The sequence below is a fragment of the Carettochelys insculpta genome, chromosome 3, assembly GCF_033958435.1.
Source record: "Carettochelys insculpta isolate YL-2023 chromosome 3, ASM3395843v1, whole genome shotgun sequence".
Taxonomy (NCBI): domain Eukaryota; kingdom Metazoa; phylum Chordata; order Testudines; family Carettochelyidae; genus Carettochelys; species Carettochelys insculpta.
This window is the reverse complement of record NC_134139.1, coordinates 196,130,088-196,264,585: the sequence shown is the minus strand read 5'-3', so window position 1 is coordinate 196,264,585 and position 134,498 is coordinate 196,130,088. Positions and strand designations below refer to the sequence as shown.

General features: G+C 46.5%; 1 protein-coding gene across 1 annotated transcript; it reads right to left on the bottom strand.

The window, feature by feature from the left end:
• Nucleotides 1-27,576: 27,576 nt before the first annotated feature.
• LOC142010740 (adhesion G protein-coupled receptor F5-like) lies at nucleotides 27,577-95,833 on the bottom strand. Its single transcript, XM_074989153.1, has 17 exons — nucleotides 95,797-95,833; nucleotides 82,813-82,937; nucleotides 76,221-76,284; nucleotides 73,969-74,084; nucleotides 68,713-68,771; nucleotides 68,083-68,231; nucleotides 67,223-67,435; nucleotides 64,049-64,264; nucleotides 60,728-60,892; nucleotides 60,470-60,619; nucleotides 59,857-60,053; nucleotides 48,806-48,985; nucleotides 45,715-47,118; nucleotides 36,277-36,318; nucleotides 36,118-36,177; nucleotides 34,990-35,074; nucleotides 27,577-28,194 (listed from the first exon to the last, which is right to left on the bottom strand). Exons 2-17 carry the CDS (start codon nucleotides 82,915-82,917, stop codon nucleotides 28,118-28,120), a joined length of 3,282 nt encoding a protein of 1,093 aa, XP_074845254.1. The 5' UTR covers nucleotides 82,918-82,937; nucleotides 95,797-95,833; the 3' UTR covers nucleotides 27,577-28,117.
• Nucleotides 95,834-134,498: the final 38,665 nt, after the last annotated feature.

Genomic DNA, 134,498 nt, shown 5'->3' with positions numbered 1-134,498 from the left:
GGCAAATGTAATGTCCATCTTTAAAAGAGGAAAGAAGGCCAATCTAGGGATATATAGACTGGTCGGCCGTACCTCATTCCCCAGAAAAAGCATGGAGGGGATTCTCAAGGAATGCACTTGGAAGAGGGGAAACTGATCAGGAATAGTCAACATGGATTCACCAAGGTGTAGCCAGACAGAGTCTCCCCCTTACAAGCCAGCTTGCTCGTTGACCCCCGCACACTGAGGAGCACACAGGGCACGGAAATGGCTGCTGACAGCACAGTCTTTGATGCCCTCATTGAGGCCCAGATATGCTGGCTTATCGTGACCCTGAGAAGCAGAAAGTACAGCTAGAAGGCTAACAGGCCAGACTGTCAACATGAGAGGGGGGGGGACCCTCAAGAAATCACCCCAGCTGGCATTGATCAATATGATGCACACACACAATCACCCAGAAGGGGACGTGCCCCGCCCGCACAAAAGAATGTCCTGTACTCCTAAATTGTTTATCTCTTGTCTTACAAGTGCAAACTAAGTAGAAATGCCCTTGTAACAAACTGGAGTCACAAAGACAGACCAGTATGATCTGGCACCACAGATAAGAAAGAGAATACGTAACCCAAAAGGGGTATAAAAGATGGGTCCACCAGAACTCTAACTTTGAGTGCATCTCCACCAACTACCTGCTGGTCGGGTCAGGTGATTGCCTCCCGAGGTCCACAGCTGGGGACGCCCAACCTCGTATTCGTCCTTCCGCGGAAATGAGTGACCGATCCGGCTTGGCTACGCTGGTATCGAGAGACACAGAGAGGGTAAGATACACCCATGCTAGGTCTCTCACTTTTTTTTTGTGCACAGCTAAAGAATTAGAGCTCTGTAACTAGTATCAAGATATCATTGTGTTAGATGGTAACAGATATCTTTTCATTGGATTGTAACGTAACTTGTTAACACCTGTACTTTGCTAGCATATAAGAAGTAAACAATAGCCTTTTGTAACAGTACACTTATAACTGTAGCTTAATAAACTTGTAACTAGTTAAGATCCAAGCCTAACTATTTTGTTAACCCTTTTGTCACTGCAACACAGCCGGCACAACAAAAGAACTTTAACCATTTGGTTACAACAGCCTGGCCGTAGGTGAGAGTGCTAGGAGCTGCCTGCTCTAACAGTAAAAAACTGGGTTGCTTAGGACCCAGGGGAATCCGTCAGCCTGTCTTGGCTGCTTGCAGCGACGAGCTCTCTGCTCTTGTAGTTTTAAACTTGGATGATAACAAGGGCATAGTTGGTACCTCACTGCACGTTACCCGGCCACCGGCTAACACAAGGGCATGTCATGCCTGACTAAACTGATTAGCTTGTATGATGAAGTAACTGGCTCTGTGGCTGTGGGGAAGTCTATGGATGTGGTATACTTTGACTTTAGCAAAGTTTTTGATACAGTCTCCCACAATAATCTTGTCTACAAGTTATGGAAGTATGGATTGGATAAATGGACTTTAAGGTGGCTAGAGAGCTGGCTAGATGATTGGGCTCAATGGGTAGTGATCAATGGCTCAATGTCTGGGTGGCAGTTGGTTTCAAGTGGAGTGCCCTCAGGATTGTGTCTAGGGCTGGTATTGTTCAACATCGTTATTAATGACCTAGATGAGGGGATGGATTGCACCTTCAGCAAATTTGTGGATGACATTAAGCTAGGGGAAGAGGTAGATATGTTGTAAGGATAGGGATAGGGTCCAGAGTGATCTAGACAAATTGGAGGATTGGGCCAAAAGAAATCTGATGAGGTTCAACAAGGACAAATGCAGAGTGCTGCACTTGGGATGGAAGAATCCCAAGCAGTGTTACAGGCTGGGGACTGGCTGGCTAAGTAGCAGTGCAGCAGAAAAGGACCTGGGGATTACAGTGGATGAGAGGCTGGATATGAGGCAACAGTGTGCCCTTGTAGCCAAGAAGGCTAATGGCATGTTGGGGTGCATTAGGAGGAGAACTTCCAGGAGATTTAGAGAAGTTATTATTCCCCTTTATTCAACACTGGGTAGACCACATCTGGAGCACTGTGTCCCATTCTGGGGCCTCCAGTATAAAAGGGAGGTGGATGCACTGAAGAAGGTCCAGTGGAAGGCAACCAAAATGATTAGGGGGCTGGAGCACATGACCCTATGAGGAGAACGTGAGGGATTTGGGCTTATTTAGTTTGAAGAGCGAGGGGTGACTTGGTAGAACTGTCAACTTCCTGAAGAGTTGAAATGAGGATGGAGAGAAGCTGTTCTTAGTAGTGATGGATGGTGTAATAGGATGGGGTTTCTGAGCACAGCTAGAGAAATCAATCCAAGGTACCTTTGCGTAAAATCCGGGCCACTTATAGCCCCAGGCTGAGATTTCCTTTTCACTAAGGCAAATCTAATCAGCCACAACAGCCCCTCTGCCAGCACCCCTAGCCAGCCAGAAGCCACACAAGCAAACCCACAGACTTCTCAGCTGCTCCATCATCCCAGATGAACAAATTCAGGTGAGAGGCTCTTAAGCCTGTTTCATTAAACACCACACAGATTCTTCCAGACCCCAAAGGTCCCAGCCCCAGACCTCAGTCAATATATACTTGAATCTTACCCATACAACACACTCACCAATTCTTTAGGTCTAATATCTAAAGAATTATTAATACAAAGAAAGAACAGAGTTAGAGAGGAGAATTGTTAATACAGTACTTTACATGCATCAGTCATAACTACTGATGGAGGCCAGCAATGTTATTTGCTGATTCTTGAAAGTCTCTGAAAATTCATTTCAGGTTACATAGATTTAGTCATTGGACCATTGTAGATCCAGCCCACTGGGTCCACATGCTGGACATGTATTGCCCCATGTTGGCTGTTCCTGGGCCTGACTTCTCCCCTGTCTGGTAGAGGAGATGCAAGATCCTTTGGGGCTGCCTCCAATGTAGAAGCTCCTGTGGGGATAAGGGCAGGCATGGGATAAACCAAACTGAGCGATGGGGATCTGAGGCGTAGACCTTCTGGCTGGCTCACCAATTGAGTTTCAGATCTGTCGGTCTCTCTGTCCCTTGCTGGGGGTTGTACCTGGAGGGCTGTCTAGCAATCTGCTGTCGAGAGTGCCCTTCTCCTGCCTCCTCACCCCTTCTTAGTAAACTGGCCACTCTGCTTCCCAGCCCTGTGATCCTCCAGCTGCTGTTAGCTGGCCAATCAGCAGTGGTTGGCAGTGCCTGGATTAGCCCTTTGATTTCTGGGCTAGCATGTGAGAACATAGAGCCCATGACAGGCTCCTCTTCAAACTCCTCCTTTAACTGGAGCAGGTTCTGCGGGGACGGTGGCGGGGTAGTGAAATCCAGTAGCTCACACCTGCATTCTAACCTCTTTTGGCTGAGAGTTGGGCTCTATACCCCATCAGAGGCACAGTCCATGCAGAACCTCAGACACCTGGTGACAGGGTTTGATGGAGTGGACCTGGTGCATCATCTTGGCTGTGACGTCCTCCTGTCTCAAGAGAGCAAGGACTTGTCTGGGACTTGGATGTCCTCAAGAACCAGGAGGCTCATTAGCACCCTGGGATGGACTCATCTTCCTCTCTAGTGACCTGCAGTGTCAAACACTTCCCAACCCCCATTGCAGGAGATGCTTCTGCCCTCATTCCTTCGCCTCCCTACAACAGCTGTTCTTTAGCACCTGCTCTTTGGCAGATTTCTCCACCTTGTGTGGGTGGCTGTGTTCTTCTATTCCCATAGGATGCATCCCTGACCCACAGAATAGCAGGGCTCTCTGCAGTGGGGGTTGGTCTCAGAGGATATGGCAAGTTTTGACAGGGCTCCCATTACCCAATGATAGACAGTCTCAGATAATAATTTCTGGATAATTTCTTCTGGGGTCCTGTTGCCTGGCTTCTGTCAGAGTCACTGTTCTATCGGGTCCCATTTCCCAGCTGGGTTTCCTTACCTGTGGCATGGCAGCAGTTTGCTGAGCTGGTAAATCCTCTCCCTGGGCAGCCGGCCAATGTGCTTAGCTGGTCACTAATGGATAGTCCCAGCTAAGCCACCAAATTCCCTAGTGCTGAGTTCTAATGGGAGGGAAGGCAAAGGGGCTTCATCAGCGTTCTCCTGTCAGCTCCCAATTGCCCTTGGGCTGGGAATCTTTCTCCCCCAGGTCCCTCTGCTGGAGACATAGGGGAAAAGGAGCTACAGCAATCCCTCAACTGGCCCTGGCCCAACAGAATAGCAATCGAGCCCCCCACCCATCCCCACCATCCCCATCACCATCCCATTGTGCTCATGGGGGTGGGGGGAACCTGACTCATTGATCACGGAGCTTGCCAAGGGGGTTGTCACCAGGTGTCTTTGTCTCTCTAGACGGGGACAGTGTTCAGTGTCTAGACTGGTACCACAGAATCATAGGGCTGGAAGGGACCTCAGGAGGGCATCTAGTCCAGCCCCCTGCTTCAAGCAGGATCAACCCTGACTAAGTCATCCCAGCCAGGACCTTGTCCAGCAGGGACTTAAAAACCTCAAGGGATGGAGAATCCACCACCTCTCTAGGCAACGCATTCCAGTGCTTCACCACGCGCCTGGTGAAGAAGTTTTTCCTAATATCTAACCTACACCTCTCCCTCTTCAACTTCTGACCATTACTCCTTGTTCTGCCATCTGACACCACTGAGAACAATTTCTCACCCTCCTCTTTAGAGCTCCCATTCAGGAAGTTGAAGGCTGCTATTAAATCACCTCTAAGTCTTCTCTTCTGTAAACTAAACAAGCCCAAATCCCTCAGCCTATCCTCATAGGTCTTGTGCTCCAGACCCTTAATCATTTTTGTTGCCCTTCACTGAACCTGCTCTGGCAAATCCACATCCTTTTTATACTGGGGGGCCCAAAACTGGACACAGTATTCCAGATGTGGCCTCACCAGTGCCGAATAAAGAGGAATAACTACTTCCCTAGATCTGCTCAAAATGCTCCTCCTAATGCACCCCAGTATGCCGTTAGCTTTCTTGGCTACAAGGGCACACTGTTTACTCAAATCCAGCCTTTCATCCACCATAACCCCTAGGTCCCTTTCCATCATACTGCTGCTGAGCCAGTCGGTCCCCAGCCTGTAACAATGTTTGGGATTCTTCTGCCCCAGGTGCAGGACTCTACACTTCTCCTTATTTGGTACCATCCTTTCAGAGCTCCTGAGTCATGACCTGCCCATCAGGACAGAGACAGCCCCCTCCACCCTCGCTGCTCAAAAGTGCCTGGTCAGAAGTAGGCAGTGACTGGAAGGACAATGCCCCCCCCCAATCTAGGGCTGATAGTAGAGAAGAAGTTACTCACCTTGGTGTGGTAACGATAGTTCTCCAAGACGCATCCCTACGGCTGCTCCACGTAGGTGTCAGCACTTCCCTGTGCTGCGGATCAGAAAGCTTTCAGAGCAATGTTCTGTCCCCTCCCCCATGTGCGGTGCCTGCGCAGGAGCCAGCTGGTGATGTCACTGCGCTGGGTAGAGAACACGCAGCACAACCCTCCTCAGTTCCTTTTCTACCTGAAGCTCTTAGAGACTCCACGTAGAGGGGAGGAAGGGTGTTTTGTTGCACACCCGCAGGGACACATCTTGGAGAACTATTGTTACTGCACCAAGGAGAGTAACTTCTCCTCCTTCGAGTGCTCCCTGTGGATGCTCCATGTAGGTGACCCAGTAGCACTACCCATTTGCTGGAGGTGGGTATTGGAGTCTTTAAGTGGAATGATGTAAAATGGCATCTGCCAAGTCAGTGGCGGGTATGGGCCCTTTCTGCAGCACATAATGCTATGCAAATGTATGGTGTGAGGAGCAGGTGTTCGCACTACAGATGTTTACCAGAGGGACATTATCAAGGAATGTTGTTGTAGCCATCTTTGGCAGCTGCTTGCCTCCAAGTTCGCATGCAGCGCAAATGGAATCTGCAATCCACTTGGATAGGCACTGTGCCGAAACAGCTGTTCCGGCATGGAGCCCCTACCATGGTAAGAAGAGTTTGTCAGATTTCCTGTTTAGTTTGGTTTTATCGAGGTAAAAAGCAAGTGAACTTGTAACATCAAGGGTATGCAACATAGCCTCTGTGGGAGCGGAGTGAGGTTTAGGAAAATAAGTAGGCGAGTATATAGGTTAGTTTACATTAAAATCAGATATGACACTGGGGAAAAACTCCAGGTGTGTCTTTGGCAGCTGTTTGCCTCTGGGTTGGTATGCAGTGCGTATGTAGCCTGCAATCTACCTGGACAGCCAGTGTTTCATAACAGCTGCTCCTGCATGATTTCCCAACCACACCACAAAGACACTGTCCGATTTTCTGGTTGCTCTAAGTCTTGCAAAGTAGAAAGGAACTGCCTGCCTTGCGTCAAGGGTAAGTAATAAAACTTTTGGGAGAAACTTTGGATGAGGCCTGAGTACCACTTTGTCTCCGGTGAGAATGGTTAAAGGAGGGTCCACCATGAGGGCCACAATTTCTGGTACCATTCTTGCTGATTTTACTGCCACTTTGAGAGCTACTGTCATAGACAGGTACCGTGATAGCATGGTGGCTAGTGGTTCTAAGTGATAAGTATATCTAGGAAAATTTTACTTTTCTTTTCTATTTCTACTTTATTTCTTTACAAACTGCTGTTTGTGTGTTTTGCAGGGAGTCCCCTCTTATCAGGCAGTTGTCCTGATATGAGGAGATACATACTTTCTGCTTGGGCAGATGAGATGCCACTAGTACAAGTACTTTAGAGAATACCCTCAGTGAAGGGAAGTATCATTTACTGGAAGTGTTGTCCACCCGCCATAAATCTGAGGTATTTCCTGTGTATGGGCCAGATGGCCATATGGAAGTACACATCCTAAAGGCTGAGTCATCAGCCAGTTGTGGTACTGCAGCTGTGAACCCTTTATCCTGCCATGTGGGAGGATAGGTGCACATGCTGATTGAGTCAAGTGTGGGCCTTTGTTGGGCCTGCTATTTTGCCAATAGCAGGGCATGATGTTTGTGCCAGTGATGCGATGGTTTTAGGTTTTTGAGCCACATTAGTCTTAGGCTTTCCCATCCATTTGGACACTGAAGCCAGTTCTTGTGACCTCTGGGGTGCGTCAGGTGATGGTGGCTCCAGCAAACTCTTGTCTGGAACCCTCACAAGGAGCAAAACAGGCTTGGAGTTGTGGAATCAGCCTCTATTAGCATCTACACTGACATTTTTAGATTGTTTAGAGGTTGCAGAGCTTTTAGCAGGAACAGCAGCAGCTGTGTTATCTAAATGTCATCATATGTATGGTATAAGCAGGATGTGATTCTTATTTTGTTTCCGTCTCACACAGGGACCTGTATGCCTAGAATGTAAAGGTTGGCAGTGGAGTGTTTTCAGGGAATGCAAGGAAGTGTCTGGACTCTGCAAGAGTTTTGGACCTTCAAAGAGGTGATCTTCTAGTATTGCCTGATCCACCATTGGAAAACCAGAAACGTGGAGCCATGAGGCTCTCTTCATAACCACTGCCACTGCTTGGGAACATGCGGTGGTGCCGGCAGACTCGAGGGAGCCCTCCTTTGTATCAGCTATAAACTGCTCTCTTTTATGATCTGGAGTGGATTCAATAAGAGTAGGCTTTTGTTTAAATTTGTGCGTGTATTTTGCCAGCAATGATGTATTGATATACATAGCTGGAGGAAAGCAGAGGGGAAGGCCTTTCTACCCATGCTATCAAGTCACTTTCACTCCCTGTCAGGAGGGGCAGATTTAGTTAGAATCTGTTTATCCCTCTGGTTGGCAGCAGCAGCAAGGGAATTAGTAGGGATGTATGTAAAGAGGAACTCCACATCCTGCAAGACAACACGTATTCTGTCTGCTTTGTTGGCTACTTGCAAAAGGTGGCTGGTGTTTGCCACTTGACGGCAATGCCAATTTGGTAGGGGAGGGATGCCTAGGCAAGACAACATTTGACAGAGACACTACTTCCTCTTCACTGTATAGGGAGGATGCAGTCTGTCATGGCCAGTGATAGAGAAGCATCAGTACCAAAATTAAGTGGAAGGTATTGTCATTGCCGTTAACAGGTTCTAGAAGGTAGAAGGGTATGAGTGAGGCACAGGTGGCAAGCAGAACTGCGGCTGCAGACATTTACCTTCTTGCGCAACAGGATGGGTGCCCATGCTGATGGAGTCAAGCATGGGCTGTGCTCGAGCTGCCAGTTTTGCCAGTGGCACAGAACAGTATTTCTGCCAGCAAAGCCATGGCTTTATATTTTTGAGCCCACATTTGGCCTAGGCTTGCCCACTTGTTTGGGTCTTACAGCCAACTCTTGCAACTCTCAGTGCGGTATGAGATGGAAGCCCTGGGAAGCTCTTGTCTGGAGCCCCACAGTGGAATAGAGCCAGGTTGGTATAATGAGATTGTCTTCTCTGGGGTGAAGGGAATTCCCTCTTAGCATACACACAACTCTCTTAGATGGTTTAGAGGCCGTGGAAGTCACAGCTGGAGTAGTAGCAGTTGCTTCTCTTACATTGTTTTATGAATAGTGTAAGTGGGCTTCTGAGAAATATAGAAGCAGTAAAGCACTGAGGCGAAATAACTGCTGTGCTGTGTAAACACTGAAACAAAACAAGGCTCACTCAAGAATATCCAGTATGGTCAGTGACCTCCCCTCCCCCAGCCCCTTCAGGAAAATAAAAGACTCTAGCCTGGTAAAGATACGCAAGCAAAAGCAATAGACTATATGCAGCAGAGAATGCAATAAGCCTGAAGGAAACGGAGCTGCGGGGGGAGGGGATAGGGATCTAGGGTACTGGTCTGAGGTGGTCTCCTCACATGAAAGAAAAAAATGGACACTGGAATGAAAAAACATGTGTACAGCACTGCTCGGTGTTGGAGTAGCAGGCAGTGGTGTAACAGCCTGTGGTCAGGCTGAGGTAAAACAGAAAGACTTGAGGGGAGGGGATTGACACTTTTCTCTGAGGTGAAAAAGAGAGAAAAAATGGAGGCAGCTGATCTGGCACAGAGGTGGAGGTGGTAGTTGCTGCCAGTGGAGGCATATGTAGCTTCTCCAAAGCTGATGCCTCAATAATGCCAACTGATGTGGTTTGCTTGGTCTCTGCCTCAGTGCTTCTGGCTGAGGTGGACCTGCGTTTGCCTCCTTGTGGCATCAGATACTGATGGCACTGGGGAACATGGCACTGGTGGAGGAATATGTTGCTTCTTGGGAGCAGATGCCTCAGAGGTGCCCATTGGTGTGGGTCGGCTGGTCTCTCCCTCAGATCTCCTTGCTGAGGAGGACCTGTGTCTCTCTACAGTACCTGACATGGGTGGCTCTGGAGAACACGAGGCTCCCAGCAACTCAGATCTGGTGAAATTGTCACAGCCTGGGATCCTTGGTGGGGCAAGGTAGCTACCCTCTCTGAGGGTGTTTGCTGCACCCCCATGTCATTTGGTGCATCCCCAAATGAGAGGGACTTTTGCCAAAGTAGCACTTTTAATCACGTTCCTTCCATGCCCTGGCTGGCATACCCTGGCATGGGGGCACATAGAAATGCCGTGGTATTCACCCAAGCATTCAAGGCATGAGGTGTGCCCATCAGACAAGGGCATAGTGCCTGCACAGGTATCACAGTAGGAGGAAGTAGGGCGGCTGTCTTTTAGGATAAAGCTGCTTCTGCAAATAAAAAAAGCCACTGACATGGCTCCGCAGCGGCTGCTGGTTGATTTTTTTTTTCTTGTGAGGTAAAAATGAATCAAAAATAAACAAGTATTAATAATCAGAGGAAAAGGAGGGAGGCTAAACAAAAATCTTTGTTTTTCTTCAGTCAGGAAAGGAAGAGCTGCTCTGCGCCTGTCCACAGCTGAGGACGGTAGAAAAGGCCCTGACCAGGGCTGCGCCGTGTGCGTCTCTCTCCAGCACGGTGATGTCACCGTCTGGCTCCTGTGCATGCGCGGCACATGGGGGGGTGGGCACTGCTCTGCACAGCTTTCTGATCCACAGCGCAGGGATGCGCTGACACCTATGTGGACCACGCGCAGGGAGCACTGGGAGGAGAGGATCCGATTCCCTTCAGGCCCTGCTGGTTCACTAGGAAGGTGTCTGGGCATGGGGAGGGGTTAGGCAGTGGGTTGGAGATTGAGGCTTCTACTCCCAAAGCCGGCCAGGGTCCTGACTTGAATTTCCGTCTTCTTCCCTATCCTTGAAGGAGGCGGGGAACTGCCTAGCACTACACTGATGGCCCTGAGCAAAGATGGCCCCTGGGGTGCAGGCTAGGGGCTCTGACTGGAAAATGGACTTTCAGTCTCTCCTTTGTGGTTCCCCCCGGTTCTGAGGTAAAACTGCCCCTCGCCCCTCCTGACTGTGCTCACCTCAGGATGTACTGGAGTCTGGCTGTGTCTGGGGACTCTGCCAGCAGGTTCCCCAGCACGGCCTGCCAGAGTCAGACAAGCCCTTGTGCAGAGCCTGCAAAGGAAGGGCAGCCATGGATCACAACTGGGAAATTGTCTACTCCCTGTCACTAGCTCCCTGCTCAGCCAATCAGCATTGAGACTCTGAGAGGTGGGAGGCTGAGAGGTCTCACTAGAGGTCCCAAAGTATGGCCAGGTCACCCCCTGAGGGGATCTGTCTCAGAGCAGTTCCAGCGCCATCTCTTTGGGCTGGCCTCCCACAAAGGCAGAAGGGGGAGAGCGTCTCTGAGATTGCCACTGCCTCGCACTTCTGTCCTGCCTGGCTGATGTCAGAGTCTCTTGATGAGGTCATCAACTTCCCACCACTTTTCTCCAACAGGGTGAAGTCCTGCACCAGGCCTTTGTGATGTCACTGCTGCACCTACCCCTCCCCTCCAAGGCTGGTGTCCTGACCCTGGCCAGCCTCTTGTGATGTTTGAGTGGCTTCCCCTGGGTCATCCCACTTCATGACAGATAAATCTGGGGAGCAAGCTGGCTGCAAAGTAAACCCCACAGGCTGCTCCTAGGCCACACTCAGTTTGTCATTAACTAGTAGATGATAAGGCTGGACAGGACCAGTAGAGCACTGACACTGACCCCTGCATATTCCAGCCCTCTTGTGTGTCAGTAGCTAAGATTTGACCTAAGCACACACCAGAAAGGCATCTATTTGTCATTGGAAGACATCTAGTAATGGAGAGTTGGTCACTTGCTTTGGTAGTTTGTGCTTTATCTGTAATCTTAGTGGTCTGGTTCCAGCCATTGCCCAGGAACTGGGCCTTGTTCTGCCTTTCTCTGTGCCATTAACCAGCTCTGTCCTACCCAACGTGTTCTCTCCAGGAAGGCTCTGAGATGCTTCAATGACATCACTGCTCAGCCTCTTTTGTAGAAGCTAAACCCATCGGGCTCCTCCCAATAGCTCACAAGGTGTTTTTCTCCAGCCCTCAAAACATTGGGCCCTTTGCTGCCCCATCACCAATCTTCTGACGTCTTTTTACAGTGTGGCCCCTGGAGCAGGCTGCAGTGTCCAAGCTCAGTCTGATGGATTCTGCATCACCTCCCAGCCCTGCTCTCTCTTCTGCTCCCATGTCTAAGGATGGCCTAGCCCCACACTATCCCAGCCTGGAGTTCAACCCCATAACTCTGTGGGTTTCCCTCAGCCCCATCCCCTAGTTCCCACTGTCCCTGCCCTGGGGGAGATGTGCTTGGGCTCTGAACTCACCCTGCTGTGGGAAGGGAGGTTTGAGGCACAGTAGTATGATTGTGATGCCAATGCTAAAGTGGACGCAGGGGCAGTTTCCCATCAATGCAGGATGCATGGTTCTGGCATAGGGGTCAAAGAACCTGGCTGCAGGAAGATCAAGCTAAGGTTAGTGCTGTAATATTGAGACTGGCAAACCTGGAGGCTGCAGGACACAGGGCAGTGGGGTGGGGAGGACAGAAAGGCATGAAAGGAAAAGAAAAAGACTGTTTAAGAATTACACCAGTGCATGTCTGGCTTTCCCCTCCTGCTTTCTCTGCAGCCAGAGCTTGGGAGCAGTTTTCATGATGTCCATTTATTTGAGTGGAGATTGGGGAAATTGGACAGCAACAGGGAGGAGCCGTGATCTTTGTGTCTGTAGCACTGAGGGGAACTTCACTCTTCTGCACCTATTCCGAGAGCTCAGATTTGTGTTCTGAGGCTAGAAGGGTCCAAGGGCTGTGACACAAAATCTACTGAGCTGGGATCCCCAGAAGAGTTAATCCAGCCCTGGGGAGAAAGATCTGAACTTCAGTGCCCCACCATGGGGAGTGAATGTGAGAACCCTAGCACCCCGAGTTATACAAGTGAGGCGAGAGTTTCTTTATTTGCTTATCAGTTGGGGGCCATACCAGTTTGGGTGCTGTTTTTTTTTCTTCTCTCTTGCATGAGACCTGACTGATTTATCTGTGGGTCATTGGCCCCCAATCTCAAAAGTGTTCCCCACCTCCGACGTCACGTGTGGTGCACTGCAGGTGCATATCCCACTGGGACATGCTTCACCAGCTGCTGTAATTCCCCTTTGGGACATTTTCACAATGTTTTATGATATATTAATGACTTATTCAGGGATCTCTGCGAGCTGAGGGTCAAGTTCCCAGTATGTTGCTTTCTCCATCCACAGTACCATTCGTAGCTCATAATTTTCATGCCATTAGTTAAAAACACCCATAAACCTGCCTGGTACTTTTCTGTCATCTCCGACAGAAGCCCGGACTCCATAGAGATCTGCACTGTTCTCCTGATTGTCCCAAAGACAGGACACATGATTCTCCTGTATTTCCAGGCCCTCAGGAAGAACCACAACTAAGGATATGAGGCTGTCTTTGAGGACAGTTTACTGAGGGACATAATGGAAAAACAACTACATCTTGTTGGTGGTATTTGCAGATCTGCAGACATTCGAGCACTGGTGCCGGGCCAGAGACATGAGCACTGACTGATCGGTTTGCATTGGGATGCAGATTTGCAATGATGAGCAGCAGCTGCAGACTCTTCAGATGCAAAACGCCCCATTCCTGGACATGCATGTGAAACCCCTGTACCTAATGGAGTGATACATCTTTAAGAGACCCCAGAGGGGCATAGAAGTGAGTTGCGTCTGGGTCATTGTTAAGTACATTTAGCACTCTGCACTCAGAAGCTTTTGGAATTGGGTGAGGTAGTTGTGGTGTCTGCTCCAATAGGCTCTTTTGTTGCTGGGGTCAGACTCCACGAGGGAAAGCAGATGGGTCAGCTGCAGTTGTAAAGCCATCAAAACAAAAAAGCAGTGCAATAGCACTTTAAAGACTAACAAAATAATTTATTAGGTGATGAGCTTTCATGGGACAGACCCACTTCTTCAGATCACAGCCATACCAGAACAGACTCAATATTTAAGGCACAGAGAGCCAAAAATAGTAATCAAAGCTGACAAATCAGAAGAATTCTTATCAAGGTAAGCAAATCAGAGAGCAGAGGGGCAGTGGAGGGGGGGAGGTCAAGAATTAGATAAAGCAACGTATGTAAAAGAGCCCCTATAATGAGCTAGAAAATTGCCATCCTGGTTCAAAACATGTTACATTAAAACTATTGGTGCACTTAGATCCACACATGTCAATCATTATCTTGTGCTTCAAAAAGAAGTCCGTGACAAGATTGAACACATCAGTTCCTTTCGTAGTTAATTGCAATGGTTCACAGAACAAGAATTCTTCTAAGATTTCTTTCTCCTTTATGTACTGCAGAAACACCAACAACTGACTGCAGCTGTCAATGTCGGTTGACTTGTCAAGCTGGATACCCACTTGGATATCCTGGTGGATATCATACCCACTATGATATCTTCTATAACTTGCTGCAACATCTCCTGGCTCATCTCATGAATTCTAGAATGGATCACGTCATTTGACAAGGGAACCTGCTGGAGCTTCTTTTGTGCATCTGGTCCCAATGCAATTTTTGCCATTTCCAATGCACAAGGTTTCACTAATTCCTCAGCTGTTGTATGAAGCTTCTTTTCCATGGCACACAAATATGCAACTCGATAGGATGCTTGTAACAAGGGCTTCTCAAGTGATACAAACCTAAATGTCCTCTTGGTTCCGCTATGATCAAATTGTGCACTCTTAGACTTCAGGGTGTCAAGGGTCATGTCCAGCAGCTGCATTACCATTCTGTTTGTTGAAATGTTCAGAGAGATTCAATGGTTTGAAACGGGCATTTGAAAATAATGAGCTGCACAGTACACAACTGCGGTCATTGAGTTCCATCCTTCTCTGTTGTACAAGTGAAACGGTAATGAACACAGTCGTTGTTCCATTTGCATTTCTTTAACAGGGCAAGGGTTACTGAAATGTTGTGGAGTTTTGCAGTGGAAGTAAACTGTAACCAATGTGCTAACAGTTAGCAGCAAACTGAATTAAAACAAAGTCACTGTGCTACCACATCGTCATCTGTGCACATGTTAAGAAATACCCTGCAACGTGGCAGTGCACTGCATTTTTTTTGTATGTTACAGTAATCTTTAAAAAATTTATAATGTTAATAAATACATAGGTTTGATGAAACAGTAGTTGTACTTACATGTGTGCTTAATTTGTGTTTTTGATGATTTATCTTCAAAAAAAATCTGACATCTTTTGCACCCCCAGGAAGGGCATCACACACCTCCAGGGCGTGTGTGAACCCCAGGTTAAAAACCACTGCGATAAAACCCAGATTTACACAGTTTACCCAGATTTTTGATTTACATGTTTATTGGATTAAGGTGAGTTGAAATGAACAAGTGAATGTTAAAGGGAAATCCTAGATGTGTGTTATTCACATATCTATGCGAACATGCATTCCTGGGGTTCCAGGAAGCAACAGAGGCTGGGGGCTGGCTGGAGCCTTTGCTGGTTCAACATCTGCCAGCTCCCAGAAGCACAAGGCTGTTTTGTCAGTCCCCACAGGGGCTGAATTTGCAAGTGTTCATCACCCACCACTGGGACATGATGTGGTCCAAAGAGCTAAGCTCCCATTTAAAAACTTAAGGCTACAGCTACATTACTGCAGAGAGTCAATGTAAGCAATGCAGCTCTAGTGACATGGATAACGTAGCTGGCATTGACGTACCTTAAACTGAGTTACTGCAATCTCTGTACCATGGGGTGTCAACGGGAGAAATCTTCCTTCAACTTCCCTTACTCTTCTCATTGGGATGGAATAGCAGGTTCAATGGGAGAGCGCTCTGCAGTCGATTTGACAGGTCTTCACTAGCACTGCTAAATCAGCTACAAGTGGATGGATTTCAGAGCGTCATCCAGGTTGTATTGTACATGTAGCTTAAGCAATATTCAGCACTTTTAATTTCTTCCCTGTATTCTATTTTATTTTCCCAGTAGATGGCAGTAGAAAGCCAGAGCTAAAATATGAAGGTCATATAAGTTAACAGAGTCGTCTGTCTGGCTGTTACTAGCATGTATTTCAGCACTGCAATATACAGTGAGGGGAAATTAACAGATTATGGCCCTAACCTCTGCCTCTTGCCTACTTTTCTGTATGGGGCTGTGGGGAGGTGGGGTGAGTAGACGTGAAACAATCACAATCCTCCATCCAAACTTCCTTTTATGAAGCAGTGGTATTACCTTAGACAGCCTGTGTAATGATCTTGGCCCACAGCAGCGCTCCCTCTAGGCAGTGCAGGCCAACACAGCTTGTCACTCTGTGTCCAGCCAACCCTGGGCCTTGTCCCCTTTAAGGGACGTCTAGAGGTGAGCAAACAGTTTGGGAGCCTGGCCGCCCCCAGTCCAGGTCTGAGCAGCAGTCACACAAACCATTTTGGAAGTTCAGCCCTTGGTTCAGGGCAGGGTTGCAGGTAAGTAGTCAGTTTAGGAGCCCAGCCCTTAGTCCACGGTTAGGCAGCGGCCAAACAACGGTTTGGGGACCCAAGCCCTCAGTTCAGGGAGGGGCAGCAGTCACGCAAAAGGTTTGGAAGCCCAGCCCTTAGTTCAAGGTGGGGCATGTGGCCAGACAGAATCCCCCTGCTTTACTCCATCTTGCCCCTCTTCAGTGCCTCAGAGCACACAGCACAAAGAAACAGCACAGCCTTGGAATGTTTTGAGAGCACAGATGCGCTAATCTCAAACACTGTCTGCTGGTGCCTCACAAACAGAGATGTGCTATGTCAGCATGACCCTGGACTGGAGAATACCGATAAGAGGGCTAACGGTCTAGCCGATGGCCTTGGGGCTTCAAGCTGCCCTTGGCTGGTATTGATAATTGATCCACCCACACTTTTGTCCCGGGAGGGGAATTTTGCTGCCTGTGTGAAAGTTTGCCCCATTTCTATCAATCTAGTTATCTCTGTCTTACAAGTGTAACTGCCTTGTAAGCGCTGGCGTCACAAAGATGAATCAGTATAATTGGTACCTTATAGATAAGGAAGACTATACGTGCCCCAAGGGGGTATAAAGAGGGGCCTGGCAGCCTACTCTAACTGAGATCCAATTACCTACATCTGCCGGTCAGGTAAGGTCTTTGCCTCATGAGGATGGAGGGGACACTCTCCTCGTATTTGTTCTTCCTAAGGGATTCAGTGAACAACGTTGGCTACGCCGGAGTCGAAGGACGCAGGGGTGAGAATTATACCTGTAATGTTTTTTGTGCACATTTAATAGTAAGATCTGTTTAGGCTCAGGTGTCTGGTCCTCAGATGGGTAACTCTTCTGATTGACATGTCATTTGCATCATCCTACTAGTAGTTAAGTAAATAGAGCAATAACAGTGTAACCATTAAGATTTTATCTAACTTTTACTGCAACTGTAACCATTAAGACTTTATATAATTCTGTAACCATTAAGATTTTCATTTCTGCTTTGTAATAAACAGTAACCTTGTTTAAGCTTCAGCCTGACTCCTTCTAGTTGCTGTAACTCAGCCAAACACAAACAAAGAACCTTAGCCGATTTGGCTATATTCAGCTTGGTCAGTGGTGAAGTGCAGTAAGAGCTGAGCATTGAGTCATGTCGCCTCCACAGGACAGACTCCTGGGGGCTCCTGTCAGCCTCCCTGGCTGCCCGCTGCGAAGGGACAGTCTGTTCTAGCTGTTAAAGTCTTGGGTGGCTCTCTGGGGCATCTGTCAGTCAGTTTTGGCTGCCCGCTGTGAAGGAACAAGCAGTCCTAGCAGTTAAAGACTGAGATGTGATAACACACACACCATGCATTACCCAGCCATCAGCTAACAGGGCAGCAGACCCATTGCTATCCCCTAGACCGGGGTGGCTTTGGAGAGGTGAGGGGGTCGCCCCTCCAGGAAGGCAGTGTAGAGGGTCGCAGGCCCTCCCACTCCACGGCGACCCAGCCTGGGGCCCTAGTGGTCACTCACACCCTGAGCTTGGCAGTTAGGATCCAGACCACAACACACCACCACGGGCTCAGGGGGGGGCATTCCTGGGGCCACTTCCTACCTTGATCTCCATCGGCGTGCGGTCCCAGTTGGCTTGAGCGGCCGGTCCAGGCTGGTAGGTTTCGTCTGGGTAGACCGCCTCGTGGCTCTGGCCAGTTGGACATCTCTATGTTGTTTGGATAGTCCACCGGTGGCAGGACTGTGGGCTCCAGACGGTCAGAGGCCTCAGTGCTGTGGGCATCAGGCAGGACTCTGGGACCTTGTTCTTCTGGAGCCCCAGGGTAAATAGCCCCAGGCAGCCTCCCTGGTCCTGGCAGAGCCTTGGGGGAAGGGGCCCTCCACCGATGTGAGGGCCCCAGTAGATCCAGGAAGTCGGGGTAGTAGCCCAATGGCAGGTGTATCTGCAGCTGCCCAGGCTGGTCTGGGTAGCTGGGGGATAACTCTTGCCAGCGGGCTGGTCAGCAGTGGGTCCCCCACTCTTGGCACCCAGGAGCCTTGTCAGGGCCCTCCACCCTGCTTGGAGGCCTGTCCTTTAATGGTCCTTCTGGCGCTAGGTGCTACCCTCAGATGGGTGGGGCCCAGGTGTTCTGGCTCTGGGTCCGCCCACCAGGGTCTCTGAGGGGTCTTCTTCACCTGAGTCCAGGGGAGGCCCCAGCACCTCGCTACACCTCCCCACCCCCAAGTCTGTTTCCCACGCTGTGGGGGTGGACTCCTTCATCTCCCCCAGGTGGGATAGGAAGTCAGCATTGGCATGGTCCTTACCTGCTCGATGACGCACATTGTAGGCATATGACTGCAGTGCCAAATACCAGTTTATAATCCTGGCATTGTTGTCCTTCATCCTGGACAGCCTCTGTGATGGGGCATGGTTGGTGACTAGAGTGAAGGGGGCCCCCCAAAAGATAGTACCTGAGGACATCGCAGGCCCATTTTACAGCGAGTGCCCCTTTCTCTATCATTGCGTAGTGTTTCTCCTGCTGGAAGAGTTTCCGGCTGATGTAGACCACTGGGTGATCCTCTCCGTCAACCTCCTGGGACAGGACGGCCCCTAGGCCCACCCCAGAGGCATCTGTTTGAAGGATGAACTGGCAGGCAAAGTCAGGGCTGTAGAGGACTGGTTTCTGGGTCAGGCAAGATTTTAAGGTCCGGAATGCCTTCTCCATAGCCGGAGTCCATACCACCTTTTGAGGCTTATTCTTGGTCAACAGCTCCGTCAGGTGGACAGCAATTGAGGCAAACTGGAGGATAAAGCACCGATAGTAGCCTGCTAGTCCCAAAAACTGGTGTACCTGTTGCTTGGTGGTGGGTGGAGGACAGGTGGCCAGTGCTTGCACTTTGTCCTTAATGGGCTTAACACCTCCTCCTCCTATGGTGTAGCTGAAATATGTTGTCTCTTGCCACCCAGTGCAGCATTTCTTTAGGTTCATTGTTAGGCCAGCTGCTCGTAGAGACTGGAGGACCACAGCAACCCGGTCCAGGTGTGATTCCCAGTGGCAGCTGTACACCATGATGTCATCAAGGTATGCCACCGCATTGTCCCAGTGGGGCTGGAGGACCTGGTCCACTAGTCACTGAAAGGTTGCAGGAGCATCATGGAGGCCAAAGGGCATCTAGGTAAATTGATACAGACCTGAGGGAGTAGCAAAGGCAGTCTTCTCCTTGGAGAAATGCGCTAGGGGAATCTGCCAATACCCTTTGCTAAGATCGAGGGTGCTCAAACATTGGGCCTTCCCCAGGTGTCCTAATAGTTCATCAACATGGGGCATTGGGTATGCATTAAACTTCAAGATGGCGTTTATTTACCTAAAATCAATGCAGAACCACTGGGAGCCATTGGGTTTGGGCACTAACACCACTGGTCTATGCCACTTACTTTGGGATGGTTCAATGACCCCTCGAACCAACATCACCTGTACCTCTTCCTCCATGATCTCCTGCATTCAGAAGGGCAGTGGGCAGGTGGCCTCGCGAATGACCTTCCCTGGCTCCGTGAGGATGACATGACTGACCAGAGAGATGTGTCCAGGAAGGGTGGTGAAATTGTCCCGAAAGGCCTGAAGGAGGCACTGGGCCTGCTTACGTTGTTCCTCAGTGAGAGTTGATCCAATAGACGGTTCTGCTGGGTCCTCGTCTCTCGGCACCTGTGGTCCAAGTTGAGGTTCAGGGGGGCAGGGGTTTATCAGGAAGTTCTCTCAGTCCCGCCATGGCTTCAAGAGGTTGACATGGTATCGCTGGGTTTTCTTCCACCGGTCGGGTTGATGGATCTCATAGGTAACTGGCCCCACAGCTCGGACGACCTGCTTAATGCCTGTGAGCGCGCAGACGTGTTTCATCAGGCGAGATGTAAAATTGGTTCCCTGGTCCATGAAGAGTTCCTGGGGCAGGCCCACCCTGGCAAAAACTTTCATCAGTTCACCCACAATGGTGCAGGCTGTGCTACTGCACAGCGGGATAGCCTCTGGGAAGCACGTTGCATAGTTCACAAGGACCAGCACAAACTGGTACCCCTCAAGGCTCTTCGGGAGCAGGCCCACCAGATCTATGGCACCTCACTCAAAAGGGAGCCCCACGACTGGCATCGAAATAAAGGGAGCCTTAGGGACCCGTGGTGGGTCAGCGAGCTGGCACGTGGGACAGGAGTTGCAGTAATTTTTAACCTCCTGGTGAACCCCTGGCCAAAAAGAACAGAAGAGTATCTGGGCTAGCGTCTTCTCCTGGCCCATGTGGCTGGCGGTGGGAATATCATGTGCCAGCCTCATTATGGCCCGATGGTAGCACTCAGGTACAAGCAGCTGCGTCTGTTGCTCCCTGGTGCGGGGATCCTGGTCGACCCAGTACAGACGTTCCTGGTGCAGCTGAAAGTGGAGACACTGGGCCACCAGGTGGGTGTCTGTCACTGTTCCGTCCACAGTGGCAACCTGGCCGTATGTCTGGCTTAGTGTGGGGTCCTCCCTTTGGTCTTGGCAGAAGTCGGAGGTCCCACTGGCATCGTGGTTGGTCCTCCCCGGGATCTTGGCTGGTTCCTCAGCAAATGCTTCTGGGCCTAGCACCGGCTCTTCCTCGGGTTGGGCATCTGGGGTATCCCCCTCCAGTACTGGGGTCACTCCCTGCTTGAGTCCAGGGGACTGGGCAAAGGACCCTGGTGAAGCCTGGCCAGTCCCGACCCAGCACCACAGGATAGGCCAGTCAAGGGGCTAGGCTAACCATCTGGTGGGTCACCCTGGCAACAGTCATGGGCACCCGCACACTCGGATAGGGTCACACATCCCCATGGATGGTGCCCAATGTGGGGTCAGACTTCAGCCCAGATCATTGGCAGACCAGGTTCTGGCCACATCCCGAGTCCACTAAGGCCAGCATGGCCTCCATCCCAACAACCACTGGGATGGTGATTGTGGGTGCCTGTGGGGGGCTGGGCTCTCCTTTTAGCCGCCCACACTTGGCCAAAGCTGCAAAGCTGTTCCAGGCAGTCCCTCTGGAGGTGCCCCCACTGCCCACAGGTGAAGCAGGGGCCGGGCCCATGGTGGCCTACCCAGGCCTGGTGTCCCTCTGGAACTGGTGAGAGGTTACGGGCAGTCCCCATAAGTCCCCCCCGTGGGGTCCTCAGCCCTTGTTTCAGGTGTGGACCCCAATGGGAGCTGGTTGGTTCCCGTAGAAGCCCGGGGGGGGTTCAGGACAAGGGTCTTCTCTTTTCTTGGGCCCAAGGCGGGTGGGGCATGGCAACTGGGCCTGGGTTGTACATGTTCCTGGCTCCTCGGCAGTGAGGAAGTCTTCCATGAAGGCCTCATGAGCGTGACGGCTGTCTGGATGGTGGCAGGTTGGTGGCGCAGAACCCAAGCCCACCCTCTTGGCAGGAGGATGTGGAGGAACTGTTTGAGGATGACTTGCTCCGTGAGCTCTGTGGCAGTCCTCAATTCCAGTTGCAACCCCTGCTGGCATGCATCCCTCAGTTCTTGCGCCATGCACCGTGGACAGGCCCCTGGGGGATAGGTTAGGGTCTGGAACTGCTGGTGGAAGGTCTCAGGGCATCTAGGATGGCCATCTTCACATGGTCATAATCCCATGCGTCGTCAGCAGACAAGCCCCGATAGCACCTCTGGGCCACTCCAGTCAAGTAAGGGGCCAGAAGCATGGCCCACTGGTCCTGGGGCCAGCGGGCAACCAGTGCCACCCGTTCAAAAGTTACCAGGAAGGCCTCAGGGTCATCTGCTGGCCCCATCTTTGTGAGTCACACCAGCAGCATCGCCACATGGACCCCTGTTGGGGCTCCCGGCTGCACCTCTGCCAGGAGTGGCACCAGCGCTGCCAGCTGTTGCAGACATTGTCTCTGATATTCCTGGTTCTGGGATGTCAATTCCTTCAGCCGCTGCGTCTGCTGTGCTCCCAGCTGCTGGAGCAGCTGCTGCTGCTGTGGCTGGGCAGTTTGCTGCTTCTGCTGGCTGTCCACTAGGTACTTCAGCAGTTTCTCGATCTCCATCATGTAGGATGAAAAAGAAAATCAGCGTGTAGCTATACACATACATATATATATATATATACATATATATATATATATATATATATATATATATATATATTTGTCGGGGGGGTGGAACTACTGAGGCACACTCTTCACCCCTTGCGTCAGGGGTTAGGATCGAATGCGCACGTTCTCCACCACATGTAATGACCTTGGCTCACGGCAACGCCCCCTCTAAGCAGCGTGGGCCAACACAGCTTGTCCCTCTGTGTCTGGCTGACCCTGGGCCTTGTCCCCTTTAAGGGACGTCTGGAGGGGAGCAAACAGCTTGGGAGCCCGCCCCCCCCGAATCCAGGGCTGGACAGCAGTCACACAAACCCTTTCGGAAGCTCAGCTCTTGGTTCAGGGCAGGGTTGCAGGAAAGCAGGCAGTTTAGGAGCCCAGTCCTCAGTCCGGGGTGGGGCAGTGGCCAAGCAATGTTTTGGGGGCCTCAGCCCTTAGTTCAGGGCAGAGCAGCAGTCACACAAATGGTTTGGAAACCCAGCCCTTAGTTCAGGGTGGGGCAGCAGACCCATCGCTATCCCCTAGATGGGGGTGGCTTCAGAGAGGCAAGGGGGGGTCACCCCTCCAGGGAGGCGGGGTAGGGGGGTTGCAGGCCCTCCCACTCCACTGCGACCCAGCCCGAGGCCTTAGTGGCTGTTCACACCCTGAGCTTGGCAGTGGAAATCCAGACTGCAACACACCACCGTGGGCTCAGGGTAACTAGCCCTGGGCAGCCTCTCTGGTCCTGGCAGGGCCTCCGGGGAGGGGGCCCTCCACCGATGCAAGTGCCCCGGTAGATCCAGGAAGTTGGGGTAGTAGCCCAATGGCAGGCATCTCTGTGGCTGCCCAGGCTGGTCTGGGTAGCTGGGGGCAACTCTTGCCGGTGCCCAGGAGCCTGGTCAGGACCCTCCACCTTGCTTGGAGGCCCGGCCTTTAATGGGCCTCGAGCCCCGCCCCGGTCCTTCTGGCTCTAGGCACCACCCTCTGAGGGGCGGGGCCCAGGTGTTCTGGCTCTGAGCCCGCCCATGAGGGTCTCTGAGCGGCCTCCTCTGCCTCTGAGTCAGGAGGAGGCCACAGCAGCTCGCTACAGCCTGCATCGTATTGTTTGCAGTCCAAATCAGAGCCAAACCTCAGAAGGAGCCACTTGTCCAGCTTATTTTGCAGGGGGCAGAATCTTTTGAGATTTCTGTGCTGTTGAATCTGAACTGAAGCCCTGATCCCATCTTGAGACTCCATCTCATTTTAAACCTCTTCTAGAGCCAAAAGCTTATTTTACAGCCCGTCCCTTGAAGAAACCACCTGGGCAAACGCCACTCCCCCTCCCACAATCCAGCAGGCAAGTATAATGGTATGAGCCCAAACACTTCATACCTGCTATTATGTACACTAGCATTCACCATTAACCCCCCACGCTGGAAAGCATCCAATGTGGTCTCAGTTTAATAAGCCATTGTGAGAGGGTAGTGGGGTGATACCAAGTCTCTAGCAAACAATGGAATAACTCTTGTGGCCCTTCCCTTGCTCAGGATAGCCATGTCTACACGTGCACGCTACTTCGAAGTAGCGGCACTAACTTCGAAATAGCGCCCGTCACGGCTACACGTGTTGGGCGCTATTTTGATGTTAACATCGACGTTAAGCGGCGAGACGTCGAAGCCGCTAACCCCATGAGGGGATAGGAATAGCGCCCTACTTCGACGTTCAACGTCGAAGTAGGGACCATGTAGTCGTTGCGCGTCCCGCAACATCGAAATTGCGGGGTCCTCCATGGCGGCCATCAGCTGAGGGGTTGAGAGACGCTCTCTCTCCAGCCCCTGCGGGGCTCTATGGTCACCGTGTGCAGCAGCCCTTAGCCCAGGGCTTCTGGCTGCTGCTGCTGCAGCTGGGGATCCATGCTGCATGCACAGGGTCTGCAATCAGTTGTCGGCTCTGTGTATCTTGTGTTGTTTAGTGCAACTGTGTCTGGGAGGGGCCCTTTAAGGGAGCGGCTTGCTGTTCAGTCCGCCCTGTGACCCTGTCTGCAGCTGTGCCTGGCACCCTTATTTCGATGTGTGCTACTGTGGCGTGTAGACGTTCCCTCGCAGGGCCTATTTCGATGTGGTGCTGCGCAACGTCGATGTTGAACGTCGACGTTGCCAGCCCTGGAGGACGTGTAGATGTTATTCATCGAACTAGCCTGTTTCGATGTCACTACATCGAAATAAGCTATTTCGATGTAGCGTTCACGTGTAGATGTAGCAGATCAGGGTCAGGCTGTGGGCGGAAGAGGTAAAAACGGGTGTGAGAAGGCAAGGCTGCACACACATGATCCGATTATGGATGAATCTCAGGCTTTGAAGAGGTTTGCTGGTTATATTTGTCTGGCTTATCATAGACCTTGCTGCAAACTGCTGAGTTGTCAGCTTACGTAAAAGCCTACCTTTGCAAGGTGACAGATTCAAAGATCTCTGTGTGTTTCTTGTCCTGACCTATAAGCAGCATGCGGAAGAGCACTGAAGACTTCCATCCAAGAAACCCCTTGAAATGAACCAAAAACCCTGGACCCGCACTCCCCTCACCAGTAAATGCAGTGCTGTGGACCAATAACGTTAGACACAGTTGTGGAGAAGCAGGCTGTTAAGTGCAGTATTTTTAATAATAGCCAATGCCCCTCATGTTATGTTTGAGCCTCACCTGCCTGGATGTCAGGAGTAAACTCCCAGGTGGGGATTGAGGGAGAGGCCCACAGAAACTAAAACCATGACACAGCTGGGACTCCAGGAGGAAACAACAGAAGTGCAGTTGACAGGGGAATAGCCCTTGCCTGGGTCTATGCGCTGCCCCTGCTCCAGCTGCCGGTTCTGCAGCTGTCATTGTCCAGGAACTGAGGAGCTGAAGAGGCAGCACCTGCAAGCGCAAAAGGAGTGTGCAGAGCCCCCCTGATCACTCCTGCACCCAGTGGCCACAGGAACCTATGGTACACTTCCTGGGAGCCTTAGTGTTACTTGGGAACTGTACCCCCAGCACCCACATGTACCCCAGCCCCCACTGAAACCAGGAATCCCCTCTCACACCCTCATCTGGGGTTCTCACCCCCCCCGCCCCGCAACCAGAGCCCATGCCCTGTCCCACAGGCCCCATTTCCCTGCCCCAGCCTGGAACCCTTTCTTTTACCCTAAACCCTCCTGGGCCCACCCCAGGGCCTACACCCCAAGACAGAGCCCCCCCCTCCACACCCCAACTTTCTCTTGCCTGGAGCCCTCTCTTATGCCCCTCATTTCTGCCCCACCCAGATCCCACTCCCCCAGCCAGATTCATACAGCTTCCTCTATACCCCAGCCGCTGCCTCAGTCCAGTGAAAATGAGTGAGGATGGGAGAGAGTGAGTGGCAGAGGCTGGCGGGGGAGTAGAAGGGTCTCAGACAGTGGGCTGTCCTGAGGGCAGAATAATGGGATGGGATGGGATGGAAATAAACTGTACCTCCCAAGCTCGAGATAGAGAGCAGAGGAGAGGAGGTCTGTGTCTAAGACTTTTCTGGTATTGCTAAATGCTTTGTCCTTTTGAGGAATAAACAAATCATGATTTGTTTTGATTACTCTGTTTTGGTAAAACAAAACAGCAGTAATGTAGCACTCGAAAGACGAACAAAATGGTTCATTCAGTAATGAGCTTTTGTGGGACAGACCCACTTCATCAGCTCAATGGCATTTCTCGTACAGACTGGCATCTATGAGTACACAAGACCAAAAAAAAAAGTGCAATAAAATCTAACAAATCAAGTACATAGGACTGAAGGAGAGGGATGAGGGGTGGGAGATGTTAAGTGTCTTGCCTGAGATAATTAGGAACATCAAAGGAAGGGAAGAAGTCCTTTTAATGGTGAGGTATTCGTTATCTTTGTTCATACCAAGTGTTAACGTGTCAAATTTGAGTCTGAACTCCAGTTCACAAATTTCTCTATGCAATCTGCTCTTAAAGCCTCTTTGCTGTAAGATGCAAATTCTCAGTTCTTTAACAGAATGGCCCACTCCATTGAAGTGTTCACTGACTGCTTTATGTGTATAGAGATTCCTGATGTTTGCTGTGTCCATTCACTCTTTTGTGAAGAGTTTGCCCGGTTTCTCCAATGTACATAGTGGCGGGGCACTGCCGGCACATAATGGCATATATAATATGAGCCCTTGATCTTGTAACTGGCCTGGTTAGGTCCAGTGATGGTGTCATTGCAAATGGATGTTGTCCTGGGTCCCTGAAGGGAAACTCTTACAAGGGCCAAAAATGAATGAAGCCTGTTCATTGGCACGATTGGCAAAAATGGACTGCAGCCTGGAGATCCAGTCTGCGTGTGAGTGGACAGTGTGGACATGGTTCCACACCAAGAGAGACCTGGCTGTCACTTGTGGGACACACCTGGCTAGGGCAGGGAGCCAAGTGTGTCCCTTGTGGGACACACTCAAGGGGGACTGAAAGGCATCTAAGGCAGGGGTGGGCAAACATTTTACGTCAGGACCCACTTCTCATCCCCGCAATTAGCAGGGTCCCCCCAACCTGTCTAATGTAATCCAAACCAATGGAAATTTTGGTTTTGTTCATATGAAAAAAAAAAACCTTTCAGCACATGAAAGAAAGAGAGTTTGTAGAATATAAACGCTCTATTAGTGGTTATATAAAAGTGCATACACATACATAAAACAGTAACATTCCAACATTTTTAATAAGATGGATGAGCCTGAAACTGAGCAGCCAATCATGCTGTGCCTCCCCTTAGGAAATTTCACCCCCACCTGCGGGGGCCTGCTGCCCATTTTGTGCACTCTGATCAAAGGCACAATAGTCCTGACAGCTGTCATCTTTAAATACTACCCATCTCTGCTGCAGTTACAGACATATAACCTGAGCTTTCCTGACCATAGTTCATGATACTGAGCATTGCAAGCCCACACACCTCAATCTCCTTTGAGCTCTATGCAAGCAGCTTTCATTAACATTTAGCACTGTAAGATATACATGTGCACAGAAAGCATGGATACTTCCTCCTTCTTTTACACTTTTAAGATACAAACCTTATATTAGGGAGAGCATCATAGTACAATAATAAAGTGCTCTCACTGGAAAGTATTATAGACATTATCCTACAAAGGGAAGGCATGAACAACTACATCTTTAAAAGATGAAGGGCTGTGGAATAACACTGAGAGAAGCTGTGCAGGAATTTGCCCCAAAGAAAAAATTTTTAAAACAATGGAATGGGGAGTGGTTATAGTTCTCCTAGATTTTGAATATATGTGATTGTATATTTTTGAATTTAGACTTCATCTAGGGAAAGAAGGTTGGATTATCCATATTGATGTTGGGTCATTTTCTAACAACATTGTCTGCTAGTTTATGCCAGTCCTTGAGAGACTGTGTGACTTTCAAACACGGGTTATACTTTTTCTTGACAAACTTACCTTTCTAAAATGCAGCTGTTGGATAAGTGTAACTTCCTTGGGGCAATGTAACAAAACTACACAAAGCTTACATGGCTAATATATATTAGTGTAATGAAGAAATTATGGCTCAACAGTCTTGAGGTCACAGAAATGAAAGGTGAATTTTACAGTGTATAAACTCCAGCATTGTTGAGGGATTACTAATTCTGTAGGTGAGTTCCATGTAGGGAAATGTCTTTTACAGACAACTGATGAGAGAAGCCAATCATTAGCCATTAGCTTCAAACACAATCAACTGCAGTCACCATGATAAAGATTACATATGTCTTACAGGACATAGTGCCTTTTGTATTGGAGTATCTCAAAGCATTTTACAGCTGATGGGCTAAATCTGGTCTTTAGGCACATGCCTGAACAAGAGGTGGCACAAAGGAACTCTATGTCAAGGCTAATACTCCTTTACGTCACAGTTCCCACCTTTGCCGCACTTCATTTGCTGACTTGGTTATGATGGCCAAGAAGTTGGACTGGTGGACCCAAGGCTCTGAGCATCTGATGCCACATGCTCCAGAAAAGGAGGGAGGGAGGGAGCTTGTAATCCTGCTTGCACTCATGCATTTGGACCCAGACTCCAAGCCACCCATGTGTGGGCCAAAGGGAGTTCTCAGTAACCATTTGCCTTTTGCATTAATTGTCCCTTTAATATTCCACACCATGAAACTTCCACATATATTAAAGAGAAGGGATGCTTCTTAAAGAACATGACAAAGCACAGCACAGTCTGGGTGAAGTCCACTTCTCTATGGTTCATAGGTTTTTTTTTTGTTTTTGTTTGTTTGGGTTTTTTTGATATATGGATCACTAAAAGATCCAGGTCCCCTCACAGATCTTTGTTTGACATTTGCAATGCATCACTGAATCAGAGAATATGTGCTGGAGCTGTATTCAGTTGATGAAAATATTTCTGTGGAAGAAACCGAGTATTTTTCTGAAAAGAGAAACAAAATATTTCAGACATGAGACACAATACAGGAGTCATTAATCTTGTTAAACCAAGTATGTTACATAGATCCATCTATCCATAGCAATGATTCCATCGGCATTGTGACTGCGCTATATGCCACAAAAATAACATGACTTGTAATTTGTATGAGATGCTAATAGAGGCAGATTATGTTGACTCAGATTAGATTAGATTGGTCGCAAATGACCACTGACCTCTGTTGTGCGCAGTCCAGATACGGATATAAATTCTGCTCTTTGTTACACTTCTTCAAACTGACTAAGGCCAGGACTCTAAAGTGGGTGTCCAATAATAAATTCCTCAATTCATACTGAGATAAATATAGATGATCTAATCATGCTGTCTGGTCTTAAAGGATATGAATACTTAGGTAGCTAAATAGGTGGCTGGATTTTCAAAGTGCCAAGCACCCAGCAGCTCCCATAGAAAGCAAGGAGGCCACTTACTGAGGTGTTGGAATATGAGTGTGGGAGCATAATTTTAAACATTCATTTGCAAAATCATGGCTGGACTTTTTAAAAAAACATAGGACAAATTCTGTTCAGTTGTACTCATGCAACTCTGTGGCTTCAGGAGGCCTCAATATGTGACTAAAAAGACACTTTTAAAACATAAATAAACAAGCAGTCAAGTAGCACTTTAAAGACTAACAAAATAATTTATTAGGTGAGCTTTCGTGGGACAGACCCACTTCTTCAGACCATAGCCATACCAGAACAGACTCAATATTTAAGGCACAGAGAATAAAAACAGTAATCAGTGTGGACAAATCAAAAAAAAATGATCAAGGTGAGCTAATCAGAGAGTAGAGGGGTTGAAGGGGGGGGCTTCCTCTCTGTTACTATTAAAACAAAAATGTCCGCCATTTGTTAAGAACCCTGATTTACTGCTTTCACCCCAAACCTTCTTTGATCTTCTCTGAGCCCTATTGCTGAATTAAAGAGATTGCATCTAGAGGGACCAACTTATTGTGAATTTAATTTAGGCCAATACCTCCATGAGGCCTTGTCTCCACTATTCAGTGGATCGACACTGTAGCGATAGCCCCTCTGGCTGTCAGTTTATTGCATCTCCTCTAGACACAATAAATCAATCTCCAAGCTTGCTCCTATCAACAACAGTACTCTAACAGGATGAGAAGAGTAACTGTTATTTGACAAAAGAGCAGCCCCCATCAACCTTGCTGCACGCAAAACACCGTAGTATGTATGTCAGCTTCGGGTATGGAATTTGTGTAGCTGAAGGTGAGCAAACCAGAAAGTAGAGGGGCTGTAGCCAGAGAAAACCTCCCCACTACAGATCAGCTTTTGCCTCCCTTCTAAGGTGCCTCAGAGCACACAGGGCACTGAACAGCAGTTAAACAGCACAGTCTTTTATGCCTTCCTAAAGGGGCCCAGATGTGCTGGCTCATCATGACCCTGAGGAACTGAAAACACAGATAGAGGGCTATCAGGCTAACCATTAACGAAGGGCCTCAGCTGGCATTAATGGAGTGATGCACCCACACAGTTATCCCAGAAGAGAAATCTCCGCCCTTGTAAAAGAATGTCCTGTGCTCCCAAATTCTTTATCTCCTGTCTTACAAGTGCAAATTAAGTAAGAATTGTGCTTGTAAAAACTGGCGTCACAAAAGACAGACCAGTACGATCTGACACCATAGATAAGAAAGAGCATATGTGACCCAAGGGGTATAAAGATGGGCCCAGCAGCACTCTGAGTGCATCTTTACCAACTACTTTACCAACTACCAACTACTTGCTGGTTGGGTCAGGTGATTGCCTCCCGAGGTCCACAACTGGGGATGCCCAACCTTGTATTCGTCTTTCCACGGAACTGAGTGATCGATCCTGGCTTGGCTACGCTGGTATCGAGAGATGCAAGGAGGGTAAGATGTACCCACGTTAAGGTCTCCTTTTGGTGTACACAGTTAAAGAATTAGAGCTCTATAGATAGCTGTCATTGTATTAAGATGTTGTTGTATTGGATTGTAATGTAACCTAATAACACCTGTACTCTGCTAGCATATAAGAAGTAGACAATAGTCTTTTGTAACCGCATGCTTATAATTGTAGCTTAATAAACTTGTAACTAGTTAAGATCTAAACCTGACTGCTGTTACTCTTTGTCACTGCAACACAGCTGGCACAATCAAAAGAACTTTAACCGTTTGGTTACCACAGCCTGGCCATAGGTGAGAGTGCTAGGAGCCCAGTGCTCCAGCAGTTAAAGACTCGGATGGTAACAAGGGCATAGTTGGTACCTCACTGCACATTACCCGGCCACCGGCTAACAGGGGCAGAAGGGGGGGGCAGGGGAATTCAAGAATTTAAGCCAAGTATACAAAGAACTCCGCCATGACGCTGCTGAGAGCTCCATGCCAGTCCCAAGCCTGGATGAAGAAGGAGGGTTGGTCACATGAATGACAACACACTGACCATGAAACAACACCACAAATGAAATCTGATGCCAGTACAACTAAATATTAAAAGATGCTGGCTCGGACGTTACCCGGATAAACAAGGTCCGCTACCAATCAAGTGATCGGAGTTGGGTCAATAAGTTGGCTACTGAAAGAAAATTACACCTAACACAAATGCTATCCATTGGAACATGGAACGTCCAAACACTGTGGGCAACTGGAAAATTAGAGCTGCTTCAGAAGGAGATGGAGAGATACCGATGTGATATACTTGGACTGGCAGAGATGCGTTGGACGGGATCAGGAGAGATATGCGGTTGTGAAGTCATTTGGTCAGGCAACCAAACGAAGCATGAAGCAGGAGTTGGATTCCTTCTTAGCAAAACAGCTAGAAGAGAATTATTAGGATACAAACCGGTGAGTGCAAGAATGATGATTCGAAGCAAAACCGTTCAACATCTCAGTCATTCAGGTGTATGCACCCACGTCGGACAGTATGGAGGAAGAGATTGAGCTATTCTATAAAGACTTGACAAAGATGGAGGAGAAGACACTAAAGAAAGATGTGTTGATCATCGGAGAAGATTGGAATGCAAAGGCTGGAACAGACAATGAAGGTTGGGAGAGAGTCATGGGAAGGTTTGGATATGGAGAGAGAAATGAACGAGGTGAGAAACTGTTAGAGTTTGCTACAGAGCATGAGATGGTGATTTGCAACACAAGATTCCAACAAAAGGACTGTAGGAAGTGGACATGGTGATCAAATGACAGGAAGTCCAAGAACATGATAGATATGATTTTGATAAGAAGAAGATAGACAACATTAGTACAGCAGTGCCGAACTTTCCAAGGAGCGGATATAGACTCAGACCACACTCTAGTGATCGCAAACATCAAGATAAAACTCAAAAGAAAATGTAAGACACAGTTTAATAAAAGAAAAGATGTGGTGAGGCTATGTGAGGAAGAAACAGGGAATGCATACAGCACAGCACTTGAACAGAAGATAAAGAATATTGACACAGAAAAAGACCTACATAAGAGAGTCACAGGGACAGTCATCACTATAGAAGAGGCAATTGAGCAGACTATTCCAGAAGAAGAAAAGATCAATAAGAAGTGGATTACCCAGAAGATATTGAAGTTGGTTCAAGAGAAAAGAGTGCTGAAGATTAGAAGAGATATTTCTGAGATGACAGAACAGCAATATAGGATGAAATGCAATGAGGTAAGGAAAGCAGACAGAAAAGATAAGGAGAAATGGATAGAGGAGCAATGTGAAGATATCAAGAGGTATTATGGTGAATGTAAGACCAGGGAGGTATATAAGACAATTAGGAATATTAATAGGAAATGGCAACCGAAGCAGATAATGATCAAAGATGAGAATGAAGAAGTGCTCATGAACAGGGAGAAGATTGTGAAGCGATGGATGAGATATTGCACCGATCTATACAAAGTACAGTTGGACCTGAGTGTCTCAGAGAGATTGATTGAAGCATTGAAAGAGATATCTCCCCCGAGCATCGACAGTGAGACCGATATTTCAAAGAAGAAAGTGGAAAAAGCAGTGAAACGGCTAAAGAACAACAAGAGCCCTGGAAATGATAAGATCATGGGAGAGATGATCAAATACAGTGGAGAAAGCATGATTCAGGAAATACACTGACTATGTAATATAGCATGGAAAGAAGGGAAGGCGCCTAAGGAATGGACAAGATCTGTGCTAGTGACAATACCCAAGAAAGGAAGTACATTGGAGTGCAAGAACTACAGAACGATTGCCCTAATGAGTCATCTAGGTAAGGTGCTGATGATGATACTGACTGAGAGATTGAGATCGCAGCTAGAACATATAGCAGATGAGCAAGCAGGGTTCAGAAAAGATAGAAAAACCATACAGCAGATATTTGGCACTAAGACTGATAGTGGAGAAAGCTCGACGAAAGAACAAAAACATATACACTTGCTGCGTCAATTTTCAAAAGGCATTTGACAGTATAGATCAGAAAGTGACTTGGGCAGTGTTGGAGTCGTACGGAGTGGATAGCAGACTGATACGGTTGTTGAAAGATATCTATGATAATGCGGAGGCAGTGGTGAGAACATGTGGGGAGTTGGGAAGCTGGTTTAAAATAAGTAGAGGTGGACACAAGGAGAACCAATATCGCCAAGTATCTTCATCACACATCTGGAGAGAGCGATGGACAAGATCAAGGAAAAGGTAGAAGGGATATCTGTGCACAGCAAATGAATTAACAACTTGAGGGTTGCAGATGATATAGTTATCATTGAAGAAGATGAGGAGAAGCTAGCAAAAATGGTGCGGGTGTTAAATGAAGAAGGAAAGCAGTATGGACTGATTATGAGCTTCGATAAAACAAAAACAATGGTATTTGGAAATAAGGAAATAGGAAAGAAGATCAGTGTCGATGGTATTGAACTAGAAAATGTAGAGAAGTTCACGTATCTTGGGAGCAACATAATGTATGATCTGGACTGTAAGAAGGAAATAGCGACTAGAATAGCGAAAGCAAGAACGAGTTTGAAGGCGATGGATAAAATCTGGAAAAGCAAAGCAATAGCTTAAGAATGAAGTTGGGCATCTTGAAAACGTGTATTCAGCAACTTGTTGTACGGATGTGAGACATGGGTGATAACGAAAGATTCAAAAAGAAGAATATTGGCATTTGAAACGAGTTGTTATAGAAAGATTCTGAGAATAGGATGGATGCAGAAGGTCACCAATGAGAAATTATATAGGAAGATACAGCCGAAAGAGAACCTGCTGCAGAAGGTTATAAAACTTAAGCTACAACTATTTGGACATATTTGCAGAATGAACGATGAACAAAAAATCGAGACCCTAGTATTCGGCATAATGGATGGTTTGAATAGAAAAAGCAGACCCCACAGAGAATGGATAGATGACGTAGTAGATTGGTGCAGAGCTAGTCTACAGAAACTAAGCCACTCTTCACTGGATAGGGAAAGATGGAAGGAAATAGTGAGAGAGGCATCAGACACCAACGGACGTTGAGCCCACATTTATTGATGATGATGATGAAGTATACAAACGAGCCCCTATAGTAACCCAGAAAATTCCCATCCCTGTTCAAACCACATGTTAATGTGTCGAATCTGAATATAAAAGAGAGTTCAGCAGCTTCTCTTTCAAGTGTTGTGAAAATTCCTCTTCAGTAACGTGCAAACTCTTAAGTCATTAACAGAATGGCCCAGTCCATTAAAATGCTGGCTAACAGGTTTGTGGATCAGGAGTGTTTTTATGTCTGTTTTGTGCCCATTACCTTTTTGTCTAAGAGAGTTTGAAATCTGTCTAATATACAAAGCATCTGGGCATTGTTGACACATGATGGCACATATGATGTTAGTTGAGGAACATGAGAATGTGCCCGTGATTCTGTGAATAACCTGGTTAGGTCCAGTGATGGTATCTCCAGAAAAGATATGTGGACAAAGCTGGCAGTGGGCTTTGTTGCAAGGAAAAGTTCCAGGACTGGGAGGCTGTCTCCCAACCTTATGAGGATTCTCACCAACAGCCACAGTCTATACTGCAGGAACACCAGTCCTGGAACTGCCCCTCTACTCTCTGATTTGCTCACCTAGATAATTTTTTTTTCTGATTTGTCCACATTGATTACGGTTTTTGGTTCTCTGTGCCTTAAATTTTGATAGTGTATAGACTAGCACGGCTTTCCCTCTGTTCATATTCTGTATGTCAAGCTGGGACTTAAAAACCTCTTGGGATGGAGATTCCACCACTTCCCTAGGCAACGCATTCCAGTGCTTCACCACTCTCCTGGTGAAGTAGTTTTTCCTAATATCCAACCTACTTCTCTCCTTCTTTAACTTCAGACCATTACCCCTTGTTCTGCTGTCACCACTGAGAACAGTTTCTCACCATCCCTTTTAGAGCACCCCTTCAGGAAGTTGAAAGCTATTGTTAAATCACCCCTCAGTCTTCTCTTCTGCAAACTAAATAAGCCCAAACCCCTCAACTCCTCCTCATAGGTCATGTGCTCCAGAGTTCAGCTGTTCTGGTCTCTAGAGCCTGTATTGAGTCTCTGAGGCACATAAGCTGCTTGAGATGACGGATTTCTTTAGAAAAATGTAATCTAATAAATATTTAAATAAATCTAGTAAGTCAGGTCTAGCTCCCAGTTATACTACTGTAAATCCAGCCATTCTACTGCTTTCAGCCACTGGAAAGTGGAACTACCATATGCAGTTACATAGAGAGACACTATTTGAAAAAGATTTGAAAGAAAACAAAAAATCTCATCTGTTGTTCTTGTTAGAACATAGCCACTGTCACATACCTGATTTCCCACGGAAGTTGTTTAGTGTTTCTGAGAAAAGAGAGCTCATGGAGAACACAGGAGCAGAAACATCCAGCGTCCCTGACTGTAAGAGGGAAACCAGTTTTAGTTAAAATCCAGGATCATTTGCGTTATCTACACTTTAAAAGACATTGTGTGTCTAGATTGCTGTTCAGCTGGGCACACAAGACACATGTAAATGGGATGTGGGGCAGGATAGACAAAAGGCCCTTTTAAACCAGTGGTTCTCATTCAGGGGTATATGTATCCCTGTGGTGAGGCAGAGGTCTTATTGGTGTCCATCAGCTCATCTAGACACATCTCATTTTACAACAGGCTACAGAAAAAGCACTTGCAAAGTCAGACCAAACCAGTGAATGAGTTAGCTCTATAGTCCATCTAGTCCAGTATCTAAATGTTACAGAAAGAGGAGGAGAAAACTTCACAGTAGGTAATTATGGGATAGAACTGCTTCATGGGAAAGTTCCCCCTGACTCTGAATAATCCGGGCATGTCTGCATTGCATCTGGGAGCTAGCTTCCCAGCCCATGCTCACAGATTGGTGCTAGTGGGAGTCTGAGTTAGCTGAGTATATTTTGTGACTCAGGCTGGAGCAAAGGCTGTCAATTTGGAGGGGATGGGATGGGAAGGTGTGGGTATGAGAGTCTGAGCTCCAACCTGAGCTGCAAAGCCAAAGCTATATCTACAGGCTATTTGTAAGGTGCTTAGGCAAGGCTCACTAACATGGACCCTTAGAAATTCTCTGACTCCCTGAAGCTTGTGAAATTCTTTTGCTCCCTGTTTGTAGTCAGTGGACACTTCTCCCAGCCTCAGGCACTGCATTTGTTTCTGTGGCCTTTCTGTGTGAACAATACAGTTGGGTGAAATATTTTGAACTGAAAAAAAACCACCCAAATTTAAAATATATTTTGACAAGGAAAATATTGATCAAATTTCCACAACCATAGTTTTGGATAAACTATAGGTCAAAATCTTTTAATTTTAAAAGGGGATTTTTTACAAATATCATTAATTGATACCCAAAACTTTACATTTTTGAGGATGTCTAGAAAATAAGGCACTGAAGAGTATTATAAAGTAACTTTGAAATCCATTCTTAGGATTTACCTGTGTTTGCTGAACACTCCATTTTCCAGATGAAAGTTTGTTCAGTAAGGTTTCTTGTACCTGTATGTTACAAACAGAATCAATCGGTTAATTCATGTAGTCAATTCAAATAATAAGTTCATATTTGTCTCATGTATAGCACATTAGTTGAATTCTTACCTTCTTGTCCCTGAGTGTTCCAAACAGCAGAATGAATAGTCCCTATAAAATATTATATTAAAATATAAATATATATACTTGTCCATATTTAACCATACTAGAGCATTCCTTTCTCACTATTTCTCTGCCTTGATAATTTAAACTAGAAGGTCTTCATAGCAGGAACCATTTCTTGCTATGTGTTGGTACAGATCCTAGCACAATGGGTTCCTAATCTGGTTTGAGGTCTGTAGGCACTGCTGTAATGTAGATAGTAATAATAATTCAGCTCACAGAAGTGACACAGATCAATATAGACTCGTAGCTTTCAGGTTGTGGAGCTTCTTGAGTCTTCAGATAATCTTGTTTTTCCTGGCATTTGAGAAGAGGGTGCTCAGTTAAATACCCCATTGTGAATTTATAATGCAGTAGCACTTGTTAGCTGTGTCTACACATGCACGCTACTTTGAAGTAGCGGCACTAACTTCGAAATAGCGCCCGTCGCGGCTACACGCGTCGGGCGCTATTTCGAAGTTAACTTCGACGTTAGGCGGCGAGACGTCGAAGTCGCTAACCCCATGAGGGGATGGGAATAGCGCCCTACTTCGACGTTCAACGTCGAAGTAGGGACAGTGTAGACGATCCGCGTCCCGCAACGTCGAAATTGCCGGGTCCTCCATGGCGGCCATCAGCTGGGGGGTTGAGAGACGCTCTCTCCAGCCCCTCAGCTCACTGGTGGCCGCGTGGAGCGGCACCTTAAAGGTCCCCTCCCCCGCCCTGCCTCTGCAGGAAGCTGAGGGAATGTGCAGGCTGCAGCCTGCACACGCGGCCAGCCTGCACCACCCTCAGCCCCTGAGAGCTGCGATGGCCGCCCAGCAGCCCCCCCCAGCGCCCCCAGGGGACCCCCCCCAAGGGGAGCCAGGGCAGCCAGCCCAGCCAGAGGGCCAGCCAGGCTGGGAAGCGGCAGCGGGGCCCCTCCTGGACGGAGGCTGAGCTGCGGGATCTGCTGGGGCTCTGGAGCGAGGAGGAGGTGCTCCAGGTAATGGGGAGCAAGAGGCGGAACGCGGATGCGTTCGCTCGGCTGGCCGACGGCCTGGCTGCCCGGGGTCACCCTGTCCACACTCCTGACCACGTTAGGAGTAAGGTGAAGGAGCTGCGGCAGGGTTACGCCCGGGCCCGGGATGCGGCCAGCCGATCTGGGGCCGCCCCCGTCACTTGCCCCTTTTACAGGGAGCTCAGAGACATCCTGGGCTCCCGGCACACCTCCTCCCCTCTGGCCACCCTTGACACCTCGGCTGACGAGCCCCAGCAGGCCCTGCAGCCGGAGTCTGCCCCGGAGGCAAGCCCCGCACCCCGGGGGCCCCCCCCGGAGGCCATCCCCGGGACATCACGGCAGAAGGAGGAGGAGGAGGAGGAGGGGGGCTCCTCCTCCGCAGAATCCAGCCTGCAGATCCTCCTCCTGCCATCCCGGAGCAGCAGCCGGGCCTCCGACCCCCGGGGATCTCCGGACCGTGGGAACGGACCCACAGGTAGGTACCCCTTTCTGGTGGACACCCCTGGGCTTGAGGGGCGGGGGTAAGAGAGGTGTGTCCAGGGCTCCCCACATGCTCACATGGCCATGGCCCCAAGGACACCGGGGCCATGGCCCTCACAGCACTGCAGCCATCAGCCCCTGCCCCCCCCACCCCTCATGACAGTGCCATGCCCCATCCCCGGGCCAGGGGGGAGCGGAACCTCGAGGGGCCCCCGGGAGGAGGGGGTGGGACACCCCGCAGCAGCAGCATGTGATGGAGTGGGGCGAGTGCCAAAGGGAGACTCAGGCTACATATGAGCCACAAGAGCCAAAGAGCTCCCAGGGCCAAAGGAGGATCCTGGCGCTACAGCTGGCAGGTGACACCTCTGCCCTGAACAAACAGGAGGGAGGAGCCGAGCTGGCTTGGAATTGGGGGGCGAGGGCGGGGGCCACAGGTAGAGGCTAGGGGAAGGGAGAGCTGGTAGGCAGCCAGCCAGAGGAGGGGGAAAGCTGCATCCCAGAGGGGCCCCCCTTGGGGTCTTCTCCCCACGACGGGTTGGAAGGACTGTCTCTTCCGACAGCTGGTGCTGTCACTCCTGCCAGAAACTGGCCATCTGTGGCCTAAGAAACCTCTCCTGCTCTCAGACCCTGCGGGGTGAAGTGAGAGTCGCTCCCACCAGGGGACAGGGTGCAGGGTAGGGGGACCCCTGAACCCCATCCATCACAGCAGCATCTCCCGGGGACGGGGATGGGGAACCTGCAGCACAGGGCTGGGGGGACAAAGGCCATGGCTCGGGGCCCACACTAACGCCTGTCTCCATTCTTCTTCCCCCCCTCCTGTCCTGTGTCCTGCACCTGCACCATCAGAAGGACCGGAAGAGAGCGCCGGCGAGGCGTCAGTTGTTCCGGAGAGCCCTCCGGGACCCTCGCTCCAGGGCAGCCCCTCGGCCGAAGACCAACCGGCCCCGCGGCGGGCTAGACGGCAGACCCCGCGCCTCCAACCGCTGCCGGCGACGGACCCCCAGCTGCTGGCCACCCTCCGTCGGCAGCTGGAGGTCGCGGAGCAGCACCTCCAGCTTCAGGAGCGGGCGCTGGCCTGGCGCCAGGAGGCATGGGGGGCCTATATGCAGACATTTAACCGCCTGGTTGATTACCTGGCACCCCATGCCGCGCCGGCCGAGCCATCGCCCGCCCTGCCCGCTCCTGCAGCCCCACCACCAGCTGCTCCGCCCGTCGCCGGCCCATCCACCGTCGCCCCGCCACCCACCCGCGAGGGCCAGATCACCGAGGGACCCCTGGAGCCACCTGACACTTGCCGGCCCCCATACCTTCTGGTCCAGCCCGCTCCCACCCAGCCACGGACCAGGCTGCGAGCGCGGCGGGGCTCCCGGCCGGCCACGCCCAGTGCCGGGCTATAGGGGCGAGGGGCCCAGGACGTGGCCCCTCCCCTTGTATGTAGTTGGACCCTGTTTTTTTGGTCCCCCCGTTTGCCCCGTCCCCCCCCATGTAAATAGTTCTCCCCTTTCTCCTCCCTGCTTTTCTTTTTATTATTTATGGCACACAGTTGTTTCTTTGGATTGTTTTATTTTTGTATATATTGCTTTTGTTGAACGTTTGTACCTAGTTTTCTGTTTGTGGTTCACATATTTATTTATATCCAAAAAAAAAAAGGTTCGGAAAGAAAAAAAAAATTTACGTTCAGCCACAAGTGCGTGCTGTCATTTGTCCAGGACAAGTGGGTGGGGGGCGGTGGGGTGCTCCATGGTGTGGGCGTTGGGGCAGGAGTGTGGGGGAGGAAGGGGCGGGCAGTAGGGGGCCTGGGCAGAGTTCACCCCGCGGCCTGTTCGTTGAAGTGGGCCTGCAGGGCCTCCCGGACCCGGGTCCCCTCGGGGTCCACCTGCCGACTGGGGGCAGCAGGTGGCTGGACGTGTGCTCTGCCGGCCTCCGCAGCCGAGCCCTGCAGAAAGGTCTCCCCCTTGCTCTCGACCAAATTGTGCAGGGCGCGGCAGGCACCCACAATCTGGGGGATGTTGTTGGGGCCCGCATCCAGGAGGGTCAGGAGACATCTCCAGCGTCCCTTCAGGCGGCCAAATGAGCGCTCCACCATCTGGCGTGCACGGTTCAGGCGCTCGTTGAAGCGCTCCTGGCTAGCGGAGAGATGGCCCGTGTAGGGGTGCATGAGCCACGGCCGGAGGGGGTAGGCCGCATCTGTGATGACGCAGAAGGGCATGGTGGTGTCCCCCAGAGGGATCTCCCGCTGGGGGATGTAGGTCCCCGCCTCCAGCCGGCGGCACAGGCCCGAGTTCCGGAAAACCCGGGTGTCGTGGGTGCTGCCAGGCCAGCCCACATAAATGTCCTGGAAACGTCCCCAGCTGTCCACCAAGGCCTGCAGGATGACAGAATGGTAGCCCTTGTGATTGAGGTATCGTCCTCCACTGTGATGCGGGGCGCGGATGGGGATGTGAGTCCCATCCAGAGCCCCAAAGCAGTTGGGGAAGCCCAGGGTGGCAAAGGCGGTGATGGTGGCATCTGGGTCCCCCAGCCTCACGAGCCTGTGCAGGAGCATGGCGTTGATGGCAAGCACAACCTGCAGAGAAAGCACATGGGACAGCCCCAATGAGGGGTGAGCAGGGTGTGCGTGGCCCTGCCCTGCCCTGCCCTGCTGTGGCCCCCCTGCCCTGGCCCCCCTGCCCTGCTCTGGCCCCCCTGCCCTGCCCTGCCCTCCCCCCGTGGGTTCGCTTACCTCCATGAAGACAGCCCCGACGGTGGCCTTTCCGACACCAAACTGCTGTCCCACGGATCGGTAGCTGTCCGGAGTGGCCAGCTTCCAGACAGCGATGCCGACCCATTTCTGTACTGTGAGGGCACGCCGCATGGCAGTGTCCTTGTGCCTGAGTGCGGGGGTGAGCCACTGGCACAGCTCCAGGAATGTCTGCCGGGTCATCCTGAAGTTTCTGAGCCAGTGGTCGTCGTCCCACTCCCCAAGCACCAGCCGCTCCCACCAGTTGGTGCTGGTGGGGTAGCTCCATAGCCGCCGGCGTGTGAGGCGGGGGGTGGAGTGGGGTGCTGCAGGGGTAGGGGTTGAGCCCTGCTGCCCTGGGGGCATCTCCTCCCCTGGGGCAAGAAGGTAGTCAGCTGCCTCCCAAATGGCATGGGCCAGGGCAAGCCCTGCTCCTGCCGGGAGGGCTGGGTGGACCTCTAGCTGCTGCTGCTGCTGCTGCTGCTGCTGGGGGTCCATGACTGCGGCGCCCGGGGTCTGTGTGCCTATGGCTCCTCAGACCGCGTGCTGTGCAGGCTGAGTGTGTCTGGGAGGGGCCCTTTAAGGGAGCGGCTAGCTGTTGCCCCAGAAGCGCTAGTCCGCCCTGTGACCCTGTCTGCAGCTGTGCCTGGCAGCCCTATTTCGATGTGTGCTACTTTGGCGTGTAGACGTTCCCTCGCTGCGCCTATTTCGAAGTTGGGCTGTGCAACGTCGAAGTTGAACATCGACGTTGCCGGCCCTGGAGGACGTGTAGATGCTATTCATCGAAATAGCCTATTTCGATGTTGCAACATCGAAATAGACTAGTTCGATATAGGCTTCACGTGTAGACGTAGCCATTCAGTGTTTCCACATTATCAACTATCATTCTTTTTCCAGGCTGTAACTGGGTAGATAATATGTTGTCAACATAAAGGAATGAGCAAAGTGGATAGAGATATAAAATTTTGAAAACATGAGAAAATATATATTTTTCTCTTCTGTTTCAAAAATTAAATTTTCTGAAAAATCAGAATAGCTGCAGTAGTTACTTGCTTATTAAAATTAAATTTGATTTAGTTCTGTAAAAATGCAAAATGTAAAGGGGTTCCTTGTTATAAGTCCAGGTTACATTCCTAAATAATGCAACTTATACTGAAATGACTTATAAAGGGGAATTAGTATCCATAACGAATAATGTAATTAGCTTGAGATACATTCCCAACACATACTGTTCACACATGTGTGGTACTATAACGTATCTCTAACCCACAAAAAACTATAAATAGAAATAGATCAGACGAGTATGTTATTATTTTTACCTTGTAAATTGATTTGATGTGCTTGATGATGGAAGCAGGGACACTTAAACAGAGTTAGACAGAGGAGAAAGGAGATGGGATGGGGGAGTACAGTACAGGTTGTAACTCTAATCCAGCGCACTTGGGACTTGACCTGAGCTGGATAAGAGAATTTTTTGGGCTAGAGAAAGTCATCGTTCCTCAGCCCCTGCAGCTGGCTACTGACTGATAAAAGGTCCTGGCAGCAGGTCCCAGCTTCTGGCAGCTCCTGGGTCCTAGCAGCCATCATCCACCATGGCTTCCCCCTACCCCCAGATATGGGCATCCTGTAGCTGTTCACAGCCACGAGCCTGGCTCCCCATAGCCCTGGCTCCCTGCCAGCTCCCCATGGCTCCCTAAAGTTCCCCCCAGCTCCCTTGGCTTTGCATGGCTCCCTGCCAGTCCAGCCCCCCACCTGCTGGTTTCCCACTGCTTCCTACTGGCCACCCCCAGCTACCTGCTAGTTTTCCACCAGCCCCCTCCAATTCCCTGCTGGCTCCCTGCCAGTCCCTGCTGACTCCCCCCTGCCTACCTGCCAGCTCCACCCTGACTTCTCCCAGATCCCTGCAGCTCTTCCCCACCAGTTCCCTGCAGCTCCCCATCAGCTCCCCACAGTCCTCCGCTGGCTCACCACAGTTCTTCCCCACCCTCTACCCGCAGCTTGCCAGCTCCCCACTGGCTCTGTACAGATCCCTGCTAGTTCCCTGCTGGTCCCTGCCATCTCCCCACCAGGTCCCCACTGGCTTCCCACAGCTCATCGACTTCCCACCAGCTCCTTGCAACCCACCTTTGGTTCCTGCTGGCTTTCTTCAGCTCCCCCATCTACCTATTGGTGTGACTTATAATGAAACTGCTTCCATGATTTAGTTAATTACATATATGTGAAATGCTTTACAGCTATGTGACTTATAACAAGGACCCCCTGTATATGTATAACTTAGTTACCACACTAAAAATTACTGTTTGGTACATTTATGAAATAAATAACTATAATTTATATTGTTTTTATTCAGATAATAATGACAAATACATGTAGAAATATTGATGAGTCTCAGCTGCACAACAAGGCTGTGTCTACACTTGCATTCCCCTTTTAAAAGGGGTATGCAAACAAGGGAAATACAAATGCAAATAAGGTGCAGATTTGCATATCTGACACCTCATTTGCATATTCTTATGTCGAAAGAGCTTTTTTTGAAAGAAGAAAACCAGTGTAGACACCGTTCTTTTGAAAATAAACCCCATCTTTGAAAGAATCCTTTTTCCCTTTTTTTATGGGAAGAAAGATTCTTTCAAAGATGGGATTTGCTTTTGAAAGAGAAGTGTCTACACTGTTTTCGTCTTTTGAAAGAAGCTCTTTCAAAATAAGAATATGCAAATGAGGTGTCAGATATGCAAATCTGTGCCCCAGTTGCATTTTTATTTCCCTCATTTGCATACCTCATTCAAAAGAGGAATGCAAGTGTAGACACAGCCCAAGGTATTTAGGTGCATCTTTTGCCTAAAAAAATTTTGCTCATTTTAAATACTTACTATTAGAAAATATTTGGCAAACCACAATGGCAAAAGTAATAATATTTTTATAAACATGACTCTAAAATTATTTCATTGTTCATTCAGAGAAAAATATTCCATACAATAATCTGTTTTCAATTTTTCCCACAATTTACAAATTTTCCATACTAGGCAAATAAAGTTAAAAACAACCCTCACAATTTTTATTACAAAAGTTTCCTTTCTGCTCCTCCCTCAAATGCCTATTTATGTTATTTTGGCTATGTCTACACTAGCACACTACGTTGAAGTAGCCTATTTCGAAGTAAGAACATCAAAATAGGCTACTTCGACGCGTATCATCTACACATCCTCTGGGGCTGGTGCCGTCGACGTTCAACGTTGAAGTAGCAACAGGGAACATCGAAAGGAGCCGCCCCGGAAGGAAATGCAGAGCATCCACGCACACAAGCACTCTCCATCGAAATAAGGGGCCAGCAAAGCCTGCAGGTCGGGTCACAGGCTGGACTGGCCCTTCTGGGGGAAGAGCAAGCTGGTCCCTTAAAGGGCCCCTCCCAGACACACTCGGTCTGCACAGCACGAGGTCCACAGAGCTGACAACTGGTTGCAGACCCTGTGCACACAGCATGGACCCCCAGCTGCAGCAGCAGCAGCCAGAAGCCCTGGGCTAAGGGCTGCTGCATGAGGTGACCATAGAGCCCTGCAGGGGCTGGACAGAGCATCTCTCAACCCCTCAGCTGATGGCTGCCATGGAGGACCCCACTATTTTGATGGAGCGGGACACGGATCGTCTACACACGTCCTACTTTGACATTGAATGTTGAAGTAGGGAGCTATTCCCGTCTTTAGATAGGAAAAGCGATTTTGACGTCTCGTCGCCTAACGTCGATTTCAACGTCATAATAGCGCACGGCGCGTGTAGACGCAATGAGTGCTATTTTGACATTGTGCCAGCTACTTCCAAGTAGCTGGCTAGTGTAGACGTACCATTTCTGTTTTATAAGACATTTCTCTAGGAGAACCTGAGTGCTTCACACATTTGAATTATTTGTTAGCAGAGCTGTGTAGAGAATGAGAATTCCATTTCCTGGCGCATTTCATATTTCAAAATTTTGAGGTATTTTTTCATCTTCAAAGAAACCAAAAACTCCAAAGTGCTCCATGAATGGGAACATGGTCCCAGCTCCAGAGGAATCTGCTTGCTGAGTATGCCATGGAGCAGAAAGCCCTGGGCAGAATCAAAAGCAGAAAGAGGACCTAGACCCAGGTTACCTCATTAAGGCTGTGTCTACACTAGCCCAAATAAATATTCAGCGCCTCTTTAGAATGATGCTGGCCACAGCACTTCGAAATTGTTGCGGCTTGCGCGTGGCTTGTCCAGATGGGGCTCCTTTTCGAAAGGACCCCGCCAACTTCGAAATCCCCTTATTCCTATCTGCTGATAGGAATTTGTCTGCTGGCAGGAATAAGGGGATTTTGAAGTTCCCAGAGTCCTTTCAAAAAGGAGCCCTGTCTGGATGAGCCACGCAGCAGCAAGTTGCAGCAATTTTGAAGTGCTGCATTAGTAATCTTTGCATGGCCATTTTGAAGATTTGGGCTGGTGTAGATGTAGCCTAACTGTTAGAACGTATACTGCAAGTAAAAATCTCATCTCATGATTGGCAGAAAATAGTCAGATGGGTTGGCCCATTTCAGTTGTTTACTTCCCAGCAGTGGCACCAAAAGCTGCCTTAGGCCCCAGGGCAAAGTGTGAGGGGGGCTCCAGCTTTGTGCCCCAGTAGCGCTGGGGCTAAGAGCAGTCAGCAGTCAGCAACACTCAGACTTCAGTGTTGCTCCTCCCGTCACCCCCAGGCTGTACAGCCAGAGCAGTGCTGCTGAGGAAGTTCAAAAAGCCCTAGAGCCCATACTGGGCCCTGGGGCAAGTATACCCTTTGCCTCACCCCCATCAGCAGGCCTGCTTGTCCTTGTTACTATTTCTCATCAACTTATAACATTGGACGAACATTCTACAGTCCCTAACTATTTGGAAGTGATAACCTCCTAAAGTAGCACTGGAGAAAGTGGAGTCTGTTGGTACCTAATAAATTGGAGTAATTCCTTAACCACAACAAATCATGCTCACGTGCACAACGTAGAGCGGTTTGCCTAATTTGAGGAAAGAATTACTGCAGAATGTATTGGCAGAGACTTTAGAATTAGGGGTGTCACCTTCATCGGCAACCTGTCAGTCAGAAAAATAATCAATTCCCTGTGTCTTCAGGAGCATGAGTGTTTCAGTCTTCCCTGTCTTCTTTTTCTATAAGTCTGTGTTAAGTGATCCTGAAAAAGTAAAGCAGTGCGTACATGTTACTCACCTGGAAAGCATTGAGGAGATTAAATAGTACATGGAATACTACTGGGCTCTTTTCGATCATGGTTGCAAGTCCAAATCCCCAGGTGAAGCCTAATAGTGGTGTCAGAATGCCAACACTTTTGATGGCTTGAATCAAGGAGCTCCTCTCCTGCTTGCTTGGCTTGTCCCCAATAACAGGCCTAAGTATTTTGACTATGACAACAACACCAGTGATCAAATTCACAGCCACAATGATCAGTGCAGGTAAAACAAAGGCAAGGAGAGCTTTGCTTTCCTTCCAATTGAGCCAGCAAACGTGTTCCCTCTTGGTAGTGTAATGTGGCTGAGTGACCGCTATGGTGATGACTGATATAATGAGAGGACACCCATAACCCAAAGAGAATACTACAGTTTTCTGGATGGTCTTGCTAGTGTCATGTAAAATGAAGACCAGGTGATAGAAGATCATGAGGCCCATGGCAAGCATCCAGAAAAAGACACAGAGGTAGAACAAGTGGATGAAAAAGGTGGCAGCTATGCAGACACCTTCATTCACTGTCTTCTTTCCATTTAGCGTGGAGGCAGCAACAATGAACCAGATGTCTGCAATCAGAAGAGACACAGCTATGTTCAAGATACAGACATGACGCATGTAGGAGGTTCTGTTTTTGGTCACATATTTCCATACCAGGGATTCAATTAAAATGCAGACCACCAAACTTGTCACAGATATGTACAGACCGATATAGGTAATGTAACTTAGTGCTTGTTCAGTTGCGTTAGAATATCCAGTTGAGTTGGAATCCATGTTGGGTGACATAAGAATTGAGAATGAACTCAAGTGATTGCAGGTGCAAATGACACTGCTTCCGTTATCCATAGACTGACAGCCAGTGTCATCCCATCCTCCTGCATCTTTTGAGAGGGAGAAGTTCCAAAACACACACTTGGGATTTCCCAGGGAAGCATTGCTTTTGGCAAAGATCAGCTTGATTTGGAAGTCCTGCGGGAGGTTTCTGTTCACTGTTGTTGTCATCACCAAGCCATTCACAACATTTGTCTCATTCGATTGGGGCAGAATGTATTTGAGTGTTGAGAAAGCCACACTGATGATGGTTGTGTTTGCTCCCAGCCTCTGACTCTCTTTTCCACTAATTAACACACTACCGTTGAGGTTTGCTGAACTGGGGAAAACAAAGGTTGGATTGTAGTCTGACGTGTTGTTTTCTGTGATAACTGTACCTTGCAGCTGAAGGTTGGTGTTGTTGATAGGAGGAATAGTGTTATTAACTGGCTGGAAGGACTGGGAAAATTTCTCCACTGAATTCAGTAACCTGGCACTCTTCTGTGTTTCCTGGTTATTCAGTTTTTTCCAGGAATCTATTGTGGAACTGCTGACAATAACGTCCACTGTAGAGAGGAAATTCTGTAAGATAAGGTTTGGTGTTAATGAAGTTTTTTACGATCACTGCTCCTACAATAATGTCGACATGTTCTGAAATCTGTCTTGCTAGCCTGGCCTCTTCTTTTGTCCACTAATCCCTCAGACGTTCCCTCTGGATGTCCTGTCTCAAGTTAGAGTAACTGGAAACAGGTGTTCACTTTTCCTTCTAATGCTGCTACTTTTTTGCGTGGCGCCAGCCCTGCCACCCAGGTTTACAGCCTATGTGTTTATCTCTGACTTGTCTCCTTTTTCCTCACACATCCAGGCTTTTTAGCTAGTGGAATCAGATTGTGGAAAACTCCTCTTGAAACTTGACATTCCCTCCAGGTAGATATAAAGTACACCCTCGATTTTATGGACCCCAATTTAGTGGATTTGGGAAGCTGACATCTGCCAGCTCTTCCACCACCATTCCCAAAGTCCACTGGGATCCATAAAATCCTAAATCCATCAGCCTTTATACCCCCCCAAAACGTATGTCAGGCAACATACCACAGCTGCTTCTCCTGCAGCTGCCATGCACTCCTCCCACCAGGGGCAGAGCACGTATGCAGGCAGATGGCACTCAACTCTACTTCCCAGACCTAGTGGAAGGAGTTCATGGAGCCCACAGTGGCTCCCACTGCTACGGCAGCAGTGGACTTTCTGGCCATGGTGGCTCTCCAAGCTGCAATGGAGTCTCCAGCCACAGCTCCAGCGGGGCTCCAAGCCATGGCTCCTTGAGTGGCATCAGCTCTGGTAAGTCACCTGCATTTTTTTGTGGGGGAAGACTAGGACCTGGGGAGTCTGGTGGTGGTGGGTGGGTGGTAGAGCGAATACAGAGTAATCTTCAGAGTTAATGGGGTTTGGGGTTTAATGGACACCCCTCTCCCTGATTTGTCTGTTAAATTGAGGGTTTACTGTATTACTGAAAATCAGTCCTGTCCTCTCTAACGCCACTCCATGTCCGTTCCTGGTTCAGCTCTCGTAATTCACCTTTTTTTATTGTCAGTTGTTTTCCCTGACCTGATAATGATTCCTCCACATTTAACATTCTCGGCTTTCCCATACCTACTCCTAACGTATCCTTCCTCACCATAGCTTTCTCCTACATCTGCCATGCACATATTTTCTTAACCTCAGCTGCCTTTCGCATTTCCATCATCTCAGTTTCAAGCACCATGTCTCTGCCCAGTAACATATAACTTCTCTATAAACACTATAATTTATTGAAGAAACAATCGCCCAGTTCCTGATTTATACATTTAAGGGAACCGTCTTGATTAAATGTGTGACCACGTCATTGTAACCTCTGTCCTCCTCCTCTACTTGCTCCACTCTTCGTCATAGTCATTGAAAGATTGTCTTTATCAGCTCTGTTACAGAGACAGCATCTTCTATGTTCTGTAAACCTCCTATGGTGAGCTGGTAGTAATCTTTTTCCATCCCATTACTTCAACCGTGTCGCCCTTTTCATGAGCCTTTTCATATAAAAGTGAAGTTCATGGACCTCATCTTCAAAGCCATTCATAATCTTGCCTTCATGTGTACATTTGTTTTTACTGCCTTTTACTTCATCACTCCCCAAGCTCCTTCCTAGTCCATGCATTAACCATTCAGGGAGTATAGTCCCAGCTGATGCATAAACCAAATAACCAACCAACTTCTACAAGGCTTAAATGTAACTTACTTCCATTGCGCGTGGTTCTGTGCCTGTCACTCTCTCTGAAACCAAATCCAGGATGGTAATTAATGCCCCCAGGTTTTGAGGCGAATTGTTTATTTCTTGTTGTACCTGCACTGCTCCATTGCGAAGATTCTCAAGATATGTCGGTATCTGTGTTGTTGTTTGAGGGCCAGACACCAAAGACTAGAATAGAAGTTAAACGTGTTGTTACATATTTGCAATTCCTCTGAGGCTTGATCCTCAGTTGAGATACAATATGAGTGTATAGGAGAAGTGTAACTCCCCCACCAGCCTGGATGTACAGAGGAAGAGGTGATTTCTAAATGAGAAGAAAAGGATGCAGCAGCAGCTCTGTTGTTGTTTCTGGGGTGGGGGTGACCATAGACTTGTAGGCTGGAAGATACCTCAGAAGGTCATTGAGTCCAGTCCCCTACCCAAAATAGGGAGCTGTTTATGAAGACAAAAGAAGTTAAACATGATGTTACATATTTGCAATGCCCCTGGGGCTTGATCTTCAGTTGAGATACACTGTGAGTGTATAGGAGAAGTGTAACTCCCCCACCAGCAGGTGGGAAGTGAGGATGGTCAAATTCAAACTTACAAATTCTAGAATTAGAAATTGAATATGAATAAATTCAAATTTATCTTGTAGTGTAGGTGCAGCTTCATTTAGAAACCCCCTATTCCTCTGTCAAATCCTAGTGAGGAAAATAGAAAGGTGCATAAACACTGCCAAATTAAATGTAAAAATGTAATAAGAAAACACAAAAAAGATTTTTAGGAACAGCTAGCCAAAAACTCAAAAAGTAATAGCAAAATGTTTTTTTAAGTACATTAGAAGCAGGAAGCCTGCTAAACAACCAGTGGGGCCCCTAGACAATCGAGATACAAAAGGAGCAATCAAGGATGATAAAGCCATTGCAGAGAGACTAAATTATATCATTGCATCAGTCTTCATGGCTGACGATGTTGGAGAGATTCCCTTGCCTGCACTGTCCTTTGTGGGTGATGAATCTGAGGAACTGTTCCAGATTGAAGTGTCATTAGAGGAGGTTTAGGAACAAATAGAAAAACTTAACATTAACAAATCACTGGGACCGGATGGCATTCACCCAAGGGTTCTGAAAGAACTCTAATGTGAAATTGTGGAATTATTAACCTGATTTGTAACCTATTCTTTAAATCAGCTTCTGTAACCAAGGACTGGAAGACAGCCAACATAACACCAATATTTAAAAAGGGCTCTTGAGGTGACCCTGTTAATTACAGACTGGTAAGTCTAATGTCAGTACCGGGCAAATTAGTTGAAACAATAATAAAGAATAAAATTGTCAGACACATAGAAGAATATAATTTGTTGGGCAAAAGTCAACATGGTTTCTGTAAGGGGAAATTATGTCTTACTAAACTATTGGAAGTGTTTGAAGGTGTTAACAAACATGCAGACAATGGGGATCCAGTAGATATAGTTTACTTGGATTTCCAGAAAGCCTTTGACAAAGTCCCTCACAATAGGCTCTTGTGTAAATTAGGTTGTCACGGGATAAGAGGGAAGACCCTTTCATGGACTAAGAACTGGTTAAAAGACAAGAAACAAAGGGTAGGAATAAATGGTAAATTTTCTGAATGGAGAAGGGTAATGAGCGGTGGTCCCCAAGGGTCAGTCCTAGGACCAATCCTATTCAACTTATTCATAAATGATCTAGAGAAAGGGGTAAGTAGTGAGGTGGTAAAGTTCGCAGATGATACGAAACTGTTCAAAATAGTCAAGACGAAAGCAGACTGTGAAGAACTTCAAAAAGATCTCACCAAACTGAGTGATTGGGCAACAAAATGGCAAATGAAATTTAATGTGGATAAGTAATACACATTGCAAAAAATAAGCCCAAGTATACTTACAATATGATGCGGGCTAAAATAATTAGCTATAACTAATCAGGAAAGAGATCTTGGGGTTATCATGGATAGTTCTCTGAAAACATCCACGCAGTGTTCAGCGGCAGTCAAAAAAGCAAATAGGATGTTAGTAATTATTAAAAAAGGGATAGAAAATATGACACAATATTTGACTGCCTCTTTATAAAACTATGGTTGTAGCCAGACAGCCAGCCCCCTCTCAGACCAGCATTGCTGGGAACACAAGGGAGCCAAAACAACAGGGCACTTAACATAAATTCCAGCACAGCCTTTGAAGCTGTGAGAAGCACAGGTGTGCTGCTACAATGTGCCTCTGGGAACATATACAACGATTAGGCTCACAGCAGACAGAGAAGCTGTGACAGACATGGCTCTTAGCCCCTACTAAATAACGTGATGCACACACACCAACATCCTAGGTGGGAAAATATTTACCCTAATAAAAAGAATGTCCAGTAGTCGAAACTTATTGTTTCTCTCCCTTGCAAGTGTAAACTACTCTTGCGAGAGCTGGCGTCGCCCAGACAGACCAGCCCCAATTTGGCATAAGAAAGGAGAAAGAGAATAAAGGAGTACAGAGGTATAAGTATGGGACCTACAGCACCATGATTTTTGAGTGCTTTTCACTATCTATCTGCTGGTCAGATAAGTGACAGCCTCCCAAGGCTTCTGCAGCTAAAAGGGTCCCTAAGCCTTGTCCCTTATTCATCTTTCCGCGGAATTGAGTGACCGATCCTGGCTTGGCACCGCTGGCATCGAGAGATGCAAGGAGGGTAAGAAGCACCCACACCTGATCTCCTATCTTTAGTGTACACATATTTTGACATAGAGCTCTATACTTTGTTTTCTTTCTTTGGGATAGTGGCTTCAGTTTTGTAACTTGTTTGTGTGTGTAACATCTATACATTTAAATAAGTAGGCACTAGCAATTTTGTAACCACATGATTAGAATCTAGTTTAATAAATTTTGGTAACCGTTTGTGCATAAGCCTGACTTGTTTCTCTGGTTTACTGTAAAGCAGCCAACACAATTAAAGAACCTCAGCCGTTTTGGCTATAAAGCCTGGCCATTAGGTGAGAGTACTAAGAGCCTAGCGTTGAGTTGTGCCGCCTCCACGGGGCAAACTCTTGGGGCGCCTGTCAGTCAATCCTGACTGCCCACTGCGAAGGGGCTCTGAGCTCTAGCAGTTAAAGTCACGGGTGTTTAGGACCTTGGGGCATCCGTCAGCCTAGCCCGGGCTGCCCGCTGCGAAGGGACAGTGCGTCCTAGCGGTTAGAGTCACGGATGGTATAAAACGGGCATAGCTGGCACCTCACCAAACATCCTTGGCCATCGGCTAACAACGGTACACCCATGTCTTGAATACTGCATACAGATGTGGTCTCCTCACCTCAAAAAAGATATTTTGGCATTAGAAAAGGTTCAGAAAAGGGCAACAAAAATGATTAGGGGTTTGGAATGGGTCCCACATGCAGAGAGGTTAAAGAGACTGGGACTTTTCAGTTTAGAAAAGAGGAGACTGAGAAGGGATACAATAGAGATATATAAAATCATGAGTGGTCTGGAGAGGGTGAACAAAGAAAAGTTATTTACTTGTTCCCATAATATAGGAACTAGAGGACACCAAATGAAATTAATGGATAGCAGGTTTAAAACTAATGAAATAAAGTTCTTTTTCACACAGTGCACAGTCAACCTGTGGAACTCCTTGCCAGAGGAGGCTGTGAAGGCTTGGACTATAAGAGAGTTCAAAGAAGAGCTAGATAAATTCATGGAGGTTAGGTCCATAAAAGGCTATTGGCTTGGGGGTAGGAATGGTGTCCCTGGCCTCTGTTTGCCAGAGGCTGGAGATGGATGGTAGGAGACAAGTTGCTTGATTGTTGTCTTTGGTCCAATCCCTCTGGAGCACCTGGCACTGGCCACTGTCAGGAGAAGGGATGCTGGGCTAGATGGACCTGTAGTCTGACCCAGTAATGGCTATTCTTATGTTCTTATGGCTGTCATACGAACATAAGCCCACGGCTAAAGTCTCGCGGCTCGCACTTGGAAATTCACACTCTTCCTGTTACTGGAGAGCAGCAGCCAGAGCAGAGCACTGAGAGGGGCATTATAGGTTACATATGGAACACATCTGGAGGCTAATAAATTTGATTTTAAGAAGCGGCACTTCCCCACTGGCCTTTAATCAGACTTCTGAGTTCGAGCTTGACGTTATACCTGTCAGGTAACTGTGATTTTGTAATCTCGAGGTCAGTGCAACCAAAACTGAGCTAATGGTCTTTATGGTGAAGACAGTCATGTGGCAAAATTGAGCTAACTTAGTTAAATTCAAATATATCTTGTAGTGTAGACACAGCCTGAGAAGACAAAGAATGCAGCAGCAGGCCTGTTGTTGTTTCTGTGGGCAGGTGATCAGAGAATGACAGCGCTGGAAGAGATCTCAGGAGGTCATCGAGTCCAGTCCCCTGCCCAAAATAGGGAGCTGTTTATGACAACAAAAACAAAAATGGGCGTGTTTCTACCAACCACTCAGCTAGACACCTTGCAGTGGGAAGTATTCAAGACAGGGATTAGCTGACAGGAAGGGATAGCCTGGAGCTACTTGTGAAGTGTAGCCGGACGTACCTGGAAAGAGGGGCCACTCTTAACGATCAGTGCAAAGGTCACAACAGGACAGACCATCCAGCCACAGAAGTGTGAACAGAGGACAGGAACATGTTCATGGGTGTTGCAAGCCAGCAAAGCACACTGATTCACAGGCAGCACTAAGGTAGAACCAAAGGCAAGGAGCACGCATTCTGCTAGGGTGGGACAGCCCTGGAGAATCTTGTCTGTCTTTGTGATAATTTCCTGCCTTACTTCCTCTGACTGTCCTGTCTTGTGGTGGCCCTCACTAGGTATGGAGCGCCATGAATGCTCCAGTCAGAGCTAAAACAATAACTCCTGTGGCACCTTATAGACTAACAGATATTTTGGAGCATAAGCTTTCATGGGCAAAGACCCACTTCGTGCATCTGAGGAAGTGGGTCTTTGCCCAAGAAAGCTTATGCTCCAAAATATGTTAGCCTATAAAGTGCCACAGGACTTCTTATTGTTTTTGAAGATACAGAAGAACATGGCTAGCCCAAAGATACTAGTCAGAGCTCGTCATGGTATATGTGCTATACACACTCAAGGAAGATAAAAGTCCTACTATTAACTGCTAACAGAGAGAAAGCTGTGCTAGTCTATATACTGTCAGCAACAAAAAAAAGCAGCCCATTAGCACTTTAAAGACTACCAAAATAACTTATTTGGTGAAGAGCTTTTGTGGGACAGACCCACTTCTTCAGATCATAGCCATACCAGAACAGACTCCATATTTAAGACACAGAGAACCAAGAATAGTAATCAAGGTTGAAAAATCAGAAAAATATTATCATGGTGAGCAAATCAGAGAGCAGAGGGGCAGAACAGGGGGATGGAGGAGAGTCAAGAATTAGATTAAACCAAGTATATAACAGAGCCCCTATAATGACCTAGAAAATTCACATCCCAGTTCAAACCACATGTTAATGTGTCGAATTTGAATATAAAAGAGAGTTCAGCAGCCTCTCTTTCCCATCTGTTCTGAAAATTCCTCTTCAGTAAGACACACAGCTTCAGGTCATTAACAGAATGGCCGACCCCATTAAAATGTTGGCTGACCGGTTTGTGGCACAGGAGCGTTTTTATGTCTGTTTTGTGCCATTAATTCTTTGTCTAAGAGAATTTGAAGTCTGTCCAATATACAAAGCATCAGGGCACTGATCCCACTTTGGAATGCCAAAAGAAATTACAACTACTTAAGTGGAAATGGAAACTAGGACAAATTACAAAGGACGAATATAAGCAAACAACACGAGCATGCAGGAGCAAGATTAGAAAGGCTAAGGCACAAAATGAGCTCAAACTAGCTACAAGCATAAAGGGAAACAAGAAGGCTTTTTACAAATACATTGGTAATAAGAGGAAGACCAAGGAGAGGGTAGGGCCATTGGTCAGTGAGGAGGGAGAAACAGTAAAAGAGAATTTGGAAATGGCAGGGATGTTTAATGATTTGTTTCAGTCTTCACTGAGAAATCTGAAGGAATGCCTGACATAGAGAATGCTAGTGAAAAAGGGGTAGGTTTAGAAGTTGAAATAAGAAAAGAACAAATTAAAATTTACTTAGAAAAATTAGATGTCTGCAAATTACCAGGGCCTGATGAAATGCATCCTAGAATCCTCAAGGAGCTGATAGAAGAGGTATCTGAGCCTTTAGCAATCATTTTTGGAAAATTGTGGGAGATGGGAGAGATTCCACAAAACTGGAAAAGGGCAAATATAGTACCCATTTATAAAAAGGGGAACAAGAATAACCCGGGAAACTACAGGCCAGTCAGCTTAACTTCTGTGCCAGGAAAGATAATGGAGCAGGTAATTAAAGAAATCATCTGCGAGCATTTGGAAGGTGGTAAGGTGATAGGGAACAGCCAGCATGGTTTTATTAAAAACAGATCATGTCAAACCAATCTAATAGCTTTCTTTGATAGAATAATGAGCCTTGTGGATAAGGGAGAAGCAGTGGATGTGGTATACCTAGACTTCAGTAAAGCATTTGACACAGTCTCACATAATATACTTACCAATAAACTACACAAATACAACTTAGATGGGGCTACTATAAGGTGAGTGAACAACTGGCTGGATAACCGTACCCAGAGAGTAGTTATTAATGGTTTTCAATCCTGCTGGAAAAGTATAACTAGTGAGGTTCCACAGGGGTCTGTTTTAGGACCAGTTCTCTTCAATATCTTCATTAACGATTTAGATATTGACCTAGAAAGTACACTTATCAAGTTTGCAGATGATACCAAGCTGGGAGGGGTTGCAACTTCTTTGGAGGATAGGGTCATAATTCAAAAGGATCTGGATAAACTGGAGAAATGAGCTGAGGCAAACAGGATGAAGTTTAATAAGGACAAATGCAAAGTGCTCTACTTAGGAAGGAACAATCAGTGTCACACATACAGAATGGGAAAGGACTGCCTAGGAACGAGTACAGCAGAAAGGGATCTAGGGGTTATAGTGGACCACAAGCTAAATATGAGTCAACAGTGTGATGCTGTTGCAAAAAAAGCAAACATGATTCTAGGATGCATTAACAGGTGTGTTGTGAACAAGACACGAGAAGTCATTCTTCCACTCTACTCTGCACTGGTTAGGCCTCAGCTGGAGTATTGTGTCCAGTTCTGGGCACCACAGTTCAGGAAGGATGTGGAGAAATTGGAGAGGGTCCAGAGGAGAGCAACGAGAATGATCAAAGGTCTAGAGAACATGACCTACGAAGAAAGGCTGAAAGAATTAGCCTTGTTTAGTTTGGAAAAGAGAAGATTGAGGGGGGACATGATAGCAGTCTTTAGGTATCTAAAAGGGTGTCATAAGGCAGAGAGAGGGAACTTGTTCTTCCTTGCCTCTGAGGATAGAACAAGAGGCAATGGACTTAAGTTGCAGCAGGGGAGGTTCAGGTTGGACATTAGGAAAAAGTTCCTAACGGTCAGGGTGATCAAACACCGGAATGAATTGCCAAGGGAGGTGGTAGAATCTCCATCACTGGAGATATTTAAGAAGAGGTTAGATAGATGGCTTTCAGGGATGGTCTAGAAAGTGCTTGGTCCTGCCATGAGGGCAGGGGGCTGGACTCGATGGCCTCTCGAGGTCCCTTCCAGTCCTACTCTTCTATGATTCTATGATTCTAAGGAACTCCCTGCTGCTACTTGAGATCTTATTCACTGAGACACACCATCTGAGCCCCAACCTGGATTATTCTATTTACTTCCCAAAATCCACAAACCTGGAAACCCCGGACACCCTATTATTTCAGGTATTGGCACCCTTACCACCAGACTATCCAGTTACATGGACTCCTTCCTCAAGCCCGATGCCACCAACACTCCCAGCTATCTCTGAGATACCACTGACTTCCTGAGGAAATTACAAAACATTGGAAAAGTTCCTGACAACACCATTCTTGCCACCATGGATGTAGGGTCTCTCTACACTAATATTCCACATGAAGACGGATTACAAGCGATCAGGAATACCATCTCTGATGTCACCACATCCAATCTGGTGTTTGACCTTTGTAACTTTGTTCTCACCCACAATTATTTCCAATTTGGGGACAACTTATACCTTCAGATTAGTGGAACTGCTATGGGCACCTGCATGGGCCCAAAATGTGCTTGTATATTTGTGGCTGACCTGGAACAACGATTCCTCAGTGCTTGTCCCCTATTGCCCCTCCTCACTTATGATACATTGATGACATCTTTATGATTTGGACCCATGGTATAGAGACTCTAGAAGAATTCCACAGAGACTTTAGCAATCTGTACCCCACCATCAACATATGCCTCGACTACTCCACACGAGAGATACTTTTCCTGGATACTACAGTACAAATCAAGGGTGGCCTGACTGGCACCACACTCAACTGGAAACCCACTGATCACTATACTTACCTCTATGCTTCTAGCTTCCATCATGCACACATAACTAGATTCATTGTTTACAGTCAAGCCCTTAGGTACAATCGCATTTGCTCTGATCCTACTGACAGGGACCGAAAATTACAAGATATTTACCAAATATTCATAAACCTGAATTATCCACCAGGAGAAATAAAAAACAAATCAACAGGGCCAGACGAATACCCAGAGACCAGCTACTCCAAGATAGGCCCAGAAAAGCCAAGAACAGAACACCACTGGTCATTACCTACAGCCCCCAACTCAAACCACTGCAATGCATTATTAAAGGCCTACAACCTATCCTTAATCAGGATGCCACACTCCAGAAGGCCCTAGGTGACAGGCCTGTTCTCTTCTACACACAACCTCCCAACCTTATGAGGATTCTCACCAACAATCACAGTCTATACTGCAGGAACACCAGTCCTGGAACTTTTCCTTGCAACAAAGCCTGTTGCCAACTTTGGCCACATATCTATTCTGGAGATACCATCACTGAACCTAACCAGGTTAGTCACAGAATCACAGACACATTCTCATGTTCCTCAGCTAACATGATGTATGCCATCATGTGCCAACAATGCCCAGATACTTTGTATATTGGACAGATTTTAAGCTCTTTTAGACAAAGAATTAATAGGGACGAAACAGATGTAAAAACACTCCTGACCCACAAACCAGTCAGTCAGCATTTTAATGGAGTTGGCCATTCTGTTAATGACCTGAAGGTCTGCATCTTACTGAAGAGGAATTTTCACAACAGATTGGAAAGAACGGCTGCTGAACTCGCTTTTATATACAAATTTGACACATTAACACGTGGTTTGAACCGGAATATGAATTTTCTAGGTCATTATAGAATCATAGAATCATAGAACACTAGGACTGGAAGGGACCTTGAGAGGCCATCGAGTCCAGCTCCCTGCCCCAATGGCAGGACCAAGTACTATCTAAACCACCCCGATAGAGATCTATCTAACCTGTTCTTAAATATCTCCAGCAATGGAGATTCCACAACCTCCCCTGGCAATTTATTCCACTGTTTGACCGCCCTGACAGTTAGGAACTTTTTCCTAATGTCCAACCAAAACCTCTCTTGCTGCAGTTTAAGCCCATTGCCTCTTGTTCTATCCTCAGAGGCCAAGAAGAACAAGTTTTCTCCTTCCTCCTTATGACTCCCTTTTAGATACCTGAAAACCGCTATCATGTTTCCTCTCAATCTTCTCTTTTCCAAACTAAACAAGCCCAATTCTTTCAACATTTCCTCATAGGTCACATTCTCTAGACCTTTAATTATAGGGTGTCTTTTGCATACTTGGCTTAATCTAATTCTTGACTCCACCCCCCTTCTGCCCCTCTGCTCTCTGATTTGCTCACCATGATAATATTTTTCTGATTTTTCAACCTTGATTACTATTTTTGGTTCTCTGTGCCTTAAATATTGAGTCTGTTCTGGTAATGACTATGAACTGAAGAAGTGGGTCTGTCCCACAAAAGCTCATCACCAAATAAATTATTTTGTTAGTTTTTAATGTGCTACTGGACTGCTTTTTTGTTTTACTAACTGCTAAGTAGCAGCAACGAAGGGTCCTGTGGCACCTTATAGACTAACAGAAAAGTTTAGAGCATGAGCTTTCGTGAGTTAAAGTCACTTCTTCAGATGCATCTGAAGAAGTGACTTAACTCACGAAAGCTCATGCTCTAAACTTTTCTGTTAGTCTATAAGGTGCCACAGGACCCTTCGTTGCTGCTACAGATCCAGACTAACATGGCTACCCCTCCGACACTTAACTGCTAAGTGTTACTCACTTTTAAGGCAAGTGGTAGCAGGTTATGCTTGTGGCCCCAAGGTTGATTTTGTGTAGTACAGCAAACTGACTGTGATAATTAGCACGGGACAAAGCCTTGATTCAGGACAGCCCTTAAACAGGCATTTAACCATATGCTTAAGTCTTGTTAAGGTCAGTAAGACTTAAATATGTGCTAAAGGTATGCATGTGCTTAACTGCTGTCCTGAGGGGGAATGGTTTTCTGAATCAGGACCTTTATGCCAACTCAGAGAGAACTGGACGTGCTACATTACTGTCTTGCAGATTAAGTCACCATTTCTCCATGTTTTCAGAGTATTTGGAATAAAAGTTTTGTACTATCTTGGTATATTTACTGTGGAAATAAATGCAAAAAAGTGTGTTTACAGAAACAGCGCTCAGCCTCTGTGTGTGTGAGTTTCAAGAGGTTGACAGAAAACAGTTGGCCCTGGTGGCAAAGGCTGTGTGGAGAGTGTGGGAGTGAGATTTTTCTTTGCTTTAGATTGTAATAGAATTTTCATTGCCTCATAACCCTCGTCCCTTCAATTGCCTTGATACACACCACATCAGGTTGTTCAAAATTATAATGCTACTCATAACTCCCCAGAGCCAATGGAGCAAAGAGTTTATTACCTGTCCTTGAAAGCACTTTTAATTGAACAGTTGCATTTCTCCAATACTGAATGTCTCTTTACGTGGCTAACGCACTTGAACAATAGAAACAAACGGAACGCACCTTCTATTCTTTATTTAACACAACAGAAAAAAAACATGAAAAGAACACAAAGTTGTTACCTCAGCATCACTGAGCAGGGTATTTAGTTGTTCAGAAAGGCAGCTGTTACTAGCAAGATTCCAGGTTTTGTTGATACACACATAGGTTAGGTTCCCTCTGATGGGGTTACTCACATCCTTGGAGGTGGGGCATGGTTTTGTTATCTGTCTTCCTTGCTCTCCCACACCAAGGCTGTCTGAGCACATATCTTTATTTTCTATATTAAAAAAAAAGAAATAAATGCATGACAAGGAATAGAATTGCATCATGGGATATATAGTAGAGCTAGCAAGTCCTGTCTATGCAGAATACAAGGGGCATGAGGCACAAGAATGAAAATTCCATGAAGTATGAAGGCAGCTTATATATAATCAGAGATCACTGTCAAACTGTGCCAGAACAAAACACCTTGTTTCGGTTTTCAAGATTTCAGCAAAATTGACCTTTTCTTAGGAAAACCATTTTATCTACAAAAAAGAACATTACAGAGAAAATTCCTGACCAGCTCTACTCACTGCACATGCTGCTGCATTTAAGCAGCTCCCATTGATACTGCAAATGTCCTTTGGTTTGGCAAATATGTTAGGCTTGTACATTCAGTTGCTGTATGTAATTAGGAAGCTTTCTTCTTACCTGTTTTTGCAGTTAGTCTCATACGTGAACTTTCGACCTTATCCTGAATGCGGTTCATGACGGTACACAATACTGTGACATTTGTCACTGAGTTGCAGCTTTCTGTATAATTGTGTGAATAGCACATTTGCTTTACTTCTTTTCTTGGCACTAGCAGTGTGCTATATGGAGGAAACAGAGCCACAATCTCTTGCCCAAGGCACTTACACTCAGCTGTGTGCAATCAGATTCTAGCAGCATTTGTCAAAGGCTCCTTACCTATTCGTAAAAAGGTCACTTGGATACTTTTACTTGTGATGGTGCCATTTCGTCTCCTGAGCTCACACGTGTATGTTGTCTTGGTATCAGACGTGTCACTTGGGCAGTGATACTGATTGGCTTGGAGAATATACACAGTGCAGTTTGTTGTGAAGCTGGTGGTTCCTATAATCAAATAAACAATTCCAGGACTGTCACCGCTGTCTGGCTAACCCAATAAGTAAAGCCTGTAGATACAGGATTTGTCCTGGCCATGCAAACTCTCGGTGTAGGCACAAGTTTTGAAAGGGAGACATTTTAAACTCACTATCCTGAAGTCTACACTCAGCCTTTTTTTGGGCAAAATCCATAGTGGTGTAGTAAGGACTTCAGGATTGGGACAAAGGGCCCATTACCTAAGACACCCATTGGTCCAGTTCTATAATCCTTACTCATCTTGGGCAGCACATACTCCCTGAGTCCAAGAGCGCTGTCTGGGTAAGTGAGGAGAAGTCACAGTTAGTAAGCATTTCTGACTCAAGCCCGAGAGAAGTATTTTGAGTTAGATAATCGCAGTATTGTCCATTTCACGGTGTTTCTTATAGTAACAGAGAGGTAGAAATGTTAGTCTGTATCTTAACAAAACAAAACAGCGTCACGTAGCACTTTGAAGGCTAACAAAATGACTAATTAGGTGATGAGTTTTCGTGGGGCAGACTCACTTATTCAGATCTGGAAATACGCTCTTTTCAGTACAGCACTATTTCCAGATCTGAAGAAGTGGGTCTGCTTCACGAAAGTTCATCACCCAATCAATTATTTGGTTTGTCTTTAAAGTGCTTTGGTGTTTCTTATAGTAAGCAATGGAAAGCACAAGGAAACAATGCAAATATAAAAGCCATCTTCTCATGCTACAGAACACTAATATTTTGAAGGGTTACCATGTAGCTCTATTTTGGGTGTCAAGAGAGAAGGGTTAGACATAATCAGGGCTGTCCTGAGGATTTATGGGCCCTATGTGGTACTATTAAACTCGTGCCCCCTGCCCGATGGCTGCTGAAGCAGGGGTGGGAAAGACTTTTTAGAGATGTGATTTTAAAATCTTCAACAACACACTAATGAAGCATTTTTAAAATAATTTCTAAACTGGGGTAGGGAATCTACGGCCTGTGGGCCGGATCCGGCCTGAGCAGCTTGTTTTGATTCATCCTGCGAGGCTCAGGGCTGGGCTCCCACCTTGCAGGGGTGCAAGCCATCAGTGCCGCTCCAACCCTGCTTTCGGAGAGAGTTTTCATGGCTGGACCCTCAGTAACTGCACCCTGACGTTGGGGGCCATGGAGTCCCAACCTGCATGGGACTAATCCAGGCAAGCTGTGGCCAGCTCTGGCCTGCGAGCTTTGCTTGGTAAGGGGGTGGGGAGGAGAAACAACTTCTGTGCACTTCGTGGCACTGCCCTGGTCACTCAGATTGGCTGTAGCATAGCCAATGGGAGTAGCGGGACTGTGTGTGTTTCAGTGGGGGTTAGTTCCTTGCAGGGTACAGAGCCACATGGAGCTATATGAGTGCACCCTTCTGCCCCCTGGAGCTGCACCAGCTATGTGCCCATGCACCCTACTTCCTGCCTAGACTCCACAACCCCACCCCAAGCCACTCCTCTACAGCCCCCTCCCATGTACTGAGCCCTTCATTTTTGTCCCCTCACCAGAGCCTAAGGGGATCCCCACAAAATCTATGAGCCCTGATCCCCCTAGACTCTGGTGTGGAGTTTGAGGGTCGTGAGGTGAATGTCTTTTCTGAGTCTCAGGTGGGAGCCACATCTGTGAGGTTTTTAGGTTTTCTCCTCCTCACTTGGGATGGGCTACTGGTTGCTGTGGTGGGGATTTTCAGTTTTACTTTGCTTCTCACTTGGATGTGGGCCCCTGACTGATTTTTCTGAGGCTCAGAGCCTCCTGTCTGGACCCAAAAAAGGTTCCTCACTCCTGTTTTAAATTAAGGTCTCAGTAAATTCAGAAATTGAAAGGGTTTGGCAAACTTGTTAAATGGGTTCATTGCTACTTGAATGGCTCTTTCATTAACAGCTAATAGCTTATAGCTCTGGCAGTTTTTTTCACTTTTAAGTTAACTAGATGCTCTTTGGAGGAAGTAGGGTCACAGAACAGGGATAGGAAGAGGCAGGTGGGTGGACATTAAAACGCTGTGGAGCCCCATGTCCTCAAGTGCTCTATACAACTGCATATTTTGCATATGCATAAGGACGGCTCTGGACATAATGTGGCAAATTTACCAAAACTGCCTACGTAAGTCACACCCACCAAATCTAAATGTGCAGCTATTGGGTGGGCAAAACTCGTGGGTGAAATGCTGACCTCACTGAAGTCAAAAGCAAAGTTCCCGACTCCAGGGAGGTAGGATTTTACCCGCATGTCTGGGTAATTCACAATGTAAAAATCCCTGGATCTAGGTGCAATTATATTTGTGTATTTGCAGTTACTCATTTTGGACTCAGACCTCATATTAAAGTTCCATTTATATACTGTTAATAAAAGGTTATTAAATGGTTAATAGATCTCTCAAATAAATGGTTACTTCTTTGTTGTATATATTATAGAGTTCATATAGGCAATAGGTAGCTTATGATTTACAATCACCAATAACACCATCTACTTCTGTGCAAACCCTGTACCACATTTTGCTGATGTCTGTTGCATACTTATGTTATAGATGTCTATTCTTTATTTATAAATCCAGCTGAAATGTAACTTTAATATCAGGTGTGATTCATTTTGCACTGGACAATTCACACTTGCTTGTGGAAAGGCAAGTTTTGGCTTTGACCTTCAGCTGTGCTGTTGCTGTTTTGTGCCCTACACTTTGCTTGCTAGGGCTGAGTACTCTCAGGGTACTCTCAGTATAAAGGTAGTCCTGGAATGGTGAACAACCAACACAAGGACTTATACACCTTATACCCATCTGTCACCAACACAGTAAAAGGGGGAGACACCCTATCTTAAAGACAATTAGATAACAGTATGTTGTGCTGATGCTGGGATAGGTTTTTTTAGCCCCATTTGGCACTTGTGGGGTGGCAGAAATTAGAGCATCCCTCATTGTGCTCTAACAATGCAGGGCAATGGGCACAGCAGCACTAAGCCAATGTGAGTGTAAACTTGGCTTGGTACAGCACCCTCTGACTTGTGCCATAAGCATTTGGGGTGTCCCTGACAATCTGGCCCTTTGGTGTATAAATCTAGTGCAGATACCTCTATTTAGCCGCAAATTTGGAGAAGAGATTGAGAGAAGAAACAGCCTGTTGTATGTGGGACTGAATATTTTCTGTCTTACCTGAAATATTTATTGCACCATTTGGTTTCCAGTTTCTAGTGAAGAGTTGTATATCCCCATCAATGCAGCAGCTCAGCGATACTGTGGTACCGTTGCATACAACCTCAGTGTTCTTTGATGGCACAATATTAATTGGCATGACTGTTATATTGTTTGTTGCTATAACTGACACTGTGTAGCGCAGAGTGTGGCTTGTCAAAATGCAAGTGTAAGAACCTGCAAAGGAAATACAGTATCTTACAGCTGAGAACTCTTTCTTTCTGAATGCACTAAAGCAACAAAAAATAGGCTCAGCTATTCACCCCCAGCTCAATTACAGATTTGTGTCATGGGTCCACTTCAGGAGCTGTGTGCCATACGCTCACTGGAACAGTGGTACAGGTTGAACCTCTCTAGTTTGGCTCCCTTGGGACCAGAGTGGTGCTGAATGAGAGAATTTGCTGAACCACAGATCAGTATTGCGTACCACATTACCAACACTTCCACTGCTTACTGGGCTCTTTGAAGACACCAAGGGATAAATTAGAGCTAAATAACAGCACAGAACACTGAGAGCCAGAACTGGTGGCTGTAAACAATGTTTATGGGATGATGGGAAACTTGGCCACACACATGATAAGTGGTGGTACTAAAATCATGCTGGATTATGGATGTTGCTAGAGGAGAGCCTGTTGAACTACACAGTTTCAGCCTGTAGTAGTAGGCATCCTTCAGTCTGCATAGACTATGGATCGTGCCCTTTAAAGTTTCAGTTGAGGACTTCATTTACAGCGTCTATTGTGACTATAAAGACCCACACGAGAGTGACAGTCCTTGCTGCATCTCTTGCAGATGTAGTGGGTGTCTGGCAAGTCCTTATTGTGCTTTCTGTGAGCTCGCTTCTCCTCTGCTAGTTGTCTGATCTTCAACTCGCCCTGCTGAAGGCCCTTGTGTAACCCCTGCCTCCATCTGCTGCGGTCGTCTGCTAGTTCTTCCCAGTTGTCCAGCTCGATGTCTACCTCTCTGAGGTCTCTCTTGCAGACATCTTTGTAGTGCAACTGGGGGCGTCCGGGAGGTCTTTTGCCAGAGGCTAGCTCACCATACAGGATGTCTTTTGGAATCCTTCCATCGTTCATCCTATGGACGTGGCCAAGCCAGCGGAGTCAACGCTGCCTGAGGAGGGTGTGCATGCTTGGGATTCCAGCTTGCTCGAGGACAGTGGTGTTGGTCACTCCATCCTTCCATGATATTCCAAGGATGTGCCTGAGGCAGCGCAAGTGGAAGACGTTCAGCCTCTTTTCCTGGCGGGCATACAGGGTCCAAGTCTCACTGCCATAAAGGAGGGTGCTGAGGATGCAGGCTCTGTAGACTTGCATTTTGGTGTGAGTGTACAGCTTGTTGTTATTCCACACTCTCTTGCTGAGTCTGGACAGAGTTGTGGCTGCTTTTCCGAATCTCCTATTTAGCTCAGTGTCCAATGACAGGGTGTCAGTGATGGTGGACCCGAGGTAAACGAACTCGTGGACAACCTCTAACGTATAGTTGTCAATGCTGATTGATGGGGATTCAGCAGCATCCTGACCGAGTACGTTTGTCTTCTTTAGGCTGATGGTAAGCCCAAAGTCCTTGCACGCTTTGGAGAACCGATCCAGCAGTTTTTGAAGCTGGTCTTCTGTGTGAGACACTACAGCATCATCATCTGCGAACAGCATGTCTCTGTTGAGGACTTCTCGCACCTTAGTCTTAGCTTTCAGCCTTGCAAGGTTAAACAGTTTCCCATCAGATCTTGTGTAGAGCAAGATGCCCTCTGTTGAAGATCCAAAGGCATGCTTCAGGAGGAGTGCGAAGAAGATCCCAAACAATGTCGGAGCAAGCACGCATCCTTGTTTGATGCCCTCCTGATTCTGAAAGCATCCGATAATGCACCGTCATATTGGATGGTTCCTCTCATGTTTTCGTGGAACGACTGGATGATCTTGAGTAACCGTGGAGGACAGCCTATCTTGTGGAGCAGTTTGAACAGCCCATCCCTGCTGACCAAGTCAAAAGCCTTGGTCAAGTCGACGAAGGCTATGTAGAGTGGCTTTCTCTGCTCCCTGCACTTCTCCTGCAGCTGCCTTAGAGAGAAGACCATGTCAACGGTAGACCTCTCTGTGCAGAATCCGCACTGCGATTCGGGGTACACCCTCTCAGCAATCTTCTGGAGTCTGCCAAGGATGACACGAGCAAACAGTTTACCACTGACGCTTAGGAGGGAGATTCCACGGTAGTTGCAGTCGCTTCTGTCTCCTTTGTTCTTATACAACGTTACAACGTTATGGATGTTGCTGGAGGAGAGCCTGTTGAACTACAGAGTTTCAGCCTCTACTTTAGGGAGAACAGTGAAGTACTGCAGATGCCTCTTATCCGATGTAGTAGTAGCACCAGAGCTCCCAGCCCTGCCCCTCTGTCTTTTTTCTCTGTCATTGCTGGTTATTCCAATTTTTTCTCTGTCCCTCAAGCTTGCAGACTTATCATCTCTCCTTCCTTCCAATAAATACTACTGAGTTCTCCTCCTCTTCTTCTTTACATTTCATCTTCCCCCTATTATTTCTTCTATCAGGCCAACATACCTTTTGCCTCAACCACTTTTTCTCCAGCTTCCTGAACTGTCACCAGCCAATGTACTGCTACAAAAATCATCCACATCACCTGTATCTTTGATCAGATCAGATCCAGCCTCTGCTTCACTCTGATACAAAGTGCTGTCTAATGATACTTAATTGTTTACAGAAGTTTGCATCCATAGATCTCAAAGCCCTTTGCAAAGAAGTATATACTATCACCTCCTTTTACAGATGAGGTGAAGTAGCCTGATCAAGGTGACATAGAAGATCAGAGTCAGAGATTCCCTGTCCAGTCTGTGCTTCCATATTACTACGCTCTAATAGATCACCTATTTTCAAAGGGCTCTCCAAGCAGTAAACTAGGGAATTTGCTATGGAACTCTGTTACTAATTATGCTATAATAAATGCAGTAGGCTGGCACCACCATTTAGAAGCAGATTCATTACCGAAAATGAAAATACAGGACGAAAAGGTGCCTTTGCCCTTCTGTTTTAAATAAATAGAATCATTGCGTTCTTCTTTGTTGCTTTGCCGATTACAAACAATGCACTTGCCTATACAGCTTTAGCAAGAGGGATCCAACCGTACCCGTATCATCCTGTGTAACATATTTTACTTTCAGATATGTCTCTGTAACTTCATTTATATGTGTTGTACATATTGAATGACGGCTGCTATTCAAGATGAGATGTCCAGAACGATACCAGGACACTTTCCTTAGGCCCAAGTTTGTCTCACATTTCATTATTACTGTGTCACCAGAGAAAATGTCCTTAGAGGTCTCAAGTAAGCTGATTTCACCTGGCAAAGCAAGGAGAAACTTGAATTATTTATTTATTACTTCTGCTGGCATGTACCTAGCAATTGCCCTCTCAAAGGAAGCCTAAGAAAGATCACAAATTATACATATTGTGTATTATTCATTATTCATTTTTGTATGTTATACATTATTCATATTATCGCAAATTATATCTACAATGACATGCAGCCATCTCTGGGGTGCAGACCACCAACTAGGCACATGTATAATACACAGCAAGAATGGTGAAATTTGCAATGCGCACAGAGCAGGTAGGTGCTTGGGGCCCAAGGTGCTGAGCTGACTCTGTTCTGATAGGCGTTGGGTTGTGAGTTCTTGCCTCAATGATTTCTTGCAATGAAGAATACAACGTTCAATTTATCTCCCTAGAAGAGGCTAGCTGGTTTTCATTGTTTTGATGATAGCATTCTTGTTCTCAATAGCAGATGCTGTGCGCTGCACAGGTTAGCAAGACTGGCTCATTCATTTCCTCCATGGGAGCTGAGCTGCTTTGAAAGTCTGATTCCAAGTGCTTAATAGTATTGGGCATTTCTACTAATTATTCTTCCCATTATTGCTTGTAATACCAATGTTTGTTCACAAACTTTAAAGTAAATTCATAGCACATATACTAGAGCTGAAATCTTACCTGGTATTTCTATTGAATAATGAAAAGAATTAGGGTCTAACTTATATGATGCATCTATTGAGTTTACTACTTTTCTGTTAACATCTTCAATATGGCTGAATATTTTCAGGGCAGCTTTGACCTCAAAATCCACGGTAACATTTCCATTTCTAAACAGAGACAAGAATTGTAAAAAGAGTATTGAGACTAATACCTGGCACTTAGTGAACAACCACTAACTAATGAATCTCTACAACCTCTCTGGGAAATGCTAATGAGGTTACTTACTCTTTGCTTCCCATTGAGTGAAATTCCTTCCTGTGCAGAGAGTCAGTGCAAAAGCATAGAGATGAGTTTGGTCCTATTTTCAGAGATAAAGTGCTGCCTAACCATCTCCACAGGAATAAATTTCACCCAGACTCCTAACTTCACACACTTTCCACACTAACTTTAGGGAATTCCATCTGTTTGCATTCTAGTGTGCCTGTCATACTGTTATTTGGTGCTGTGTATGGATTGCAACCACAGTAACTACAGGACCTCTCAGTCTTATGCTTGGTTTGGTGTCTCCAGAAAGAGGAAAAAAACAACAAAAAGAAAGAAGGGTTCATGTCTGTTGCAAAACAAGACCAATGCAAAGGGTTTTCTTACCTGAATCCGGTGACTGTTGCTGATATGAAGCCTGGCAAAAATCTGTACTGAGCTGTAAACTGAAATGGAAGAAATATATTGCACAATGGAAAACCTCTGTATGTCTTTTTTTTTTTTTTGTAAGATTCAGCTTTAGCATTGGTAACTGGAGAGATGATTTGATTTCAGCAAATGGAAAGTTTGCATGGAGGCTCAGAGACAAGGAGGCTCCTTTCACTTCTACAATGTGATTTACACTACATGGTGGTGATTAGCTTGAGGACAATTAATTTGACATTTTTTGTGCCTGTTATCCTGAAAGATCCTGAAATACTTAGTGCAGATGTGCATAATTGAGGTCAACAGAAATTTTGTTGTTGAGGGAGCCAGTTCCTGCTCCCACTGAGAATCTATCTATCTGATGTGCTTATCTGGCCAGCATCGCTATTGAATCAGTAGCTTTAATGTACTTACCCTCACAGTGCCGTAGAGAGTGTTATTATGGCTACTGGACAGATGGGAAACTTAGGCACACAGAAGCCAAAGGCCAGACTTTTCTGGTAGTTAGGCTCCTCAAGGTAAAGGCACTTGTATAGAAGTCTTTCCAAAAGCACTGATGTCAAAGGGAGGTAGGCACCTAAATGCTTCTGCAAGTCACACCTGCTGTCTAGCTGCTTAGGAGCCTTTAAAAATGTTTAACAAAAAAAAATGCAAAATCAGGGCCCAAGAGACTCTCCCAAAGCCGCACAGCAAGTCTGTGGAAGAGCAGAGACTTGACCCCAGGTTCAGGATAGCATCCTAATCACTAGACCACGTTTTCTGGCCCTGTAGGAATAACTTGGCATCCTATGAAATGCCATCACTTGGCACCTGCAACTCTCTGCTAAGCTTTTCAGGGGAAAAGGGGAGGCCAGGTGTCTGATGGAAGCTGTAGGCCAACATTGGAATTTGACGTGATTGATAGTCCTGCTCTTGCGGAAGATGATTTAGAGCTCTTCTAAGAGGTGGCCCTCTAGCAGCACAGTGTCTCCGAGTACCCTACCAGTGCACTGGCACACTGCTGACTTTGGATGTCGCTACGCTGCAGTCTGAGACACAACTGTCATGTGGGTACACACACCTGCTAGCATTACCCATGCTGTCATGCCCCAAACTGGCAGCATAGAGCTGAAGATACGTGCTTCCGTGTGAGCTAGCAATGTAGGTATGTATCTAGAGTCTCTGATGTGCTTGTGGAGACCACTTTGAAGCCTCTGGCACCACATGAATACATCTATTTTTAGCAGCGCTAACTTAATTAGGGGTAATGCAGCGGCAGTCACATCTCTGCCTGCGGCATAGACATAACCTCAGAGGAGTGATGAGAGTGCCAGAAAGATAGTTACTATATCAAATTTTAAGGAATTAACATATTGAACTTTGTGCCAAATGATATACTACTTCTGAGATGTGCTCCCTAGGAACTTAACTCACCTATGTAAGCCACTTAACAACCCTGCATCAAGTGAAAAGTTGTACCCAAACACACCCAAACCATCGGGCTGTTTACATAAGAACATAAGAACATAAGAATGGCCATACTGGGTCAGACCAAAGGTCCATCCAGCCCAGCATCCCATCTGCCGACGGTGGCCAATGCCAGGTGCCCCAGAGAAGGAGAACAGAAGACAATGATCAAGTGATTTATCTCCTGCCATCCAGCTCCTGCCCTTGTTCTGAAGGCTAGGGCACCATACTTTATCCCTGGCTAATAGCCATTTATGGACCTAACCTGCAAAAATTTATCAAGCTCTTTTTTAAACCCTAATAGAGTCCTGGCCTTCACAGCCTCCTTGGGCAAGGAGTTCCACAGGTTGACTGTGCGCTGTGTGAAGAAAAATTTCCTTTTATTAGTTTTGAACCTACTACCCATCAATTTCATTTGGTGTCCCCTAGTTCTTGTATTATGGGAAAAGGTAAATAATTTTTCTATATTCACTTTCTCCACACCATTCATGATTTTATATACCTCTATCATATCGCCCCTCAATCGCCTCTTTTCCAAACTGAAAAGTCCCAGTCTCTCTAGCCTCTCCCCATATGGGACCCGTTCCAAGCCCCTAATCATCTTAGTCGCCCTTTTCTGAACCTTTTCTAATGCCAATATATCTTTTTTGAGGTGAGGAGACCACATCTGCACGCAGTACTCAAGATGTGGGCGTACCATAGTTTTATATAGGGGAAATATGATATCTTTTGTCTTATTATCGATCCCTTTTTTAATAATTCCTAACATCCTATTTGCCTTACTAACTGCCGCTGCACACTGCGTGGATGTCTTCAGAGAACTATCCACTATAACTCCAAGATCCCTTTCCTGATCTGTCGTAGCTAAATTTGACCCCATCATGTAGTACGTGTAATTTGGGTTATTTTTTCCAACATGCATTACCTTACACTTACCCACATTAAATTTCATTTGCCATTTTGCTGCCCAATCACTCAGTTTGCTGAGATCTTTTTGTAGTTCTTCACAATCCGTTTTGGTTTTGACTGTCCTGAACAACTTGGTGTCATCTGCAAACTTTGCCACCTCACTGCTTACCTCATTTTCTAGATCATTGATGAACAAGTTGAACAGGATCGGTCCCAGGACTGACCCCTGGGGAACACCACTAGTTACCCTCCTCCATTGTGAAAATTTACCATTTATTCCCACCCTTTGTTTTCTGTCTTTTAACCAATTCCCGATCCATGAAAGGATCTTTCCTCCTATCCCATGACCACCTAATTTACATAAAAGCCTTTGGTGTGGGACCGTGTCAAAGGCTTTCTGGAAATCTAGGTATATTATGTCCACTGGGTGCCCCTTGTCCGCATGTTTATTAACCCCTTCAAAGAATTCTAATAGATTAGTTAGACACAACTTCCCTCTGCAGAAACCATGCTGACTTTTGCCCAACAATTCGTGCTCTTCTACGTGCCTGGCAATTTTATTCTTTACTAGTGTTTCTACTAATTTGCCTGGTACTGATGTTAAACTTATCGGTCTATAATTGCCAGGGTCTCCTCTAGAGCCTTTTTTAAATATTGGTGTTATATTGGCCGTCTTCCAGTCATTTGGTACCAAAGTGGATTTAAAGGATAGGTTACAAACCACTGTTAATAACTCCGCAATTTCACATTTGAGTTCTTTCAGAACGCTTGGGTGAATGCCGTCTGGTCCTGGAGACTTGTTACTATTCAGCTTATCAATTAACTCCAAAACCTCCTCTAATGTCACTTCAATCTGAGTGAGTTCCTCAGATTTGTCACCTAAAAAGGCTGGCTCAGATTTAGGAACCTCTGTAACATCCTCAGCCGTGAAGACTGAAGCAAAGAAATCATTTAATCGCTCCGCAATGGCACTGTCTTCCTTGATCGCTCCTTTTATATCTTTATCGTCCAAGGGCCTCACTGCTTTTTTAGCGGGCTTCCTGCTTCTAATGTATTTAAAAAACATTTTACTATCGTTTTTTGAATTTTTGGCTAGCTGTTCCTCAAAATCTTTTTTGGCTTTTCTTACTACATTATGACACTTAATTTGGGAGTGTTTATGTTCCTTTCTATTTTCCTCACTAGGATTTGACTTCCACTTTTTAAAAGCTGCCCTTTTCTCTCTCACTGCCTTTTTAACATGGCTGTTTAGCCATGGTGGTTCTTTGTTAGGTCTCTTAAGCCGTGTCTGCACGTGCACGCTACTTCGAAGTAGCGGCACTAACTTCGAAATAGCGCCCGTCACGGCTACACGCGCCAGGCGCTATTTCGAAGTTAACTTCGACGTTAGGCGGCGAGACGTCGAAGTCGCTAACCCCATGAGGGGATAGGAATAGCGCCCTACTTCAACGTTCAACGTCGAAGTAGGGACCGTGTAGTCGTTGCTCGTCCCGCAACTTCGAAATAGCGGGGTCCACCATGGCGGCCATCAGCTGAGGGGTTGAGAGACGCTCTCTCTCCAGCCCCTGCGGGGCTCTATGGTCACCGTGGGCAGCAGCCCTTAGCCCAGGGCTTCTGGCTGCTGCTGCTGCAGCTGGGGATCCATGCTGCAGGCACAGGGTCTGCAACCAGTTGTCGGCTCTGTGTATCTTGTGTTGTTTAGTGCAACTGTGTCTGGGAGGGGCCCTTTAAGGGAGCGGCTTGCTGTTGAGTCCGCCCTGTGACCCTGTCTGCAGCTGTGCCTGGCACCCTTATTTCGATGTGTGCTACTTTGGCGTGTAGACGTTCCCTTGCAGCGCCTATTTCGATGTGGTGCCGCGCAACGTCGAAGTTGAACATCGACGTTGCCAGCCCTGGAGGACGTGTAGACGTTACTCATCGAAATAGCCTATTTCAATGTTGCTACATCGAAATAAGCTATTTCGATGTTGGCTTCACGTGTAGACGTAGCCTTACTGTGTTTTTTTATTTGGGGTATACATTTAAGTTGGGCCTCTAGTACGGTGTCTTTAAACAGTTTCCATGCAGCTTCCAGGGATTTTAGTTTAATTACTCTACCTTTTAGTTTCTGTTTAACTAGCTTCCTCATTTTAGTGTAATTCCCCTTTTTGAAATTAAATGCCAGAGTTTGAAATTAAATGCCAGAAATTCAAACTCAGATTTGGAGCTGTCTCAAATGGCCTTACTGTGCATAAGAGGGTGGAACAACACCCTGGCTCTGAATTCTTTTAAACTTTGTGTTCCTCTGGGTTGGGACATAGTGATATTTGGATATAGTGACATTGGGACATAGCGAGCATCTAACCCAGCTGAATACATCATCTGTGGAAGGTACTGTCATCCATTCCCAGACACCTCACCTATGCCCGGTGGAGGTTGTGTGTCTTAGTGAACAGAGCACTGGATGAGGTCTTTCAGGAAACCTGATTTCTACTCCTGGCTCTACTGCTATGCAACTTTGAAAAAGCCACTTAATGTCTGCATGCTTCAGCTTCTGTACTTGTAAAGCAGCCATAAAGATGCTGACCTACTGTGTGAATAGCTCTGAGATCTAGAGAGGTAAGGGATTCAATAAGGCCTAGGTTTTACTATAACTATGATTGACCAAAGCCAGAGTTTGTTCCCCCATTGCCAATTTTTTAATATCTTACAGATATGTGGAGAGCTCTTATTGCCAACCAGTGCAGTTATATCTTCCTACCTCCTACTAAAGATAACGTTCCCATCCCACAAGCAATTCCACTCATTTGTACATGAACCGCCCTCAGATTGTATAGAAAATGGTTTAGCAAATTAGCTTGATTTTAAAAGCCAAAGACGTACAGCATCTTCCAAGTCTTTTTTGTATTTCCTGTACAGCTCAGATGAGGGATTCCTGAGATCATCCTGGAAGATGCCATTGAGTCTGACTGACATTTTTATTGAGATGGTAGAAATGTCTATAGCAAAACAAATGGACAGACAGACAGACAAACAAAAACAAAAAAGAAAACAAAATTACTTTGAACAATAAAACATTAGCAACCAAATTCTTTCAAAGTAAGTTCTTCCCCAAACAGAACTCTGGATCCAACACACCTGAACCTTTGGGATGTCTGAAATTCAGACTTGTCTGCACTGGATATTACCGCATAGCAAACTAGGGTGCAAAGCTACTATTCAGCTAAGTCTTGTGTGGACACTGAGGCTACACTTACACAGTAGCCCTACGCCGAAGCAAAGTATTTCAGAGCAAGCAGCAACCTGGTACATGTGGTTGCAGTCCCCCTGCCCTCCTGAAATGGAACCCTTGTTTACCTTAACCTGAATATTGGATAATTTTAACGTTAGCTTTAAAAAAAGATTATATTTGAATGCAGGGTAACGCAATGTTCTTTTCTTGATTGGATGAGGAAAGGGCAGCAAAACTCAGCTTAGCATGTACTGAGAGAGAGAGAGACACCCTAAAATGAGCCATGCCATCTGTGCATGGAGCTGGGGGGAACCAGATCCTCATGACAAGGAGAGCAAATCGGGCCAGGGGTTTCTGTCTGGCTGAGCAGTGGCTGCCTAAGGAGGTCTAGTCACCCTGGTTCTGCTTCTCTTCAATATTTAGTGGCAGAGCAGACAAGCTCAACGGAGAGTCGGTGTTTCATTTTTTTTCCCTGTAGAGCTGATGTCTATACTGAGCATGTGCAAAAGCTAAGTCTCACACTTTTTGTGGGGACAGTGAAAGACAACACAGAAGATGTATCAGCTGTGAGGTTTCCCCCTCTCTGCTGCAGTCTCTAGGAGCTGGGATATGTGGTGGAACCTGAGAACCTGAGATTGCAGGAGTAGCCAAGGAGCAGTGGGTTGGGGGAAGCAGAAAAGCAGCAGCAGAGGGACAACAGCCAGCAGGGGCAGCAAAGAGCGACGGCAGCGACACAGCAGCCAGGGGTGGCATGGAAGCAGCAGCAACTGAGAAGCAGCAGTGGAGAGAGAGCAGGAGCTTGGAGCAGGGGCAGGGGAACCTGCCCACTCCCGGGAGGAGGGTGAGAGGCAGGGGCAGCTGGGCTCTGGGCAGGGAGCTGCGATGAAGCTTGCAGCCCCAACGCTGCCCCTCTTCAGTCAGTGGAATGCTCGGGGGCTGTGGGGGGGGAATAAGCCCCACCAGCAAATGGAGGGTAATGTGGCTCTCAGTTAATTGTTGCGGTGGCCATAGGTTGACTGCACACAGGTCAACTCAGGGCTGCCATGTAAAAACATCCTTAGTGTGCAGTCAAGGGCAGTAGATGTCATAGGCCAGGAAAGGCCGTGTCCCCCCAGATAGCCTGGTGTGGCCCTGGCCATGCTTAGCCTGCAGCCTGCTGCCTAGGACTTGGGGACCGTGGTGCTGGCAGGTGCCTGATCCAGGGCTGGGATTCGGGGATGCTGCTAGATGGCACTCCCTGTCCTGCACTCTGGGGCTGGGCTTGTGGTGGGGGCAGGGTAGGTGCAGCTATGTGCTCCCAGGCTGAGACTAGGGGGCAGCTGTGGCTGTGTGCTCCAGGGCTGGTATTGGGGGCTGGGGGGCTGGGGCTGAGTGCTCCCAGGCTGTAGCTATGTGCTCTAGAGTTGCATCTGGGAATGGCTGCAGCTGCGTGCTCCAGGGCTGGGGTTGAGGGCACTGCCATGGTACTGCCCAGTGTGGGGCTGGGGTCAGGGGCATTACAATGGCACTCTCTGCCCTGTGCTCCAGGTCTGGGCTCAGGGGGCTGTGGTCAGGGAGTGCAAGAGGAGATGAAAAGGGAGAGGTAGAAGTGGGATTTCAGGCGGAAGGGGAGGACATGGGGGGTGGGGTTAGCCTCCCCACACTGCCACTTCACCCGCTGCCCATATGTGCAGTGCAGAGCTATGCCACGTGACCAAGGTCAGGAAAGGCGGGAGGTATAAGTCATCCCTTTGGGGAGCAGCTACGTAGTACCATGAGTTCAGTCACTTTCCACTGTGACTGGCCACAGGCTTGCACCACAGTGATTCACATGCTCGCTCGATCATTGCCGCTTGCTATGTCTAGGAATGACATCCCAAGAGATGTCAAAAGGAAACCTGCTGTGACACCAGTGTTTACATACCGTTTCGCTTCTGCCTGTGCAGCTCTCCTGGGACATTCTTGGCTGTTCCATTTTCACTTGCTGGCTGGAAGAAGAAAGCAGTTGTCTGAGCTTTTATTTTATTGTGTTTATTTTACCTCAGCTGGTGAAAACTGAGAGGACAATGGAACTCTGCCAGTTTGTATCAGCTAAAAGTTTGATCCTTTGTGTTTTGTACACACTTACATGGGTTAAAAAGCCACCAGTGAGTTCATGCTAATACACTTACTTCTGCTTATGCTCTTATATTTTAATTGATTACTTGCACACTCTCCGTAAGTGTGTCTCAGGATGAAATTCACTCCTGCACAGAGACTCAGCACATGGTCTTGGGGAACTTTGAGTGTGAAAGCATCCTATGTACTTTATACAACAGATACACAAATATGATCACTTTTTCAAAGGCTCTGTCTATATTAGCAAGATTTTTTTCAGAAAAGCCAGGCCCCTTTTGAAAAAAATCATGGAGCATCTACAAACAAATGCTCTCTGTTGATCTGAAATTGAAAGGACACGGCTCTTCTGCCTGTGACCATCTTCCTGTCCCAGATGAGGAAGAGTGCCTTTTTTCTGCAAGATTCTTTTGGAAAAAATAGTGTAGACACTAGACACCACTCGGGGGGAGGGGGACTCTTTTTGAAAAGAACAGTCCTCATGGCACTGGATTATTTGACCCCTGGCTCATTCTTTGGAAAGAGCAGGGGCTGTGTGGCCACTCTCTATCGAAAGAAAAGATTGATCTTTCGATCTGCTTTTTTGTGTGTGGATGCGCTATTTCAAAAGAAGTTTTTTGGAAGAGATCATTGAGAAGAACTTCTTTCGAAGGACTGCTGTAGTGTAGATGTAGCCAAAGAATTTTATGGCCTAATTTAAAAAGCAACATGAGGTCATGAGGCAGGGAGCAACAAGGGTTACAATAATAAGATCATGCTGTTATTCACTATGTGATTGTATTTGTTGTCAGATGCTACCAGTGTGGTGCTCTGCTCTCTCCAATGTTGGTATCACTCGGCTGCGTGAGTGTGTTCCCTCTGTGCGCTGCCCCAGCTCTGCAGATAGCCAACACAGCAGACCGGAAGAGAACCCCCAATGACCACAGAGTCTAGTAAGGTGCGAAGGCACATCGGCCAGGTTTATTGCCATATTGGACACAATAGTAGTTCCCTGTAGACTTCTTAGTCTAAGTCAGGGCATACTACAAATAAGCACCCACGCTCAATGGACTTGGCTCAGTCAGTGGTAGGATTTTCCACTGCCCCCTTGGCCGGACCCAGACCACACCCCAGGAGTACATTCTTATACACAGGTACAAACAATTTACACATCACTCCTGACGTATTGAGGTACAACCCTTCTACGTAGTCAGGTGCCGCCTCTCACCTTGTACATGTTGGTTCGAACAAAACAACTCTATCCATCATATTACCCTTTTGCCTCTGTCATTGGGATGGGTCGGCCTGTTCTTTCTTATCTGTGGAATGTTCCAGGGCTGGGTGTACTGGTACCATGTTCGTACTTCAATATGCTAGGTAGATATGTTTATGCAACACCAACCCTCTTCTTGCCAACTTCTGTGAGCAATGCATTCCTTCAGCTCACAGCTGAACTTTGCTTTCTGTTAGCAAAGTCTTGACCATTACTCTGGTTCAGGCCTAAGGCCTCATACTGGGCCTGTACTTACTACAGTATTTAGTGTTCCATTGATTGTACACTCATGGTAATGTAACCCACTTTTGTTGGTAAATCTTAGATCATTTATAGTCATAAAGATTTATGATACAAAAAAACCTGTTTTGTACAGAAAGGTCAGTGTGACTAGGTTTGCTCGCACTCTCGTTAAATTTGATAGCAAAAATTATTGGCCTTACTGCAAGGAGCATTGGGCTCACGGTTGTATGTGCAGTTTAGATGGAAAGGGATTTAGCAACTATGAGCAACCAAGCAGGTTGTCCTTGTAACCTGAGAGCCTCCAGCCTGTCAGACAATGGCAAACAATAGTGACAGTGTCAGACAATTGACACACAGAATGCCATCTCATTTTTATTACAGCTCAAATCAGATCATCTTCTGCCATACACCTGGAACGGCTGGAAACGCAGAACACCAGGGATGGCTCTACTCACACCCTATGGACAAAATAGGATAAAACTGTCCATTTAAAGTTACAGAACTTCACAATAATCCTCCCCACTTATGTATGTAAGGATCTTATGTGGTCTCATCACCACCGTATCTGTGTTTCCCCTCCCCTCTGACAGGACTGCTAATTTTTAATGATCATTTCCTGTTCCGTTGGTGTGGAGACCTAGAAAGTGCCCACCTGAGCATGCTGGTCCCGTGCTCCAAACATTCTCCTACAGAGAACAGGAGGTGGTGGATGGCCTGGGTCTGTGGAAAGAAGGGCCTCAGCAGGCACAGCTCAGATCTAGCTGAAGAAATGTGGACATTTAGAAGCACTTAGATCATGGGGAAAAGAGCTACCAGAGGGACCTGGCACAGTGCTGACTGGCAGCCAAAGAGCGAAGTCAGGCTGGAGGAGACCAGCAATGAGCACAGAGAGGCTCCAGCTCATCAGCATGCAGCATCTCGAGTGTGAACCCTGCCACACCTCCTCTGCTCATGCTGCTGGGGCCAGAGACTTGCCTAGCTCTGTCCAGGGAGTACTTAGTGTACTGGGCATGAAGGCTTGGAGTCTGAACTCCTAGCTCCGGGAGGGCAGCAGGGAGGAGATTGGGGAGCATATCATTCAGAGATCATAGCAAGCAGTGCATTTGCCATGATTCACTCACAGTGTAGTTCAGACAAGGGTGCCAAAAACAGAGTGAGAGGAACAACACAGGAAAACACATACATTGCTGGGGTGATCATTATTGAAACAATCTCTCAAAGCACCACAAGCCGTACAGATCCCTGTGTAGTTCTTCTTGTATTCATGGTATCTGACCGCTCAAAAGCAGCAGTCAGGTGATCCACTCTGCTCTCCAGGCTAGCAAAAATTTCTCTCCCTTTTTCACAGATGCTATGAAGCACATGGTGGACAGTTATAATTGTGGGATTTTTTTTTCACTGAGGTCTAAATTAGTAACCAGACTGCACCAACACCCCTTCTAATGGCCAGAGGCACTTCAACCATCATTCTGCACCTGTTGAAATGCTTCTTCCTGCTGTGCAGATGTCCAGTGCCCAGCTTCGGAGCCAGGGGAGCAAGGGATTGATTGGGTCTCCCAGGATCAGTATGGGCATTTTTACATTTTCTGTGGTAATTTTTGTGGTCTGGAATGAAAGTCTCTGCTTGCAGCTTTTTGAACAGGACTGTGTTTTTAAAGGTCAAGCACTTTCTTATCCCATTCCATGTAGATGTCAGTGAAACTGTCCCCAGTGATCCACCAGTTTGTGTAACACCATGGAAAAATAGCCTTTTCTTCCTGTGTACCATGTGGCAAAGCGGTCTTGTGCCAAAGTAGGGATATGTGTGCCATTTATCACCCCACCACAGTTTAGGAACTATCCAGTGTCTACTGCATATTGCCCAGCATCACAGTCCTTAGCAGAAGGCAGTTTCTGGCCCTGTGGATTTAGATCATAGTTTCCTCCAAGATAGATATCTCAACTTCAAATGGACTCCTGACTCAATGGTAGAACTCTGGTATTGAGAGCTTACACTCAACAACCACCATTCACTCCTCTGTTATCAGTGCAGTTCTCCTTTAGGTGTTGCTGCACTGCAGAGCTAGTGGAAAGCTACTCACATAGTTGCTGAGAAGTGGCCTGGTGCATATGGAAATTCTGCAGCCACTGCTCCTCAGCCCATACCTTCATAATAATGCAACTCCACCCATCAGGGCTCATTTCTCAGAACTAAGTGGTGCTCCATCATGTTCATTTACTGTGTGACTGCAAACAGCAGCTGAACATTATTTGTTTCTACAGCTTCCAGTTCCTTGCTCATTCTTGTCTAGAGATGGTGGATGCTTTTGATAGGACGTAGGAAATGTTATGGGACGCAGATGAAATTATCTGAAGGATAGCTATGCCACAATAAGGAAAGCAACAGCTGCATTAATAGACTCATATAATTCTAGGGCTGGAAGGGATCTCAGGAGGTCCTTGAGTCCAGTCCCTGCCAAAAGCAGGATCAACCCCAACTAGGTCATCCCAGCCAGGACTTTGTAAAGCCAGGACTTAAAAACCTTTATGGATGGAGATTTAACCACGTCTCTAGGTAATACAGAGCTGGGAAGGACCTTGAGAGGTCACTGAGTCCATTCCCCTTCCCACTCTGCAGGAACATGCACCATCCCTGACAGGTTTTTTTAATCTATTTGCCCTAGACCCCTCAAAGGCCTCCTCAAGGATTGAGCTCACAAGGTCAGTGCTCAGACCATTGAGCCATCTCTCCCCTGCCTTCAAGACTCTCCATCCCATATGGAATTCACAAATAATATCTGCAAATATGAAACTGCGGATCGTCAACACAAATGTGAAGAGTGTGTTCTTGGATGGATGCGAGAACTGACGTATTAAAATGTCTTGAAAGCACAAGCTAGAGATATTCATAAACAGATGCCTGAGGTACATGCTTCACATCAAATGGCAAGACTTTTTCACATATGAGGAGCTTTGGAACAGAGCAGGATGAGAGCCACTTAACATTCAAACCAAGAGAAGAAAGTGGAGATGGCTAGGCCACGCCCTCAGAAAACCATCATCCAGCATAGTCCGTCAAGCTCTCACATGGAACCCGCAAGGAAAATACAAAAGAGGAAGGCTTCAGGCAAAGTGGAGATCTATTGAGATTGAAAGACAGCTGGGGTACTCCTGGAGTCAGCTAGAAGTTTTGTCCCAAGACAGAGTGAAGTGGAGGAGACTTGTAAATGACCTGTATTCCCTACAGAGTACAAAGGTTAAGTAGTAGTGGATGAAATTAGGGGAGGGAGAAAAGTGCATCATGGGACATCCATACTACGTTCTTCCCCCATGAAGCCTTTCTATAACACCTGGTGCTAGATGCTGGTGGGCTGCACAGTGGGCTAGCTACCAATGGTGCACTGCTCTCTGTATCGAAGCAAGCACTGCTAGTGAAGATGCACATATAAGGAAGGCAGTGTATATATACAGAGAGAGATATGCATGTCATAGACCTGGAGGGGCCCTCAGGAGGTCATTAGGTCCATTCCCCTGCCCTTTTAGCAGGATGAAGCACCATTTTTTAAACTACCCTCGTCCCTAAAAGGCCCCCTCAAGGATTGAAATTACGACCTTCAATATAACGGGCCAATGCTCAAACCACTGAGCTATAGCTATTAAGACTGCTGTCTGCTGACTTAAATTTATAGCTAGAAATGCCCTGAAATAGGAACACTGACCAAGGTCTTAAGGGGCTCAGTGGGGGACCAGGAGAGGAAACTGGAGCTAAGGCTATTGGCACTCAGATTTTTTTTTTTAAATCTTGGAGTCCAGTTTTTCCCATCCCTATGGCAGGAATACTGGGTTTTATCAGCTCTCTTTGGATCCTCACAAGTGAAGGACCACCTGGCATCTCAGATAGTTGAAACCTTTTTGCTTCAGTTTAGGTAGCAGTTCAGACACCGATTTCACAGGCCATCACTAGCATACGTTAGCCAGAGGTGAGATGGCACAGGAGACACAGAGCTTACAGGACAGCATGCGTTAATTTTATTTCGTGCGCGAAAATGTATTGGCACCATTCTCAGTGGTGGGTGAAAAAAACAAGCAGTGACACAAAAGTAGGTAATTTGCATCTTTGCCAGTACGTGGAACTTAACTAAAACCTTTATTTACAGAGCTGGCGAATAGCCTAGCAACTCTTAAAACACCAACTTACACAGAGGAACAATCTGGAGTGTGATTAGAGCTTGTTCCTTCTAAGATTTCATCAGTGCTAATTGTAAAGATTCCCAGCACAAATTGTGCTGCACCAATAGGGATTCTTCCCTTCTCCTGGCTGCATTGCAGCTCTAACAGTTACCTGATGATTACGTAAGCTCCACTTCCTCTTTCAGTTTGAAGTGGAGAAAGACCTCTTGCATTCCTAAAGGATCATTTTTCTGCTGGGCACTGCTAACCAACTGACACGTTGCACCAAGAAGAGAACGCAATTCAGGAACTGGTAAAGTGGCTTGTTTTTAAAGCACTTTGGGATCCTTCTGGATTAAAGTTGCTATGTGAATAATAGGTGTGGTGTATTGAAAATTGGGTAAAAATATCAAGCTGTCGCATTGCATCCTAAAGGATCACTTGGTGCTCCTCACCCCTAAGGAAAGTGCCTCAAGTCCTTTGCAGAAAGCCAACTTAAAATACAGTGGGGTGAGCTGGACCTCTTTGCTTTTAGGGAGCAGATGGCTTTATCTCTCTCTGTTTTGCAGAGATTTCCAAACATTGTTAGCTCACTATACATGTTGGAAATTTAGCACCTCCTCTTGTTCTTGCTTGATCTGATGGAGACATAAGATCTTGATCTCCTTTGAGACTGACGGAAGGAAAAGTGCTCCACACAAGTTAAGCCTTGCTGTATATGACCTAAAAATCACCCTCAAGGTGGAAGGTTACTTACTGTGTAATGGATAAATGGGCGAAAACTGAAGTCCAACCAAGCCTGGGAAGATGTGGTGATGATTAGAAGTAGGAAACAGGGCACTGTAATGCCCAGGGGTGGCATTTCACTCAATATTGCAGAACCTGAATGAAAAATACAGCAAAAGGTGAGGATTTTTTCTATTGAGTTATATAGTGAGAATCATTCATAAACTCCACGGAGAAGTGCTATTTTCACCTCACCTCTGTTTCACCTCCCACTCTTGTGTACTTAGGGTATGTCTATACTTACATACTTACTGGAGTGCATCTACTCAGCCTCTGCTGGCAATTTGAAGAGTCTGGGGTGGTGGCCTCCTCCACTGCAGCACTGGAAACCAGGATCCGTGGGCCCTTTTGAATCTCTGGGCCTTGGGGCAGCTGCTTCCTTTGCCCCACCCTATCAGTGGCCCTGATAGGAAGAGAGCTGCTAAGAAACGTCTGTGCTGCTGACAGGGAAGAAGGAGGAGAGAGCTGTAGGAGGTGAAGGGGGAAGGCAGGGAGGAGCAGATCATGTCTTTTGGAAGGAATTGGTGACAACCTGTGTGGACACAAAGTGGAGGCAGGAGGAAGAGAGGGTTCGAGGGGCGAGTCAAAGGTGGGACTGCAGGCATGAGAGTGGATGAAGGGGGAGCAGCTGGCTTGCTTAGCTGGAAAAAGGCAGAAGTGAAGGTGAGGAGAATTAATTCAGTGTAGGAAGTCAGACAGTGCTAGCACTGCTGCTTTCTGTGAGAGCAGGTGTGGAGGGAGTGGGTGCGGAGGGAGAGCTAGTCACATTGGTACAAATTCAGAGTCACTCCACTGGAACAGCTCACTCTGCACTTACTTTGGTAAGACAGAGCTGGGGCCAGTGATGCCCAACTATACAGACGTGCTTGCCATTCTGTCCTATGGATGGTGAGGAGCTGCTGTTCTGAGTGGCTCCTTCTCTGCAGACGCTATGGAAATCATGAGAGATGAGCCCAGCCCAGTGCCTCATGCGCTACATCAATACCACTATTGGAAGCATCATCTTTCACAGCAAAGCAGGACCTCTGTTCAGTCCTGATTGCAAGGGCAGAGTTCTCCCTGCTGACCAGCAAGCCCCACTTCATGAGATGTTAGGGAAGTGTTTGGACTTTCCCATCCCACTATTGAATTAGTCCAGACCTGCTTGGCTTGGGAGTATGCGAGGCCCACCACACGGTGAGGCTCCTGGCCACACAAACTCACATCCAGCGTTCACTGTGAGCTGAGTGCTTGGACAGCACCTAGAAGAGATTCAGGGAGCTCCCAGCCGACTAGCAGAGCACCCACAGCCACTCACAGTGGGCAGCATGTTTCTAAAGGTGATGCGCATCCACCCATGCCTTTGTGCACATAAAAAAATGTATTCTGCCTATGGATGGAAAAAAATAGGTGGAACTCAGCTCACATCTTTTGGAAACTCCTGTACTTTGTTGTTCTTCATAAAAACAACTAGAAGTCCTGTGGCACATTATAGACCAACAGATTTATTCGAGCATAAGCTTGCATGGATAAAGACCCACTTTGTCATAAAGATGATTGTTAATGATAGATTCTCTGTAGGCTGCATTCATACCCTATGAGCCTGCACTCCCACATTCTTTTAGGTCTATACAGTTAAGTGTAGGAATATGCTGTTAAGTGTAGGCATATGCATAAAACCTCAAAACATAGACAAGAGTATTTATTAACAATACTAATAAAACCCAGAGGGCAGAACTCTGTGCAATATGCTGTCCAGTAGCACTTTAAAGACTAACAAAATAATTTATTAGGTGATGAGCTTTCGTGGGACAGACCCACTTCTTGAGTTATTACTACATCTCCTCATTTGCACTGTGGCTGGACCTCTCAAATTGCTCCACCACCTCATGGATTACTCTTCTCCAATGGGGACTATCTTGGCCAAGGCTCTCCCGAGTCTTGACACCAATGCCACACGTTTTCATGTGTACCTTCAGCTTGTCCTTAAATCACTTTCTCTGGACCCCCAAAGCTCCTTTGTGCTACCTTCAACTTGGAACACAGAATCTCTTTTGAGGGTTGCTGATCAGACATATGGACCACGGGACCAGTCCAAGAAAGCTGTTGGTGAAAGATAATGGCTTCAATTCTGGTAATGTTCAACTCTTCCAGGACACTAGTGTTCAGGTGCCTATCCTCCCAAGAGATATTTAGGATTCTTCTGAGGCAGCATTGGTGATATTGTTCAAGTGTCTACAGATGATGCTTGTTTGTTGTCCAGGTTTCGTATGCGTACAATGGTGTTGGAACAACCATTGCATGGTATACAAGAAGCTTTGTCTTGGCACAGACGTCCTGGTTCTCAAAGACCCTTTGTCTCAAAGACCCTTTGGGACACAGTGCTGCTGACTGCCTCATCTTCAACCACTGTGCACAGCTGGGTCAGTTTTACTGTTTGGTGCAATAGTTACCTGCCCTTCATCTCTATGTGCACAGTCAAAAGTGTCACAGCAGCATGGATGAAGTGAAGCATGGCCACTGGGCCACTGGGCCTGTAGCATCTCCAGGGGGAGCAGAGGTTATGGAACTGGTCCAGATGGGCAGCCAAAGTGGTTGCCTGGAGACCTGCATGAACCTTTGGACAGCATATACGGGACAGAGCCCCTATTGCTTGCACTCATCATCATCATCAATAACCGTGGGCTCAGCACCCGTTGGTGTCTGATGCCTCTCTCACTATTTCCTTCCATCTTTCCCTGTCCAGTGCGGAGTGGCTTAGTTTCTGCAGACTAGTTCCACACCAGTCTACTATATCATCTATCCATTCTCTGTGGAGTCTGTCTCTCCTATTCGAACCGTCCATTATGCCGAGCACCAGGGTCTTGATTTTTTGTTCATCATTCATTCTGCAAATATGCCCAAATAGTTGCATCTTCCATTTATAACCTTCTGCAGCAAGTTCTCTTTTGGCAGTATCTTTCTATATAATTCCTCATTGGTGACCTTCTGCATCCATCCTATTCTCAGAATCTTTCTATAACAACTCCTTACGAATGCCAATATTCTTCTCTTCGAATTTTTTATCACCCATGTCTCACATCCATACAACATGCTGCTGAATACACGTTTTCAAGATGTTCACCTTCATTCTTAAGCTAATTGCTTTGCTTTTCCAGATCTTATCCATCACATTCAAACTCGCTCTTGCTTTCTCTATTCTAGTCGTTATTTCCTTCTTAGTCTACATCGTATGTTATGTTGCTCCCCAGATGTGTGAACTTCTCTACATTTTATAGTTCACTACCATCCGTACTGATCTTCCTTCCTATTTCCTTGTCTCCAAATACCATTCTTTTTGTTTTATTGATGTTCATAACCAGTCTGTACCGCTTCCTTTCTTTGTTTAGCACTTGCACCATTCTTGGTAGCGTCTCCTCACCTTCCTCAATGATAACTATATCATCCGCAAACCTCAAGTTGTTAATTCTTTTCTCGTGCACAGATATCCCTTCTATCTCTTCCTTGATCTTGTCCATTGCTCTCTCCAGATGTGCGATGAAGATACTTGGCTATATTGGGTCTCCTTGTCTCGTACCTCTACTTGTTTTAAACCAACTTCCCAACTCCCCGCATGTTCTCACCACTGCCTCCGCATTGTCATTGATCTCCTTCAACAACCATATCAGTCTGCTGTCTACTCCATATGACTCCAACACCGCCCAAGTCACTTTCTGATTTATACTGTCAAATGTCTTTTGAAAATCTACAAAAACAAGTGTATACATTCTTGTTCTTTCATCCAGCTTTGCCCGCTATCAGTCTTAGTGCCAATATTTGCTGTGTGGTACTTCTATCTTTCGTGAACCCTGCTAGCTCCTCTGCTATATGTAGCTCCTCTGCTATATGTTCTTCTATCTGTGATCTTAGTCTCTCCATCAGTATCATCATCAGCACCTTGCCTAGATGACTTGTTAGGGCAATCATTCTGTAGTTATTGCACTGCAACGTACTTCCTTTCTTGTGTATTGTCATTAGCATGGATCTTGTCCATTCCCTAGGTGCCTTCCCTTCTTTCCATGCTATATTACATACTTGGTGTATTTCCTGAATCATACTTTCTCTGATGTATTTGATCATCTCTCCCGTGCTCTTATCATTTCCAGGGCTCTTGTTGTTCTTTAGTCATTCCACTGCTTTTTCTACTTCTTCCTTCAAAATACCGCTCTCACTCTTGATGCTCAGTGGAGATATCTCTTTCAGTTCTTCAATCAGTCTCTCTGAGACACTCGGGTCCAACTGTGCTTTAACCACTAATTAACTGAGGGACTTAAAAGTACCAGCCATCACTTTCACTGTTGCCCCTCTGGGCATCATTAGATAGATTAATGATGATTAGATAGGTTAATTTGGACCACCAGCTATTTAGGGAGAATGAGCTAATGGGTGATTTGATGAAAGTAGTGGTGGCCAGCAGCAGACAGGCGTCTCATTAACAAACTGGTTCCATCCAGGTTTTCTGACCATGAACAAGAAAGAGAAATTAAAGTAGTGTGGTGCATGAACTGAATGAAAAAGCCTCTGTCTTCCAAAGGCTGATATGAGAAACACTACACACAATCAGAGAGCCTGGGGTGGGAACTGTATCAGTCCTAGTTTGCCTAGTATTTGCCAAATCCTTTTATTTGTTGATTTCAAATTGCTGTTTTTGGGCCCAGACATTTGCTGACGTGCAACATAATTCATTGTGTTCTATTAAAGGAAGGAAAGAAAGAGGCTGCAAATGCTTTGATTTTTATCAGGCTGGTCCAGCTCCAAGGCTCAGTGAAACAAGCACATTGACTTCACTGGGCTTTAGCTCAGGCTTGCAAAGCGTGAATGACTGTTTATATAAGACACAAAACCATTGCATCAAAGTGTCTATTTGCTGGCATGCTTATTGGGTATCAGAGGGGTAGCCGTGTTAGTCTGGATCTGTAGCAGCAACGAAGGGTCCTGTGGCACCTTATAGACTAACAGAAAAGTTTAGAGCATGAGCATGAGCTTTCGTGAGTTAACTTACTTCTTCAGATGCTGAGATTTCCAGGACCAGCATCTGAAGAAGTGAGTTAACTCACGAAAGCTCATGCTCTAAACTTTTCTGTTCGTCTATAAGGTGCCACAGGACCCTTCGTTGCTGCTTATTGGGTAGTTATTGAAGAAAAGAGAAACATAAGAACAGCCATACTGACTCACACCAGAGGTCTGCCTAGCCCAATGTCTTGTTTTCCAACAGTGGCCAATGCCAGGTGCCCCAGAGGGAACAAACAGAACACATAATCATAAAGTGATCGACCCCCTATCACCCATTGCCAGCTTCGGACAAACAGAGGCTAGGGACACCATTCCTACCCATCCTGGCTAATAGCCATTGATGGACCAAACTTCCGTGAATGTATCTAGTTCTTTTTGAACCCTGGTAAAGTCCTGGTCTTTACAACATTCTCTGGCAAAGAGTTCCACAAGGAGTTGTGTGTTGCATGAAGAAATACTTCCTTTTGTTTGCTTTAAACCTGTTACCTCTTAATTTCATTTGGTGACCCCTAATTCTTGTATTATGGGAACACGTAAACAACTTCTCCTTATTCACTTTCTCCCCACCAATCATGACTTTATAGATCTCTTCCTGTTCCCCCCTTTGTCTCCTCTTTTCTAAGCTGAAAAGTCCCAGACCTTTCAATTGCCCCTCATATGGCAGCTGTTCCAGACAGATGTTGTTTTGCTTTCCCCTTTCTGAACTTTTTTTCAATGCCAAGATAGTCTTAGCTGTTTGTTAGCCTGCCTAGCTTTCCTTTGTCTCCTCTGGCACAAATCAGTGAGACTGGGCATTCCAGGTGATGCTTTATTTGCTGTGCCTCTGGAAGGGTTCCCTATGAAGGATCTAGGCTGTAAAGTTCTTGACAGGATCCAGATCCCAATTTCCCCCAGAGTCTGGAATATTCTAATGTGGGGTTCCCTCAATCTCTCCCATTGACAGTGTTCCACTGGGGATAAACGATAAAAGGCTGCCCCTTTTTTTTGCTGGAAAAGTATTGAAATGTTACATTTTAATTAGAACAAAATGTGTTTGGATTGATTATATTTTTATATTGTAGAAAAATCAAGATGCTGAAGTGGAAATGAAATGCTTTACCACTATTAAAATATTTCCTATTAACGTGCCTTTCCGTGACTACAATTTTGTTCTGATTTGGAATAAAATAACGTCAAAATATTGGTTTCTCCTGGGACAGAGAAAAGCTGCTTTCCAGCCAGCTCCTATCAGAAACATGTGTAACTGGCATAAAGTCACCTCTGGACCTGGTCAGAACAGCCTAGCGGGAAGCATTATGCTTCCTAGAGAATCCCAAGAAGCATGGAAGAGCACTTTTAGCTACAACTGTTAAGAGTTGCAACTTGCTTTGCAAACTCCATGACTGGCCAATTCTTTTGGCTTGCATGGAGGAGAGATAGGTCATTGTTTGTCCTCTTTCAGGTGTCTAGTGGTGCTGTCCATACTAGCTTCATGCAATCCCTGCACCCACCAAAATGGAAGCCCTGCAAGTATGATCAGCCCTTACATGGAGGTATTAAGGCAAGTGAATGTTTCATGAGCCCTGTCACATACATTCCATAACTGGCCGTCATAGTCTGATAAAATGATGGCATAGCCTGCTGACCTCTAATGGTAGTCCATCGATCCAATGATGACAAATCTGTGCAGATCATCTGTTATTGGTCTCATGGTGTGCCCTCTGGTGACTGCATAAGCCAATTCTAGAGGTGCACATTTTGCCACAAATGGTGCATGGGAAGTTCGCAATCAGTGGGTTGTGCATTGCTGATGCTCTCTGACGTCGTTCGCGTGCCTCTTGTAGATGCTGGCAGCGGTCTTCCTCAAAGGCAAGGCAGATATTGCTGACTGTTGCACGCCACTGTGTTCTGTCACTGGCGGCATCCTCAAGGTCCCTAGGTTTGATACTGCTGTAGTGCAGATTGGCCTTGATGGTATCCTTGTAGCGTTTCCGTGGACGACCTATACGTCGGATGCCCTGGGAAAGTTCACCATACAGAAGCTGGTGAGGGATTCTGTTGGTATCCATGCGGCTGACGTGACCGGTCCAACGTAGTTGTGACTTCATAATCATCATTTCAATGGTTGTCATCTGGGATCTCTCGAGGACCTCAAGATTGGGCACTTTGTCTTGCCAGCGGATCTTCATGATGTTACAGAGGCAGTGTGTGTGGAATGCTTCGAGCTGCTTGATGTGATACCTATATAATGTCCATGTTTTACACCCGTACAAAAGAGATGAGAGAACAACAGCTCTGTACACAAGCAGTTTTGTTGACGTCCGGATGTTGCGTTGGCTTAGAACTTTGACACGCAGACAGCCAAGTGCCTGGCTTGCTTTGGATATGTGCGCATTGATCTCATTATCCAGTGATCCATCACTGGATATGACACTACCCAGGTATTTAAAGTTCTCCACTATTTTAAGCTGAGTGCTGTCAATGGAGATACTCGGGAAAGGAGCATTTGATCCAGGTGCAGGTTGATCATAGAATCATAGAACACTGGGACTGGAAGGGACCTTGACAGGCCATCGAGTCCAGCCCCCTGCCCCAATGGCAGGAACAAATACTACCTAAACCATCCCTAATAGACATCTATCTAACCTGTTCTCAAATATCTCCAGTGATGGAGATTCCACAACCTCCCTTGGCAATTTATTCCACTGTTTGACCACCCTGACAGTTAGGAACTTTTTCCTAATGTTCAACCTAAACCTCCCTTGCTGCAGTTTAAGCCCATTGCCTCTTGTATCCTCAGAGGCCAAGAAGAACAAGTTTTCTCCTTCCTCCTTATGACTCCCTTTTAGATATCTGAAAACTGCGATCATGTCTCCCCTCAATCTTCTCTTTTCCAAACTAAACAAGCCCAATTCTTTCAACCTTTTTTCATAGGTCACATTCTCTAGACCTTTAATCATTCTTGTCACTCTTTTCTGGACCCTCTCTAGTTTCTCCGCATCTTTTTTGAACTGCAGTGCCCAGCACTGGACACAATACTCCAGCTGAGGCCTAACCAGCGCAGAGTAGAGTGGAAGAATGACTTCTCGTGTCTTGTTCACAACACACCTGTTAGTGCATCCCAGAATGGATGATGGATGGAGATGGAGAACTTCTGTCTTTCCAAGGCTGATAGTTAGTCCGAACAGTTGCGAGGCCTCAGCAAACTTGTTGACAATGTGCTGAAGATCGTTTTCAGTGTGAGCCCTAAGGGCACAGTCGTCTGCAAAGAGTGCCTCAGAAAGGAGATTCTGCACTGTCTTATTCTTTGCATTCAGGCGATGGAGGTCAAAAAGTGAACTATCATGCTGGTATTTCACGTATATACCTCGGTCCAGATCTCTCATTGCATGGTTAAGGACGCATGCAAAGAACATGGTTAAGGACGAATGCAAAGAACTTGTTTCATGCTGTTGGTGATGTTGAAGGGGACTGATGTGGCTCCATCAGACAGTACATCACCTGTCATGCCATCCTGGAAAAGGCGTATAATCTGGACAAATTTTCTTGGGCAGCCAAGTCGTATTAGAATGGTCCAAAGGGCTTCCCTGTTGACGGTATCAAACGCCTTTGTCAGATCTATGAAGACAGCATACAGGTGCATGTTCTGTTCAATGCACTTCTCTTGTATTTGTCTGACAGCAAACACCTTGTTTACTGTGCTCCGGCCAGGTCAAAAACCGCATTGACTTTCAGGTAGATTTGCCTCAGAAATACTGGCTGTTAGGCGGTTCAAGATGATGCGGGTGATGATCTTCCCTCCAATGGAGAGGAGGGATATGCCTCTGTAGTTTCCACATTTTGCTTTGCTGCCTTTATTCTTGAAAAGGGAGACAATAATATCATCGCGGAGGTCCTGTGGTATGTTTTCATCCTCCCAGATGCTGATGATCACGCTATGGAACACTGCTAGTGCTGCTGGACCTGCCGCTTTATATATCTCTGCTGGTATCCCATCTTTTCCAGGAGCTTTTCCTGAACTCATCTGGCTAACAGCTTTCTTAATCTCATCTATAGTGCGTGGAAAGTCAAGATTTGTCAGGACGGGTTGTTGTGGAATTTCATTGAGGACCTCCATTCATGGTCGATGGTCTGTTCAGCAGGTTGCTAAAGTGTTCTCGCCATCTTTTAACACCTACTCTACCCTTTATTGCTCACCATTCAAAAGGACCCAGTGTTGTATGAATAAAGCCTGAAATGTATAAGTACATTCCAACATGCCCTCGTCTCTCATTGGCTTTCATAGGGATAACCAGCATGCTGCATCTATGCCCATGCCAGCTGTGCTAACAACATCCAGTGTTCTGATTTCAGAGAGACTGTCCATTTGTTTTTTGAGATACCAAGCACCATTTGTATCAAAGTGCCTATTTGCTGGCATGCTTGTTGGGTAGTTATTAAGCTTCTTCTGCCGACCTACTTCTGTGAGAATAGCCAGGTAGGTTGATTGCAGATAAGTTGATTCTAGCAATGCAACTGTGACAGCTCAAATTGCATATCTACAATCAACCTACTGTCTAGTGAAGACCTGACCTATGGTACCAGCATCTAAAAGGAAAGAAAAGCAGGGAGAGAGGAATTAGAAGCTAGAAACTTAAAGACATATTTCTGAAGGTTCTGAGGCACTTAACACACGGATACATGTCTACAGGAATTTTCAACCATGCCTTGGTGCCTGCCTCTCACAAAAATTGAAATTGGTGGGACTTAGACTCTGGGTTGCTACTGAAATAAATCACATTAATTGCCTAGTAAAATCTTTAGTTGCCTAAATACCTGTTAAATCTGGCTTGTCCTACATAAATGGTTGTAACAAGAGGGGTACAAAAATTTCAGCAGAAGGTTTTCTGTTGCCTAAACATGCAGATTCGGGTTGACTGCAACATTTCATGCAAATGTGTTGAGTTTGGTGAATTGGCTCAGTTGAAAACAAACCAAAAGCTTTGGAAATATTGGAATGAACCATTCTCATGTTTACAAAATGAAATATTTTGATTTTCCAGGACAGTGTCATAAGGGGATGTTGGCGCCATTCACAAAACTGAAGAGGAAGGAAGAGCAGATTCCCCCTGATAGTCAGTGACCTCTCTGTGCCTTAAATAGAGTCTGTTCTGGTATGGCTATGGTCTGAAGAAGTGGGTCTGTCCCACGAGAGCTCACCTAATAAATTATTGTGTTAGTCTTTAAAGTGCTACTTGGCAGCTTTTTTGTTTTGATAGTATATAGACTAGCACAGCTTCCTCTCTGTTACTAGTCACCCGGGATGTGAGTGATTCAAGTCCCCGCTTCAGAATGGGGATTTAACCCTTTGTCTCCCACATCCCCAATGAAGGGTCTAATTGTTGGCGTCTTGGGTGTAAGGAAAGCATGAGCATCACTTCCTCTTTTCTTAATTTCCTTTTCCTTATTCTTTTTTCTTTAGACTAAAAATACTTGAAATCAATATTAAATGCTTCACTTCAGGATGACTGAAACCTCATTGTTCTGCTGAAATTAATTTAATTGCCAGTTTTTGATTCACTGAAAATTTTACAAAATTTAAATTGGGGTTGATTTTTTAAAAAAAATTTTGGTCTGACCATCAAATTGGAACATCAGTTAGTTGCCGACAACCTGATGTAGCTTACTGTTGGAGCAAGGGACTGAATTCATAGCTCATGTAACTCTTCATAGCTTATTTGGCATCACTGGAGGTACCTAAGATCCAGCCTGAGGTCTTTAAGTCTACAACTATCAATTGTGCATTTGTTCTAAGAGATCAGATTGCCAGAGCCTAAAGCCATATTTTCATTGTTCACTTTCTCTTACTGTTCACAGTTCTTGCTTGACTGCCAATATGGATTGCCTTTGCTTCCATGCTATTATGCATTGCTAAAACATGACCATTAACAGGGCCATAATATGACTGGTGAGTAGACACTGTTTGCTTCAAAAACACAGCATTTTGACACACACTCTCATTCCCAGAAACAATAATTCATGACAGAGTTTGTTGTAAGGGCAGATGGGGGAAGCTGCACTGACTTCAGATAACACAGCTCAGTGAGAAAAAAAACACAGTATAAACACATATTAATCAAGAACTTCTTGGTGATAAGGATTGAGAGGGTAAGAAAAGTAGTTTGTGATTTTTCTGTTCCAAGTTTTTGAAAATGAGCTCACAGGATCTAATTATTACTGTTACTGCAGATTTACACCAGCAAAATGTAAACTTCCTGTACAACCCAGCAGGGCAAAAAGGGCTAATGAGATCCTTGGAGATACGGAAAGGGGAATAACAAGAAGAAGTAGGAAGGGACCTTGTTTCTGAACATAACATTGATAAAACAATAGCATCCAGAATTCAGGAAAGATTTGGAAATACAGGAGAGAGTTCAGGCATTCAAAAGGCCCAGGGCAGCAGCAGGGGTGGTGGGTGTAAGAGACAAGAGAAGGCAGTGACTGCCCTGGGTCACGGTGCTTTTTTACCTACCAGCTCTTGTTTTTAGGGAACCAGAGCATGACCATCTGTCAACCCTGTGCTCTTGGGGAGCCAAGTAGTGACACCCATAGAAAACAAATCCCCTTCCCCCAGGCCTCTGCCTGAGTCAAAGACAAAGCACTGAACCTGGCAGAGTTGGACACACCTAAATCCTACCAAGGGTGATTGGTTTAAGGACACACCACTAATCTCCTCTGCACTGAAGCTGGAACAGAAAGACCTCTCCATTAACATAATGAATGGAGAAGAGCTCTTCCAAAGGAGGAACACACTAAACTATGGGATACCGAGGGCAGAGGAGCACTGCCTGATGGAAAATCTATGCTCCAGATGCTAATGAACTCAGGCCTGCTCACACCCAAATTAGTCATTATCAGCCCAACTCTTATAATGGATCCCATTGATACTCAAAATACTGAAACTGTCTAGTTGCATTGTGAGCTAGTTAAGGAACATCACCCCTAGCCAGTCATGATCTGTCTGTATTGTCTCACCTCTGTTTACCCACAATAGAATCCAGTGTTCTTCTTCAACCATTGTCCTGGCTCTACAAAAACACCTGTCCTTGCTTAAGAAACTGTTCTGATTCCTGGATGAAAACCCTACATCAGTACCATTGAGACCTCATCATCTCCTGCCTGATTGTGCTGGGGGTTCTGCTTGTCTTCTGCCTTCTGGACCCCCAGCTACCATCAACATCTGGGACCCTCGATCCGTGGAAGCGCCACAGAGTGGTGACATCTCTCTCTCTCTGTCCAGGCATAGCCTCCAACCATTGTTTTATGTAATAAGTTATATGGTTTGCTAGCCCTAACATTTGTAAGCAGTTTATATACTATTGTAACTGTTAAATATATATTCACTAACTAGAAATAAATCACTTTCATTGTTACACTGGTGGCTTCTCTCTCTTTTTCTTCCTTTCTGGCTCACTCTTCCTCAGGGGTGTTGTTTTGGTTGCCCCATTCACTGTGCAACAACACTTCTTGTACCTATGCTACAAGATCCCTTTGGTGCCCAGAACTCCAGTGGGCTTTGCCCACTGAGTGGGTCACTAGTAGAATGATTGTGCTGTGAAAGTGGGGATGGGGAGGGGCTGCTCACCCGGGTGGCATATGAGGGTGGCAGCTGAGAGTCTGTTCAACCCAGCCACTGAGTCCAAGGGCACATAACGGCCACAGATTGGCAGTGCTGTGCAACCCAGCCCCCTGAGCAAAGGGAAGAACTTAATCCTGTGGACCTGGGGTTGGGCAGAATAGCTCCATTGGGAGGTAATTAGCAGAAGGGAGAAGTAAAGCTCCTTTAGGAACACTAGTGTCACAAACAGCACACTGATAGAATTATTCACCTCATCCTTCTGCAACCCCAAATAAATGAGCATACCCCAAAGTAACAGGCAAATCTGGTAACAGCTCAACCACTCACCTGTTCCTAACCCTGTTTTGAGCGTGACTGAAGGCTCCCAGAGCAGACTGTAGCAGCGTGCAGACTGGTGACTCTTCCCCCGAAAAGGAATCTCTTAATGTAAAAGTGAAAAGCCTTCCAGCTTGCCAGACCTGTTAGTATAACATTGAACCTGTGAAAGAACCTTTAAACGTCAATGAAGATATTTAACAGGCATGTGCCAATCCTGAATTTAGTGACAAAAACAGTTGCACATTGCTATGTCTACAGGACCATAGCTTAGAATTTGCTCTAAATATTTCATTATTTTGTTACTGAAATTAGTAAAATCAGATCTGTTAAAAATCTGTGCCTAGAGTTTTAGATGCAGAATCTGAATATTCAGCTTTAGCCTTAAAGACTAGGACCTTCAGACACATAGATTTTTAAATAAATCGTTCAAAAGGGCACCCTTGTCTAAAATACACATTTTAATTACTATGCTACAAAAACTTGCTTCCAAAGAGGTTCCTTTTGCCCTCCTGTTGAAGAGAGCTCTTAAAGCAGTGATGGGGAAACTTTGCTGGGTCAGAGACCAGTAACTCAAAGAAAAATCAGTCAGGGACACAAATATGATCCACTCCCCGACTGTGAAGCAGACACAAAAGGTATTCACCTCACTACCCACAAAGCTCAATCCAAGGGCCTAGGAGGACTGGAGGTGGTAGATTTGTAGGCCCATGCTAGGCTCTGGGTATGGCCAAAAATGAAGGGTTCAATGCATGGGAGGGGCTGCCAGGGAGTGGATTGAGGTGGGGGTGTGGGGTCTGGGCAGGAGGGAGGATGCAGGTGTGGGCTGGGGCTGGGGAGGTCTGGAAGGGGGTTCAGGAGCAATAGGCGTGAGGGGTCTGGTTGGGAGGGAGAGTGCAGAAGGGAGAAGTAAAGCTCAGGATGCAGGCATTGGATGGGGGCCAACTCAGACAATTGGTATGATGGTTGGGCAGTGCCTGCACAGAGCACTTTCCTGTAACACAGGAGCTTCTTCCACCTGCCAGTGAGAACACCACCAGCTCCTCCCTCCACACAATCTGGATCCAACCACAGATTGCCTGAATTGGGCCCATGAGGCTTGGGGTGCCCCCCGCCTCGTAGTGGTGGAGCTGGTTGGCACTTACGCTCCAGCCATGGTAACCCCCTGCATGGCTGAAGTGCTGGTGCTGGCTCACACCCCTGCAGACAGATAGAAGTTTGCAAGCCATAGGTTCCCTGCCCCTGTCTTAAAGGGACAATATTCCTTTTCTTCCAGATAGCTGGGCAAATGAGTTTTCCTTTTTTTACTTCTGACTATTTAATGAACTAATTCTAAGGGATGCCTCCACCAAAACCCGTACCTTACCAAGATAGAATCCTTTTCTGTGCCTAAAATCTCTGGACATGTATTTTTAACAAAAATATATGGTGATTTTTCATAAACATGTCAATTGTTATGAAGATCACACAAAATAAATGACTTTAAACCCTCAAAATACATGAGTTTGAGCTGTGCTTAACTTCTATTAATGCAAGTTAAACGCAACCCAAAATCCCTATGGCTCAACCCCACCCCCCAGCCCTGTTCAACCCCTCCCAGCCCTGCTAACCACTGGCACATGGCTCCAGCCCACCCTCCAGCCCCATGCCTGCCTCCGGCTCAACCCCTTGCCCCCCGACACTGGTTCTACTCCCCTGCCAGCTTACTACCCAAGCAGAGTTCTGGCTCACCACCCACACTCACAACTCCAGCTCAACTTCCCCCCGCCCAGCTTCAAACCCCCTGCAGCCCAGTTCAAACCCCCTGCAGCCTGGCTCACCACCCGAGCATGGCTCCAGCTCACCACCCCAGCACGTGGCTCTAGCTCAGTGTCCCCTGCCCCAGTTCAACCACTCCCCCCATGTGTGGTTCTGGCTCAGCTCCACCTGCTGCCTCCCTGCAGCCCTAACCTGCCCCGGGCTTAAACCCCCTTTCCCCTCCCACAGCCCCAAAAAACCACCAGGCTTAATGGTCCCCCAACTCAGGACTTCTAAAGGAGCTCCAGGTGCTCATGTTGCTTCCCCAGCTACAGAATGTGCTTTCTGCTGGGGAAAAAAGCCACCCTCCAACTTATGCGAAATTTGGATTATGCGAGGATGCGCAGGAGAGGATACCTCACGTAAATCAAAGGACTACTGTTGTGCTCCCTGTTTCTAAAAGCAATGAACTTTCCAGTGAACACACTAAACTGCTCTGACTGATTATTTTAAAATAATGTCTTCTTCAGTGCGTTAAATATGTGGTTATCTGGAATGGTTACTTTATGAAGGCTTAAGAGTACATTTAAAATATAAAATCAGCTTCAAAATATTGCTTAAGAAAATGTAAAAAAGAGAGGAGCTGCATTACGTATTCTATAATATTGAATGTTGTATTCAGCAAGACAGCTGACTTGCCCTTACTATGAAGTTTTTCCAAATAAATCTTTGACAGACTTCAAGGTATGTGAAAAAACATGCAATTGACATTTTTATTTCCAATTTTGTGCTTTTAATTAGGCTCAATCTGCATGTCTGGCCTTCACAATCTGGCATGCAGTGAAAGGTATGCTCCACTTTCTTTAGAAACAAAATTGAAAGGCTTTTTTTTCAAATATTTGCTATATTTGGATTTGGGGATTTGGCTTGAAGGGATGAACACAGATGGGGAAGGAAGAGAAGAGTGACACGGGGAGAAGGGTGGAGCTGAGCACAGAAAAGGAAGGACCTGGGTGGAACAGGGGTGGAGTAGGAACAGGACCACAGGCTGTGGAGCTTGCCTCCCGGAGAAGCAGTTTCACTGTGTGCAGGTCCTTACACATAGAAAAGAGATCTGATTTAAGGCCAAGGAGGGGAGAGAGTAGAGAAGGAGAGCTTCTCAACTTTGTTGACAAAGCATAACAAGATCCAGTGTCTGGAAGCTGAAGTTAAATACATTCAACTTTGAAATTGGGGAACTTCTTAGCAGCACAAGTGATTAAATGTTTGAACGGGGAGGAGGTAGACTGATCATTGCTTGGAGGCTTAAAGATGAGCTGGGATATCATATTAAATGATATGCTTTAATGCAACTTTTGGGAGAAATTCAACAGCGTGTGTGCATGGGGTATGTTTGGAGGGAGACTGACGTCCACTACTGTTGTAATTTGAGGGGTAGTCATGCCAGTAAAGGCTTAACTGAGGGCTCTAATCAGGAGTGGTCAGGTAAGCCAAAGGGAGGAAGAGAAATTGTTTTAAACTGACAACAATTGCAGTCTGAGGGGTATTTATGTGGCTGATGCAGAGGGGACAGAGGGAAATTATTGTTCCTAAGCAGCTGGAATGAATCCAGTAAATATCCTGGCCATCTCACAATCAGCCATACATATGTAAGTAGAAGAGAAATGTTCAGTTGGATAAGATCAAGTTACTGGTTATTTTGGGACCTGGTGGGGAGTCGCTCTGATTAATGATTTATTTCCCCTGTACTTTGTAACTTCTCAGCTGAATCCTAGGGAAATAATTCTCTGTGCCGCAACCAGTATGTTTGAGTTATTTTCTCTCATTTTGTGAATAAATTACTTTTTTTTAAGTCAATGATCTCATTCCTGTGTCTTGAGAAGGGTCTGTGTATGTTCATGCCTTACTCAGAAATGTCAGCTAGCAGATTACAGCTCTTTATGTCTAAGCTCTCTCCTGAGAGAGGTTTAAGAGCTTGGGGTACCCCATAGGGAGACATCCCAAGTGTGTCTTTCTTGGTTAAAGTTTTTTTTTTTTCACTTGGCTGGTGGCAGTTGGCCATCCCAGGGTTAAGGAATCTGTCACCTTGAGGAATTTTTTAAATAGGAACTTTACAGACAAGGTACTTTTAAGGTTTTTAAGATTTTTGCACTCAGAGTGTCAGAGTGGGGAAGCAGCCCTGCACCAGAGATAGCCACAGCTGGAATCGCAGTGGAGCAGTGCCCTGTGGTGGCAGAGAGAATCCTCCGTGTAGAGTCTGGCCGTTGGATCTTGCTCACATGCTCAGGATCTAACAGTTATGACAGTCTAAAAGGATTTTCCTCAGGTCACATTGTCAGAGACCCTGGGTCTGTTTGTTTTGTTTCACCTTTCCCTGCAGTAGTTCTGTGGGGACCTTGTGGGCACATCTGACCTAATCAATTTCCAGTCTTTGTAGGGATCACGGACGTTGGCAGCACCTGTGTGTCCCTGTGCTACAGAACAATTTTTTATCTCCTAAAGTCAGAAATGCCTTAACTATCTGAAGTAATTGGGATTTTTAGGGATGTAACTGCGCAAAATTCAATGACTGATGAAGTCAGACTACATGCCCTAATGGTCACTTCTGGGCTTAAACTCTGTGGAACTATAAATGGTTTTGTTAGTTAGTTATGCCAGTGGAACATCAGCAATTTAGGCAGTGGCCGTAGTTTGAGAAGCTATGCTGTCAGAAACATAGCCATGAACCATGTGGCAATTCTCTAAGAATATGTGTGATGACCATTAGACAAGCCCATCATAATGACTCTTGACAATGCTACTCAGAGCCAATCTTCATAGTGTCACTTAGAAGTGACAGGCAGCTCATTTGCTTCATTCTCAACCCAGCCTATAATCCGTGGTTTAGATCTCTCTTCAACTTGAAAATAGAGCTGGGTAGGAAATGATTATCCACATTTTTGAAAAAAATTCTCTTTCAAAATCAGGTGAAAAAGTCAAAATCTTAAAAATATTTTAGTGATCTGACTAACTGAAAAAAACAACAGCAGACTGGGGTCATTAAACTATTTTATTCTGCTGTCAAAATACTTCATTTTTAGACCTTTTTTTAAAAAAAATATAATTTACTATAAATTGTTTACTTTAAATTTCTAAACTATAGTTTTGACGTGAAACCCAAAACTTTTTCATTGAGAATATATGAAAGCTTTCCATTTAGGCAAGTTTGAAGCTCTTTTCCTCAATTTTTCCAAAGAGAAAATTCATCAGAATTGATGTTTCACCCAGACCATTTTGGTTTTAACAAACAGGAACTTTCGGATTAAAAAATCATTTCGTTAAAAGATTCCCAATCAATGCTATTATTCAGCTAATTTTTTACTGTAGGTGTCTGTGGGAAAAAAAGGAGGAGACACAGGGTTAAAAAGAGACAAACAAAAATAGGAGGAGAAATGGCAGACATTTCAAATGAGAAATTGTGGAACTACTAACTGTACCTTGTCACCTATCCAATAAATCATCTTCTGCAACAAATGACAAGAAAATCACTAATGTGACCCCACTGTTTGTGAGATGATACCAAGCTGTTCAGGATAGTCAAAACCAAAGTAGACTGTGAAAAACCTCAAAAAGATCTCAGCAAACTAAGCGATTGGGCAGCAAAATGGCAAATGAAATTTAATGTTGGTAAGTGTAAGGTAATGTACATTGGGAAAAATATCCCCAATTATACATACAATGTGATGGGGGCAAATTTAGATGCAACAGATCAGGAAAGGGATCTTGGAATTATAGGCTACGTCTACACGTGAAGCCAACATCGAAATAGGCTATTTCGATGAATAACGTCTACACGTCCTTCAGGGCTGGCAACGTCGATGTTCAACTTCGATGTTGCATGGCACCACATCGAAATAGGCGCTGCGAGGGTACGTCTACACGCCAAAGTAGCACACATCGAAATAAGGGTGCCAGGCACAGCTGCAGACAGGGTCACAGGGTGGACTCAACAGCAAGCCGCTCCCTTAAAGGGCCCCTCCCAGACACAGTTGCACTAAAGAACACAAGATACACAGAGCTGACAACTAGTTGCAGACCCTGTGCCTGCAGCATAGATCCCCAGCTGCCGCAGCAGCAGCCAGAAGCCCTGGGCTAAGGGCTGCTGCCCACGGTGACCATAGAGCCCCGCAGGGGCTGGAGAGAGAGCATCTCTCAACCCCACAGCTGATGGCCGCCATGGAGGACCCGGCAATTTCGACGTTGTGGGACGCGGATCGTCTACACGGTCCCTACTTCGACGTTGAACGTCGAAGTAGGGCGCTATTCCGATCCCCTCATGAGGTTAGCAACTTCGACGTCTCGCCGCCTAACGTCGAAGTTAACTTCGAAATAGCGCCCGGCGCGTGTAGCCGCGACGGGCGCTATTTCGAAGTTAGTGCCGCTACTTCGAAGTAGCGTGCACGTGTAGACACAGCTATAGTGGATAGTTCTCTGAAAACATCCACACAGTGTGCCGCGGCAGTCAGTAAAGCAAATAGGATGTTAGGAATTATTAAAAAAGGGATAGAGAATAAGATGAAGAATATCACACTTCCCCTATATAAAACTATGGTACGCCCACATCTTGAGTACTGTGTGCAGATGTGGTCTGCTCACCTCAAAAAAGATATACTGGCATTAGAAAAAGTTCAGAAAAGGGCAACTAAAATGATTAAGGGTTTGGAAAGGGTGCCATATAAGGAGAGGCTAGAGAGACTGGGACTTTTCAGTCTAGAAAAGAGGAGATTGAGGGGCGATATGATAGAGGTATATAAAATCATGAATGGTGTGGAGAAAGTGAATACTGAAAAGTTATTTACTTGTTCCCGTAATATAAGAACTAGAGGACACCAAATGAAATTAATGGGTAGTAGGTTCAAAACTAATAAAAGACATTTTTTCTTCACAAAGCGCACGGTCAACCTGTGGAACTCCTTGCCAGAGGAGGCTGTGAAGGCCAGCACTCTAACAGAGTTTAAAAAAGAGCTTGATAAATTTTTGGAGGTTAGGTCCATAAATGGCTATTAGCCAAGGGTAAAGTATGGTGCCCCTAGCCTTTAGTCAAAGGCTGGAGACAGATGGCAGGAGACAAATCGCTTGATCATTGTCTTCGGTTCACCTCCTCTGGGGCACCTGGCACTGGCCACTGTCGGCAGACAAGATACTGGGCTGGATGGACCTTTGTTCTGACTCAGTATGACCGTTCTTATGTTCTTTAAAAAGAGCTCTTGAGATGATCCTGGCAGTTACTAACTAATAAGTCTAATGTTAGTACTGGGCAAATTAATTGAAACAATAGCAAAGAATAAAATTGTTGGACACGTGGATGAACATAATTTGTTGGGGAAAAATCAATATGGCTTCTGTGAAGGGCAATCATGCCACACTAATCTGCAGTAAACTCTTGAATTACTGGGAGGTTACTTTTCCAAAAACATTCCCCACCCCGATAGCTCAAATTTTTGCTGCAGCCTGGTTCCCAGCTCCCCGCTGCTTGTGGGACCCAGGAAACTGACTAGCCATAAGCACAGCAGATGGGGACCAGGCTGCCATTTGTTTCCCAGCTCCCTGCTGCTTGGGGGACCAAGGAAACTGACCAGCTAAGTGGTCGGGAGCTGGGTTTCCCAAGCAGGTCCCATCAGCAGCAGGGAGGTGGGAACGGGACAGCAGCCTGGCTCCCAGCTCCCCTCCCCTTGCAGAGATGCAAAACTGACGAGGGCAGCAGCCTTGTTCAGTTTTCTGGTTCCAGCCAGTGGAGGGGAGCCAGAAACCAGAGGCAGCCTGGCTCCCTGGTCCCCTCCACTCCTTGGAGCCAGGTAACTGACGAGGGCTCCTGCCCTGCTCAGTTTCCCAGGTCTGCAAGCAGAGGGGAGCCAGGAGACATGCCCCATGGTTCACACCTCCCCGTCACTGCTAGGACTGGGAAACTACTCCTGTCACGGACAGCAGCCAAGAGTCAGGCTGCGCCCCTGACAGGAGCAGTTTCCTGCTTCTGTCAGAGGTGGCAGTTGCCTTAACCTGAGACAAGCAACTCAATTACACATATGTTGGGAGTTTACTGTACTAGAATTCTTTGAGGGGATCAACAAGCATTTGGACAAGGGGAAATCCAGTGGATAGAGTGTACTTAGATTTCCAGAAAGCCTGACAAGGCCTCTCAACAAGGGCTTTTAATGAAGCGGTCGTGGGATAAGAGGGAAGATCATCTCATGGATTGGTTACTAGTTTGAAGAAACAGAAAAAAGGGTAGGAATAAATGGTCAGTTTTCAGACTGGAGAGGGGTTTCTTCCAAGAATCTGTACTGGGATCAGTCCTATTCAACCTATTCACAAAAGATCTGAAGAAAAGGGTAAAGAGGGAGGTAAAAAAATTTGCAGATGATACTTAACTCTTCAAGATAGTTGAATCCAAAGTAGAGTGTGAAGAGTTTCAAGAGGATCTCAGAAAACTAGGTGACTGAGCAACAAAATGGCGGATGAATTTAAATGTTGATAAATGCAAAGTAATGCATATTGGAAAACATAATTCCAAATACACAGATAAACTGATGGGGACTAAATTAGCTGTCACCACTCAGGAGAGAGATCTTGGGGGCACTGTGGATAGTCCTCTGAAAACATCCACTCAATGTGCAGCAGCAGTCAAAAAAATCAAATAAAATATTAAGAATCGTGTTGAAAGGGATGGAGAATGAGAGAGAATATCTTATTGCCCCCATGTAAAGCCATGACATGCCCAAATCTGGAATACTGTGCACCGATTTGGTCACCTCATCTCAAAAAATATATGTTGCAACTGGAAAAAGTTCAGAAAAGGGCAACAAAATCAATTAGGAGTTTAGAATGGCTGCCATATGAGAAGAAATTAAAAGGACTGTCACTTTCCATCTTAGAATAGAGGAGATTAAGGTGGGAACCTAAGTACCTAAAAGAGGGTTACATGGATGACAGAGAAAAATTGTTCTCCTTGGTGTCTGAGGATAGGACAAAGAGCTATGGGCTTGAACTGCAGAATGGGAGGTTTAAGATGGACATTAGGCAAAACTTCATAATTGTCTTATTGGTTAAACACTTGAATAAATTTCCTTGGGAAGTTGTGGCATCTCCATCAATGCAAATATTTAAGAGACATCTACTGGGGGGGTGGTCTAGGTAGTGCTTGGTCCTGCTGTGAAGTCAAGAAACTGGATTTGAGGACGTCTCGTGGTCCCTTTCATTTCTAGTGTTCTATGATTCTATGTTTCTATGAACTGGAAGAGATGTATAAAATTATGACTGGCGCTGAGAAAGGAAATAAGGAAAAGTTATTTACTTGGTACACAAGAACTAGTGGTCTTCAAATGAAATTAATAGTTAGCAGGTTTAAAACAAAGAAAAGGTGTATTTCTTCATGCAATGCAGTCAACCTGAGAAGCTCCTTGCCAGAGGATGTTGTGAATGCCAGGACTTTAACAGGGGTGAAAAGGGAACTATATAAATTCATGGAGAATAGGTCCATCAATGGCTATTAGCCATGATGGGTAGGAATGCTGTCCCTAGACTCTATTTGTCAGGTGGTAGGAATGGGTAACAGGGGAGAAGTCACTTGATAATTATTTGTTCTGCTCATTCCTCTGAGACAATTGGCATTGCCCAGTGTTGGAAGACAGGATACTGAACTCGATGGACCTTTGGTCTGACCTAGTATGGCCATTCTTATGTTCTATGTTATTTAGGTTCTGCTAAGTTGCCCCTCACCATGTCATCTGAGCGTAACATTTTGGGAGCCGCTCTAGAAGAGCACATCACCCTACCTTAGACAGGCATTTCTCTGCTGGTTATTGTGGTCAGACAACTCCAACCAAGAACTTTCCCTTGCTCTCCTTGTAACAATTTGGACGTTCAAAGATGTTGGCTGACCCAGTATCTCACAGTCCTTGTGCTCAGGAATTGCAGAGACTGGGAGTGGGAGCATCATGGCTCATGTGCATGAGCACAAAGAAAGTTGAGAACCTTTTTTATTCTCTCTTCTCATGTGCAGACTCTAATAATATCCTTTGAAGTTAAACTTCCATTGACTTTAATGGCTGCTGGCTCATGTTCTTACACTCGGTCAGATACAAGCTACTCCTTCCTACCCGTTGAAGTCCTAGAAAGCCCAGTGACTGGATGTTTCCAACTTGTTAAGCTTTTAACCTTCTGATTGTTTCCCTATTCATGGCATGGGAGCTGCTGAAACACACAAATGCATCTGGCTATGGTCAGCTTTGTAGGAAGTGGCTAATCTATTTTCATGTTGACATAACCTATTCCGGATGGTGAAGAAGTATCCTGCATGAAGGAGTTGGCTATTACACCCAGCAACCAGAATTGAAAGTCCAGAACAACTTCTTATGCCTTCCACGTACTCGCTTTCTGCCTGGAGTTGTACAGAATAGCTTGGATATGGTAAACACAGTCACAGCACTTCCAATGGTTTAGGCAAAGGGTTTAGTAGTCTCATGGTCTATTTATACTATAAGCTGTTGTTTCTATCTTAGTCATTGTAGGATGGAAATTTCTGAGGCAGGTTATGACATTTAGTATATGATCAGTTAGTGATTCACCACTGTGGTATTCTAATTCTATGCCACGAGAACACCCCTGAGAATAGCCCTGGCTCTAGAACATAGGGCTTGTCTGCATGGTATGGCAATGGTGGGATTTCCAACATGCATTAATATACGGGGCTCTAGCTGGGCCATGCAGACCCTGCTGGTGTGCATTATAGGCTCTCCACATCACTTTAATATAGTACTGTTTCTGAAGGAACAATGTTGAAGATAAATAGGGAACTTTTAGTGCCCACCAGAAGGATCTAGATGGACTAATAGAGTCTAGTATGTTAGAGTGTGTAAAAAATTATACCTCCTGTAGCACACACTACTGTGCCCTGTAGATAAGCCTCCTGGACTCCTGTGGATTAAAACTGCAGGCAACATATTTGTGTGGAAACCATATCTTGGCCAGCACACCACTGACGTAGGCACTGCCAGGGCTAAAGGCATGAACTGCTTCTGGTCTACCCACCGTTAGAACAGTGCAGCTGTGGCCACACTAGCCTCTTGTTTCAGAGGGGCTATGCTAACATGGCACTTTGGAATATGCTAATGAGGCACTGCTATGAATATGCAGCACCTCATTAGCATAATAGTGGCTGTGCACACTTCAAAACTGCCCGTTTCCAAACGCATGCCACCCGTGTAGCCGGCGGTCTTTCAAAACTTCCCCCCTGATTTTGAAAGCTCCTTCTTGACTTTTGGTTTTGGGAAGAAGGGGCTTTCAAAATCAGGGGGGTCATTTCAAAAGGCTCCCGGTTACACGGGTGGTGTGCACCTTGATACTGGCAGTTTCGAAGCACGGGTGGCCGTCATTATGCTAACGAGGGGCTGAATATTCATAGCAGCACCTCATTAGCATATTCCAATGTGCTATATTACCATAACCCCTCTGAAAGGAGGGGCTAGTGTGGCTACAGCCTGCATGTCCCCTGTGGATGAGCACAGATGGGGACCTCTAACACACTCACCAGTGTGTTACATTGGCCCTTTCTAAAGCGCTTGACTTCAGTAGGGCCCTTGAGCTCTGAATGGAAGAAGTCAGTGATGTTACTCTTTTGTGAAACTGGAGTAACACAGGGGTGAATCAGAACCCGACATTTCAGTTAAGTGCATCTAGCTGCTCTGCTGACGTTAGCTCAGCCTGCCTGCTGCTAAGTGGGATGCGACTCCACCTGTGTTAGAGAGATTGGGAGCCCTTGTACAGAGAGCTGGCCGTAGGCCCTACTGTAAGCCTGGTGGCAGGCAGACTGGCTGTGAGCAGGGTAGGACGCAAGGAGATAAAAACAGTTCTGAGAGCCAGTAGCCCACTGACAATAGGCCTCCAACTGGTGCCCATGGCTCTGACCTGCTCACCCTTCTATTTTCAATTCTTCAGTGTCTCCCCCTGCTCTGACACATCAGTCATAAGCTGTCTTCACTTTAAGGTCACTTATGACTAGGCCCCTGCCAAGTTCACAGCCATAAAAACACATTACAGACTGAAATCTGGTCACCTCCCTGAAATCTGGTCTTTTGTGTACTTGTTTCCCTACACTGTACTATACAACAGGGTAAAAGCCTACTAACGGGCACTGTGTTTCTCAGATGGGGGAGGGGTCTAGCCCAAAAGTGGATGGCATGCCTATTGTAAGGAGGGAGGGGTCACGATATTGCCACCCTTACTCATGTGCTGCCTTCAGAGCTGTGGCCAGAGAGTGGTGGCCATTGGCTGGGCTCCCGCCTCTAGTACAGGGGCAGGCAGAGGAGGGGAGGGATGTCACTTTGGGAGGGAGGGTTGTCACAGTGTATAATATTTTCAAAGGGGGTCTTAGCAAAAGAAATGTGGGAACTCCTGATTTAGCAGATTCCCTTAGCCAGGGTGACTTACAAAGGTAACTATAGTAGTAATAGGCCCTATATAGAATGAAAGAATCAGAGGATACTAGAACTGGAAGGGACCATAAGAGGTCATCAAGTCCAGTTCCCTGCCCTCATGGCAGGACCAGGCACTATCAAGATCATCCCTGTTAGCTCTTTATCTAACCTGTTCTTAAATATCTCCAATGATGGTAATTCCACACCCTCCCTAGGCAATTTATTCCAGTGTTTAACAACTCTGAGGCTATGTCTACACTAGCCCCTTGTTTCTGAAAGGGGCTTGGTAATGAGCAAGGTCAGAAGATGTTAATGAGGCAATGCCATAAATATTCAGCGCCTTATTAGCATAATGGCAGCCACAGCAATTTGAAAGTGCTGCTTTCGAATCATGTGCTGCCCATGTAGATGCAAGCCTTTTGAAAGGATCCCCTGGACTTCAAAAGCTCCTTATTCCTATCTGGTTTTAGGAATAAGGGGCTTTCGAAGTGTGGGGGGTCCTTTCGAAAAGACCCCGTCTACACGGGCGACGCGTGATTAGAAAGTGGCAATTTCAAATTGCCGTGGCAGTCATTATGCTAATGAGGCGATGTATATTCATGGCAGTGCCTCATTAGCATCTTCCGACCTTACTCGTCACCATGCCCCTTTCGAAAAGAAGGGGCTCGTGTAGACATAGCCTTCCAGTTAAAAAGTTTTTCACAACGTCCAACCTAAACCTCCATCTCTGCAGTTTAAGCCCATTGCTTCTTACACTGTCATTAGAGGTCAAGGAGAAAAATTTTCCTTACAGCACCCCTTTTAGGTACTTAAAAACTGCTATATGTTACCTCTCAGTTTTCTCTTTTCCAGACTAAACAAATCCAGTTCTTTCAGTCTTCCCTCACTGGTCATATTTGCTAGACCTTTAATAATTTTTGTTGCTCTTCTCTGGACTGTCTCCAATTTCTGCACACCTTTCTTGACATGCAGTGTCCAGAATTGGACACACTACTCCAGTCAAGGCCTAATCAGTAGAGTGGAAGGATCACTTCTTGTGTCTTGGAAAAATATCTGGGGAGAAACCAGTTATTCAGCCAGTTTGCACATGCTTTACAGTAGCCCCATCTATGTTACCTTTCCCTAGTTTATTGATAAGAAGGTCATGCAAGACCATATCAATTGCTTTGCTGAAGTCTAGGTATACCACATCTACCACTTCCCCCTTATCCATAAGACTTGTTATCCAATCAAAAAAAGCTATCAGATTGATTGGACATGATTTGTTCTTTATAAACCCATGTTGTCTGTTACCTATCATATTATTATCATCCAGATGTTTGCAGATTAACTTCTTAATATATACTTTAGGAACACATTTGTAAAATTTGCTACTGAGGCTATGACTAACCCACTAAAAATCTCTGATTTCTCTGTGACATAAGTAACTCTACTCATGACCTTAATTATCCATATCTGAGTCCTCTCTTTTTCTCTATTCATTTGTCAGGTTCTGCCTCTGATTAGCCCATGATGCCAGCCTCTACTATCCACTGCAAGAATTTTCTACCACACACCATTGTGCTTTCTCCCATGATGGCTCTCATGCTTAGTAAAAGCTCTGCAAACATATCTGCAATATTAGTGTTTTATCTTCCTCCTCCAAAAAGCCTCTTGGAATCTTTTCTTTGCTGTGATCCCTCTAACCCAGGGGTGAGCAAAATCATGCTCAGGGGCTGGATTTGGCCCACCAAGCATTTCTTTCCAGCCTGCCCACCTGATTAGCGGAGCATGCATACTGACAGCCAGCGGCATGTGTTCAGCTGCTGCTCCTCCCACCTTGTTCCATCTGCAGCAGAGCTGCTGCTAGGATTCTCCTGCTACCTGTGCCAGGCAGGAGACAGAGGAGAAGTGAGAGGATACTGCTGGGTGTTCCTCTGCTCCTGTGTCCCATCTCTGCAGAGCAGGGATCAGGGAAAGGGAGAAAAACAGCAAAGCTGCTTCAGTCTAGAGGATGGATAGGAATGGACTCAGGAGTGCAGAGCAGGGGATGATGGAGACAACAGAGCAGGACAAATTTCCTTAAAGAGATAGAAGGTGGCTACTTTCAGAAACTTACCCATCAGCAGCCAGCACACACACTCTGTGTCACTGTCTCACATACACAGTCTGGGCTACGCTCACTTTATCAATGTCACATCTTGCTCTAAAAGCTTGGCACCAGTTAGGCTGGTGATATGCTGAGATACAGACTCCCATGCTGACCTATAGTATCCAGTGGTCTCCTTGTACCCTATTGCTTACCATCTGTTGTCTTCTATCTCGTACTTAGATTGTAATCTCCTTGAGAAAGGGCCCATCTTCTGGTTCCATGTCAGCATAGTATGTTGCACAATGGGCCTTGGTCCAGGACCGGGGCTCCAAGTGTCATAGTAATAATAATAATGATAATAAATAGTTTCCAACATGGGTAGAGCTGAGCCAGCATCACTAAGAGTGGGACATTTTGATAAATTTCCCTCATCACAACTTTTTCCTGCATGTAGAAACTTCATACTGAGATCAGGACCCCAACGTATAAGACGCTGTGAAAACACAGTCAGAAACTATCCTGACCCCAGAGCTAAGATGGGATGGATGGGAAAGAAAGCACTATTGGTTCCATTTCTCAGACAGAGAACTGAGGCTCACAGGGATTTGTGACTTTCCCAAGGGAGAGCTGTATGAAACATCTCAAACAAATCATTTAGGGAAGCTTTGTAAAATGTTAGCATTGTATTTCTTGCCATAGAAATGAGTTAAAGAAAGAATTCTAGTGAACCCTTTCCTTTGTATTTTAACAATGACAGGAAGCTCAACTTTGTCCAAGGAATTTCCTAAGGCACTAAATAGGCCCTGGCTATTGAGTGGTTGAGCAGGATCCTTATGACTCCCTGAGCAAAGAAGTTTTAGCAGCAGTGGCAGATAGAGAAGTAAGATCTATTCCTGGCACTTGCACATTCCCCAGTCTCTTTTATAGGCTGATTTACAGGTGCAACTAGAAAAAAAATGAAGACACACCACCCAGCGAGCTAGTGTGTAGAGAAGGTATTACTACAGCCTTCCCCAGCAAAGGAACCAAACCAGAAGTCAGTCATCTCCTACAGCCAGCTGTGTGGGAAAGAGGACACTTCATTGTGTTGTCACAGAACGAGGCAAAGAAAGCAGAAGTGACAGGCCCGAGGGCACTCAGGAAAGCTGGACAAAGGCAAAAACTGGACCTGAATCAAAGGTCAGGTCTTCCATTATCAGCCCATCCACTGCCCAGTTGGGTGCAGCTACATTAGTGGAAGAAAGACAGACAGTAGTCCCCTTTATCCCACATGCATCCATGCAGTACTCTCACAATATGGCACGAGCTCATGCCACTGGCAACGGTTACCAGCTCAGAGCAATGTGCTAGCTCAGGGAAAGGAAATGGCCCTTGTTCTTTCCTGCACATCAGCTGGCAGCAGCAAAGCTGAAGTGGTGGGTTTGCACCTTCCAAGGAATACAGCAAGACCTGCTCTCTCCACACCTTTCTTCAGAGCCCCAAGTGAGCACGTCCCTCCCTAGTGTAATGGCTGGGACACAGGTTAGCACCACAGTGTTTGCAAAAAGGGCAGCCATCTTCCTGCAGTTCTTCCCTCCGGAGGCTCCAATTACTGCCCAACGGGACTTGAAAGAGGCAAGGAGCAGAGCTGTTGTTTCAGTGCTGGTGTCAGTCACCTCTGCTGGGAGCTAGGATAGCAGAAGTGAAGATTCAGGGATGGGTTCAGAGCATCTCTCTTCAATTCTCTGCTCCACCGCAGCCTTCCTGTGGGACCATGGGCATAAGGGGGTAATAGCATGTGCCGACCTCACTGGCTGTATCAGGGGAACAATGCTCAGTATTTGGGTGCTCATATACAGTGATGCTTGAGGGGGTCACATAAACCTCTAGATTGGCAGGCACTCAGTGCACAATAGCTTCAGTGCCACACAGTGCCCAGAGGGACAGTGCAGTGAACTGTCTATTCCAAGTGACCTTTGAGTCCCCCCTAACAGGAACATTTAATTAATGTGTTGGAGTGAAATAGCGGAATAACAAGCTGAGCTGGGAAGAAAAAGAACCTACTTCCGCTTACTCAACAGTGGTTCAGTGTGACTTTGGGATTTAGCCCTCTGGCTGTTATGACTGTTGCTGTATGAGCTGAGGAAGGGGGAATTTGTGAGCTGAATATGTGACCATAAAAGCACACTGTTATATAATTGCAACACTCTAATGCCAAGTGTGACACATGGCCAGAAAGAATTAAGTATCCTGCAGGCTAAGTGACCCAGAGTAAGCTTGTAGAGACATAAAAAACCCAAGCTGTTATGTGGTGCCTTAAAGACTAAATTTTTAGTCTTTAAGATGCTACAGGACTGCTTGTGTCTGTTTTCTTCGTGATGCTCCACACTAATAGAGTTACCCCTCTGAGACTATTTACTTGTAAAGACATGTTAGGAAAGTATGTCAATGGTAATAAGGGCCATTCAATGCTAGATAGGTTAAAACTTTGAAATGCAAACGTAATTGTGTGTATTTAATTATATATCTTGTTAGATGATAGCCCTGTAAGCAGACAGTTCCTGTCTATTACTATAGCTGTTGAATAGAAACTCAAAGGAACTATGATTTAAATGACTCTTGGGTGAAATAATTTCATTGGTTATGTGTCTCTTTAAAGTTTGTGATAAACAGTTTAATGGACAAATTACCTTATGTTAAACACCATGATGTTCAGGAAACAGAAGGTTACATCAAAAGCCTATTGTTCGCTGAGGATTGTATGGTCAAGAGGCTGGCAGGAAATGGTATAATAACAGAGAGGTAGCTGTGTTAGTCTGCACTCCAACAAAACAAAACAGCAGAAATGTAGCAATTAAAAGACTAACACAATTTATTTGGTGATGAGCTTTTGTGGGACTGATCCACTTCATCAGATCAATCTCATTTCCAATACAGACTGGTATTTATAAGTACTGAGGACCAACAAAAAAATTACAATAAAAACTGACAAATCAAATACATAGGCAGGGGATGAGGGTTTGGGGGATGTTAATTGTCCTGCCCGAGATAATTATGAGTATCAAAGGAAGGGAAGCATTCTTGTAATGAGGGAGGTAATTGATGTGTCTGTCCCTACCATGTGTTAACGTGTTGAATTCAAATTTGGTCCTCTGTACTGATAAATGTCAGTCTGTATTGGAAATGAGATCCATCTGATGGGTCTGTCCCATCACAGTATGAGCTTTCATGGTATAAGAAGGTCATTGAGTCCTGATCCTGTCATGTCTGATCTGTTTATGGTTTCATTTCAGGGAAACCTAAGCCTTAAGGGTTGAGATCCCAGTCCTAAACTGGTACACCCTGAATATGACGTTGGACATTCAGTTATAACTTTTGGACGAAATTCTAAAAGAACTCTATTGCTGTGTCTATGCTACGAAGTTTTGTCAACAGAAGAGTCCTTCTGTCAACAAAACTAGGGACCGTCCGCACTACAAACGTGTTCTGTCTAGAACCTGTTGACAGAACACAGCAGTTTTGCCAGCAGAGTTCTTTCTGGAAAGTTTGAGACATAGTACTTCTGTAGACAGATTCTGCCAACAGAATAGTAGCATAGACACTCTTCTGTCGACAGAGGGGTCCTCTGTGGCATCAGCCATCTGGGGCTGGGAGATGCTGTCTCCACCACAAGCAGAGCTCTGTGCTCTGCTCCTCCAGCCAGCCTTAAAGGGACAGCAGCCCTGGAAACCCCATACCAGGAAATAGGAAGCACGCAAGCAGCCCAGGCAGCATGTGTGCCTGCAGTCTGCACACAGCCATGCCCTGCAGCCACTCCAAAGCCATGGCAGCAGCCCAGCCCACCAGGGAGCAGGGAGAGGAGCTCCAGAATTCACCTCCGGCCAGGAGAAAGTGTGCCCTGTCCTGCATGGATCCCAAGGTCCAAGACATGATAAGCCTCTGGGTGGAGGAGACAGTGCTCCTAGACCTGGCAGCCACGAGGAGGAATGCCCCAGGCTACAACCAGGTCGCAAGAGCCATGGCAGACCGGGGTCACCATGCCTGGACCATGTAGTAGGTCCAGGCCAAAATTAAAGGGATGTGGCTATATCCACTGTAACAAGGAGCTCCAAATGCTCCTTTGGGTGGAGGACACTTCACGCCACCCAGCTTCCTGGACACTTCTGGGGAGCCCTGCTCCCAGTGGAGCCAGAGTTCCACTTGGGGGAGCAGCAGCCCGAGGGCAAGGGCAACACCGCCTCTCTGGTTACTGAGGGGACCCTGGCCGTCAGCATGGAGTTGGGCCCTTCCTCCATCCAGGACACCTCCAGGGTCTCACTGGACCTTTTCGAGATCCCTGATGGTGAGTACCACATGAGGCACACTCTCCAGGGACCGGGGAGGGCAGGCAAGGGTGGGGTATGCGACTATCACCACTGGGCCAGATCAGGTGGGATCCCATCCTATGAACCCAGCACCTGTACATGTGCTCACAGAACCATAGTCCACCCAGTCCAGCCATGCAGCTGCAGGGCACAGGCACTGGCCTACTCCCAGCCCCAGGGGAGGCTGAAAAGGCCACAGGGCCCTGGGGCGGGGGCAAGGACTGCCTGCCCTGACATGGCTGTGGGTGGGACAGACACTTGGGCAAGGTCCAAACCCCAGACACACCACTGGGGACTGTGACCCTCTGCTTGCAGACATGTCTGCAGGACACAAGCAGCACCCACACCCATGGACCGTGCCCTGAGCCTCATGTGTGCAGGGGCAGGGAGGTGGGAAGGCCCTAGGGGCCACGTGGAGGGAAGGAATTACCATCTCGCCTCCTTGTCCCCACTCCAGCTGGACCATTGGTAGGCCAGGACGTCCCCATCTGTTAGCCAGGGCCAGTCAAGTGGGCAAGGGACTGGGAATGACAGGCTCAGGCATGGGACCAGCTGACGTCCCTCCAGGACAGTGGCACTGTCATCTAGTGGGACCAGCTGGCACAGTCACCCACTCCCCACTGCCCCCACCCCCGTGCTCTCCTTCCCCCTGAAGCTCCCACTCCCCTGGCCCCAGCTGCCCTTCTCCCCAAACCTCCCCTCAGCTGTCCTGGCCCATGCCCAATGGACCCTATCCTCAGACAACTCCCTGCCCCTCAGACCCCTCCACTCCTCCAGCCACACCTGAACCCCCTTCCCCCCTGACCACAACAGCGGAGCCTGACCCTGCCATAGCCCCTCCAGACCCACACCTCCCCATGACACCAGCCCCTACTCTGCTCTAACAAGGACCCTGAACCTGTGGTGGTAGAGGATCCTGCGGCCAGGGCTGCTGGGGTCTCACTGTCCTGTGGGGTTATGGCCCACCACCCCTTGCCTAGAGTGAGGCCTGCACTCCCCTTTCCAAGGCCCTATCTCACTGTAAATAGTTTGTCCCCCCTGCACTTTATAAATAGTTCTTTGTTTGCTTGTTTTTGCACACGTTCCTCTGTTAAAAGTCAAGGTTTATTTGTTCACAACCCCTGTGTCTCTAGTTATTGGAGAGGGGCCGTTTAAGGCTGGGTAGGCAAAGAGAGGGGCCAGGGTGGGACAGCGGGCCTGAGACCCCCACAAGGGTGCCATGGAGGCAGGGGAGGGCTATGGGGTCCCTGGGAGAACTGCTCACACAGGGTATCCCAGATGCGCAGCCCATCTTGGTAGGTCTGGTGAATGGGGGCTGCGCCAGGCTCCTAAAAGGTGTGGCCAGCAGGCAGGCCCCCCAGCAGGAGCAAGGCCTTCCCCTACCCCTCCAGAAGGTTGTGGAGAGCATAGCAGGCCCCCACCACTTGGGGTACATTGCCCCCCCCAATGTCCAGGGTGAGTAAGCACCGGAATGGGGCCTTCAGATGGCCAAAGGCATGCTCTACGAGCAAACAGGCCTAGTTCAGCCACGAGTTAAAGAGGTCTTGGGTGGGGTCCAGGTGTCTGGTTTAGAGCTGCATGAGCCATGGTACTAGTATGTAGGCAGCATCCCCCCATGCACATAGGCATGTGCACATCTCTGAGAGCCAGCTCCCAGCGGGGGATGAAGTTGCCTGCCTCCATCTTCCGGAAGAGGCTGGAGTTCTGGAACACCCTCACCTCGTGTGCCCAGCTGGCCCACCTGACGTACATGTCAATGAAGTGCCCACAATGGTCCACCAGGGCCTGCAGTACGATTGAGTGGTACCCCTTCCTATTGATGAACCACACTGCACTGTGGTCCGGGGCATGGATAGGAATGTGGGTCCTGTTGATAGCCCTGAAGCAGTTTGGGAACCCCAGAGTCTCGAATCCAGCCACTGCAGTGTCTACATCATACAGGCAGATGACCCTCCGCTTCAGCAGGGAGTTGATGGCCCTCACTACCTGTGGTGGAAGGAGGTGGGGCACACAGGTGAGGGACTGGGGTAGTCAGGACCTTGGTCCCAGGGTGTTCCCCATCGCCCTTGGCCTACACCACCCTTTCAGGCCCCCTCCCATGAGGTCACCCCCATGCACCAGGGCTGTGAGTCAATGGGACGGCATGGTGCCTTTGGGATGGGGCTTCTCTCCCTCCCATTCCATCCCCTCACACCTCTGCACCTGCTCCCTGAGAATCTCCCTGGGCCAGCACCCCTCTCCCCACAGGCAGAGCCTGCAGCCCCAGAGCACCTTAGTTGCATGAGGATGGTGCTGATGGTGGACCTCCCCATGCTGTACCAGTTCCCGACAGATTGGTAGCTGTCGGGGGTAGCCAGCTTCCAGGGGGTGATGGCTGCCCTCTTTTCCAGGGAGATGATGAGCAGAGGTGGGTGTGCTCCCTGCAGAGGATGGGGGTGAGCCCAGCACATAGCTCTAGAAAGGTGTCCTTCCACGTGCAGAGATTCTGGACACCATGCTGGTCATCCCACTTGCTGATCACCAGCTGGTCCCAACAGTCTGAGCTGGTGGTGTAGTGCCAGATGTGCCTGATGACTCGGGGGCAAAGGCACCATTGCAGCAAGACAGCAGCAACAATGGCACGTCAGGCTCATCCCTCCTCCAGAGGAGGAGGAGAAGGACGGCAGAGATGATGTGCTACAGAAGCTGCAGCAGCCATGGGTGTGGCCAGAGCAAGCCCGGGGTCTGCTCTGGTGGCATAGTTAACTGGAAAGACCAAAGTGTCTCTCAGTAAGCCAGGAAGCCCTGCACTAGCTTTGCTATCCCTCCAAGAGGTATGCAAGCCTCGGCATGGGCAGGGAATGTGGCCCGGGGATACCCTTTAAAGGTGGGCTGGGCTGTTGCTGAGGGAGGGCTCGGTGTCCATGTAACCCTGCATTCCAGGTCATTGGAGCCTACTCTGTTGACAGAGCAGTCAGGGAGTCTGGGCACTCTCTGTCAACAGAAGGAGTCAACAGAGGGAGCCTGTATTAGATGTGGACGTGTTCTCTGTAGTGTATACGCAGCTTTTGTAACTACAGAGCTTGCCCTCTGTACTGTGAATCTGATTTTCAAATGGTTCTCACATCTGCATGTATATTGATCTTTTAGGTAGTGCTCTCTCTCACTTCATTTTTGATAAATGTTACTTTATTTAATAAGAATTGACTGTAAGTGTGGATTGGGGATAAGTTTTAAAATATGCATGGCCTGGGGTGGTAATATGTCCAATCCTTTGGAATTAGGATAATTTTATTTGACTTAGGTGTTTCAGTCAAGGCCTAAGGCTGGGTTGCTTTGAGGAAAGGATACAGTTGGCTTCTGGGTAACTAGCACATATAGCAGAGACTGTTCTGTGCTGGTGTGATAAATCTAAGTATTAGTATAACTACCAGTTTTGGAGCATGGCTGTCCCATTCTTTGCAATTCACCCTAGTAGACTGACCTCAGGAGGTTCCCCTGGGACCCTGATCCCAGTAGTGTAGTCTGGATAGGATACAAATTACCTCAGGTTAACTGGGGTTTTGGATCAGAACCACACTCTTGTCAAAAGTTAATTTCGATATTAGAGAGTTTCAAGGCTATGATTTGTTACAATGAGTGCACATGATATGAGAGTCTTGACAGAAAAACCCTGGAAGATTAGCGTTCACAACAGAAGCTAACGTTGAGAAAGAAAGACCCAAAACAAGAACTGGAAGGCTTTCTAGTGGCCAGTGACCAGCAAGCAGCGGCACAGTCCCTACCTGCTACTAATGAAGCGTCTGGAATGCAAATGGTGGCATTCAAGCAACAGACTGAACTTGAGGAGAAACTTGAAGACTTTAATTTACTGGAAAAGCAGAAAGTAGCTGATGTGGGAAGGAAACCAGGGAAAGAGAGAAAGGAGTCTTTATGAGGCACATGGACATCTAGATGATGTGAAGGCAGCTCAGAAGCAGCGGGACTGGGTTCACAAGATAAAAAAGGAACATGCCAAATGTCAGCTCCAGGTGTTACTCAGCACTGCCACCTGGAACTCTGCTTTCCCCCCAGCAAATAAAAGAAAATTGGGAAAGGGTGTGCCCCATCTATGAAGATACTGAGGCTGAAGAGGCATTTCTGTCTATCTTTGAATGTGTATGCACTATGGATGGTGTCCCAGACAAGCAGCAGATGTCTATGCTGTTGAACACCTTGACTGGAAAAGCCAGGGAAGAATTTCAAGAATTAAAGCAACAAGAAGCCTTAGATTATGTGCTGTTTAAAAATGAGCAATTTAAGTTCCTTCCTGAATCTTATTGAGCTAAGTTTAGAAAACGTAAACTGTGTAATGATTGTACTCTTGTCGAATGTGCTCATAAGCTAATAGGTTTTGTTAAAAAGTGGGTTGTAGGAGAAAAAAAGCACATGGGGGTTTTGAAAAACTACTGGATTTAAGAACTGTGGAATACTTTTGGACTTTGTCCCTTTAAAGCAGCTGCCTGTGATAGAAAGCCTGAACCTGTCTTATGTACCACATAAATTGTGGATACTGAAAACAGGGTTCAGGAAGTGTGTAGTTCCTCTGGGAAGAGTAAGCATACTTCTTGCCAATTTTAAAAGGAGAGAAGGTTTTAAAAATAAATGTAATACAGCCTCTAATAAGAGAGCCCAAGAGAGCCCAGAGGTGTCATCTCTGTTATGCTCGGCCACATAAGAAAGATTAAGGGGCAATGGAGTTAGAAATACTAAACCAGGAACCTATCCTTATAATAAACCCGGTTGCCCACTCTGTCCACATATCTGTACTAGAGACACTCACTGGACCTAACCACATCAGTCCACCATCAGGGGCTCATGCACCTGTACATCCCCTTAGCTGCGTCTACACGTGCACGCTACTTCGAAGTAGCGGCACCAACTTTGAAATAGCGCCCATCGCATCTACACGCGTCGGGCGCTATTTCGAAGTTAACTTCGACGTTAGGCGGCGAGACGTCGAAGTCGCTAACCTCATGAGGAGATAGGAATAGCGCCCTACTTCGACGTTCAACGTCGAAGTAGGGACCGTGTAGACGATCCGCGTCCCGCAACGTCGAAATTGCTGGGTCCTCCATGGCGGCCATCAGCTGGGGGGTTGAGAGATGCTCTCTCTCCAGCCCCTGCGGGGCTCTATGGTCACCGTGGGCAGCAGCCCTTAGCCCAGGGCTTCTGGCTGCTTCTGCGGCAGCTGGGGATCTATGCTGCAGGCACAGGGTCTGCAACCAGTTGTCAGCTCTGTGGATCTTGTGTTGTTTAGTGCAACTGTGTCTGGGAGGGGCCCTTTAAGGGAGCGGCTGGCTGTTGAGTCCGCCCTGTGACCCTGTCTGCAGCTGTGCCTGGCATCCCTATTTCGATGTGTGCTACTTTGACGTGTAGACGTTCCCTCGCTGCGCCTATTTCGATGTTGGGCTGAGCAACGTCGAAGTTGAACATCGACGTTGCCGGCCCTGGAGGACGTGTAGACGTTATTCATCGAAATAGACTATTTCGATGTTGGCTGCACGTGTAGACGTAGCCCTTATGTGATATATGCCAATATGTGCTATGTTTCTCTGCCATGTGCATTGGACAAACTGGACAGTACCTGCATCAAAGGATGAATAGACATAAATCGGACATCAGGAACATTTTAACTTCCCAGGACATGCAATAATGGGCCTTAAATTGGCCATCCTGTTACAAAAGGATTTTGCCACTAAATTACATAGGAAGGCGTGTATTGGAATTCATTTGAAAATTTGACACATTTAACCTGGGACTTAACAGACATCTCAATTATCTTAGGGCATTACAAGGACAATTTTCCCACCATTGATATTCCATCCCACCTAATTTACTTCTTCCACTGGTTCTATTAATAATTGGTGACTCCCCCACCCACCGCTTTTTTCCCTCTTCTTCCTCTCCCTCTCCCAAACCCCCTGCTATATATATGTCCTGGATTCTTATTTTTGCTCCAAATCTGAAGCAGTGGGTCTTACCCACAAAACCTCATTACCTAATAAATGAAATTATTAATCTTTAGGGTGCTACAGGACTTCTTGTTGTTTTTTTTTCAGAATACTCTGTCAAACTGCCAATGGCTATAATCTACCTCACGTGGAAAGGCTTTTAAGGCTATTGGATTGAATGGTGTCTGAGATTTCATTCCATCAGAGGTTTAAGTGGTACATAACATAGTAGATGCTCTTGGCTGACTTAATGTCATAACCAGGTCACAAAGGAGACACAGTTCTGAGGAGGATATCCTGGCTGGTGACCATGAAGAAAAATGGGAGCAGACAGATAATGTCTCTCTGCCTTGGCTATTTGGTTTGGCCAGAGATGGTTCTAAACTTGAATGAAACCCAGAAAAAATTTCGTACGACACCTCAGAATGATGTGTCCCTAGAGAGAGCCAGGAATGAGGCTCAGGGTCAAGTCCATGCTGGGAAAGGGAGAGGTAGGATGTTTCCATGCAAGATAGTTTGTTGTATAGCGAACGGTCTCTGGGAAGAAAGCATCCCCACGCAGGGGTTTGCAAACAGCTTGTGATACCTGAGGGATACTGCAGAGCTATTTGAAATTATCTTAGGATGGTTCATCTAAAGGACATCCCTTTGTAGGCAAAACATGTGACAGGCTGAAGCAAAATTCCTACTGCCCTCATCTTCTTAGATCAGTGAGAGAGTATTGAAGGAACTGTGAACTATGTAAGAAGCGTAAAGGGGGCCTAGCAAGAGGCTCTTCCAGACTCTGCCCCTTATGGGGGAGGCATTTGACAAGATGTTGTAGATTGTGTGGGACCACTCCCAAAATCTTCCAGGCATGGGTGGAAAAATGTCCTTGTGATGGCAGATTTTTCCATGCTCAATTCTGAGGCTGTAGCATTGTTTTAATAGAGAGGCAGAGGCAGTGCAATAGCCTTATTCAATATATTTAGCAGAGTGGGTTTCCTTAAGGAAATGCTGTGTGTTTAATTTTATGTTAGCTGTTTTTAAGCAGTGGCAGGAATCACATGGGGGGAAAGTACCTCAGTGCCTTTCTCCACTAGCAGACGAATGGTTCGGTGGAACAGGCCAATGGAACTTTGAAAGCTATGCTGAAAATGTGTGTGAACAGGTACCAGAATGACTGGGACATTATGCTGCCATATCTGTTGTATGGCTACTGGAAAGTACCCCAAGAATCTACAGGGTTTGCTCTATTTGAACTGTGTGATGAGCTGGATCACAAGAGTCCCCTTTGGATTATCGTCCAGTGTGCTGGCCACAACACTGAGTCCACCTCCATATCCTCTGGGTCACCCTTCCACCCTGTCCTGCTGGGTCAGAAGCTCTGGTCTTCCCAAAGCAGGGAAGAGAGGTGGGGTAATAGCCCTCCCAACAGAACAACACAGGCGCTGAACCTGTCCCACTCTGGGAGGCCTTAGTTTTAAGACCATTGACAGAACCCAGGAACACAACCCTCAAAAGGGACCAAAACCCCAAATAAATCCATCTTACTCTTTATGAACATCTTACAGAGAGAAAACTTGTAAGTTCAGCCTCTTCATCAATGAAAGTGAGATCTGTACAGTGGTTGCTCCCCATGTCCCCAGTAAGAAATATTTCCACAGGGTTTGATAATAAACAAAAGTGTTTCTATTAAGCAGAAAAAGTAGGACTGAGGTGATTGCAAGTGAAAACAGACAGATCAAAGTAATTTACTAATCTAAAATAAATAAAACACACCAGCTAATCTTAATATATTAAGAAACTCATGACATGCAAAGTCTTACCCGAACAGGTGTTCTAATCATCACTTTCACAAGCAAGGCAGCATCTTAGCTTGGATCCAATCCTTCCCCCTATTCAGTCTGAGATATTTCCATAGGTCATCTTGGGTGATAAGTGGGGGTCTTGTGGCATCTGGCCACCCCCTATTGTTTGGTTCCCCCCTTTGTATCCCTCTTGCCCTAAGCAGGAATTCTTTGTGTTCAGTTCAAACTTTTCTTATCTTGAGAGTAAAAGGACCAGATCCAAGTAGGTGCCAGTATTAGGTGGTCTGGTCATATGTCTTTGTAGGACCAAGCAGAGTTTAGGCTTATGGGAAAACCAAAACCATTTACAGGTTGTTGACTTGATCACCCAGTCACTAACTTCCTAATGTATCATTAATGTATTTTACTAGAATACCTGGACTAATAAAACAGGTTCCCACTTAACCTTTCTAATTTCCCATACAACAAAGACACTTGCACACAATTAGGATACACAGATTCAGCACACTACAACTTTTCAAATAAGATGTTACCTGATGTACTTCTCATAAAGCATCTTTGAATTTATGAGAAATTGCTATATTGGCAGAAAGTCAGGGAACCCCTACATCTGGTTGGTAATTCTTGGGGAGGGAAAGTAGACGAGGAAGCAGCTGGGTATATGACTCATTTGGGGAATTTTGCAGAATATATTTGGTTCATCAGAATCTGAAAGAAAGCCAAGAAGCACTGAAGGCATCATATGACAAACAAGCTGAAGAAAGAACATTTGAAATAGGTGACATGGTGCTGGTGTTAGATCCAGTGAAGAAAATTAAAATGGAAAACATTTTGAATGTGAAGGCCAGCACTCTAACAGAGTTTAAAATAGAGCTTGATACATTTTTGGAGGTTAGGTCCATAAATGGCTATTAGCCAAGGGTAAAGTATGGTGCCCCTAGCCTTTAGTCAAAGGCTGGAGACAGATGGTAGGAGACAAATCGCTTGATCATTGTCTTCGGTTCACCTCCTCTGGGGCACCTGGCACTGGCCACTGTCGGCAGACAGGATACTGGGCTCGATGGACCTTTGGTCTGACCCAGTATGGCCGTTCTTATGTTCTTAATGGACTTTTTGAGGTAGTGGAAAGACTTAGTGAGATTATCTATGATGTGACAGGACCCCATGGTATGGGAAGCGTGCAGACAGTGCACGTTAACAGGCTGAAAGCATACCATGAAAAGGAGGTAAATATAGACATGGTCTGTTGTTCTGATGAAGAGACAGCATACGGCCATTTAATTGGTATGATTACTGAAAGCAGGGGAAAGATGCCTCTTGAGAGCTTTGAGATGGAGAAAAGCTTAACTCCAGCTCAAAGAAAGGAAATATGAGCTCCATTAAAGCATCAGAATTGAACATTCACAAACAGACCAGGTCTCGATGATAGGATGACACACTACATGCAGGCTGCAGGTCCTTGCCCTGCTCCTAGCAAAGCTTACAGTGTCAAGGGAGAAATGCAGGAACAGATTTAGGAAGAACTGGAAAGCATGTTGGCAATGGGAGTATTCACCAAGCCCAAAAGCCCCTGGGCATATTCTATTGTGATGGTGCCCAAAAGGAGAAGACCATGAGATTCTGTGTGGCTTATGCAAAGTAAATACTATCACTCAGGCTGATCACTACCTTACACACAGAACTGAGGCTCTGTTGGACATTCTGGGGGAGGGCAAAGTTTATAAGCACCCTGGATCTGACTAGGGGATACTGGCAAATATCATGGAACCATACACTCCCAGGGCTGGAAGGGACCTCAGGAGATCATCATGTCCAGCCCCCTGCCTAAAGCAGGATCAATCCTAACTAAATCATTCCAGCCAGGACTTTGTCAAGCCAGGACTTAAAACCTCTAAGGATGGAGATTCCACTGTTTCTCTAGGTAACACATTCCAGTGCTTCACCATAGAATCATAGAACAATAGAGCTGGAAGAGACCTAAAAAAAGCCATCGAGTCCAGCCCCCTGCCCCAAGCAGGACCAAACCCATCAGATCAGCCCCACCAGGGCTTTGTTGAGGAGAGACTTAAACAGCTCCAGGGATGGAGACTCCACCACCTGGGTAGACCATTCCAACGCTTCACCACCTTCCTAGTGAAAAAAGTTTTTCCTAATGTTCAACCTGAATCTTTCCAACCACAACTTGAGACCATTGTTCCGTGTCCTGCCATCCGTGACCAGCCTCTCTGCATCCTCTTTGCAGCCTCCCTTCAGTAAGTTGAAGGCTGTTATCAAGTCCTCCCTTAGTCTTCTCTTCTGCAGACTAAACAGTCCCAATTCCCTCAACTTTTCTTCATAAGTCATATGCTCCAGCCCCCTAATTATTTTGGTCACCCTCCGCTGGGCCCTCTCCAGTGTATCCACATCCTTCCTATAAATGGGGGCCCAGAACTGGACACAGTACTCCAGATGTGGCCTCATCAAAGCCAAGTAAAGAGGAATAATCACTTCTCTGGATCTACTGGCAACGCTCCTCTTGATGCAACCTAATATGCCATTAGCTTTCTTGGCTACAACAGCACACTGTTGACTCATGTCCAGCTTCTCGTCCACTACAACTCCCAGATCCTTTTCTGCAAAACTACTACCAAGCCAGTCAGACCCCACCCTGTAACAATGCTTGGAATTCTTCCGGACCAAGTGCAGGACTCTGCACTTGCCCTCATTGAACCTCATCAGATTTCTTGCAGCCCAGTCTTCCAATTTTTCTAAGTCAGCTTGAACCCTATCCCTACCCTCCAGCGTATCTACCTCCCCACCTAGGTTAGTGTCATCCGCAAACTTGCTGAGGGTACAATCCAACCCCTCATCCAGGTCATCGATAAATATGTTGAACAGAACAGGACCCAGAACCGAACCTTGCACTCCACTAGAAACCACCCTCCTGGTGAAATAGTTTTTCCTAATTTTCAACCACTCCCCATGCTTCTGTGACTTGAGACCACTGCTCCTTGTTCTGCCATCCCTCACTGCTGAGAACAACCTCTCTCCATCCTCTTTACAGTTCCCCTTCAGGAATTTGAAGGCTCGTATCAAATCACCCCTCACTCTTCTCTTTTGCAAACTAAGCAAGCTCAAGTCCCTCAACCTCTGCTCCTGGATCATGTGCTCCAGCCCCCTAATCATTTTGGTTACCCTCCGCTGGATCTGTTCCAAAGCACCCACATCCTATCTGTGCTGCAGGAGCCCAGAACTGGACAAAGCACTACAGATGTGCCCTCACCAGGGCTGAATAGAGGGGAATAATAACTGCTTTAGATCTGCTGCAAATCCTGACACACAAGAAAAATCTGTTTTCAGAATGGAGTCTGGCTTATATGAGGGCCAAACTTTACCTTTTGGAATGTAGAATTCAGGGGCTACATTCATGAAGTTCAATAGGGACTGGAATCTTTTGCAAAGGGCCTGTATTGGGGTGTTCAACATGTGGCCTGCAGGCCTTAATCCAGCCTGTGCAGCCTTTTGCTCTGGGCTGTGGTGCTGGCAGCAGTGCCATTTTTAAAAGGTGGTTGAGTGGCTCCAAGCCACATATGGCTCTTTCAGGACCAATTAGGGGCTCACACCACTGCTACCTGACTCCTCCTGCCTGCTGTGCTGAAAGTGTAGTACTCAGTTTAGTTGGTTTAATGGACGTTAAACCAATTAAATTAAGTCCTACTGTTTCAGTGCAGCAGGACTCTGAGAGCTATCCCTGCTGTGTGCTACGTGTGGGGAGTCGGAGGGTGGGGGAGTTGTGCAGCCATAGTGAAGAGACAGTGAACGAGCAGTGGAGCGTGGCAGCATGTGGAGTTGCTCTCCAAGGTAAGTGAATCCTGGGTTGGTGGGGGCAGTTTGGAGCTGTAGGGAGACTTAGACCTGGGGGCAATTTGAGGCTGCAGGAGGGTGGGGGGATGGTTAAACCTAGAGGAAGGGGGTCAGTTTGGGGCTGTGAGGGGTTTCATCTGGGGACAGAGGGTCATTTTGGGGCTGCAAGGGGTTTAAGCCTAGGGGCAAAGGGTCAGTTTGGGGCTGTGAGGGGTTTAAGCCTGGGAGCAGGGGGGCGGTTTGGGTCTGTGAAGGGTTTAAATTGGGGGCAGGTATGTGTTTGGCCCCCAGAACATGTAAAAAATTGCCGTGTGGCCCCCCAACGAAGGAAGGTTGGACACACCTGGCCTGTAGTAATAATCTTCAGCAGTTCATGGTACAGTCATGTCAACCACATAGGAACTGTGCTGCATGGGCTCAGGGAAGCAAAGCAAACTGACCTGATTTCTAAATGCAGAGTGGGAGATACAGAGGTAACTTATCTAAGGTACAGGGTAGGCAATGAGACAATTTGCCCTGAACTCTTAAAGGTGGAGGCCATTAAGAGCTGGCCTGCCCCTAAGGCTGAAAAACAGTCTTCCATGAGTTTGGCCCACTATTACAGGAAGTGTGTGAAAGGAATCGATGAGTTTGTTGCTCCCAGCACAAACTTCACAAAGAAGGGGAAACCCAGCCAAGTGCTATGGATAGACACATGCAAGCTGGGTTTCCACAGCATACAGAGTGTCTTAACCAAATAGCCTGTTGTGCCAGCCCAGAGTTCAAGAAGCCAAATTTGCTATGTACAGATGCTTCTAATATTGGGCAGGGGGATGTACAAATGCAAGAAAGGGATGTTAGCAGGAAACTTCCAGTTGCAAACTTAAGCAAGAAGCTGTCCCCCACTGAACTGAATTATGCTGCCATTGAAAAAGAATTTTGTGCAGTGGGATGGGCTGTCAAGGGCTTAAGATCCATTTGTACAACAAGAAATTCACTGTTCTAAGTGATCTTGCTCAGAGGTGGAAAAAAGTTACTTGAGTAAAAGTACAGCTACTTCAGGGAGGGAGGAGTCACCAATGCCCCTCTGGAAAACTATTTGAATAAATGGTTAACTGGCTGGATAACTGTACTCAGAGAGTAGTTGTTAATGGTTCTCAATCCTGCTGGAAAAGTATAACAAGTGGGGTTCTGCAGGGGTCTGATTTAGGACCAGCTCTGTTCAATCTCTTCATCAACAATTTAGATATTGGCATAGAAAGCATGCTTATTAAGTTTGCAGATGATACCAAGCTGGGAGGGGTTGCAACTGCTTTGGAAGTCAGGGTCATACTGGATAAAGTGGAGAAAGGGACTGAGGTAAACAGGATGAAGTTTTATAAGAACAAATGCCAAGTGCTCCACTTGGGAAGGAACAATCAGTGTCACACATACAGAATAGGAGCAGACTGCCTAGGAATGAGTACAGCAGAAAGGGATCTAGGGGTTATAGTGGACCACAACCTAAGTATGAGTCAACAGTGTGATGCTGTTGCAAAAAGAGCAAACATGATTCTGGGATGCATTAACAGGTGTGTTGTGAACAAGACACGCGAAGTCATTCTTCCGCTCTACTCTGCACTATTTAGGCCTCAGCTGGAGTATTGTGTCCAGTTCTGGGCACCGCAGTTCAAGAAAGATGTGGAGAAAATAGAGAGGGTCCAGAAAGGAGCAACAAGAATGATTACGGGTCTAGAGAACGTGACCTGTGAAGAAAGGCTGAAAAAATTGGGCTTGTTTAGTTTGGAAAAGAGAAGATTGAGGGAGGACATGATATCAGTTTTCAAGTGTCTAAAAGGGTGTCATAAGGAGGAGGGAGAAAACTTTTTCTTCTTGGCCTCTGAGTATACAACAAGAGGCAGTGGACTTAAACTGCAGCAAGGGAGGTTTAGTTTGGACATTAGGAAAAAGTTCCTAACTGTCAGGCTGGTCAAACAGTGGAATAAATTGCCAAGGGAGGTTGTGGAATCTCCATCGCTGGAGATATTTAAGAACAGGTTAGATAGATGTCTATCGGGGTGGTTTAGACAGCAGGGGGCTGAACTCGATGGCCTCTCGAGGTCCCTTCCAGTCCTAGTATTCTATGATTCTATAAAAGTACATGCACATCACATACTTATTGTACTCAAGCACCCAGATGTGAAAGCCGCTGCACTTTTATTCAAGTAAATTTTGGGGTACTTTTTCCACCTCTGATCGTGCCCCTCTGCATAAGATTGTTGCAATTATAAAACTATGGTAGGAACAATGGTTTTTATGGTCACCTTATAACCAGATAATGTCATCCTCCCCCAATGCAAAACTGATACAGAAAGCCTTTATGTGGATTATGGCCCTTTCATATTCTTGCAGCCAGCTCTAATGCAGCAACCTGAAGTTGATTCCCATCACCTTCTGCAAACAAAGCGAAGTATCAGAGGTATAAGAAGAACCCCGAAAGTTATTAAGTACAGCTACTTTGGGGAGAATGTACTTAAGTACAAGTCACCAGTGTCCTTCTGGAAACCTACTTGCGTAAAAGTACACACACATATCACATCTTCATTGTACTCAAGTACCCAGAAGTGAAAGCAGCTGTTCTTTTACTCAAGTAATTTTTTGGGTACTGTTTCCCGCTCTGCCAAGTTTGTATGGCACACGGTCAGAAAGAGTTAAGCATCCTGCAGGCTAAGTGACCCAGAGTCAGCTTGCAGAAACATGTCAGAAAAGCATGTAAATGGTAACTGGAGCCATTCAGTGCTAGATAGGCTAGAACTTTGAAATGCAGACCTAACTGTGTGTTTACTTATATATCTTGTTAGATGGCAGCTATGTAAGTAGACAGTTTCTATTTATTGCTATAACTATAGAGAAGAAGCATAAAACTGACATATCTTAACTGGGCTCAAGTACCCCGAAGTAAAAAGCAGTCACCCTATGGACATCCATGGACTGCAGGGGGCTCGAGGAAGGGTGCCGGGGAGTCTGGGAGCATAGAGGGGCTCAGGGCAGGGCAGGAAATGTGGGAGGTGCAGGACTCAGGGTTGTGGTGTGAGGGGAGCCCAGGGCAGGGGGTGGCGATGTGGAGAGGCGCAGGAATCAGGGCTGGGGGCTTGGTGGGTGGGGGATGCAGGTCAGGGAGGTGAGGGGGAGGTGTTCAGGGTGGGTAAGAAGCTGCTTGTCCTTCCCATTCCTGTCACTGTCAGGGAGCGAGAGCAAAGTGCACAGCTCATCTGCCCCATCCTCCCCTGTCAGAATGGGAGGAATGCAGTTCAGACATTAGAAAATGGTTTTTTTAAGCCAAAGCAGGGGTGTTTAAATGGCAAAGTGAAACCATAAGCAAATGTAAGATGGCCGAGGAAAGTGTATTTCATTACAGCTTCACCATTTTTCTTTAAATCACAGGAGCTGAACTCAGGGGATAAGACCTGGGGAAGTCTGATAACAACAAGTGTCAGATTCACAGTAATGCGTGCTCCTTGAACTGGGATCTCTGTTAAATTAGCTTTGCTTCATCAGCTTGATTGATTTGCACCAGCCTATGATCTGGTCTTAGGCCCTTCATTTCACTTCACTTGGTAAAAAATGTTACAAGGCAATGAAAGTGGAAAAAAAGTATTGAAACAGTTTCTTGATAAGTTTCTTGACAAGCAGGACTGAAAAATGCAGCTTCCATAGTATAACAGCAACAGGTAAATGAGAGAAACTCTACCCTTCCGCAAGCTAAATACTAATCTCAGTCAGTTCCTACCCAGTGACAGAGAGATAGCCATGTTAGTCTGTATTCTATCAAAACAATAATGCAGTCATGTAGTACTTTAAAGACTAGCAAAATAATTCATTATGGCTGTGGCCACACTTGGCCAAACCTTCAAAATGGCCATGCCAACTGCCAAATCGAAGATTACTAATGAGGTGCTGAATTGAATAGTCAGTGCCTCATTAGCATTAGGACGCTTCCGGCTGTGGCACTTTGAAAGTGTCAATTTCGAATGCTCGTGTCTTGGCATGGCTACATGGGGGTCCTTTTCTAAAGGACACCGCACATTTTGAAATCCCCTTATTCCCCTCAGCTGAGTGGAATAAGGGGATTTTGAAATGTGCAGGGTCCTTTCGAAAAGGACCCCCGTGTAGCTGTGCTGAGTTGTGCGCGTTCAAAAGTGGTCCTTTCGAAGTGCCGCAGCCGGAAGCATCCTAATGCTAATGAGGCACTGAATATTCAATTCAGCACCTCATTAGTAATCTTCGATCTGGCCATTAGCATGGCCATTTCAAAGGTTTGGCCAAGTGTGGCCACAGCCTAAATGATGAGCTTTCATAGGACTGACCCACTTCTTCAGATCTACAGCCTTACCAGAACAGACTCAAAATATAAAGCAGAGAGGTCCATATGGGGTGGGATGTTGGAGGCGGGGAGTTAAGAGTTAGATAAAACATCAAAGTATGTAAAAGAGTCCTTATAGTGGGTCAGGTAATCCCTGTTTGCTGTCCCTGTTCAAACCACGTATTGATGTGTTGAATTTGAATATGAATGTTAGTTCTGAGCATTCCCTATGTAAAACAGTTGTTAATGTCCCTTTTCAGTAGAACACAAACTCTCACATCTTTAACTGAATGGCCCACTCCATTAAAGTGCTGGCAGACAGATTAGTGTATTTTGAGATTTTTAATGTCTGTTCTATGTGCATTTACTCTTAGTCGAAGAGTGTTTGCAGTCTGTCCTATATACATGGTGTGTGGGCACTGTTGGCGCATGATGGCATATATTATGTTAGTTGAGGAACAGGAGAATGTGCCTGTAATTCTGTAATTAATGTGTTTTAGGTCCAGTGATGGTATCTCCAGAATAGACATGTGAACAAATTTGGCAAGTGGCCTTGTTGCAAGGAAAAGTTCCAGGATTAGTGTTATTGTGGTATAGTCTATGGTTGCTAGTGAGAATCCTCATAAGATTGGGTGGTTGTCTATAGGAGAGAACAGGCCTATCGTCGAGGGCCTTCTGGAGTGTGGCATTCTGATTTAGGATAGGTTGTACCTACTCAGTGCTTTTCCAGAGTTATACATCTAATAAAATGATAATAAACACAGAACTCATAAAAGTATTTTGCATTTATATAGCACCTTCACATAATCTAAATGCTGTTTATGAAGACACCTGAACATTATTGTCTCAGTAATGGGGAAACAGAAGCACAGCAGTGAGTTAGAGGTGGAAGAACTACCCCAAAAATTGCTTGAGTGTAAGTGCAGCTGGCTTCACTTTTGGATACTTGAGTACAATCAAGATGTAATGTGTGTGTGTGTACGTATGTGCTTGTGCATATACTTATACTCAAGTCCATTTCCAGAGGCACACCAGTGACTTGTACTTAAGTACCCCCTCCCCACCAACGAGCTGTACTTTTACTCAAGTAACTTTTTGGGTGCTTTTTCCACCTCTAGTGAATATGAGATGCTCAGGGTCACACAGCAATACAGTAGCAGATTCCCAGCCCTCTTGGCTAGCCACTAGCTAGAGCTGCCTCATAAATGTAAAGGAACTTGGAGTTTCTGCTTTGCTTCATCACTGCTTCCATGAGACTATAGTGTTGGAATCAGCCTCATCAGAACCCCTCACCAGGTGCATGTCAAAAGGAACTGATTTTCCCTGAAAGCATGTGTACCTTCCCACTGACTCACAGCTTGACATTGACATCAAGCCAACACACAGAGGATGGTTGCTTTGCCAGCATACAAATTAACAGCAGATGAATGAGTGTTACTAAAAAGCAGGGAAGGGTAGAAAAAGTGATTGAAAATGAAGATAACTGAAACCCAAAAGAAGTCCCCTGTTAAGGTCCTCTGTGTTGCACTTAGTATCTCTGGTCATTCTCCTTTAGTATCCTGAGTGATCTTCGTGAACACAACAAAGCAAGACAGCAAGACGTCATGTTTAAAATAAATGATTATGGAATATCTGTATGGACTATCTCATATTTATCTACACGTCAAGTCCCAGCCAGAGGAGATGTCGAGTAAGGACACATTATTTTGTCATCACTGGGAAGAACAATCAGACTCTTTTTATAATTTTTGAAAGTCTCAGAGGTTGATAATTAATTGTAAGCAACATGGTTAATTTTGCTTTCTACATAGAAGCAATGCCTGCTTAATACAGCACCTCTATCTCCGCTGCAGTGAATTTCATCTAAGTCATTGTCTCAGCTAAAAGCTATACAAATGGTTCACTGAACAGAGCAAAAGGATACATAGTTTAGTTCCCACAGCCCCAGGCTAAAACACTGTGCTGGAAGCTGTCATCTTATCACCTTAAAACAAAACATACAGCAATTGCTCTAGTGTAAATGTGCACAGGCTTCATTGACTCTGAGTTCCTCTGCAAATAACAAGCAGTCCTGTGGCACCTTAGAGACTAGCAAATATATTAGGTCACAAGTTTTCCTGGGCAAAACTCACCTTATCAGGTGAAAAATTGAGAGAAAAAACAGAATCCAGGGTTTATATAGTGGGGGCGGAGGAGGAGGAAATCATTATCTGTCATTAGTAGGACCAGTTAACGAAGCAAATTAAGTAGGATGCGTTGCACAGGTTTGCTCCATGAATTGAGAGTTTAAGCCTGGAAAATGTCCTGACCAAATGAGTTCCCAGTTTGAGGGTAATGGCTTTTGTCCTTATCTGAAGGAAAGCAAATGCCAAGCTCCTCCGAGCAGTTTTTTTCTCCTGCAGTGGGTAGGACGCTACCTGTCCAAATAGCAGCTTTGCTCAACCTCTGTCCTTTGTTTTCCCACAGATTCCTGGATAGCTCAGTTACACCAGCAAGACAAACCTGTGTTGAACTATCTGGGAAAAACAGAACAGCCTGAGAGCCATTCTCAGAGAGAGACAGAAAGGAAGAGCCTTTGGGTTAATAACATCCAACACAGATCCCAGCCTCCCCTTCCTGTGGCTAATGAGGCTTTGACCCATCCTTTGCCTTTCAGGGTGGAACTCTGATAAACATTAAATGGGACTGAATGGCTCTGTGCCATCTGGGCAGGGCCAGTTTTCCTCAGCATCTCAGTTCTCATGAGAACAGAGGTGTGCTGCCTTCTGCTGCTGCAGCAGGTCTGAAACACAACATAAGCATTTAGCCAAGAGAGGGGGGAAAACCCATGGAAATGTCAGAGTGAAATTGTTTTCTGAGGGGTTTCCCGTGCTTGTGGGAAAATATGTTTGTGTGTGTGTGTGTTGAGGAAGGAGGATAATGCCAATGGAAGTGGCAGGCAATTTAATTTCAACACAAGGCAAACACTCTCCTTTTGCCTCATTTTTGGGTAATCTGTGGGTGTGAAATGGAAAAGACGACTAGCTTAGGTGCAGTGTTCCTTGTAAGCTGAGTGCTGGGCAGCCACCCAGGAGAAAATCAGGTGCCACCTAACAGCTTAGAATAGCATACTCTGCTGCCCTCAGCCAATAGCATGCGTGTCTACAAGTGGTACATGCAGCCACAGATGCCTTGGTGCACATAACAAAATGTATTCTGCCCCAAATGGAAAAAAATAGAGGGAACACTGCTTAGGGGCTGAAATCCTGTTGTCAGATGTGACCAGGACACTGTGGCTCAATCCACACAGGAGACCTAGACTCAGTATTGCAATGCCGAAAGCTCAAGCACCTGGCTGCCTCACGGAATGTTCAAGTGCTGGGGAGAGATTGACTGCTAGGAGCGGGAGAGGGGTGTGGTATAACTCCTGCCCCTCTGCTGAGATAGGCAGCCAGCTCTCAGTGGCTACGTCTACACGTGAAGCCAACATCGAAATAGGCTATTTCGATGAATAACGTCTACACGTCCTCCAGGGCTGGCAACGTCGACGTTCAACTTCGACGTTGCGCGGCACCACATCGAAATAGGCGCTGCGAGGGTACGTCTACATGCCAAAGTAGCACACATCGAAATAAGAGTGCCAGGCACAGCTGCAGACAGGGTCACAGGGCGGACTCAACAGCAAGCCACTCCCTTAAAAGGCCCCTCCCAGACACAGTTGCACTAAACAACACAAGATACACAGAGCTGACAACTGGTTGCAGACCCTGTGCCTGCAGCATAGATCCCCAGCTGCCGCAGAAGCAGCCAGAAGCCCTGGGCTAAGGGCTGCTGCCCACGGTGACCATAGAGCCCCGCAGGGGCTGGAGAGAGAGCATCTCTCAATCCCCCAGCTGATGGCCGCCATGGAGGACCCAGCACTTTCGACGTTGTGGGACGCGGATCGTCTACACCGTCCCTACTTCGACGTTGAACGTCGAAGTAGGGCGCTATTCCGATCCCCTCATAAGGTTAGCGACTTCGACGTCTCGCCGCCTAAATTCGAAGTTAACTTCGAAATAGCGCCCGACGCATGTAGCCACGACGGGCGCTATTTCGAAGTTGGTGCCACTACTTCGAAGTAGCGTGCACGTGTAGACACAGCTAGTGAGAGGCACATACCGCCTCCTTCCATCAGGTATCACAGCTGGTAACTCCTTCCTGGAGG

Bases quoted from the DNA above. Each gene is read 5' to 3' on its own strand.
- LOC142010740 (XM_074989153.1), bottom strand. From the start codon at position 82,917: ATGCCACCCCTGGGCATTACAGTGCCCTGTTTCCTACTTCTAATCATC. The intron at 74,085-76,220 runs GTATGTAAACAC...GTTTTGCTATAG, and splicing joins GCACAGGCAGAAGCGAAACG to ACATTTCTACCATCTCAATA. The intron at 60,054-60,469 runs GTAAGAAGAAAG...TTTTTAATATAG, and splicing joins GAGACTAACTGCAAAAACAG to AAAATAAAGATATGTGCTCA.